The sequence below is a fragment of the Triticum aestivum genome, chromosome 5D (assembly GCF_018294505.1).
Source record: "Triticum aestivum cultivar Chinese Spring chromosome 5D, IWGSC CS RefSeq v2.1, whole genome shotgun sequence".
NCBI lineage: Eukaryota > Viridiplantae > Streptophyta > Magnoliopsida > Poales > Poaceae > Triticum > Triticum aestivum.
The window spans coordinates 390,758,510-390,883,420 of record NC_057808.1 but is presented as its reverse complement, the minus strand read 5'-3'; the positions used below and the strand labels follow the sequence as shown (position 1 = coordinate 390,883,420).

Sequence of the window (124,911 nt, the reverse complement as noted above, 5' to 3'; positions counted from 1 at the left end):
ACTTTGGCTGTAGTGCATGAATTTACATTTTTTACTGGAAAGTCAAATGGGTCTGAAACTTTTTGCACATTACTTCTGTACAAATTGTTTAAATTGTGATAGTTTTTAAGAATTTTTTGGAGTTACAGAAGTTTACTAAACTTCTAGATTACTACAGACTGTCCTGTTTTTGACAGATTCTGTTTTCTATGTTGATCGCTTATTTTGATGAATCTATGGGTAGTATCGGGGGGTATGAACCATGGTGAAGTTGGAATACAGTAGATAAAGTGCCAATATGAAATTGAAATGAATTTGCAACAGTACCTAAAGGTATTGATTTGCTTTAGTATATTAACGGATCTCACAAAGTTTTTGTTAAGTTTTTGTGGATGAAGTGTTCGAAGAACGAGGAGTTACCGATGTGAGAAGAATAAAGAGAGGCAAGAGTTCAAGCTTGGGGATGCCCAAGGTACCCCAAGTAAATATTTCAAGGATATTCAAGCATCTAAGCTTGGGGATGCCCCGGTTGGCATCCCATCTTTCTTTTTCAACAATTATCGGTATACCTCGGATTTTGTTTTGTTCACATGATTTATGTCCTTTGTGTTCTTGTTTTTCCTTTAAGAACCATGCTAGTATGAGATAGCCCTTCATTGATTTATAGAATACTTCATGTGCTTCACTTAAATCTTTTAAGTATGATCTTATAGAATTGCTCTTTGTGCTTCACTTAAATCTTTTTGAGTATGGTTTTATAGAATGCTTCGTGTGTTTCACTTATATATTTTGAGCTTGGATATTGGTTAGTCTATATTAATTATAGAGTTCTCCATGAACTTCACTTATATCTTTTGGAGTATGACTAATACTATCATCTAAAGCGGGTTTGGAAGAGTGTCAACTTTAGGAATTAGTGACCCAACTATTCCGAATGAGAAGAATTTTGCTTATGTGGAGAGTAGAAAATTCTCTATGATTGTAGATCATGAAAAGAATGCTTTATGTGATGGTTATATTGATGAATTCATTCATGATTCTACTGAAAAATATTATGAGGGAGGAATATATGCTTGTAGGAGTTGCAATAATATCAAGTTTCCTTTCTATGTGCTTAAAGTTTTGAAGTTATACTTGTTTTACCTTCCTATGCTAGTTGATTCTTGTTCCTATAAATTATGTGCTCACAAAATCCCTAGGCATAGAAAGTGGGTTAGATTTAAATGTGCTAGTCATATTCTTCATGATGCTCTCTTTATGTTTCAATTCTTTTCTTTTATGTGAGCATCATTAAAATCATCATGCCTAGCTAAAAAGCACTAAAGAAAAGCGCTTGTTGGGAGACAACCCAATATTTACCCTTACTGTTTTTGTGTGTTTACATGATTAAGCTACTGTAGTAATCATGTTTTATAGCTTTTGTTTCAATAAATTGCCAAGTAAGACCTTTGGGAAGACTTGGGTGAAAGTTAATGTGATCTTGCTGTAAAAAACAGAAACTTTGCGCTCACGAGATTAGCTGCCATTTTTTACGGAAGAGTGCTTTTGAGTTGATTATTTTTGCAGAAGATTAATAGACAAATTCCTCACGTCCATAAATTTATTTCATAATTTTTGGAGTAGCAGAAGTATGGTTGCTGTTCAGATCATTACAGACTGTTCTGTTTCTGACAGATTCTGTTTTCATTGTATAGTTTGCTTGTTTTTTAGTTTCTATGGCTTATATTTCTCAATATAAATTGTAGAAATGATATGGTACAGTAGGAATTGTGTGAGAACAATTATAAACCTTGTCTTTGACAGTACCAAAGTGAATGGTTTACTCTTTATCATACTAACCTATCTCACGAAGTTTTGTTAAGTTTTGTGTGATTGAAGTTTTCAAGCTTTGAGTGAGATATCAATATGAGGAGAATAAGGAGTGGAAAGACCCTAATCTTGGGGATGCCCAAGGCACCCCAAGGTAATATTCAAGGAAGACTCAAGCGCCTAAGCTTGGGGATGCCCCGAAAGGCATCCCCTCTTTCGTCTTCAAAACTATCGGTATACCTTACTCGGAGCTATATTTTTATTCGTCACATGATATGTGTTTTGCTTGGAGTGTATTTTCAATTTTACTTACTGTTTGAATAAAATCATTGGATCTGAAATCTTGAATGAAAAAGAATCCTCCCATGGCTAGTTAATTATTTGACTACTCAGTGTTCTTCACTTTTATCTTTTTGGGGTAGTTTGTCATTTACTCACGTGCTTCAAGTATATCCTATGAGTAAATGGTTGAATGAATTGAATATCATAAATCTGAATTTATATACGTTTCATATGCTTATAACATGGGGAGTAATGACTTCACACATAATAAGTATAGGTAGTAAAATTATTGAAAGTTAGCAAACGCAGAATTGGTCACTTGAACAATTCATGAAAGAATATTGAAGGAAGAGAGATTTCACATATAAATATACTATCTTGGACATCTTTTATAATTGTGAGCACTCATTAAAATATGACATGCTAAAAGGTTGATGTTGGACATGGAAGACAACTTAATGGGTTATGTTTTTCTATATCTGAAACGTTATATTGTCTTGGATCAACCAACATGTTGAGCTTGCCTTTCCCTCTCATGCTAGCCAAATTCTTTGCACTAAGTAGAAATGCTACTTGTGCTTCCAAACACCCCTTAAACCAGTTTTGCCATGAGAGTCCACCATACCTACCTATGGATTGAGTAAGATCCTTCAAGTAAGTTGTCATCGGTGCATGCAATAAAAATTGCTCTCTAAATATGTATGATCTATTAGTGCAAAGAAAATAAGCTTTATACGAACTTGTGATAGGGAAGAAATAAAAGCGACGGACTGCATAATAAAGGTCTTTATCACAAGTGGCAATATAAAGTGACGTTCTTTTGCATTAAGATTCTGTGCATCCAACCATAAAAGCGCATCACCACCTCTGCTTCCCTCGGCGAAGGGCCTATCTTTTACTTTTATCTTCTACCCTTATACAAGAGTCATGGTGATCACCACCTTTCCTTTTTACACTTTTTCCTTTGGCAAGCACTTTGTGTTGGAGCGATCCGGATATATATATCCACTTGGATGTAAGTTTTTATAAATTATTATTGTTGACATTACCCTTGAGGTAAAAGGTTGGGAGGCGAAATTATAAGCCCCTATCTTTCTCTGTGTCCGATTAAAACTTTGAACCCATAAATATCACATGAGTGTTAGCAATTGTGAAAGATTAAATGATAGTTGAGTATGTGGAGTTTGCTGAATCAAAGCTCTTACATAGACCCTTCCCGAAAATAAGATGAATTGCAATTGTTTGATGACTAAGAGCACTGTTTGTTAGTTTTCAAGAAAGTTTATAATCTATACTTTAACATGTGAATAGCTTGTTACTTGATCATGAAAAGTTTTATGAGATGAGCTACTGTTATGACATATAATGATGCTAGAAAAGGTGATTGAAATTATCATTGATCAAACTTGTGCACCTGCTAGCATTCACACTTCATAAATTATTTCCTTTATCATTAACCTACTCGAGGACGAGCAGGGATTAAGCTTGAGGATGCTGATACGTCTCCAACGTATCTATAATTTATGAAGTATTCATGCTATTATATTATCCAACTTAGATGTTTTATATGCATTTATATGATATTTTATATGATTTTTGGGACTAACCTATTAACCTAGAGCCTAGTGCCAGTTTCTGTTTTTTCCTTATTTTTGAGTATCGCAGAAAGGAATACCAAACGGAGTCCAATTGACGATGATTTTTTATGGACCAAAAGAAGCCCTCGGAGTAAAAGAGTTGGGCCAGAAGAGTCCCGGGCTGTCCACGAGGGTGGGACGCGCCCCCACCCCCTGGGCGTGGGCCCCTATCTCGTGGACGACTCGGAGACCCCCCCCTTGACGTGAAACCGACGCCAAAAATTCCCATAAATACATAAACCTCCAGAAAATAACCTAAATCGGAAGTTCCGCCGCCGCAAGCCTCTGTAGCCACGAGAAATCAATCTAGGCCCTCTCTGGCACCCTGCTGAAGGGGGCCATCATCGCCATGAAGGCCAAGGACCAGAGGGAGAACCTCTCCCCATCTAGGGGGCGGCCATGGAGGAGGAAGCACAAGGGGGAGAACCTCTCTTCCTCTCTCTCGGTGGCGCCGGAGTGCCATCGGGAGGGGAATCATCATGGCGGTGATCGTCTTCATCAACATCACCATCATCATCACCATCCTCATATATTTTACGCGGTCCACTCTCCCGCACCCCGCTGTAATCCCTACATGAACATGGTGCTTTATGCCACATATTATGATCCAATTATGTGTTACCATCCTATGATGTTTTGAGTAGATATCCTTTGTCTTTGGGTTGATTGATGATCTAGATTGGTGTGAGTTGTATGTTTTATTTTGGTGCTATTGTGCCCTCCGTGTCGCGCAAGCGTGAGGGATTCCCGCTGTAGGGTGTTGCAATATGTTCATGATTCGCTTATAGTGGGTTGCTTGAGTGACAGAAGTATAAACCCGAGTAAGGGGGTTGTTGCGTATGGGATAAAGGGGACTTGATGCTTTAATGGTATGGTTGGGTTTTACCTTAATGATCTTTAGTAGTTGCGGATGCTTGCTAGAGTTCCAATCATAAGTGCATATGATCCAAGAAGAGAAAGTATGTTAGCTTATGCCTCTCCCTCATATGAAATTGCAATGACGACTACCGGTCTTGTTAACAACTGCCTAGGACAATTCCGCACACCGATCCATCATTATTCCACACTCGCTATTTATAATATTTAGTAATATATTCTAACTTTATGATAACAGCACCTACTTTTATGTTTTAGCTCTCCGATATCATGCAAAGTTATCCTCTTCATACCCACGACGTAGTTTTATTTCTCGTTTCTAGTTGGAAGTAAATGTTCGGTGTACGTAGAGTCGTATCAGTGGCAGATAGGACTTAAGAGAATATTGATCTTACCTTTAGCTCCTTGTGGGTTCGACACTCCATACTTATCACTTCCACCATTGGGAATTGCTACGATGATTCCCTGCACTTGGGGATTATCAAGCTTCACCATCTCCAGTTCTGGCTCGGCGCTCTCCAGCTCCACCTACGTGACCTGGGAAGTGAAGCTGTCCTCCTCCACATCGCCGCCAAGCGACTAATCAACTGCCGATGCTAAGCCCACCAAGCTTGGCGTCGATGGGAGGGGAGGAGTTGTGGGCTTGCCGGGACACGAGCGGCGGCGACCTACCGTGCATTACTCTTTCTCGCTGTCAGCGGCGCCCGCGGACGTGCCGGCTTCGTGGTTGTCGCGGAGTGGCGCTGACTCGGCGATGTCCTCCTCCTCGTCATCAGTCTCGCCGAACACCGCCTCGCCCGCGTCGTCGCTCTCCTTGTAGGCAGTCGCCACCTCCGCCACCCGCTGGCGGTAGTACTGCCTGCGGGCGAGGCGGATCTCGCGGGCGGAGCGGTAGGACTCGAGCAACGGCTCCTGCTCTGCCAAGTCCGTGTCCGGCGCGACAACCCTACCGCGGCAAGCTGCTCTCCGCCTGCATGTGCTCCTGCAAGAGGTGGTTGTTGTAGGCGGCGTCGGCCTGCGCCTCCCGGAACTGCTCCTCCCGCACCATGTCCATGTAATGGGCACGTGCCTTGCTGATGCTCATGGTGCAACGCACCGGCGAGGGTGGCACGGAGGAGGAGGGTGGCACCATTTTATCGTCGGCAGCGTCCTCCATTGGGACGTCGTCGTCCTCCAACTGTCTGCCGGCAGGCCAGCCAGCCGGCAGCAATGACAGCCATCTCCTTCTTCTGATCCAACGTGAGTCCATCCCAGAGAGCTTTGGCGAGGGAGTGATCCATGGTGAGAGTGGCGCGGAGATCGATCAGAGGTGGATGATTGCGGCTATGGCCGGGGCATTGGTTTATATAGCAATGGTGGGCGGTAGAGGGACGGACGGGTGGTGCCGGAGGAGACGCCTAGGTAACCGCGTGCCATCAATGTGGGCAGCAGATGGACGAATGGGCGGCCGTCGTGTCGTTTGAACGCGCGACAGTCGCCTGCACCGAGAAGCGGCGCTCTCGGCCGGCGCGCCGCTTCGATGCCGGTGCCAGTGAGCGGTCGCGTCCGCTCTGGCCGGGCATGAATGCCGGCGCTGGTGCTCTGGAGCGACGCTATTTGAAAACACGTGGGAGGGGTGGGGTTTTTGGTGGGACAGGGCGATCAGAAGAGGGGTTGGGATCGGCCCGGACTCCTGCAAAGCCCCCCACGTTTGTCTTCAGTTTGCGGAAGAAATCGCGTCCTGACCGCGCCGTGACTGATACAGGCCCGTATTGGATGGCTTCCCCTGTCCGGGCAGCATGATCGAAACAAATACGGGAGGCTTATGGGTCGGCATTGGAGATGCCCTTAATCTCTTGACCCGCTCATCACGGGCGGAAGTACGATCGTACAAACCTTTTTTTTTTCGGGGATCGTACAAACCTTAGCCAGGAAAGCTACTAGGCAACATCGACCAAGTCGTCTTCATCAAGACCAGCCCAAAATCAGTCTTTATCTCTCATTGGTCTTCGCCTTGAAGGTACAATGGCGGAGGGATTTAGAATCAGATGACGGAGCGTGTATTTTGAGATTCAAATGTATGAAAGACTTCTCCTTTAGGCCAACCACCCACCTCTTCAAGCCATGCCATACAGGGAGGGCGCCATCGAAAAGCCGGATCTCCACAGCAAACCCACTGGTAAAACAATTGATAGGCATATCAATATCGCTCTGCAATTCCAATATGAGAACCTCTATGGTTGCCTGGATTAGACTATAAATACGTGATAGAGTTATGTCAATTGTGCAGCCTTAGTCGCCAGAGATGCCAAATGTGGACGGCCGATGCCATGCGCCCGCGGGCCCTATGTCTGTTACGCCATTGATCAGTTGTAGGTCATTTCTTTCTTTTTCACCTCTCTTGATCCTCTTGTCATACTCGATTTGAGGACGGGGCGTCGACTCGTTGGCTGGGCAGTTGGGATTGTTGCCAACCCACCCGAGTTCGAGTCCTGGCTCGGACGCGCGGTGCTCACGGAGTTTCTCCTATAAAAAAATGCCAACAAGGGTTAGCCCTTGGATTGATCTCATTTTTTTATGTCATACTCGATTAGATCATTGCCTGCCTCATCTATCCATCCCTTAGGGCCACCGGCCATGGTGATGAGAGAACCCTACATAATTAGTATGAAATATCTGAAGTTAAATACTTCCGCTACAATGTATCACTTGTAAAAACATTTATGTAGACCTTAGAACAGATAAACCAAGATCATTGTCAAGTGTCAAACATTGCATGATTTTGTTTCAAATCCCAAATATTTGATTAAATAATTATTTGTGAAATGAAAATAGAAAAATAACAACTGTACTACTTATTGGATCATCAGTGTTATATGTATCTTCACATGCCTATACAAAAGGAAACCAAATTCTATATACGAAAGGAGATCAGTTTTGTGTAGTGTACTATGAAGCAACCAAGAATCTAAAACAATTTGGCTTCAATTTGTTTGGAATAAGGGATACTCCTAAACCATCATTTCATACCAATATAGCACTGGCTTGTACAATCCGAAGTATTATACTGTTATTCAGCTATTTATGGACGGACTAATCACATGGAAGCAAAAGTTATATAATAAATAATCATGGAACAAAAACTATAAACTAAACTTATTTCTAGTTATTAAGAAAATCCAGAGTGAAGACTGTTATATCTACTAAATAATATATAATTATAAATTCACAATCTATCTCAACTTTAATGACGTAAAAGAGAGTAATAGTTGTTATAGTATGCCATTGAGAGAATGTAGCGGTCTATGCATGTGATAAGTCTAGCTCTATATTGTAAATGAATAATGTAATTTGAAATAATGAATGAGTCTACTTAACCCCATCGAATAGCGAGGTTCGTCTACGTAACACACTTAACTTCAAAAATATGGTATTTTACTCCTGAAATATTCCATGCCGTCCATGGTACTCTTTGGCGGTGGTTTTAACCTCCTGGCGGGTCCACCTAATTAATGAGCCATGTGGATGAAACAACCTCCAAAACTATCCCCATGTGTGATTAGGACGGTATTTTCAAATACAAGTTTTTATAATTAAGGGGGTTAAGCATGCGAACCCCAGTACTTGCGGATGTCAATATATATAGTGTTTATATATATATAAACACTATTCTGATCACGGGATCAGAATATTATTCTGATCACAACATGAACTTCCTGAGTTACACGCCTGAACTTCCCTCTGTACGAACCCGACGTTCGGGCTATCTTCGCAACCGTGTCTCCCCGCGCGAATTATTCTGGTTAGTCGTATTCTATATGATGTAAGTGTAATCTAGAAACAGTTTTTAGCAACTAAATGCCCGTTTTAAATAGGAATCTCGCTCGTTGGCGGATTTTGCTCTCGGGTCGTGATGAAATTGTGTTTTTTGCAATTTTACTGCCTGAGTTGTTCGACTTGAACTCCCCCCTGTGCTAGGTTGAACTTCCGCCAACATTGCCCAAATGGGGCTTGCGATATACTGTTGGAAAACTATGGACACTAGTATCATCACCCAAGTTAAATTTTTGGCAAAATGTAAGCGGTTTAAGAGCAGTTTTGAAAACCGTTTTATCTTCACACGAAAAATGTGAATTGTATTTTTGATCGCATTTCTAAGCAGTTTATCGGAATGAGGTAAATAATATGGCGTTGGAAAGCTGCTGGAAAACCGCTCCTTCGACATGTTGAAAGCTTTCTCTAATTCCCTATGGTTAAAGAGTAATTTGGAAAATCATAAAATTTCGTAATCCGAATAGCCGAGTTCGTAATTTCGATGTCATTTCTAAACTGCTAATCTAATTGAGGCAAATGATATGGCGTTGGAAAGCTTATGAAAAGCCGCTACTTTTTCATGTTGAAAGTTTTTTCTAATTTTGAACGGTTTAAAAGTAATTTAGAAAACGGTACAAGTTATACCGAGTTTGTATTTTCAAGTTAATTTTTTAACCATACATCCGAATGCAGCAAATGATATGCCGTTGGAAAGCTTGAGGAACGGGAAACTTTTTGGTATATATTGTTTCTCTCAATATCCTTACTGTTTTAAGTCAATTTTGAAAATGTATAAAAACGTATTTTCGCCGTAATTTTTACAAACTTTATCGGAATGGGGCAAATAATATATTGTTGAAATGCTACGGAAAATGCAAAACTTTTTCATGTTGATGGTTTTCTCTGATTCCTAGCCCTTTTTAAGTAATTTCGAAAACGACGGGATAATTCGTTCTGCCTTTATCGCAAAACAGATTTCTTCAAAAATGCACCGCGTGAAGAACTTGAACTTCTCAGCGTGTGTACTTGAACTTCACTCTGTTTTTCACGGGCTTTTTTTGCTCGCAGCTCTCCATCCACTGCTCGTAGGTCTCCATCCACTCACCGGAATTGAGCAAGTGATATACCGATGGAAAGCTGCTGTAAACACGCAACTTTCCCGTGTTGATCTTTTTTCATACTCGCGACGGTTTTAAAAGTTTTTTTTTTCTGAAATTCATTCAGCGTAGTAGTTGAACTTCTTGCTGTTTTCACGTTGAACTTCTGTGACGTATTTTCGTTTGTAATTTTCTCATCCATTCGTGAGTGTTATACAAATGATATTCCTTTTGTAGAAACCTCTCTCACAATATTTTTTTTAACTTTCTCCGACCGAGGACTTGAACTAACACAAATGATATTCCTGCCGTTTTGAAGTAAATTAGAAAATGACGAGATCATGAATTCTGCCTTCATCGTGAGTGGAAAAGCACTGCGTGAAGTAGTTAAACTTCTCGAGCATGTCTTTTTGAACTTCACTCTGTTTTTGACGTGTTGTTTTTTGCACTGCGTGAAGTAGTTGAACTTCTGGGCATGTCTGTTTGAACTTCACTCTCTTTCACTTTATTGTATTTTTCTTATATGAAATACACACCATGTAGTACGTGAACTTCCGGTTATTATCACTTTGAATTTCTCACTGGTTTTAGAGAATTATTTTAAAACACAAAAAAACAACATATTTTTTTATGTATTTTTGGACATCTAAATACACGGTGAACCTCTCTCACAAGATTTTTTTAACTTTTCCTCGTCGAGCACTTGAACTTCTAGCAACCATTTTTTCGTTTATGAGTTATTTTTAAAAGTGCAAAAAATGGCATTGTGTTTTTATTTTTTGAACAGGTAAAACAGGTAAATCCCAGGTTTTAATAAACTCCGAACTTCTCTGTTATTTCAATTTGAACTTCACCTTTTTATATTTTGAGTAAAGAATTGTATTCGGTTTTTATACGGAAAAAATCGAACATGGAAATACAAGGTGAACCTCTCTCGCAAGAATTTTTAAACTTCCCCGGACAGAGCACTTGAACTTCTTTCAACAAACCTTTTAAGCTTTTTTTCTATACTTTTTATTCTCACCTGAAATGCATTCCTTACAGTTGTTGAACTTCTCGTTGCTTTCACCTTGAACTTATGTCACGTATTTTTGTTCAACCACTCTCACAAGAATTTTTGAACTTTCTCGGGCTGAGCACTTGAACTTCTTGGTTTTAATCTTTAGTATTTAGAAAAATCTGAGTTTTTTCCAAACATTAAACAGCTTCATTTTTTGCACGTCAACATCACGTGCACACCACCAAAAGTCCATTTTGTTACAGATTCATAATCTTGGTATGTTATAGTTGAGAGAGAACATCGAGGGTTTTGTCCAATTTTTGTGGATGAGTATAATTTCAACTAAATTGCTTGAAAAAAATAAAACTGGACAAGAGTAGGTGCACCTCTCTGCCTGCATTTATTCGATTTTTTAATTTCTTACTGATGTGATGTTCATGGTGATCCTAACAAAAAAGTTTTATCATATTTTTATTCTATTTCACTATATCATGTGTTTGATTTTGAATTGTTGACAATTTTCAAGACAGTGTACTTGAACTTCCCAGCAAAATTCTTTAATCGAACTTCAACGGAAAAATTCTTTTAATTCATGCTATAATGCATTCTTTAATTCTTCGTGTTTTCCTGAGACAGTGTACTTGAACTTCCTTGACAAGATTCCGTTAACTTCAACATGGGGTCGAATAGAACCATACGAACGAGAACCTTTGACTTAGTCAGAAATATTTTTCTTTTATTTTGCAAGCCCTCAAAATTATAGGATGGTTTTTATGTTTGTCTTTTAATCAATTTTTTCATGTACCAGCATTCAGAAATGTACCAATTAATTTTCCGAGTGATATAAAGGCCAAATAGCAAAAACAGTATTACACGAGTAAGAAAAACCCCTGAAAAAAACACGTATTTTTGCACTACTGCACAATGGACATTGTATTGGACATGTCCAGCAACCTATATTCACACACGCATTTTTCTGAATGTACACATTCACACACAAAACTGTACTGATTCACAACTTATTTTTGGAAATCACATTTTTTGGTCTTTTTTCTCTCATGGAAATTGACATATGTGAACTCATACCCAATCAGTACATGAACTTCTCCTAGAAATCTAAACATATGTGAACAGTTGTAAGAGAAGCCAAAAATTCACCTGAAAACAGAGAAAATGCAGAAGCAACAATTCAGGAGGAATCAAGGCATAGGTCCAGTCACCACATAGAACGAGGATAGACTTGCTTGCTCTCTCTCCAGTTGCCCCTTTTCTTTTCTCCTTTGTGGCTTTGTCTGCCCAAATCAACTCGTGAGCAGCAATGGATTAGCAGCAGAGCATGGGGCAGGAGTGTGGAGCGAAGGTAGAATGCATGGAAGAGATGGAACGGAGCGGCAGTGTGTGGTAGGCTGCCGGCGACGACGCCACGTACAGACGTGAGTACTGGCGGAGCGCTGCAGTTTTGTGTGTGGTCGGCTGCACACAATGAAGGCCGCTGACGGCTCGCTAGGAAGGTCGCTGCTGTCAGGCAATGAAGGTCGGGGGATCTGCGTGTGGTAGCAGCTGACCCTGATGACAGCCGCGACCCAGGGCTATGCATGGTTGACCGCAACGTGCCGAAGATGGACAATGGGGGCGCACAACTGCAGCCGGGAGGTGCTTGTGACCGCCGCGGCTGCGCCGAAGCTGTTACGGGAGGCGCACGACCATGCCCGGAGGTGCGCGTGGTTGCCCGCAGCAACGCCAATGAAACCCGAAGAGCTTGGCAGCGGGGCATGGTGGGTCGAGGCGGCTAGGAGCGCAACCGCAGACTGGGAAGAGATGACAGGAAAGTTCATGAGAGGCGCCGAGGAAGGTCACGCGCGAGGGATGTCGAGGCAGGGCGTGCAAAGGCGACAAAGGGAGTCCTTCATGGAGGACCGTGGTCGCCTGTAGAAGAGGAAGCTGCTGCCAGGGTGCAGAGGCGACAAACGGAGTTCGCAGGATCCCTTGGCAGGCGGCGGCGATGGGATCCGCCTGCCAAGGGATCCGCGGCGCCAAGCTTGGTGTGCTGGTGAGCGGCGACGACTGGTGGGCGTGCGCCGCCGCCCTGTGGAAGCTGGCGGATGGAGGCCGGCGGCAAGCTGGATTGGAGGGAGCCGGGGGACGAATCATGGGGAGGAGGGGGAGGGTGCTGGTACTGGCGGCGGCGCATGAGGTTCTTGGTGGGCGGCGGCGAGCAGGATTCCAGTCGGCGGCGTGGGGGTGGTCCCCGGCGACGGGTGGCTCCGGGATCTTCGATGGGTAGGTGAGTCGGGGTCTGGGATCGAGGGAGAGTGGGAGGTGAGGGACGGACGGTAGGTGGGTTGGGGTCGGTGGGATCGAGTTCCTGTTCGTGGGCTTTTTGTTTTTAGGATGGAACACCTCGGTCGCTCCTTACATAGGCACTGTGATCCAAATAGCCCGTGCGTTGCATCGGGAGATAGAAATAGCACCTTCATAGCCTAATAAGCATGGCTCAAGACCCGCACATGTGCGAACCAACCTATGATCCCACGAGAGTTCAAGTCTTAGACTTGACATTGGTGCTTGCATTTTCCTGGATTTATTTCAGGCCTTCCAGAGATGTGCGTGTAGTGGGAGTAGATGTTCCTGTCGACTACGAAGGCGTTTGTGGTGACTTCATCAATCTCAAGATGATGTGTCAGTTTAATCTCTCGAAGGTGCTCATAGGGGTAGCGTGTGCGTGCGTGCGTTCGTAGAAGTGAGTGTATGTGAGCAACTTCGATTGTATTACACCTTCCCACCCGTATGACACATGTATGTGGTATGATTCCTCTTGTATGCCGGAGTGCCATGATTCTTTGTTGCCCAACAGCTAGGATATTGTGCCCATGGGATTGCAACCGGGAGAAAACAATCTTTTCATGTACCAAGCTCAATAAGTTCATTTAAAACAATGTTAAATATTCAATAATACATGAAAATGCATTGAATAAGCATTAATTCAAATATTTAATTTTGTGATAAAACATGACATCAATTGCATGTAGATTAAATATGTAGATAAGACCTTGGGCGCTGCAATGGACATAAAATAAATAAATATCTTTTTACAAACCTATAGAACAATTTATGATTAGTTTTGGTAGCCTTCTTACAAACCTCAACAACGCCGACGGCGGCCACAACATCTTAAAGAAAATCTTGAGGTATCTACGTGCAGGACTAAAAAGAAACCCTTCTTGATTGCAAGGCCGACTCAACATTTTTTTTACTACGGATGCATGCGAACTCGGTCACAAAGAAATATATAATATGATCATGATAGAAACTTCCCTGCCAAAATAATTATGATAGAAACTGACTACATTATCGTAGCCACTAAAACCTGAGTATACATTTTAAATTTACAATGACATGAAAACCACATGACGCACAAATTATAGGTGCGACAACCTAAAGCTAATTATCATAGTGTTGTATAATTTGCTATAAGTTGTGGCTGGGCCCTAAAAAGACCATTGTGAAGATCCTTCAAGTGAAGATAACAAAGGACAAGGAACCACATTAGTTCTATTCCTATTATGGTATGCTGAAATACCTATTCATGGAGAATGCAAGAACAATGAGCATTCTTTCTGAAACTCTATGTTTATTCCTTTTAATGGCTGAGCCATTTTAACCGTTCGCACAGGTTAACGCAGCATAAACTGCTCAAACTTCAAGGTCAAACAAACTACTGCTGCCTGAACGTATATTTATAGATGCAACAGGAAGATTCAAACTACACAAAAGAATGTTTAATAGACCTCTAAAAGGGGCTAGGACCTAGGAGACAATACTAACAAACAAGAAAAATACCGATCTGGCACGCAATAATTCACGGACGGAAGAACTCGAATAATATACTGAGCGAGAAAAATTGTGTAATCTTAATAGATAAATTTTGCTAGTACAATAATCTGCATGGAAATGAAAAACAAAAATACGTTGTTCACGGATGTAAGTAGAGAGCAGCTGCAAGGAAATTTCAGGAAATTACCTCCTACTCCCTCCGTTCCATATTAGTCGTCGCTGATTTAGAGGGAGTAGATATCATAACCCTTTTGAAAACCAACATTGATATTGAGTTGCACTTCTGAAGGACCTGTATTAAGAAAAATGAGCTCAACAGGTTATTCCCGAGTTAAATGACACAAAATTATCATAAACCACTAACAATATCAGCAAGAAATACTTGAGATGGAAGTTCTGCAGTAGGTGTCAATTTATGAGTCGTGGGTTCCTGTGGATCCCCATAGCTTCTTTCTTTGAACTATAGAGAGAAGACATGTCAATGTCCTGCTGGACCCAATTTGATCAGCAATAATGCAACTCCTCCACCCCAAGACAGGACCACGTGGCATAGCCAAAGACGGTTTTACATGCCAGTTAATAAAACCACGTTTAGCATATATGGACATAACTGACATATGCATAGACGCAAGAATGCAGTAACTAAGAATGGACTAAGATACTGACTAAGAGTCTTTTACCGAAGACAAAGTGATATGCACCATTTATGGACACTAAGCTAACAATTCAAAATCAGATGGACTAAGATAGTGACTACTGAGCGTTTTACAGGAGAACAAGTGATATGCAACTTTCATAGACATTAAGCTGACAATTCACAATCTTTTTCAGGGCTACAAGAGAAAAACAAAAGGATATGTGACGGTTGAAGAAATTCAAAGGTTCTTAATGCACGTAGAATTTCATCTCCATAGGCCACAACCAATCTCTATCAGATCCTCCGCGACTAAAAAAAAACCAGTGTCCAAACTCCAAAGAGACCTTCTGCCTCAAAACCTCTCTTCAATATAAAGTAGCATCGACAGTTTAGACCAAACTTTGGGGCAAGCAGCTAGCCTCTTTATCAGGAAAAACTGAAACATCTTCTCCTTTGTATTGACTCCGAACAGAATTCAGAGACGGTGGCCCTGGTGCTCTCATCGCTAAAATGTTTCTAGACCCGGCGTTGCTGGGACCTTGCTGGATCTGAAGGACGGAGGAGCCGCTTCCTGCACCGGCAGAGAAGGAACTTGCATCCGTGGGTGGTCGTCACGCTCGTTGGTCGTCGAAGCAGGGTCGAAGTAGTGGGTTGCCGGAGACAGGAAGGAGCAACCGTGGGTTGTCATTCATCGGAGCCAGGGGTCGCAAGTGGCGGTGTGGATCCGATCTAGGTCTGGGAGGGGCAGCTGTGGGTCGCCAGATATTGGGAGCGGCACGGGCACCCAGCAGCCGGCGGATGAGATTGAACGCTTCGGTGCGGCAATGTCGAGCGGAACGGCGAGATTGGACGCACTAAACTTGGGACTCAAGACCTTTTTATAAGTTCAGAACGTGCGATGGAGTCCGTGTCAGAGACGCCTGCGGCGGTGGTTATGAGACCAGGTCGGCCCCGGCGGCTGGTGCGCTTGAGAACAGGGGAGCAATCGAGCGGGGAGGAGACTGCCGTTTACTTTTCACCAGGCCTAGCTCGGTTTCGTTGGGCCATGTGGTGCACTGAGGCCCATCTAGCAGAAAGGACGTACGTGTAGAAGAAAGGCTTGGAACTCCAGCGAACGTAAGAAACACGGAAAGAACGGATGGTACCACCTCGAATGTAGAAAATAATATAGATGAAAAAACAGAAAACGTAAATTCATGATAAGAAGCGTATTATGACGGTGAACCCACGGAGTCAATCCCTCCTAACCTCCTAATAACGACATATATATGAGAAAAAGCGTATATATATTGTGCGCACCTCCTTCACAATAATGGGATCATCCCTCCTAACCTCCTAATAACGACATAATTAAGCAACATATCCGCATCACCCCTCACTGCTGTGTAACCAAACAACTCTACTAAGTCATCATCCCCATGAATTTTAGCCAACTGTAATGAGAAAATTTTAGCCAACCCTAAACGGATCTCCCTTGTTTGTTTAAACTCCTATTGTTGGGACACGTGGTACGATACTCTAGTGCCAAATAAAAAATTCAACCGCGCAACCAAGATCATACTGCTGGGGATAGATCACGGGATCGGGTTTACCGCTAGAAGAAGCAGTCACCGCAGCGGAAGTAGAGTTGGTGATGCGTATAACCAATCAGCGGAGTTGTCTCCTCCTTGTGTAGACGATCTCCCGCGAATAGTTTCCCGCGGATCCCTCGAACACTGCCTCATGAATGCCTCGAACGGTTCGTCCAAGCACCGTAGACGTACGAGGAATAGTTTCAGGCAGCGGACTGCCAGGTTTGGTCACACGGCATGGGGGCGTGGGGAGTGGCATCGACGGCTGTGTGGGGTGGAAAAAGATCAACCCTAAAAGGTGCACCCACTCCCCTTTATATAGACCTCCAAGGTGGGTTCAACACTTGTGGCCCACTAGGAGTCTACACCCAATTTCCTCTCGGATTCAATCATGTAGTTATGAATCATACAAATCAAAGCATAAGCAATGGCAAGGAAAAATTAAGTATGTCATAAGCAACATATTAACATAGACAACTAATTAACCTAGCCTCAACATATACATAATTTCCTAACCCTGAAAACAAAGACACATAGTTTTCTTAAATGGAAAGATTCATCAGCATGTGGACCAAATATTTAGTACAATAGTTTGATTACACTCTAATCATTGTCACAAGTCGATGACTCCACATTGCCTAAGTGTGTCGTTAATCCCATTGTCTGCTCATCACAGACACAAGTACGGCCCGACAAACCTTAGCCAGGAAAGCTATTAGGCAGCGTCGACCAAGTCACCTTCACTGAGATAACTACAAAATCAGTCTTTATCTCTCGAGCAATATGCCCATTGGTCTTCGCCTTAAACGTACAACAAAGTTTTGACTTGGAACTGGATGACGGGGCGTGTACCTTGAATTTCAAACGTATGAAAGACCTCTCCATTACCGCAACCACATACTTCCTCAAGCCATAAGACTCGGTAACGATGCCATCGAACAACCGAATCTCTTTATAGAACCTGCTGGTAAAACATCTGAGAGACATGTTGAAACTACCATGCAGTTCTGATATAAGAACCTCTACTGTTGCCTCGACCGCGTTGTGAAGACATGCTAAAGTCATGTCGACCGCACCACCACAGTCGCCACGGATGTTAATTGTGAACGGCCGATTCCATGTGCTCGTGAAGCAAAATTCTATTGCGCCGTCGATCAGTTGTAGGTCATCTCTTTCATGTCTGCCTCTTTTGATCCTCATGTCATACTCAATTATTGTATAGTTCGCCAACCCTATCCCTCGCCTAGGGCCACTAGCCATGCAAATGAGAGAACCCTACATAATTGGTATTGTAATTAGTAGCTCTTCCTATTAAAGTAAGAAATATCGAAAGCTAAATATTTCCATTATGATGCTTCATTTGTAAAAAAAAACATTTACTTAAACCTTACAACTGATAACCAAGATCTTTGTCACATATTAAACAAAATGGATACATAGTGTATAATGGCGTGACTCACATAAAATGGCCCAACATTTGGTTTTGTTTCAAATTCAAATTATTTATCTACCTAAGCCTATACGAAAATAGAAATAATGAAGCGAGTGTTCTAGGTTGGGATCATTAATGTTATGTATTTGTATATGCCCATAAAGAGAGGGAAATCAATTTCAGTGAAGCAAATAGGAATCCAAAACAATTCAACTCGATTTGGTCTGGGATACATCATACTCCATTCGTTTCATAATTTAAATTTGTCTTCATAGTAAATCGCGTTCATAATAATATAGCACTAACTTGTACAATCCAATGCATTATACTATTATTCTTCTACTCATGCACAAACTGATCACATGGGGAAGTATTTTTCAGTTGGTAAGACAAAATATTACATTGGCCCAATACCAAAATAGATAATTGTGGAACAACAACAACAAATACTTATTCCTTGTTATTGAAATTTCAAGAGTGAAAACTGAGCTTTATGTTTACCATTCCCTCCGTTTTTAAATATAAGTTTTTTTAGATATTTCAATACGGAGTACACATGCATGTATATAGACGTATTTTAGAGTGTAGATTCACTCATTTTGCTCCATATGTAGTCCATATTAGAATCTCTAAAAAGGTTTATATTTAGGAACGGAGGGAGTACATAATTCAAGAGCACAAATAATACAAAATTCATAATCTATCCCAATTAATGAAGTAAAAGAGAATACTTTTTGCAGTATTCCATCAATTAAATGTACTGTTCGATGCATGTGTTAAGTTTACCTATATTTTAAAATGAATAATGCAATTTTAAAATAAGGAATCTACTTAACCCCATGAATAGCAAGCTCCATCTACTTAATTATGTACAAAAACATCTAGTATCTGGCTCCCAAAATATTCCATACCATCTAAATGATAGACTCTTTGGGGGCGGTTTTGCCCTTGTGGCATGGTCCATCTAACGACCCATGTCGCTGAAACAACCTCCAATGCTATCCAAACTAGATGATACCCCGTCTGTTAATACGTGAACTGGTTGCAAAATATATTGCAATGAGATTTGGTTGTATAAAATGATATGAGAACTAAAACTGTAAATGCACCATATTTGTATTTGATTATTGTATAGTAGAAAACCATTTAGATGGGTATGTCACATTACTAATATGCACGGTAGCATGTTGAAGTGGGCCTTTTCTCATGCATGATTGTATGTTGTGGCAGGCCCTTTTCATGCATGGTTGCATGTTGAGTTGACATGTTTTGCATGTTAAAAGAAATAGATTAGTGGAGATCACCTATTCAGTTATATAGGATATAGGATGGGCGGAAAATGCCAATGGAGGCCGAGCTCCAGGGAGCTCGGTATTTTTCAAAAGTCATATTTCAATTTTTTTTTAAATCCATGAAAACATATACATTTTCTGCACGAACGTGTGAAAAATCATTTGATTTTTTTAGGCTGTACAAAAAATAATTCCGGACCAACAACAAAAAATATTGGCTCATCTTAGAAATACATTTTTGGCTTTTTTCTGTACGCCATGTGTGAAAGTATATGGTTATGAATTTTCGCACATACGTAATACACATGTGTGTGATTGTTCACAAAAAAACATTCAAAAAATTTCGCGCTTTAGAAATTTGGTTTTCAAAACGAGCTCCCTGGGGCTCGGCCTCCAAAAGGCTGCACCCATAGGATGTGTGCTTTTAATGGGCGGATTCAGGACTATAATTAAGGGGGTTAAACATGCAAACCTCAGTACTAGGGGATGTTAGGATGGACTTATTCCTTGAAATAATTCCACCTGAGTATGTGTATGCACCTGCGCCACAATGATGGGATCATTCCTGCTAATATTGACGACATAATTAAGCAACATATCCACTTCGTCCCGCGCTGCTATGTATCCATATAACTCTACTAAGCCATTATCCCCAGGAATTTTAGCCAACTCCAATGCGAAAATTTGCAGCATGTTACAACAATCTTTCATGCCCTTTGTGGGATCTGAAAACATCATTGCCTCCAACCGAGCTTCATAAAAAATGAAGTTATATTGTAAGTTTATATCTAAAATTAGCGCGGTAAGTAGCTACATGGCATTAGAAAGGTAAAAACATGTCGTTTGAGGATTACATGGCCCTATCTGAATTTTTCCTTTTTATCTACTAAGTAGAAACTATCTATGTTCATTTCACAATGAATTTTGCTCCGTCGAAAAGTTTTTCTTTAGGAACGTGTCTAAACAATTTTGTGTGTGCATCGTGTCTGCACAAATTGTATGTTCTTTTTTATGTTTGTATGTCCTCATTTATCCCTGAACATACATCACTTGTCATCTATTTAAATGAGATTGGTGCTCTATGATAAGTTAACTGGATGTTCTTCATTCAGTGGTGCAGCAACTCAATACCATATAGTATCACCGCATGCAGAAGAGTTTGGAGGAGAGCAACCTTCATTCTTCTACGTTCTAATGGGTATGAGATAAAACTGAAGTCTCACCTACAAGCATATGGGGAAATAGGATTAAACCAGTTAGGAGTTTCCACTGAATGGGATAAGACTAAGGGTCATACTATAAACTCACCTTTGTATGACAAAAAGGCAGGTATATATGGCCAGAAGTCAAGGAAAAAGCAACCTCATGAGGTGCTAGGGAAAAACAAGATGTCCAAATATGGAATCATAGCACCCCAATACACTGCAGCTATTGCACTGCAACAAGGGATGTATGTTGAGAAAAGCTGGTATTAAGAGCATCTACAGCCAGACACCCCGAACCCGCCTCAAATATCTGGGCAGACGGCCCGGTCATTGACCGGTAACAAAAAAACCGACCCAGATGGACGCCTCAAACGGGCCTCAAACGTCCAGGTTGACTGGCACCCCTCATATCCAGCCCAAATGTAGGGCGAATATGGGGGCGCCGAGCGCATCCGCCACGTCAGACCCGACCCACACTGCCCCACCCGACCCCACATATATTCCTCCCCATTCGCTCCTCGGACCAAACCCTAGCCACTTCACTTCACTCCCCTCCGCCACCCAAGCTCCCATCCGGCGATCTCCGGCCTTCTCCAGCATGGCGGGCAGAATATCCAAGTCCTACACCTTCAGATCCGTCGACCCCGAGCTCATCCCACGTAGCCCTGAGGAGGAGATGACCGTTCGGCTTGCGCTCCGCAGCTCCCGGGAGGAGGCCACCCAACGGCAGCGCTCGGACTCCTTCCGTCGAGAATCCATCAGCTGCGCTCGGACTCCTTTCGTCGAGAATCCATTGCGCCCACCCAAATGCCGCATGGATCCGGCACGTGGTGTGGCATCGCTGCCTCACCAGAGGCGGTGCAGTCCATCTGTCGTCTGAGCGCGGTGGCCGACGCGCAACCCCCCCGTTGGCTCACCGAGGTGGAGGATGCACCATGGGCGTCGTCCGTCGCAAACATGGCACGCCCCCCCCCTCCCCGAGCAAGGACAGCGACAGCCCTCGCGGCGACCGACGTTGGTGAAGTGGAGTCGCATTCTCCGGCACCCTGTATGGCGCACCAGTCCGGGCGCCGCAACCGCGTTGTGGTGGATGTTGTCGGCTCGTCCCAGGACGGATCCATCATCAATCTTACGTCCACCGCAACCGTTAGGGTTCCGGACTCCGACAAGGAAGAGTAGGGCATGGGAGACGGCGGCGCCTTGAGTCCCATAAGCTGGCTCGTGTCCCATGTCCTACTCTACCTCGCCAACAACCGGACCAACACTCTGGGGACCGCAGCCGGCCGCCGGACAAGGGCACAATGGAGTCGGACAGGCTCCGCTTAAGATTAGGTTTACCTTGCATGTAATAGTATGAATTTGAGGTTTCTAAGTTGAGATATCCGTCTGTGGAATGGATTATTCGAGGCGTGACCGGTCATTGTCCCCGGACGGGCCGGACGCGTCTGTGGGCGTTTGAGGGGTCAGATTTGCCAAGTCCGTTTGTTTGTAGATGCTCTGAGCCTACAAAGCTAAGCAGGAGAGATGCTTGAAGACCACCAGGGTGAGGAGGGACAATTATAATAACTTAAAGAGCTACATCCACAGCGAACCAGGTATACTCTTTCCTTTGCTAGCCTTCTAGACTGTAGAACTTCACTTGTCACAGCTATAAGGCTTCAGGTGTGGACTAGTTCAATCTGATTCCGGTTAGGTAAAATTGTGCACAGTTACAAATCCAAAAGTTTCTATAAAATACGTATGTAAGAACAACATTGACTAGAAACAATAATCTTTCCCTAATAATAAAGCATGGAGTGTCTCTGGTCGTCCGTCGCGTCCTTTTGCAGAAAATTCCCACAGTCCATCTTTAAGTGAGAACAAACCATTTTTTGCATTTTACACAAACCTCCCTACTTTTTATACTAATCAACCCGCGGTCCATATTTAAGTCAGCCGAATCATTTTTTTGTTTTAACAGAAAACCCGAAGACTTTTCGGTTAATCAATCCGTGGTTTATCTAAAACAAAATTATACATATCTTTTAAACCGTAACTTTGATTCTAACATGTTATATATGAAATTTGATTAGAAAAATGTGTAGAATCTAAATATGATGCTATTTTTAGCTGCTAAATACTACTAAAATATTATTTTTAGTGCAAACTTAATATACGTACCAGCGGCGATCCGAATTGCAAATAAACACCCATTTAAACCAGACTGAGAGAAAATAAAATATCGATAACCACACATGTACACCTCTGAAAAACCTCGCCGGGAAAACAACATATTTCTCATCTTATTCTGAGCGAGTGTGCGTGCGCATGAGAGAGAGAGCAAGAGAGACGCCTTAGGACTAACCACATTTAAACGTGTTTTCTTTGTGTGAGCACTAGGCCTACCGCCGGCAACACAAATGTGATGCCATGTGAAAATAAAGGACGTGGACCTATTAGGGTCTTGAGTCATGATTATGGGATTAAGACCGTGTGTTATTTTCTCTCCCATTACAACGCACGGGCATTTTTGCTAGTCTATAAAAAGGCATCTCCAACGCTGACCCGTAAACCTCTCGCATGCGTCTGGACAGCGGAAGCCATCCAACGTGGGCCTGTATTGGTCTACAGCATGGTCCGGACGCGATTTGTTCCGCAAACCAGAGACAAACGCGGGGCTTTGCGGGAGTCCGGACCGCTCCCAGGCCCTCTTCTGACCGTCTTGGCCCACCTAAACCACCCACCCGCCCTTCCCGCGGTTTCCATCCAACGCGACACGCAGCTTACCGCGTCGCATTCATGTCGGCCCAGAGCATGCATCGGCCGACATTGATGCCGCGATTTGACCAGACGGGAAGGCGGCACAGACGGACGCGACCTCTCGGGCGTTGCCGCCGCTTCAATGCGGACGCCGCATCCCTAGAAATCAACTCCGGCCGTTGTGCCGCATTGAAGCGGGCTAACCGGCCCTCCGCCTGGCCTCGCTCTAGCGTCGTCCAGAACCGCACCACCCCGAGCACCGCACAATCTTCTTCCTCCTCTCCGAGCCCTTTCTCCTCTTCGAGCCCAGCGGTGATGCCGAAGTCCTGGTTCTCCGCGCCGACAGGCGGCAATGGTGGAAGTTCGTCGTCAGACAGATCATGGCGTCGCCGCCCCTGCTCACCTAGACCAGCCGCATCCACAGCGGCGGGCTCTTCCTGCAAGGAGGAAATTGTCATCTCATCCAGTGATGAGGACCAGCCACAGCAGCGGCCCCGTCTCCTCACGAAGGCGGCTCTGGGGGACGAAGAATTCGTCTGTCAGATGGGTCCAGCGGCACCGTCACCGGCGCGTGTGAATGAGGAGCCACCATCCCCGCCGCGGGTGCGCTTTAAGCGGGAGGCGACATCCCCACTCCGGCAAGTGAAGGACAAGCCGACGTCCCACCGTGCAACCACGGCCTCCACAACGGCGGCCGTGTGAAGCAGGAGCCGACATCTCCAGCGCCTCCGCCGCGGGGAGGACGAGCCGGCGTCCCCCCTGCCGCATGGCCGCTACATGCGGGTCGACGGGCCCTCGTCACCACCACGATGCCACTGCCAGCAGACGAAGGAGGTGCTACCCACGACCACCAAGGCGCGTGGCCGCATCCTCCACTACCTCGGAGGCGGTGGTTTCGGCGGTGCCTCCGGCTCTCGAGCCGTGGTATCCGAGGCTGAGCGGCGCGGCGCGGAAGCAGGCGAGGTACGACTGATAAAATGCCGGTCGTCGCTCCGTGTTCACCATGACGGACGTGGCGCCGGAATGGGTCCACAACGACCCGGACCTCGCCGCGGTGTGGGCGCTCGACCGCTCCGTCACCATCACGGAGACGGCCGCCAGGCGCCGCCGCCGCCTTGACGGCGAGCTCCCCAAGATTGGCAAGGAGTGGTCGCTTAGTGACTGCTCCGCCAACGCCGACAGGGGCATGGCCGCTGCCAGCGCCTTTAGCAGTGGCCAGGGCGGCCCTTCGCACCACGCAGTAGGAGGCGGAGTGGCTCCTCGGCGACCGTCAGGCAGCCACCGGACAGGACTGCCGTGAACCTCCGACATCCTTGCGCCGCTGGAGGGACGACGATGACGAAAACGGCGGCACAGACGCTGACGGCGGTGCAGCAGGACAGGGCGGCCACGCTTACGTGGTGGTCATCCGATATAGGGTTTAGTGTTATTTTAATAGTTTTTAGTAAAACGGTCAAAATATCATCCGTTTATGTAAATTATATTAGAACTTGAATATATTTCGTCCGGTTTGCATGAATTTCATCCGGTTTATTAATTTTTTTAATGTATATGACTATGGTTGGATGGCGTTCTCCCGTATCTGTGCCCGTGGACTAGTTCCCATCCATAAACGGATGCGGGAGAAAATTTACAGTTTACAGTTGAAGATACCCTAAGCACGATCAAATATTGACGTGGAAAAAGGTGTAACAATGGCCAAGAGAAAAAAGTCGCATACATGTACGAGCGATGAATAAATAATAGGAAAAGAGATGAGTGGTATTGATCACTTACTCTCGCTACGGTCTGCGACACGATAATCCCTTTTCCAGCCGGAACGACGGATGCCCCTGTAGATAGAGCCATCACGGTGACTGCTCTGTGGAATACCATTAACTTCCACGGTGTAATCGATGTCGCTGACTTCTTCTTCGTCCTCCATGATCAAGATTTCAGTCGTACGACCCTTGCTTGCGCTCCTTGGATCTTCCACACTGCCACCGAGTTTCCCATCTGTGGCCTCGGAGGAAACACGACGGACAGGCGGGACGAGTCGTCGCGCAAGCGCTGGTGGCCACCAGCGAGATGCCATGGAAGAGAGGAGGCGTCGCGAGGGAGATGAGAGGCGGCGCATTGGGGTGGCGACGTTAGGGTGTCAGAGGGGGCGTAGAACGGAACGGGGGATCTGCATCTGAGGGGGCAGCGGCGGCGGCGGCGAGGAGTAGTGCTGTACCCTACGGGGGGCTCTCGCATCTCACGGCGTATTGACCGAATGCTGCGGTGGGATTAGTTGGCTTGGCTTATTATTAACAGATTTCTTTTGCGATACAGGCTTATTGTACGTAGCAGATTAGAGTATAAATTTCAAAAAAAAAGATTAGAGTATGATGGTCATGATCGTTTTCTTTTAAATGTGTGCTCGTATATATTTTAGGTCCACTTAAATGATAGTATACCAAAATTTACACAAATATAAACATAAAAGTTAAATTTCATGAAGCAATACATTTTCCTTTTTCTAACTTTTTGCGGAAAGACAACGACCATATATTATATAGTATTAAAATACGGGTCGTGCTACGTGTCGGCCGATCCGCCGCCTCGCGACCCGTCTGATTGTACGAGGAGAGTCTTCTTTTTTTTCTCTAATTTCCTGCAACAATGCCCTTGTTGCAAAATCTCTTCTTCTCTAACTTTCTGCAACAGGAGTCATGTTACAAAAAATCTTCTCTAATTCTCTGCAACAAGACCTCTATTGCAAAATCTTCTCTTCTCTAATTTCATGCAGCAAGACCCCTGTTGCAAAACATTTTCTTCTCTATTTTTCTGCAACAAGACCCTTGATGTAGAACTTCTTCTCTATTTTTCTGCAACAAGACCCTTGTGACAAAACCTCCATTGCAATAGAACCCAAGATCTTCAGCCTCTTCTATGTATTCCTGCAACAAGACTGTTGTTGCGAAAACATGCAAGAACACCGACCTTGCAACAGAGAGAGCACCCCGTGGTCTCTACAGCACCCGTGTTTTTACGACGGAGGAAGGACGCTAGTGCCCGCCTCCGATGTGGTGGGGTTGTAGCAAACATGCTTGTTTGACAAGAGGTGGGGATGAAATTCATGGAAAGAGGCAGGGCGTGGAGAGAGAGAGAGATACGAGATGGGAGGGTCAGCGCGCGTGAGAATGCGTGGTTTTTTGAAACAGGTGCCTAGTTGCAAGAATCGGAGTATAGAGCGCTCTGCATGGTCAGATGAGATCCAGAAAGAGGTTGCGGGTGAAGGTTTGATTCAACTCATGGAAAGGAGAGATAAATATATGCGGCCATTTCGGTGGAGATAGGGATGAAGGAGAGAAGCGATGCGCTGTCCCATCAAGACGCGTGTCAAGTGTAGCACATGGTGGATGTGAGAGAAAAGATCCGCCAGTTGATCACTAGCTTTTCCTAGAAAAAGCCCTTGCAAAAACTTTCTTAGAATAACAAGAAATTAGAGGCAAGTCCTTTAAGAAAATGAACCGTCTTCTTTCTGCTCCATCTGAGCTCGCCGTGACTCCATGAGCAAAGCTAGCTCGGACCTCTGTCTCATGCAACCTTGCTGAAACTCAGAAGTTTTTTTTTCTTGTAGGGGGAAAAAACTTTCATTACTCAAGGAGGCCTCTCGGCCTTAACCAAGTTTACAAGAAAGTCCGGTCCTCCTACGAACCAGACTGTGTACGTGGGGTGCTACGGCCATACGCGGCCAACTCATGACTCGCGGTATTCTACCAACGGTTACACTGCATGAATACAAGCTCTCTAGCATGACGGCGTGCTAAGCTGCTAATCACTTCAACAAGAGAGCGGTGTTGTGACCTGTCTGTCGTTGGTGCTTTAAGCATCGCCACCGCCTCACTGAAACCCAGAAGTTTATACAAGAAGTTCCTGAAAAGTCGTCAACATAGACCGACATCCTGGAGAAGCCGACACCAAGGGTGCCCAGAAGATAATCCAACTCCGCCCAAGCATATAGGAGAAAAAAAACTCATAAAGAAAAGATGCAATATGAAGGATCCAAGAGCTAGCACAAAACCCATGACATCTATGCATTGATCCATGTGGGGCGGGCGTATATGAAATTATTCGTCCATGTATACCCTTGACAAAAATAAATACTTATGTTTAGACAGGTAGCTTAGCTAGCCAGTGTGGGGGATCTCGGCGACGGTGTCAATGAAGATGCGGACGCGCTCGGACCTGTAGTCCTTGGTGACCGGCGAGCCAACGGGGAGGACGACGATGTCGGCGTCGGGCTTGTCCTTGAGGATGATCTCCTTGGCCTTCTCCACGCTCAGCCCTACCACCTCCGGCCACGACGTCTTCTCGTCGGTGGCCACCTTCTCCGAGCAGCTCATAGCCGCAGTGGCCATGATCACTATGATCAGACCCACCATGATCGCACTAACCCCAGCAGGACCCTTTTGAAACCCCATGGAGTAATACTTTCTTGTGTGATGTGTTTGCCCAATCAACGTGCTATGTGTGATAGCTAGCTATGTGATCGATCCCCGAACAACAATACTCCTATTTATAGGATAAATATACACTGGTATATGCGATGCTAGTACTAAACTGATCGAGCTGGATCAGTTGACGATCCATGATGTGAAATTAAGTATCTGTCCCGCGCATCGAGTCGTTGACCAGCTGGCCCAAATTAATGCTGGCTAGCACGCATATGATGGGAGAATATCCAGTGATATCAAGACTCACGTGCTCCCATGCTACCATTTCAAAAAAGTCAATTTTAGATGTTCAAAAAATTCTGAAAATTGTGAATGTTCACAGGAAATGTATCTACAACCGCTGAAAATTTCAGGTTAAAAATCGAAATGTACCTTGAGAAACAAAAAAGAGAAATCCAGGTGTGAACAGTGTCAATTATGCTTTTGACTTTTTTGACACTTTTCATTCTAGATTTGTCTTTTTTGTTTCTTAATGTGTATTTTGAATTTTGATCAGACCTTTTTAGGGGTTGTAGTCACATACATTGTGAACATTCATAAAAGATTCAAAATATTTTGAAACGTTTAAATTTGCGTCTCAAAGTTGGTATCATGAGAGCATTTAAGGTGTGATATCACCTGTGGCTTTTCCAGCATATGAGTATATGACCATTGAACAGAACGGCATACGTATTCCCTCTGTTCATAAATATAAAATGTTTTCACTTTCATGAAATCGAATGTATATAAATATGTTTTAATGTGTTTGTTCATTCGTTTCAGTCTATATGTAGACTATTTGAAATGTCCAAAGCATCTTATATTGGAGAGAGCATATTGATGGGTGATGGCGATGACACAGAAAGTATTATCCAAAAGTCCAGCATTGCGCATGCACTATTCTTAACTGAACGTGCCCTCATATTCGTTTTTGCTTTGTCAGTGCATAAAGTAACAACAGTACGTGGTTCATATCTCGTCCTTGCCTCCTTAGAAGTAAATTCAGAAGAATACTTGGCGCGTTGAATGTACATGCGTGGTCAAAACAAACAGCTACGTACTCAAGATTTGACCTTGGAGTAGCTCATATCTCGTCCAATTCAGGCGGATCCCGTCGAAGATTTGATGCTGTCAAGATATTGCGCGCGTCCGCAAACTGGACCGAAATGTAAGCTTTTCTCCTCACTCGTTCTCCACAAACGCATCCTCATGGCAGATTTTCTCGCCCTTAAGAGATGGCTGCACGACGGAAGGAAACTTGGGCATGTTTGGTTCCTTGCATAGCTTCACACTGCATCGTATGCACCATCCTGGCTGAGTCTAGCCTGGCTAAGCTGATGCAAAAAAAGAGTTGAGATATATGTTTAGTTGTCTGCATACTGTGAGGCAGGCCAATGTGAGAAGTTGTTTGCTAGGCTGTATGAGAAATCGGCATGTACTTCCCAAAAGCACGACGGCTTTTTTTTTGAGGGGTAGAACTAGTCTTTATTCATCAAAATCCACAACATGTGGGATATGGTTTAGATCATGGGATTGGCCAAACCAGAAATGGCGTCCCGGATCTAGAGACAAAGAAAATTTAGCTAAACTATGAGCTTCTACATTCACTTCCCTACGTTCAAAAGTAAAAAAGACATTGAAAAAGTTCTGCTTGAAGGCGGATCTCGCTAATGATAGCACCATATCTTCCCCGAACATCCTTGTTGATATCTGAGATAACTTGTCTTGAGTCCGATGCCACAATGAAGCTCTGTAGATGCAAGTCCTCGGCTAACGCCAGTGCCTCATGGCATGCGATCGCTTCGAGGGTGGCTGGATCTTCAAGACCTTGGATCACCAATGATGAACTTGCTAAGAAGTTCCCTTGTCTATCCCTGCAGACTGCCGCTGCTGATCCTCTTCTACCCGAGCGAACTGCCGCGTCCACATGGATCTTTGCAAAACCCGGTGGGGGTATTTTTGGTGGTCGTCTAGGCCCTCTTGCGGAAGGTGCAGGCGCTGCTGGGCGACTTTCCTTGCACATGTCAAGCTCAGATATGAATCTTTTGATAAACAAATGAGTCGCTTGTGGTGAATGAAAAATGCCCTCATGTATTGCTTTGCACCTAGAAGACCATATTGCCCATAACGTTACAGCGATGAGCACGAACTAATGGTGCTGCATGGTTTCCATGAGTGTGAAAAGCCATTGCTTTGCGTTCGGTTCCGTTATGCTTATCAGGTGCTGCGCTAACTCCTCGTCCACCAGTGCCCATGTGCATCTCGCGACAGTGCAGTTGATAAGCGAATGCCTCCATGAGTCCTCCGCTCCGCATAGTCCACAGCACATAGCCTCCGTCATTTTTCTGTGGGAGCGCACATCTTCCGTTGGAAGTGAATGCTTCGACAGACGCCATAGAAACATTCTTATCTTGGAAGGGACAGGCGTCTTCCATAAGGTTTTCCAGGAGCCTTAAAAGCACGACGGCTACTCGGGTGCGTTTGGTTTCCTTGCCCCGACGGGCCATAGCCTAGCTAGCCCAGCTAGCGCAGGTATTTCAGGCCAAGCAGACACCAACCCGTCATCCACCAGAGCCTGCACCACCAGCACCCTATGATGCCGCCGTGACCACGGACGGTCGTGCCGAGCCGGCACAGGCGTGCCTTCCCATGTGTGACTTGGGATGCCAATGCATCCTATATGCACAAAATAATTTAGTGATTGTAAAAGATGCAAGAAATTGTGATTTTTCTTTGAAACCATATATGATCAAGTATTGTACTCGTATAAAAAGTTTCAAAAAAAATAACTCCCGTTGACTTTAGGGCAAAAAGCAAAAATTTAAGGACAAAATAGCAAATAGACCAGTATATAGCATTTTGATTTGTGTTTTGCCACCCAAAATATCATGAAAGTCATTCCTTGGCGAACCTTTTAATATGAATACTATACTTGACCATATTTGATTCCAGAAAAGTTCAAGTTTGACTTTTTTTTTGCAATTATTAAATTATTTTGTGCATACGGGTGCGTTGGCCCCCGGGTACACCATGGTAATTCGCGCGCAACAACCCTTTATGCATGTTATGCCGTGTAGTCTCGAAACTGCCACTCACCTCCGTGAGGACTATTTCTTCAATTGACAGACACTATTTCTTCAGTTCTATGCTACAGTTTGTTTTCGTGCCGGGTCAGCCCAAGCACGGCCTGCAACACTGTATTAGGTCGTGCCTTCCAGTTTTCTCCCTTTTCAGCTCAAGCCCACTCCGTTTGGTCATGTCGGGCAAGTGCAGCCCGTTTTACTTCGTTATGTGTTATGCTTTGGACCGTGCCGGCTAGGTTTCCTACGAGCTTAATGTCAAGGTGTTTTTCGCAAAATACCTCACAATAATATGACAACCACACAAAATTTGTATGACAATGAGATATCACCCCAGGTTACCAGATGGACAGGAGCACGAATTTTACCTACTTCGGGATCCCACGTACCGAGTAACAACCCTATTCTTAAGTGTACATCTGGTGTTTCAGCGGGTTGTGGGTCTTGGAGACAGACGATCTAGACAGGGTGTATAGATTGGATCTGCTTGGCTGGACTAATCAAACGAATAATGACCTTCTGGAGATCTTGGATCCGATTGAAGATTATGGAGATCTTGGATCCGATTGAAGATTATTTGCTCCTGCCGGCTCGAAGCCTATTCATTGGGGTTTTGGTTAGTGGCTTCGGCAGTCACCGCCCTCGTCTCCTCCTTCGTCCCCATTTAAGAGCCTCAGACACCTTGAATCTCTCCTTGTTGGAAAACCTTGAGTGGCACATATGCAAAAGTTGATGGCCTGACGTAGATCCTTCGCGCTTTACCAATATCGTGCTTCTGCGGCACAAATACAAAGATGCACGACAAGGAGAAGTGGGCAAATCCCACAAATCCTATTGGATGCTTACCGCGTCCAATAATCGACCAACGCACAGGCTATCAACAACAATGAGTTATTGGGCCAGCCCATTTTTCTCATCAGGTCCGATATACAGAATCCTGGTTTTGGGAACCTTCTAGAAGGTTCCAAGTTGTGTTTTTAGCAGTTTTTCAAACCTTCTAGATGATTCCTGAACAGATTTTCTTTTATCTGTTGTTTTACTAGTTTTGGCTTTTATTTCATTTTCTTGTTTTTCATGTTTCTATTTCTTCTTTATTATTTCAAATAATCAGAAATTTTTAAAAAAATCATTTTCAAAATTTGTTCAGATATTAAAAAATGTTCATGTTTTAAAAAATGTTTTGGGGAGTATAAAAAATGTTTTCATTTTCAAATATTGTTTGGTATTTGAAACAATGTTCCCTTCAAAATTTGTTCACATTTTCAAAAAATGTTTTGGAATTTTAAAAACTGCTTGCAAAACGTTCTTATATTATTCCCTCTGTCCCATAATATAAGAGCGTTTTTTACACAAGTGTATTGTCAAAAACGTTTTTATATTATGGGACGGAGGAAGTACAAGCGAGACAGAGAAAACCAGGGAGAAAACAGGGAAAACAGAGGAGAAAAAACTGACAAATGCCCAAGACAAAACCAAAAGCTAGCAGTCCACCGAGAAGCCACTCTTGTGCATGTGCAGCTAGGAAATTCCTCCATACTTTCAACCTAAACCCTAGTGCACTACAGCTGCACTACAGCAGCATCTGTGCATTTGGACCGAATGCATAGTACAAAGAACAATAGTTTGATTACAGTCCAAGCTTTTTCACAAGTCCAGGACTCTAGGGTGCGTAAATACCATTGTTAATCGATCACAGACACAAAAGTATCGGCCGGGCAAACACTTAGCCAGGAAAGCAACCGGGCAACGTCGACCAAGTCACCTTCACCGAGATCAACGCAAAATCAGTTTTTATCTCTCGAGTATTAGACCCATGTGTTTTTGCCTTGAAGGTACAACGACGTTTGGACTCGGAACCAGATGACGGTGCGCGTACCTTGAATTTTAAACGTATGAAAGACCACTCCACTACGGCAACCACAGATCTCTTCAAGCCGCAAGACTTGACAACAGTGCCATCAAAGAGCCGGATCTCCGTATCAAACCCACTGGTAAAACATCTGAGAGACATATGAAAACCGCTCTGCACTTCAGATATGAGAACCTCTACGGTCGCCTCGACCGCGCAAGAAAGACGAGCTAAAGTTATGTGAACTGCGCCGCTACAATCATTAGAGATGTTATATGTGAACGGACGATTCCATGTCCCGTGGGGGCCTAAGGATATTGCTCTGTCGACCAGTTGTAGGTCATCTCTTTCTTGTGTGCCTCTCTTAATCCTCATGTCATACTCAATTAGAGCATAGTCTGCCACATCTATTCCTCGCTTAGGGCCACCACCCATTCTGATGAGAGAACCCTACAAAATTAGTATTATATTTAGTAGCTTTTTGTATGAAATGAATAGAAGTGCATAATTTTTTGAAAGGGATAATTACCCCCGTTATTCATTTGATATTGTTTCAAATCCCAGATGTTTAGTTACATAAGCCTGTGTGAAATGAAAACAGAAAAGTGTTCTAGTGATGGGATCATCAATGCAATGTACCTACATATGCCTATAAACAAAAGAACACCAATTTCCATAAACAAAAGGAAATCAATTCAGTGTGGTGTACTACGAAACAACCGAGAATCGAAAACAATTTGGTTCGATTTTGTTTGGAATAAGTGATACTCCATTAGTTTCATAATTTCAATCTGTTCTCATAGTAAATCACCCTTTCATACTGTTATAGTACTGCCTTATACGATCAAAAGTACTATACTGTTACTATGCTATTTATGGACAGACTAATCGCATGGAAGCATATTTTCCACAGGTAAGACAAAAGTATTACATGTGAGCTATAACATAATAAATTAGCATGGAACAACAACTGTAACTAATCTTACATCTAGTTATTAAGAAAACCAAGCGTGAAAACTGGGTTTTATGTCTACTAAATAATTCAGGAGCACAAATAATACAAACTTAAAGAGTCACAATCTATCCCAACTTTAATGATGTAAAATAGAGTAGTAATTGTAGTATGCCACCAAGAGAATGCAGTGTTCTATACATGTGATAAGTTTATCCCTAGAATGTGAAATGAATAATGTAATTTAAATAAGGAATAAGTCTACATAACCCCCTCAAATAGCAACATTCCGACCTGAACACACTTAACTAGAAAATTCTGATATTTCACTCCTGAAATATTCCAGAACGTCTAAATGATTCTCTTGGGTAGTTCTGCATTCGAGGTAGTGTGTACCTAACTAGCAACGTGGATGGAACCTCCAAAACCGCTCCAATGTGTGAGTTAGATGGAGGTGGATACTTTTAATGGGCAAACACAAGTTTTCATAACTAAGCAGGTTAAGTAGGCAAACCTCGACACTAGGGGGTGTTAGGAACTTAGGATAGACTTATCCCTTGAAATAATTGCACGTAAGTATGGATGTGCACCTGCTCCACAATAATGGGATCATCCCTGCTAATATTGATGACATAATTAAGCAACTTATCCACATCATCCCGAGCTGCTATGTATCCATACAACTCTACTAATCCATCATTCCCAGGAATTTTAGCCAACTCTAATGAGAAAATTTGCAGCATGGTAGAAGAAGACATGCGTTTGGTGGGATCTGAAAACATCATTGCCTCCAACCGAGCTTCACAAAAAGTAAAGTTGTGTTGTAAGTTTGTAACTGAAATTAATGTGGTAAACAGATAGATGTATGACATTAGAAAAGTAAAAAAAATGTCGTTTGAGGATTATATGGCCCTACTGGAATTTTTCGTTTTCATCTACTGAGTAGAAACTATATATGTTCTTTGAATTTTGCTCCATCGAAAAGTTACTCTTTAGGAACACCAAAAGGAAGCATTGCCCTGAAAAGCTTATTGGTTGCTTCCGTGGAACACCTGTCATCTATTTATGAACACAAAAAGGATTCAAGGGGATATCGACACAAATTTTATGTCCTCTTTTGTTCTAAAGCATACAACACCTGTCATCTATTTAACTGACTGGTGTGCTAGGTGGAGTTGACTGCATGATTTCAATTATTGGTGCTACAAGTCAGTACACTATCTAGTATCACTGCAGAAGAGTTAGGGAGGAGAGCAAACTCGGTCGTTCTAATTAGGGAAAGGTGTGGTAGCTCTCGGGAGTCCAGACACCCCCTTATCAGGCCATTGAGTCACGCTGAGATGCGTGCTATGGTCTGTCAAGCACCAAACGATTTGCAGCATAATTCAGATGTGACAGCCTATTTCACTCGTTTAGTAGCAGTGCAGTCAGGTTCGTACAAGGGAATACGTCTAAGCTGTAGGTACGTACTTTTGACTAGACTAGCCTACTTCTGATGAGACAAGAAAGAGATGACAACTCGGTCTGTTCAACACGGTCAAAACAGTGCAGGAGAAAGGCCCCAACGGCCTAAAGAATTTACGTTTCATAGATACGCTAATTTATGATCCTGATGGGACGTGCTGGGACTGCAAACGAAAACATGTTTTCTATAATAAGCCAAAACATTTTCGCTGGCGGTAAGGACCCAAAAAATGGATTCATTTAATCCAGACTGCTGCTTGTTTGAAGGCAAATTTAACAATTTTGACCTGGAAACGAAATAAATTCACAGAATGAACTGGGTGCGAAACTATTTCACACCCCTAACCCTTTTGTGTATCGCCCGCCACGCCGGCGCCACACCCTACGGTGCAGCGCCTAGCTCCGGGGCGTTGCACCTCTGTCCACCGTGGCAGCCCACGGGCCCGCACCCAGCAGTGCAACGCCTCCGAGCTAGGCGCTGCACAGCGCCTAGCCGCTAGGCGTTGCACGTGTAATGTGCAGCGCCTAGCGGCTAGGCGCTGCACTGTGACTTATATGCAAACGCGCCAGCCCTCTCCTCCCCCACCCTTCCCATTGGCAGTTACAGAAAAAGAAGGGCGGCGGCCATCTGCACTCCCCCTCTCAATCCCCTCTCCCAAATCCTTCCGATCCGACGATTTGGTCCGTGCATTTGTTCATCAATCCATCGTAGAAGGTACTCTCCTCCGATCCCCTTCTTTCTATCCATAGGAAATATTATATTTTGAAGATTTGGGGAACCCTTGTTTGAATCTTGCATGTATTAGATTTGGGCAACTTTTGTTTGAATCTTGAATATATTAGATTTGGGGAACCCTTGTTAGATTAGAATGTGGTTTGGATAGATAGGTTGACATGTTATTTATATAGTTTGGATACATAGATTGACATGTTATTTCTATGGAGAAGTAGATTGACATGTTATTTGTATGGAGAAGTAGATTGACATGTTATAGTTTGGATACATAGATTGACATGTTATAGTTTGGATACATAGATTGACATTTTATTTGTATGGAGAAGTAGATTGACATGTTATAGTTTGGATACATAGATTGACATGTTATTTGTATGAAGTAGGCCCAAGTAGGGGGAAGCACCATATGCTTTGGATCTTGCATGTAGTAGGCCTACTTTAGTTTTTTTGAATTGAAAAGATAATCGTGTTGACAAGAATGCTTTGTTGAAATTATTAGGATGGTTTGGCTTCTCGATGATCATTGGGACAAACAACACCGGTCGTACGCTATGTCGGTGGAGCAGCGGGTAATAATGAAAGTTGTCGGTGTTATGAATTTCGTATATTTTTTCAAACACAAATGCCTCATATGTAATGATTTGTTTGTTTGTTTGTTTGTAGGAGCTTGCACCTCTGAAGCTTCGGTCTCACGGGATCAGCCTTGGAGGGATGAGCTATGATGAGCGGTACACACCTTATGTTAGGGACGCAGGACTTCTCCCTTTCATTGAGTTGGTCCGCCGGTCGACGCCACCCAACAATGCTGCAGCACTCACCGCGCTTATTGATCATTGGAGGCCAGAGACACACACTTTCCATCTTCGGACCGGGGAGATGACCGTGACGCTGCAGGATATCGCTATGATCACCGGTCTTCCTATCGATGGCAATCCTTTATGTATGAACACCGATTCTGAAGGGTGGCGCGCGCAGATGCATGCCCTTATCGGTATGGTTCCTCCGGAGCCTCGGGAGCCAGAAAGGGAAGATAAGAAGAAGGAAAGAGTCGCAGCGGGCGCTACTTTCACGTGGATATCATCGAACTTCGCTCATTGCCCCGATGATGCTAATGAGGACATGGTGAAGACTTATGCTCGTGTCTACATGTGGTACGTGATATCGAGGACACTGTTTGCTGATGGCACATGCAAGAATGCTCCATGGATGTGGCTGAAGGCGTTGACCGTCTTCGATAGCAAATGGAGTTGGGGTTCGGCGACACTAGCTTACTTGTATCGACAGGTATGAAGTTGTTTCCTTTTCACTTCATTGATAAATTATCAATGCGCTCTTGCGGCAAATTTGACCATGTTCTTTTTTATGTGCAGTTGGACGATGCCAGTTGTAGGCACACTGGAGGTATTGGTGGTTGTCTGCTCGCACTTTCCATATGGAGCTGGGAGCGTTTGCCGGTTGGACGACCTAAGACCGTGAAGTACGAGGATTGGGACGATAAAGACGACCCACTACGGCTCCCCACTTGGGCTTACAAGTGGGATGTGTTAAATGAGACAACGGATGATCCCTCTGTAATGTACAAGTTGTACAAGAGCGAGCTGGACGCGATCACGCCTAAGCAGGTGAACCGACCTTGCATAAGTGATTATCATGCTTGTATCTTCACTCGATATCAATTTTGCATTCAATCCCATTTTGCAGGTGGAATGGGAGCCGTATGGAAAAGGAGAGAGTTTTGGTAACCCTATAGAGTTCAGGCTTAATCCGATGTGCATTAGGGATAGGGATCTCTGGCATATGCGGTGCCCACTGATATGCAACTGGCGGTTGAGCTTCACCTACCACATCGGGTGTTCCGCCAGTTTGGTTTGTTCCAGCCACACCCGCCGGAGTGGGAGGACACGGACAAGTTGCTACACGCGTAAGATATAATTAACCTTGAGCACTTAGCAGCTTCTCGACGGTTTCGATGATGCTAATATTCTGTTTCTAACTTGCAGGTTGGATAGGAAAAAGCAGCGGAAGATCAAGGATTGGGCCAGCCATCACAGGAAGTATGTCGTGCAGTTCGCTCTTAGTGTGGAGCAAGCAAGGGCTGGAAAATGAGCCCAGCTTCGTGAGCACTGCCCGATTGCGTTCAACAACTATCTCGCATGGTTTCTTGCAAGTACCCGCGTGGAGGTATGCCAGCCGGCGTATGCTGAGGAGATTCTGGAAGAACCCACCGTTTTTGATGAGGTAGCCCAGCACCAGTACAACGCATTAGTCAGGAAAGGCAACTCGGTGATCCCTTCAGCTCCAATGATGAACTTCGTGGTTAGCCCTTTTTGCTTTTCCATTCGCACTTTTCACATCTTCGCTTGCCTAACACTTTGATACCGTTTCTGTTCATAGCGTGCCCAGATCAAGAAAGCAGCTGACGAGACCGAGACTATTCTGGAAACAACCCCGGCTGGCAAAAGCGATGGGGAAGGTGCACTTCGAGAATTCATTAAGGTTCACATCTCCTTCAAACTAGCACTTAACATTTGTTGGTACGTTCCATGTCTCATTCACTTGTACATGTTGCAGCGCCAGGGCCAAAAGTTAAGGCGGCTATCAAACCTTTTCGGTTGTCGTGACCCCGAGTATGTATCACCAGAACGGTCTAGGTCGGCGACACCATCAGATCCCGCTTCGGGCAGAGCCATGGTGAACCTTTCAAGGATGAGGATGTGGGTGGGGTCACCCAAGAGGTATGGCATGACGATATATATCCATTTGTTGATGCATTGCTAACTATATCCTCACACACGGTCTTTCCATATCTTTTGTTGATGCATAGGTTGCTGATGATATGACCTTGGGGACGTACCGGGCTCGGTCTGCATACGAGTTGAAGCCTAGGAGGGGAATCAACAAGTACACACCTGAAGACTTCACCCAAAGAGGCAAAAGGACGGTCGGCACCTCGCGGATGGCGGCTTTGGATGACTATTTGGATGACGATGTCGAACCGGAGGCGGAGCCGGAGCCGGAGCGGGTTCCTCTTCCTAGGAAGGTGAAGAAAGCGTGGAAAGCACTAGTCATCTTAGTTTTTTTATCATGTTGAACTTCGAGTGCGATTTGTTATGTCGTTGAACTTGGAGTGGTCGTACCTTTTATGTCATTGAACTTGGAGTGGTGGTAGCTCTATGGTAAACTGGAACTTATTGTGATGGTCCTTTCTATGAAATGATTTCTTTTGTGAACCCTTTGTTTGTTATACTAATTGTTATACTTGGAGAAATGATGTCGTACCTGAATGTTTGTTATACTAGTTGTTGAACTGTGGCTGAAAAAGACCCAGTAGAGGGGGGGAGGAGGCACAGTAGGTAGGCCTCAAGTTTCAGGCAAAAAAATTGCTAAGTGTTTGTGCAGCGCCCAGCACGGAGGCGCCACACTCTACAGTGCAACGCCTGCGAGCTAGGCGTTGCACTGTAGAGTGTGGCGCCTCCGTGCTAGGCGCTGCATATGTCTGTAACTAGCCATACTTCTGTTGCTTTCTGGATAGCTACAGACATATGCAGCGCCTAGCTTGGAGGCGCCGCACTCTACAGTGCAACGCCTAGCACGCAGGCGCTGCACTATAGAGTGTGGCGCCTCCGTGCTAGGCGCTGCATATGTCTGTAACTAGCCATACTTCTGTTCCTTTTCTGGATAGCTGCAGACATGTGCAGCGCCTAGCTTGGAGGCGCCACACTCTACAGTGCAACGCCTAGCGCGCAGGCGCTGCACTATGGAGTGTGGCGCCTCCGTGCTAGGCGCTGCATATGTCTGTAACTAGCCATACTTCTGTTGCTTTTCTGGATAGCTACAGACATGTGCAGCGCCTAGCTTGGAGGCGCCGCACTCTACAGTGCAACGCCTAGCACGCAGGCGCTGCACTATAGAGTGTGGCGCCTCCAAGCTAGGCGCTGCACATGTCTGTAACTAGCCATACTTCTGTTCCTTGCTGGATAGGTACACACATGTGCAGCGCCTAGCTCGGAGGCGCCGCACTCTATAGTGCAACGCCTAGCTCGCAGGCGCTGCACTATATAGTGTGGTGCCTCCGAGCTAGGCGCTGCACTGGTCTGTAGCTATGCAGCCAGAACAGAAGGTACTTTACAGTTTGAGGCACTTGGACTTGGACTTAGTGAATTTTTTAGCTATCCAGAGAGCCACAGCAGCTAGGCGCCACATGGTAGATTGCAGCGTCCAAGTACTTCACGACACATAGTAGTTCATAACACATACTACTTCACGACACATGGTAGTTCGTACAACCAAATCAAGGAGGAGACATAGTAGTTCACCACACATAGTAGTTCTTACAACCAAATCGAGGAGGAGACATAGTAGTTCACGGCATATAGTAGTTCACAACCAAATCGAAGAGGAGACATAGTAGTTCACAAGCAAATCGAAGAGGAGACATAGCTCTATTGCGTAGGGGAAGGCCCCTTTCCCTTCTTCTTCTTCCTCTCTTCTTCCTCTTCCTCCTCCCTTTTTCTTATGAGGTGAGCCTCCTTAACCACCCTCTCCATGAATATCTGCTTGTCCCTCTCTTCTTTTTCAGCTGCAATTGCCCAAAGCTTCATGGTTCTTTCTTCAAAATCCTGTTGACGCTTCTTCTGTGCCTCCTCAACTTGCCTCATCAACGCTTGCTCCCTAGCGCGCATCGCATTTTCCGCACTCTGTTTTCCCTTCCTCTCCTTCTCAAGCTCCTCTTCCTTCTTCTTCTTTAGCTTGGCTGCATCCTCCTCTCTAAGCTTCTTCGCCGCCTTCTCCCACCATCCGGCCATCTCATCTTCGCCATCCTCCTTCATCGTTGGTTTGTTGGGTTGGGAAGCCGCCATACCTACAATGAGTGGAACATAATGGTTAGTAAGGACAATAAGAACAAATGGAAGCAAATATGAAAAAGAAGAACATATGGAAAAACAAGAACATATGATACATTATAGTTAGTGAGGAACATACGGAAACGGTCCATCTAGGTATCCAAACATTCCTCTATAACGAACTTGCGCTTGTCCATCACCACGGCCAAGTCCACCACCAAGGCCAAGACCATCACCAAGGCCGAGACCATCACCACGGCCATTACCACCACGTCGAGCTCTTCCACCACCACGGCCGAGACCACCACCACCTCTACCACCACCACGGCCTCTTGTAAGTCCAAGTTGCCGACCTCTTGGTTGGCTAGGCACTTGTTGGCTACCACTTGGTTGCCTTGGCACTTGTTGGCTACCACTAGGTTGGCTAACACTTGGTTGGCTAGGCACTTGTTGGCTACCACTTGGTTGCCTTGGCACTTGTTGGCTACCACTAGGTTGGCTACCACTTGGTTGGCTTCGCACTTGTTGGCTACCACTTGGTTGGCTACCACTAGGTTGGCGACCACTAGGTTGGCTACCACTTGGTTGGCTCCCTTGTGTAGCTCCATGTTGGCTTGTGCTTGCATCATTTTTCTTGGACCTTTTCCTTGGTTTCGTACATTTTCTTTTGTTGTGGCCATGACCTTTGCACTCCCCACAACGGGAGCTCTCACGAGGCTCTTGGAATTGGTCGTTGCCCGCTTCGTGGCGCCCACCATGGCCCCATCCGTCCATGTCGCCTCTAAGACGCTTTGTCTTACGTCTACCCCGTTTAACAACCTTCAACTCCGGATCCGGCCATAGTTGAACTCCATGATACTCCGGCCATTGTGATTGGTCAAAGTATGGGTGAAAGCGGGGAGCCCATGTTTTCTTGACCGTCATGATTGAGAACTCGGACTCCCTCACGGTGCGTGGGTGATTGATGTCCACATTCCTAACGCGGCCGGCGGCATACAAATGTGAGCATGGGAGATGAAGCAACAATGGCCTCCCGCAAGTGCAATCACATTGTGTTAACGACACCTTGAAAGCCCGACCTCCATGTTGCCGGCCATCGTTTGTGGTTCCTCCTGGCTCTTTCACTTCGTACTTCCACTCCTCATTGTCATATAATATAGCTTCTTCTGAGTCCGCCTTCCGTGATTGAAATAGCAACCATTCATCAACTTTGGGTGGGGACTTGTACTTGTACTTCCGTGGGTTCTCACCCGCTATCTGTGCATCGGTTTCCATCGAGTACTTTACAAAGTACGCATTCATCTTGTCAAATGTGTATTGAACTATTGCCGTCATGGGTAATCCACGTGCACCTTTGAGCACCCTATTGAAGCATTCGGCCATATTGCTTGTCATTTGACCGTATCTCCGGCCATCTTCATCAAAAGCACGTGCCCACTTGTTCCGGTATTGAATGTGCCTATTGAGAAACTCTTGACCCCCGGGATCAAGTTTTTTGTGTGCGAGCAATTTGTTGTACAAAGTGGAGAAGCGCTTATCGGAGAAAGCGAGACAACAATCTTGAAGATCATCGACCAACTCCTTAAGGCCACATGCCCTATAGAAGTTCGAACAAAAGTGCCTCATGCACCATCGATGGTGCAACGGAGCATGCCCGGGAATGTCAGTCTCCACGGCGTTAAGAATTCCTTGATTCCGATCCGATATGACACAAATTTCCCTTTGAGCGGGTAACACCTTCGTCCTCAAAAGATGCAGAAACCACTCCCAGTTGTCATTGTTTTCCACCTCAACCAAAGTAAATGCCAATGGCAACACCCGGTTATTGGCATCACTTGCTATCGCAACCAACAAGGTGCCCTTGTATTGTCCGGTCAAGAACGTGCCATCAATTGCGATGACTGGCCTACAATGTTCGAAAGCCCTCACACATTGCTCGAACGCCCAAAAAGCACGGCCAAATACTCTGACTTTCCTTCCTTCATGAACCGTTGTTTGGTGCCCATGAGGCTCGACCACATGAACCATGCCCGGGTTTGTCGCGGCCATGGCTAACAACAACCTAGGGATTCGGTTGTATGCTTCCTCCCATGTACCATACAACATCTTAAATGCGGCTTGCTTCGCCTTCCATGCCTTGCCGTATTTCACCTTGTAATGAAAGATGGCTTTCACAAGGTCAATGACATGTTGGACGCTCATTGTTGGAAGTGTGGATATTGGGTTCGAGAGCCTGTAAGCGATGAACTCGGACGTGAGTTGTTTGTGGTCTTGGGCCACAATCTTGCCATCCACCCTTTTGCCTTGGCACATGTGAGTTGGCACACAACTCACTACATGCCAAGTAGGACCTCCTTTCCATGGTCTTGCACGCACAATTCACGGACAACTGCCACGGCGTCTTGCCACTCCTTGTTGGACCTCCTTTTCATCTTCACATGCACATGCAACCGTGTAGCGCACATTGACGTCCGAGTGCACCACCTTGTGTGGACGATAATGCGTAACCGAGTAGTTGTCGAGCCACATCTTCAAATCCAACAAGCTGTCGAACTTAGAACCTTTAGCAATCCGGTTCTTGTCGTCTACCAAATCACGGTGAGAGCTTGGCCTAACCCCAAGAGCTACACATTGGCCACCATCTACCACGGCTTCATCCGCGAGACTAACATCCTTGAACAATGTAGTCCGATGATCCCGACCAAATACCTTCTCGAAAGCTTCGGCCTCCTTCACCGTGAACCCCTCCGCATCAACTTGTTCATCGGGACCATCGTCATCCGAGTCCGATGCATATGCACGGGAAAAAGGGATGGAATGGTCCATTGTCTCTTGCAAATGATATTTGTCGAGATCACCCACATTGTTGTCATGGAGATCAACTTCATTGTCATCGTCCGCATACTCATCGTTATCCTCTTGCAAAGATTCATCTTGGTTGTTTCTACACGGGCTCAATGTTGGCCTCACTTCTTGGGTCAAAAGAGGTTCAACAATTTCATCTTGCTTCAAGGGTGGGGGGCTACTAGCAACCAAAGGGGAGGGGTTCCGGTTCAAGTCCAAATGCAAACTTGACTCAACCTTCTTCGTTGCAAATAACTCAAGAGCCTTGTCTAGTGATTCGGCCACCGTCTCCTTGTATGCAACCCAACGTTGCTCCGAGTTTACACGCATTGTCTTCCAACGGATGTGCATTCCAAAACCAACATTATGCCTTCCCTCCAACTCAATGATATCACTAGGGTCCATCCAATTCAAATCTTTCCTAACTTGTTGCAAGAGCTCCGCATAGCTAGGACTACTATCAAACACAATGTCAAGCTCATCCGGGTCCGGTTCTTTATTGCCTTTCAAAAAGGCGTCTTTGTCCCCATGATGAACAAACACACATGTTCTTCCCATCCCTATAAGCAATGAACACAAGGTAACATTGCTTCCATGAGTACTAATCCATGGATTAACACCGAATACAAACCCTAATATATATATATGAAACAACAACCCTAACCCTAACCATAACCCTAACCCTAACCATAACCATAACCCTAACCATAACCCTAGCCCTAAACCTAACCCTAGCACCAACATAAGAACACCCATAACAATAACCCTAGCATACTAACAAAGCCTAATGGGCAAACAAACATCTCACATCTCCATGCAAATCTCTAGATCCAAACAAAACTAGGGTTTCCCCAAACTACCAACAAATTAGCAATGGGAGAACTTTACTTCGATCAAAACAAGGGGATCGGAGATTATTACCTTGAGGGAGGGTTTGACTTCGAAATCCACGGACAAATTCTTCAAATTTGCAAGATTTGGAAGAAGATTTGAGAGGGGGGGAGAGTGGGAGAGGGGGCAAAGCTCGGGGAGAGAGTGAGAGAGTGTGTGGTGGGGGGGTGGGGGAGGGGGGCCCAGCCAAGTGGCTGGATAAGTCACAGTGCAACGCCTAGCGGCTAGGCGCTGCACATTTCACGTGCAACGCCTAGCGGCTAGGCGCTGCACATTACAGGTGCAGCGCCTAGCTCGGAGGCGTTGCACTGCTGGGTGCGGGCCCATGGGCTGCCACGGTGGACAGAGGTGCAACGCCCCGGAGCTAGGCGCTGCACCGTAGGGTGTGGCGCCGGCGTGGCGGGCGCTACACAAAAGGGTTAGGGGTGTGAAATAGTTTCGCACCCAGTTCATTCTGTGAATTTATTTCGTTTCAAGGTCAAAATTGTCAAATTTGCCTTGTTTGAATCACGGGCTGCGACCAGGAAGTGACAGGTGCAGAGGAATCTGCAGTCAACAGTGTCCTATGGGCCTCAGCTGTAGCTGTTACTGTTCAACCAGGACTGCTTAACCAAACACCATTCTAGCGCGTTGCACACATCTCAAGAATCTTCTTATGACTAGACGGTGGTGATAGAAGGGTGTCCAGGCATCCGGGTCCTAAAAAGCCAGTCTCTTCTAATTAAGGTTCCGACAATAACCCAAGAGAAGACTGTATCCGCAGATAACCAGGTATACTCACAGAGCTACGCTTGTAAAAATGCTATTCTTTTCCTGTCAGATAACAGAGTAAATTGCTATTTGTGCAAGCAGCGCCAAGTTGAAGAAGGGCCTGCACAAGTGAATTCAGGTTTTCTGGATGGAAGTGCTAATTAATCTCATCGAAATTTTAGGACTTGCATTAGTTAACTGTAAGCTAGGGTGCAAGGCGATGAAGGTTTGGGGGAAGCTCGCACACAGCTGAGCTATAGCGTTGGCTCCTTAAACATAATAATCTCTATGATCACAATCAAAATGTACAGCCGTAGGACGTGGGAAAAGGTACCAATGTTGAGGGGGAAAAAGGTTCATATCTGTAACAACAACTATAGTAAAGAATAGGAAGAGAGACAGGCTTGACGAGATCCCTTACTCTCGCTACGATCTGCAACAGGATAATCTCTCTTCCAGCCACACCAATAGAGGGCCCTGTACATAGAGCCATCACGGATTCACGGTGTCTCGCAGTCGCTGGCTTCTTCTTCGTCCTCCTTGATCACGATTTCAGTCGTGCGACCCTTGGTTGCGCTCCTTGGGTCTTCCTCGCAGCCATGGGGGTTCACGTCTTGGCCCCATGTCGCCTCCGAGGAAACACTACGGAGAGATGGATCGAGTCGTCGCGCGAGCGCTGGTGGCCACCAGCGAGATGCCATGGAGAGGAGGAGAGGTCGCGAGGGAGAGGAGAGGCGCTGCATTGGGATGGCACGTTAGGGCGTCGGAGGGCCTGTAGAACAGAGCGCGCCGGGGATTTGCGTCTGAGCGCGCGACGGACGGCGGCGGCGGCGGGGAATATTACTGGATTACTTTTTATGTTTTCGGCCGTTCGCCAAGGGGAACACCCATTGGCCCAGCGGCCCAGATTACTGTTTTATCTTTTTTTTTAAATGTCATGAACAAAAATACATATTTTCTTATAAAAACTGAGGAAAACATAAAATGTACAATTTCCATGAATATGAAAAAAAAGAAAATTTTCATGCTACATTATAAAAATGCCATGCTAGTTTATAAATTTACAAAAAATGTATGATTAGAAAATGTGATGTCTGATCTATAAACAATTTTATGAATTATGACATGGATATGTTGTCAATATGAAAAAAAATGTTTTGGAGAACATATTATTATTATTTTTGCCAAGGACCAGAAAAAGGTCCGTGCCATAAATTGTTTGCTTTATTTTGTACATCATGCATAAAATCTTAAAAAAATGCAAATGTTAGTTTTTTTGGCATGCCAATAAAACAATGACATCCTCCTGATAATAAAAATGTCCTGCCAACAATAATAAAAATGTCATGCTCTCAATATAAAACTGCCAACATGTTAATAATAAGGCCGACATCCTCCTAATAATAAAATGTCATGCTCTTATCATAAAACAGTCATCCTATTGACAAAAAAGTCATGGTACTAATAATAAAAATCCCATGCTCTTAATAAAAAAACACTCATCCTCTTAATAATAAAAGTGGCATGTTACTAATTAGTAAAATTTCATGCTCTTAATAAAAGAAATGTCATGGGGGAATTACAGAAAAGATAAAGAAATTGCTATGCTACATATAATAATAATAATAATAATAATAATAATAATAATAATAATAATAATAATAATAATAATAATAATAAATGCCATGGGGGCATCACAAAAAAGACCAAGAGATGGCCATGCTACATATAATAATAAAATGTCGTGGGGGCATTAGAAGAAGACCTTTAAATGGTAACAAGTAGTACAAATTGTAAAACCACCAATCTATCATTTAATTTAACATAGTATTATAACTTGCTAGTATGGGTCGATATTGCACTTACATTGACATCTCAGCTGTTCTTCGGATCCACTTTCTATGCATGATTACGGATATGAAGCACATATAAGGGATGCACTTTTGTTCACCAATTATATCCATTCTTTTAATGTTGCTTCATAGGTAGTCGCAAATAGTTTAATATCGTGTCTCTTCTTCTTCATTGCATTTGAGTATACATCTCACAAGACATGACGAGCAGATTTTTTTGGTTTAAGGGGGAAATGGTAGGATAAATAGCAACAAACAAAAGTAAACTATTTGTGAACGAGAATGTAATAACCAAACGCTCTTCTCATCGACAACGGCGCCAGAAAAGTTTGACGTCGTGCAAGTGTGCAGGGCCATGTAGCAATTTTGCAGGAAGTAAGGTTTGTCGATCCACATGGAGCGAAAAGGAAGACACCACTATCCCTGTAGCTGTGTTGTCACTTACGCAACTACGCTCACACCCCAATCAGAATTTGGAAATAGTTCACTAAAGTTGGTTGTTGATAGGAGAAATGACTAAAAGAGGGAATTAAACTAAGATATTAGAATGAACGAAAAATAAATACTAAAATAAATGGAGAAAATAAACTACTAAGAAATATGTGATGTCTTACATGAGAACGTTGACGTCTAGGTACGGTCTCATTCAGCCCCGACGCAGACGGAGTTAAGCTTTTTGACTATCTACACATGTGGTTAAGTCAGTCCTTGCATTACAGGATACATGCAATTACATATTGCGGGCGGTTACTCACATAACATTATCTCTCAAGCAGCGTTATGTCGAGACAACTCAATCATCCTACTTCTCGTCCCACACCTGCGACAACTAACGGAAAAACATTAAAGTCACGAGGACCGGACCGAAGGCAATATGTTTTATGGACAATCGTTACTCCGGGAATAGTTGTGTTCCCCTCAACATATCAACGACTGTCATCCGGAGGTCTATCAGATCACACAACTACCTATCAACTTCATGTGTGGCCTGGGGGAATTGGATGTCTCCAGTTACGCCGATGGATCCGACATCTCCAATCACTAAATTACTGCAAAAGGCAAATAAAACATGAAGAAGACACACGTAAATAAAAAAAATTCATATCAAATAACCGCTTACTAGCTAACCAACACATAGTCAACAATTACTCAAATAACATCACACATATAGATGGTTCAAGAATTGTTACAACTCATCACGGAGACTGTGATGGGGGAAGGAGAAGGGGTGTTGGTGGTGGTGATGGAGACGGCGCGACGGCGAATGATGATGGCACGATGGCGGCGACCCATGGTCGTGCCCTCCGGTGGCGACGGTTCCCTTTCGATCTTCTTCCAAGGTTGCATCGATGGAGATGGAGGCTTGGCACAACCCCCAAGTACTTTATGTGGGCGGCAACTGGACGTGGTGAGATGGATTTTGGATGGTTTGTGGTTGAAGAGACGGTTGTCTGACGGGTACGGCGGATGGAGATATATAACCGGCCTCCTCGGGTCTCCTCTATAGATGTAGTATCTGTCCTTTGATTCAAGGGCTCTAGGTGAGCCTAATACTTTCCCAAAACATCCCTTGCAGGCCAAGGAAGCCGCCGGAACAAACGGGGATGAAATCCGCGAAGAATCCCGCCTAAAAGGGGAACTTTCAGAGATTTTTGGGCATGGTAGGAGCAGTGGTACGACCATCTACGGTCGTACCAGAGGCCATCCAACACTTTGGACTCCTTCGGTAAAGCAGTTACCATTTCTTCATATGAACTTGGAATTCGACATTCTTGAGGTTGTTGGAACCGTATGAACGACGTTGATGCACCTGGGATAGTAGATCTTGGTTTCGAGCAATTTGGAAAAATGATGTTTTCACTCTCCAAAATATGTAAGTTTTATGCCTGGGTGTCCTCCACTTCTAAGCTTCTCGCCATGTTAAGTCCATGGGTGTAACATCCCAAATGTTTAATTTGGAATGTTATACATAGGTCATCATATGCATATCATATTTTATTTGCATTTCGGTTTTGATCCTGGAAATTCTAAGCAACTCAAGGACCCACGGAGAGAGTTGGGGATTTCGTTTATTTTCATATTTGAATTTTTCTCAAATTTCAAAAGAGGATAACTTTGTTTTTAATTATTTTTCTCTCCAAAATATTTCCAATATAAAATAAAATAAAAGAGAGGAGATAATATGACTTCTCCAAAATAAAAGAAATATTGGAGGAAAAATGTAAAAATCAAATAGATATTTTATTTGGATTTTATTTGAATTAGAAAAATATGCATTTTTCAAAATTGCATTTTTCGGCCAAGAAAATGTTTACTTTGTTCTAAATATTTTAGTTAGACGGTGAAAATTACTTTTGGCTTTTTTAGATTTTTTTTATATTCATTTAGGATTTTTCCTTTTCGGTGGATTTTATTTAAAAAATGTTCCCGGACCGAACTGGGCCGAAGGCCCAGCCGGCCCGCAGCGCCGCCGTCTTCCCGAATCATGGTCGAGGCGGACTCGCCGGAGTCCGGCCGCGCTATGCCGTCCGCGTCGCCCCTCCCGCAAGCCAGCCTCGCCCCCCTCCTCCATAAATACCACCGCCCCCGCCGCCTCCTCCCCATCCCGCACCGCACCATCACCACCGCCTCCCAGCGTCGTCGCCGCCGGTGCCCACGTCGCCCGCAGCCGCGGCTCCGCCGCCCGCGCCGCTCGACGCCGCCTGCCCGCGCCGCGCCGCCGCCACGCTACCGCGCCGCCGCAGCCGCGGAGCCCCGCCGCAGCCGCCTCGTCGTCCGCCACCGTTGACCCCGCCGACTGCCGGGTTTTTTCCGGTGAACCGGTATAGAACCGTCTGTTTTTTTATTAACCCTAGATTGATTTTTTTAATCGGTTCGGTTTTCTTCGGTTTAGGTTAATTAACGGACGTTCATTCGTTACTTCGTTTTAACGAACAAATTTTTTCGTTAGTCTCTGTTAGCGGACGTTTGTCCGATAGATTTTTCTTTTTCTGTTTATTTTCGGCCAGGGACCTATCTGCGATTATTTTTATCGCAGATTAGCCCCTCATCTTCGCACCCTCGCAACTTTTTAACCGTTCGTCCAAATCCAGTGAAACCAACGCCAAAATCTTCGTATCGAACACCTATTTCTGGTTAATCAACTTGAACATGGTTTTGACGATTTAAAATTTGGTGTCAAGCAGATTTGAATTCGAGGTTCTTCTGATCGTAGTTTCAGTTTCGTAGTTCCGATTCGATCGATTCTTTTTGCAAATCGAAGCTCTTCAGTTGAAATTTTAGATTGGATCTTCTTATTTGAGTTTTACCCTTGCATCTATGCTTGAGTGCTTATGTATGCTATTGTTTGTTTGCGATAGAATTCCCGGAGTGCAAAGCGTGCTACTACGAGTCTCTAGGGTTTGCAGATCGTCAGCAAGGCAAGTAACACATTGATCATACCCCTTTATTAACCAGTTTTTATGCATTAATTACAATCCTCAAACACTGCATGATTAGGATGTGATTAACATGTGGAAATTGGGAAGTAGATGATGAGGTAGAACCTATTGCCCTTTTTATTATCAAACCCTTGGGAGTTATTTCTACGTTATGCTTATATTGCTACGCTATGCTCGTAGACGTGGTTTGATTTGAGTGATCCATGAAAGATGTGAGATTGTTAATTAATGGTTAACTTAAGGTGGCTACTTAAATACACATCTGGGTGGATTGGTTGCGGTCACCTGGGGATATACCAGTGTTGTCCTTGGGTTCGCCACCCAGGCTCAAAGGGATCATAAGATTATTCATGCTAGAAACTTCAGTGTGCAGCCACAAGCTATTATGGGCTCTAGCATAGTTGAGTATGTTGCATTACCTCTTTCAGTGTAGACTAGCAGATGTAGGGGAAAGTAGGAGTAACTGTCTACCCAGAGTAAAGAGTTAATGTTTCTGAAAGACTGTGTCTCGGTCATCCATTTCTCAAACACCATGTAGTGCGAGAAATCCAACGGAGGAGATCGAGTCTTGTGGGGAAAAGTGCGCAAACCTCTGCAGAGTGTACAAACTAATCATGGTTAGTCGTGTCCCCGGTTATGGACATCTTGAGTATCTGGTTGGATTATCATGTTGATCTCATCAATCTAAATTAATTTGTTGGGTTGTTAATTACTGCTTAATTGGGATTGAGATGGGGTTACCATTCTCAATGTTTCAACTACCATGATAGTTAAACAAAATATATTTCTTTATTGTAGGGAAAAATTGACTTTTCGCAAAAACATTATAACCATAGAGCCTCCACCAGCCATATATGCATGTAGTGATAGCATATATCTTGTTCATTGCTCTACTGTGTTATTTTGCCAGCATATTCCATGTGCTGACCCGTTTCGGGCTGCAACGTATTATGTTGCAGACTTTTCAGACGAAGAGTAAGGTGCGCTAGGTCGTTGTCGTGCACTCAGCTATGCCATTGGAGTTGATGGACTCGCTTTATCTTCCAAGTCTTCCGCTATGATCTTATTTAGATGGCCTTAAGCCATATTATTGTAATAAGTTCTCTTTTGAGACATTCGATGTAATAAGTGTGTGATTGCACTCTGTTATAAATCCTTCAAGTACTGTGTGTGTCAGCATTACCGATCCAGGGATGATACTTATACACAAAGATTTGACCGTCTGAGGTCGGATCGCTACAAGATGGTATCAGAGCACACACTGATTGTAGGACACGACCACTAAGATAAACCATAGGTCACTCTTCTCTACTCATTTCTGACTCCTCTCCATTTTCCACACTATAGGATGGCGGACTCAAGGAACAAGTTTGCTCAACCGGATGAAGACACACCTTTTGGGAGACACTTGAAAGAAGTCACTAGGTACCTCAATATCAGAATACCAAGCTTCACCGGTACCTACACCGCCACTTTACCAGAAGAGGAGCGTTGGATGATTCGAGTTCAAGTTCCAGGAAGGACATTCACGCCAGTTACTGAGCCCATAGAGTTTTCCTTTGATGCACCAACCTGGAGTCTAGATAAGAGCATGGCAGCCCACATCGCCATGGGACGCATCGGCGAAGTTTATCACAAGGATCTTAAGGACACCATCTACCAGATATGTGGGTGCCGAGATGAGCAATGGGAGATGATCAGCACCAGGAGGGATTGGTCCATTGCAGTTTTCATCCAGGAGTTAAACCAGCACATTCGTCGACAGGAGAACCAAATGTGCGCAAGCATGATAGATCTAAAGAAGGTGATGACCAGGAACATGGAGCTTGAAGAGGAACTCAAGTCTACACGAGATGGATATGAGGAGGAAATCGCAATACTAGTGGAGAAGAATGACGACCTGACAAGGAAGCTTGGAGTATTCATGGGAGATTGACCCCGCGCCAGGAGGAGATGACGACCATCCCGAGGACTACATCATCATCGACGACACCGACTCCGACCCCGACAGTAGTGATGATGATTACGAAGACGAAGCTGGAGCGGATATCATGGAGTCTTCCACCGATCAAATTTTTTAGTCGACCACCACATCAGTAGTAGTATTCCCCCATGTATATAGTAATAGTCCGAGCACTGTAACGATAGTTAGATCGATTGTATGCCCTTGTTTGAATTGATTGGTGTGATATGAATGTGTTTGTCTCATGTGCATATAGTTAGTGTTTTCTCACTAGACCTCATTCTATTCTAATCTCTCCCCTCTAAACCCATCAGATGCCTCCGAGACGTGACCCCAGATTTGTCTTCCCACCGGAGCTCACTCAGTTGATCCAACAGCAGAATGCCTTGATGCAGTTACTAGTCTAGAACCAAGGCAACAACGACAACAACAACAACAACAATAACAACAACAACAACAACAACAACAACAACAACAACAACAACCCACCGCCACCACCTCCAGTTGACAACTTAGCCCGTTTTTCTGAGGTTGCAACCGCCGGTGTTTTCCAGTAGCACTGAGCCGATAGTTGCTGATGACTGGCTACGTAGGATTGGAAGGGAGTTGACCACCGCAGGTTGCACAAATGCTGAGAAGGTGCGTTTTGCCGCACATCAATTGGATGGACCTGCATCCTCATGGTGGGAGAATTACACAGCCACTTTTCCCATAGCCAATGTCACTTGGGAGCAGTTTCGGCAAGCATTTCGCACAACACATGTCTCAACTGGAGCTATGAGCATGAAGAAGCATGAGTTTCGCAACTTACGCCAGGGAAACCGTACTGTGGGGCGGTACATGGATGAGTTCAGCAAGTTAGCCCGCTATGCCCCAGATGATATGGCCACAGATGCCGCGAAGCAAGAGAAGTTTATGGAAGGGCTGAATGATGAGATGAGTATGCAGTTGATGGTAGCGACATTTGCTAACTACCAGGAGTTGGTAGACAAGGCTCTTATGATTGAAGGGAAGCAGCAGCAGATTGAGAGCCGCAAAAGGAAGTATGGACAAGGGAAGTACAATTCAGGACCTCAGCAGAAGCCTCGTTTTACCCCGAACTCGGGAGGATATACCCATAACCATGGAGGCCATACGCACAATGGAGGAAGTTCGCATAACCATAGTGGCCCCAAGAATGGAAATGGGAATGGAGCAGGCAGCAACCAGAACCGCTCTAACCCAGCCACACCGACTAAGAAGGACCAAAGTCACATTACTTGCTTCAAGTGCGGGAAGACTGGACACTATGCCAATGAGTGTCCTGAAGCAAAGAATGGAAATGGCAATGGAAGCTCTGGGAAGAAGCCCAACCCTTTTAACAGGGGACAAGTGAACCACGTGAACGTGGAGGAGGTTGAAGAGCAGCCCGATGCAGTTATCGGTAAGTTTTTGGTTAACTCATTTACTGCAATCGTTCTTTTTTATACTGGTGCATCGCATTCATACATTTCAAGGGGATTTGTGGATAAGTATAAGTTGCCCACTAAAGTTCTTAGGACACCTATGTTAGTAAGCTCACCAGGAGCGGAGTATATGGCAAGCCAAGGATGTTTTCAGATGCCATTGACCATAGGTAGGCACGTCTTCCCCTCAGACTTAATAATTCTGGAGTCGCAAGGATTGGATGTGATACTAGGCATGGATTGGCTATCGATGTATGGAGGAAACATCGATTGCGCCAGTAAGTCAGTTCTGCTCACCACCCCGAAGGGAAAAACGATTAAGCATGTATCCAGACATGCGCGAAGGAGGACCCAAGTAAATTCTCTCACGGGAGTTGTTCAGGAGGAAGTGCCTATAGTGAAGGATTATCCGGATGTATTTCCAGAGGAACTACCAGGAATGCCGCCGGATCGAGACATTGAGTTTTTGATAGAGTTGTTGCTAGGCACCGGACCGATATCGAAGGGGCCATACCGGATGCCTGCAAATGATCTGGAGGAAATTAAGAAGCAGATTAAAGTTATTGGAGAAAGGTTACATTCGGCGAAGTTCATCACCGTGGGGAGTCCCAGTGCTCTTGGTTGAGAAGAAGGATGGATCGTTGAGAATGGTTGTTGATTATCGTGCATTGAATGAGGTAACGATCAAGAACAAATACCCACTACCGATGATCAATGATTTGTTTGACCAGCTGAAAGGAGCTAAAGTATTTTCCAAGATCGATCTGCGATCAGGATACCACCGGCTGAAGGTCCAAGAACAGGATATACCTAAGATAGCCTTCACCACAAGGTACGGGCGATATGAGTATACGGTTATGTCATTTGGATTGACTAATGCCCCTGCCTATTTCATGAGTATGATGAATAAGGTGTTCATGGAGTTCTTAGATAAATTTGTCGTGGTGTTCATTGATGATATTTTGGTATACTCGAAGAATGAAGAGGAACACAAGGAGCATTTGCGATTAGTTCTCGAGAAGCTCAGGGAGCATCAGCTTTACGCCAAGTTCAGCAAATGCGAGTTTTGGTTGAAGGAAGTTGGATTCCTTGGACATGTTATATCAGGAGAAGGTATAGCAGTGGATACCACCAAGGTTCAGTCTGTCCCTGATTGGCTAGCACCCACCTCAGTTGGAGAGATCCGCAATTTTCTTGGACTCGCAGGATATTACCGGAGATTCATTGAGAATTTTTCCAAGATTGCGAAGCCTATGACAGAGTTGTTGAAGAAAGACACTAAGTTCAAATGGACAGAAGAATGTGAGGCAAGTTTTCAGGAGCTGAAGAAACGTTTGGTTACAGCCCCAGTGCTGATTCTGCCGGATATACGCAAGGATTTCCAAGTGTATTGCGATGCTTCTCGCTTAGGACTTGGAGGTGTACTTATGCAAGATGGAAGAGTGGTTTCATATGCCTCACGTCAACTTCGACCGCATGAGTTGAATTATGCCACGCATGATTTGGAGTTAGCAGCCGTAGTGCATGCGCTCAAGACCTGGAGACATTTTCTTATTGGAAACCGTTGTGATGTGTACACGGATCATAAGAGTTTGAAGTACATTTTCACTCGGAAGGAGCTGAATCTCAGGCAAAGGAGATGGTTGGAGCTTATAAAGGATTATGACATGAAGTTGCATTATCATCCAGGCAAGGCCAATGTCGTAGCAGACGCTTTGAGCCGGAAGAGTTATGCCAATACCCTCGTAAGCGGAGGATTGCCAAAGGAGTTAGCCGAAGATCTCAGGGAGCTACGTTTGGAAATAGTCCCTAGAGGTTTTGTTGCAGCGATGGAGGTTCAGTCAATATTATTGGGAAAGATTCGAGAAGCTCAGAAAGATGATAAGGAGATTGCTGAGATAAAGGAGAAAATGAGCAAAGGAAAAGCCAAGGGTTTTCGTGAGGATGAGCACGACACTTTGTGGTTTGAGGACCGTGTATATGTGCCCAATAATGCAGAGATCAGGAAGTTAATACTTCAGGAAGCTCATGACTCACCATACTCGATACACCCCGGAAACACCAAGATGTATTTGGATTTGAAGGAGCGTTTCTGGTGAACTGGTATGAAGAAGGATATTGCCGAGTATGTGGCCATATGTGATGTATGTCAGAGAGTGAAGGCAGAACATCAGAAGCCAGCAGGATTACTGCAGCCTATGCCGATACCCGAATGGAAGTGGGATAAGCTTGGCATGGATTTCATCACCGGATTACCCAGGACCCGATCGGGATATGATTCTATCTGGGTAGTAGTGGATCGTTTGACCAAAGTGGCTCACTTTATCCCAGTGAAGACCACCTATACAAGTGCAAAGTTGGCCAAGATATATATGACCAGGATCGTATGTCTGCATGGAGTTCCGAGGACCATCGTATCAGATAGAGGAACACAGTTTACTTCAAAGTTTTGGCATCAGCTGCACCAGACCTTGGGAACTAGACTGGAGTTTAGTACAACTTTTCATCCGCAAACAGATGGACAGACCGAGAGAGTCAATCAGATTCTGGAGGGCATGTTAAGAGCTTGTGCGCTAGATTATGGATCTAGTTGGGATGATAATTTGCCCTACGCGGAGTTCTCATACAACAACAACTACCAGGCCAGTTTGAAGATGGCACCTTTCGAAGCTTTGTATGGAAGGAGGTGCAGGACACCGTTGATGTGGGATGAAGTTGGAGACCGTCAGTTGTTTGGACCAGATTTGATCAAAGAGTCAGAAGAGAAGGTTAAGTTGATTCGAGATAGACTGAAGGTAGCTCAGGCCAGGAAGAAGAGTTATGCAGACTCAAAATGCAAGGAGGTAGTCTATGAAATCGGAGACAGAGCATATCTTCGTGTGTCACCTCTGCGAGGAGTTAAACGCTTTGGAGTCAAGGGAAAGTTAGCCCCGAGATTTGTAGGACCATACCGAATTTTGGAACGTATGGGAGAAGTGGCCTACAAGTTGGAGTTACCCAAAGGACTATCAGGAGTTCATGATGTGTTTCACGTTTCTCAGTTGAAGAAGTGTCATGCAGAGATGGCCGATATTCCTCTAAGAGATACAGTGCCCCTGGAAGAAATTCCGTTGGATAGTGATCTGACCTACGAGGAGAAACATGTCAAGATTCTCGAGTTTGTCAGCCGAATCACACGCAGCAAGGTTACCAAGTTTTGCAAAGTTCAGTGGAGCCACCAAACCGAGGATGAAGCCACATGGGAACGAGAAGAACATCTACGGAAAGACCACCCACACCTATTTTCTAGCCAACCCGAATCTCGAGGGCGAGATTCATCTTAAGGGGGGTAGGTTTGTAACATCCCAAATTTTCAATTTGGAATGTTATACATAGGTCATCATATGCATATCATATTTTATTTGCATTTCGCTTTTGATCCTGGAAATTCTAAGCAACTCAAGGACCCACGGAGAGAGTTGGGGATTTCGTTTATTTTCATATTTGAATTTTTCTCAAATTTGAAAAGAGGATCACTTTGGTTTTAATTATTTTTCTCTCCAAAATATTTCCAATATAAAAAATAAAATAAAAGAGAGGAGATAATATGACTTCTCCAAAATAAAAGAAATATTGGAGGAAAAATGTTAAAATCAAATAAATATTTTATTTGGATTTTATTTGTTATTTTATTTGAATTAGAAAAATATGCATTTTTCAAAATTGCATTTTTAGGCCAAGAAAATGTTCACTTTGTTCTAAATATTTTATTTAGACGGTGAAAATTGTTTTTGGCATTTTTAGAATTTTTTATATTGTTTTAGGATTTTTCCTTTTCGGCCAAAAAAAATGTTCCCGGACCGAACTGGGCCGAAGGCCCAGCCGGCCCGCAGCGCCGCCGCCTTCCCGAATCGTGGCCGAGGCGGACTCGTCGGAGTCCGGCCGCGTCACGCCGTCCGCGTAGCCCCTCCCTCAAGCCGGCCTCACCCCCTCCTCCTTAAATACCGCCGCCCCTCCCGCCTCCTCCCCCGTCTCGCACCGCACCACCGCCACCGCCACCCAGCACCGCCGCAGCCCGCGTCGCCCGCCGCCACAGCTCTGCCGCCCGCGCCGCGGAGCCCCGCCGGAGCCGCCTCGCCATCCGCCGCCGTTGACCCCGCCGACTGCCGTTTTTTTTCGATGAACCGGTATAGAACCGTCCGGTTTTTTATTAACCCTAAATTTGTTTTTTTAGATCGGTTCGGTTTTCTTCGGTTTAGGTTAATTAACGAACGTTCGTTTGTTAGTTCGTTTTAACGAACAAATTCGTTCGTTAGTCTCTGTTAGCGGAACGTTCGTCTGATAGATTTTTCTTTTTCTATTTACTTTCGGCCAGGGACCTATCTGCGATTATTTTTATCCCAGTTTAGCCCCTGATCTTAAAACCCTCGCAACTTTTTAACCGTTCTTCCAAATCCAGTGAAACCAATGCCAAAATCTTCTTCTTGAACCGCTCTTTCTGGTTAATCAACTTGAACATGGTTTTGACAATTTAAAATTTGGTTTCAAGCAGATTTGAATTTGAGGTTCTTCTGATCATAGTTTCAGTTTCGTAGTTCCGATTCGATCGATTCTTTTTGCAAATCGAAGCTCTTCAGTTGAACTTTCAGATTGGATCTTCTTATTTGAGTTTTACCCTTGCATCTATGCTTGAGTGCTTATGTATGCTATTGTTTGTTTGCGATAGAATTCCCGGAGTGCGAAGCGTGCTACTACGAGTCTCTAGGGTTTGCAGATCGTCAGCAAGGCAAGTAAGACATTGATCAGACCCCTTTATTACCCAGTTTTTATGCATTAGTTACAATCCTCAAACACTGCATGATTAGGATGTGATTAACATGTGGGAATTGGGAAGTAGATGATGAGGTAGAACCTATTGCCCTTTTTATTATCAAACCCTTGGGAGTTACTTCTACGTTATGCTTATATTGCTATGCTATGCTCGTAGACGTGGTTTGGTTTGAGTGATCCATGACAGATGTGAGATTGTTAATTAGTGGTTAACTTAAGGTGGCTACTTAAATACACATCTGGGTGGATTGGTTGCGGGCACCTGGGGATATACCAGTGTTGTCATTTGGTTCGCCACCCAGGCTCAAAGGGATCATAAGATTATTCATGCTAGAAACTTCTGGGTGCAGCCACAAGCTATTATGGGCTCTAGCATAGTTGAGTATGTTGCATGACCTCTTTCAGTGGTAGACTAGCAGATGTAGTGGAAAGTAGGAGTAACTGTCTACCCAGAGTAAAGAGTTAATGTTTCTGAAAGACTGTGTCTCGGTCATCCGTTTCTCAAACACCATGTAGTGCGAGAAATCCAATAGAGGAGATCGAGTCTTGTGGGGAAAAAAAGTGCGCAAACCTCTGCAGAGTGTACAAACTAATCATGGTTAGCCGTGTCCCCGGTTATGGGCAGCTTGAATATCTGGTTCTTGGATTATCATGTTGATCTCATCACTCTAAATTAATTTGTTGGGTTGTTAATTATTCCTTAGTTGGGATTGAGATGGGGTTACCATTCTCAATGTTTCAACTACCACGATAGTTAAACAAAATATATTCCTTTGTTGTAGGGAAAAATTGGCTTTTCGCAAAAACATTATAACCATAGAGCCTCCACCAGCCATATATGCATGTAGTGATAGCATTTATCTTGTTCATTGCTCTACTGTGTTATTTTGCCAGCATATTCCATGTGCTGACCCGTTTCGGGCTGCAATGTATTATGTTGCAGACTTTTCAGACTAAGAGTAAGGTGCGCTAGGTCGTTGTCGTGCACTCAGTTATGCCGTTGGAGTTGATGGACTCGCTTTATCTTCCAAGTCTTCCGCTATTATCTTATTTAGATGGCCTTAAGCCATATTATTGTAATAAGTTCTCTTTTGAGACATTCGATGTAATAAGTGTGTGATTGCACTCTATTATAAATCCTTCAAGTACTGTGTGTGTCAGCATTACCGATCCAGGGATGACACTTATACACAGAGATTTGACCGTCTGAGGTCGGATCGCTACAAGATGGTATCAGAGCACACGCTGATTATAGGACACGACCACTAAGATAAACCATAGGTCACTCTTCTCTACTCACTTCTGACTCCTCTTCATTTTCCACACTATAGGATGGCGGACTCAAGGAACAAGTTTGCTCAACCGGATGAAGACACACCTTTTGGGAGACACTTGAAAGAAGTCACTAGGTACCTCAATATCAGAATACCAAGCTTCACCGGGACCTACACCGCCACTTTACCAGAAGAGGAGCATTGGATGATTCGAGTTCAAGTTCCAGGAAGGACATTCACGCTAGTTACTGAGCCCATAGAGTTTTCCTTTGATGCACCAACCTGGAGTCTAGGTAAGAGCATGGCAGCCCACATCGCCATGGGACGCATCGGCGAAGTTTATCACAAGGATCTTAAGGACACCATCTACCAGATATGTGGGCGCCGAGATGAGCAATGGGAGATGATCAGCACCAGGAGGGACAGGTCCATTGCAGTTTTCATCCAGGAGTTAAACCAGCACATTCGTCGACAGGAGAACCAAATGTGCGCAAGCATGATAGATCTAAAGAAGGTGATGACCAGGAACATGGAGCTTGAAGAGGAACTCAAGTCTACACGAGACGGATATGAGGAGGAAATCGCAATACTAAAGGATTTGGTCTGTGGTCTTCGAGAGCGGAGGGAGAATGGTAGTGAGGGCCGGCTAGTCTACCAAGTCTTTAGGAGACAACATCCGGCGTAGCCCAAGGCCCTAGTTATGAGAATCGAGCTCCGAAATGGAGATCTATGGGTTGTCACGGTAAGAGAATAAGACAGGGAAGGTTTCACACAAAAGGACTCGGACCCGACCACCAGTCCAGTCAGATCCTGATGGTAGCGCCAGAACCAACCGGAAATTTGACAAAACCAAGAAACTCATCCAGCACCTGGATTAAAGATTTCCAAAATTGAGAGCTACCACGGACGGTGGAAATCAGAGGGGGGCAATTTGGAAAGTATTTCCTCTGCAAAATCTGGCACCAAATGCAATCAGGAGGTTCGGTGAGAATGTGCCACCACCACTTCATAATTAGATATTTTTTCATGGTTGCAATATTTGCAATGCCTAGCTGTCCCCAAGGCTTTTAGTCCTGCACATGATTTTCCACTTGACCATCCGACATTTCTTCCTGTCATCAATGTTTTATAGTAGAAAGCGCTACGATCTCGATCAAATCTAGCATGGTTACTGTCGTACAAAGATAAAACCCATGATGAACATGGGCAGACTGAACAAACCAGACTTGATGAGAGCCACTTTACCAGTGGAGGACTGGTAGCGGCCTCGCCAGGGAGCAACCCTAGCGCCCACTTTAACTTTGGTAGGTTTGAAATCCACCGTGAGGAGTTTCAGAGGAGAGATAGGCACTCCAACATAGGTGGTAGGGAAAGACCCAAGCTTTTAGTTAAGTATGTTATTAGGAATTCGAGGTTGTTCTGCAGGCAGACAACCCAAAATAAAGGGTTCACTCTTGTTAAGGTTAATTTTTAGCCCCGACAAGTTAGCAAGTTGTAAGTCATTCTTTTTTACAAGGATAATATAATATTGTCCGCGTACTGAAAATGGGTTACCCCAAGAGGAAGAAGGTGAGGAAACATCAGAGATGTGACCTGTACTGGCCACCGCTGAGGACAACATCCTATCAAGAGCATCCGAGATGAAATTATAAATGAGGAGGAAAATGGGGTCTCCTTGACCCAAGCCACAACCATTCTTGAAATAGGGATCAACAATCACATTAACGGCAATAGAAGTGTGGCCACCACTAACAATCTGGATAATACAATGGATGTAGCGAGGAACAAAACCCTAAGCAAATAGAATGTCTTGCAAGAAGGTGTTGGGAATCGTAGCATAATTTAAAATTTTCCTACGCTCACCAAGATGCATCTATGGAGTCTACTAGCAACGAGGGGAAAGGAGTGCATCTACATACCCTTGTAGATCGCGAGCGGAAGCGTTCCAATGAACGTGGATGACGGAGTCGTACTCGCCGTGATCCAAATCACCGATGACCGAGTGCCGAACGGACGGCACCTCCGCGTTCAACACACGTACGGTGCAGCGACGTCTCCTCCTTCTTGATCCAGCAAGGGGGAAGGAGAGGTTGATGGAGATCCAGCAGCACGACGGCGTGGTGGTGGATGTAGCGGGTCTCCGGCAGGGCTTCGCCGAGCTTCTGCGAGAGAGAGAGAGGTGTTGCAGGGGAGGAGGGAGGCGCCCAAGGCTGTAGGTTGCTGCCCTCCCCCTTTATATAGGCCCCCTGGGGGGGCGCCGGCCCTAGAGATGGGATCTCAAGGGGGGCGGCGGCCAAAGGGGGGAAGGGGTTGCCTTGCCCCCCAAGGCAAGGGGGAAGTCCCCCACCCTAGGGTTCCCAACCCTAGGCGCATGGGGGGAGGCCCATGGGGGGCGCCCAGCCCACTAGGGGCTGGTTCCCTTCCACTTTCAGCCCATGGGCCCCTCCGGGATAGGTGGCCCCACCCGGTGGACCCCCGGGACCCTTCCGGTGGTCCCGGTACAATACCGGTAACCCCCGAAACTTTCCCGGTGGCCGAAACTGGACTTCCTATATATAATTCTTCACCTCCGGACCATTCCGGAACCTCTCGTGACGTCCGGGATCTCATCCGAGACTACGAACAACTTTCGGGTTTCCGCATACATATATCTCTACAACCCTAGCGTCACCGAACCTTAAGTGTGTAGACCCTAAGGGTTCGGGAGACATGCAGACATGACCGAGACGCCTCTCCGGTCAATAACCAACAGCGGGATCTGGATACCCATGTTGGCTCCCACATGTTCCACGATGATCTCATCGGATGAACCACGATGTCGAGGATTCAATCAATCCCGTATACAATTCCCTTTGTCAAACGGTATGTTACTTGCCCGAGATTCGATCGTCGGTATCCCAATACCTTGTTCAATCTCGTTACCGGCAAGTCTCTTTACTCGTACCGCAATGCATGATCCCGTGACTAACGCCTTAGTCACATTGAGCTCATTATGATGATGCATTACCGAGTGGGCCCAGAGATACCGCTCCGTCACACGGAGTGACAAATCCCAGTCTCGATCGGTGCCAACCCAACAGATACTTTCGGAGATACCCATAGTGCACCTTTATGGTCACCCAGTTACGTTGTGACGTTTGGCACACCCAAAGCACTCCTACGGTATCCGGGAGTTGCACGATATCATGGTCTAAGGAAAAGATACTTGACATTGGAAAAGCTCTAGCAAACGAAACTACACGATCTTTTATGCTATGCTTAGGATTGGGTCTTGTCCATCACATCATTCTCCTAATGATGTGATCCCGTTATCAATGACATCCAATGTCCATAGTCAGGAAACCATGACTATCTGTTGATCAACGAGCTAGTCAACTAGAGGCTTACTAGGGACACTTTGTGGTCTATGTATTCACACATGTATTACGATTTCCGGACAATACAGTTATAGCATGAACAATAGACAATTACCATGAACAAAGAAATATAATAATAACCATTTATTATTGCCTCTAGGGCATATTTCCAACAGTCTCCCACTTGCACTAGAGTCAATAATCTAGTTACATTGTGATGAATCGAACACCCATTGCGTCCTGGTGTTTATCATGTTTTGCCCTAGGGAGAGGTTTAGTCAACGGATCTGCTACATTCAGGTCCGTGTGTACTTTACAAATATCTATGTCTCCATTTTGAACACTTTCACGAATGGAGTTGAAGCGACGCTTGATATGCCTGGTCTTCCTGTGAAACCTGGGCTCCTTCGCAAGGGCAATAGCTCCAGTGTTGTCAGAGAAGAGAGTCATCGGGCCCGACGCATTGGGAATCACCCCTAGGTCGGTAATGAACTCCTTCATCCAGACTGCTTCCTGTGCTGCCTCCGAGGCTGCCATGTACTCCGCTTCACATGTAGATCCCGCCACGACGCTTTGCTTGCAACTGCACCAGCTTACTGCTCCTCCATTCAAAATATACACGTATCCGGTCTGTGACTTCGAGTCATCCAGATCTGTGTCGAAGCTAGCGTCGACGTAACCCTTTACGACGAGCTCTTCGTCACCTCCATAAACGAGAAACATATCCTTAGTCCTCTTCAGGTACTTCAGGATATTCTTGACCGCTGTCCAGTGTTCCATGCCGGGATTACTTTGGTATCTTCCTACCAAACTTATGGCAAGGTTTACATCAGGTCTGGTACACAGCATGGCATACATAATAGACCCTATGGCCGAGGCATAGGGGATGACACTCATCTTTTCTATATCTTCTGCCGTGGTCGGGCATTGAGCCGTGCTCAATTGCACACCTTGTAATACAGGTAAGAACACCTTCTTGGACTGATCCATATTGAACTTCTTCAATATCTTGTCAAGGTATGTACTCTGTGAAAGACCAATGAGGCGTCTTGATCTATCTCTATAGATCTTGATGCCTAATATATAAGCAGCTTCTCCAAGGTCCTTCATTGAAAAACACTTATTCAAATAGTCCTTTATACTTTCCAAGAATTCTATATCATTTCTCATCAATAGTATGTCATCCACATATAATATGAGAAATGCTACAGAGCTCCCACTCACTTTCTTGTAAACACAGGCTTCTCCATAAGTCTGTGTAAACCCAAACGCTTTGATCATCTCATCAAAGCGAATGTTCCAACTCCGAGATGCTTGCACCAGCCCATAGATTGAGCGCTGGAGCTTGCATACTTTGTTAGCATTCTTAGGATCGACAAAACCTTCCGGCTGCATCATATACAACTCTTCCTTAAGGAAGCCATTAAGGAATGCCGTTTTGACGTCCATCTGCCATATCTCATAATCATAGTATGCGGCAATTGCTAACATGATTCGGACGGACTTCAACTTCGCTACGGGTGAGAAAGTCTCATCGTAGTCAACCCCTTGAACTTGTCGATAACCCTTAGCGACAAGTCGAGCTTTGTAGATGGTCACATTACCATCTGCGTCCGTCTTCTTCTTAAAGATCCATTTGTTTTCTATGGCTCGCCGATCATCGGGCAAGTCAGTCAAAGTCCATACTTCGTTCTCATACATGGATCCTATCTCTGATTTCATGGCTTCTAGCCATTTGTCGGAATCCGGGCCCGCCATCGCTTCTTCATAGTTCGAAGGTTCACCGTTGTTTAACAACATGATTTCCAGGACAGGGTTGCCGTACCACTCTGGTGCGGAACGTGTCCTCGTGGACCTACGAAGTTCAGTAACTTGATCCGAAGCTTCATGATCATCATCATTAACTTCCTCCCCAGTCGGTGTAGGCACCACAGGAACATTTTCCCGCGCTGCGCTACTTTCCGGTTCGGAGGGGGTGACTATCACCTCATCAAGTTCCACTTTCCTCCCACTCAATTCTTTCGAGAGAAACTCCTTCTCCAGAAAGGACCCGTTCTTGGCAATGAAGATCTTGCCTTCGGATCTGAGGTAGAAGGTATACCCAATGGTTTCCTTAGGGTATCCTATGAAGACGCATTTTTCCGATTTGGGTTCGAGCTTTTCAGGTTGAAGTTTCTTGACATAAGCATCGCATCCCCAAACTTTTAGAAACGACAGCTTAGGTTTCTTCCCAAACCATAATTCATACGGTGTCGTCTCAACGGATTTCGACGGAGCCCTATTTAAAGTGAATGCGGCAGTCTCTAAAGCATAACCCCAAAATGAGAGCAGTAAATCGGTAAGAGATATCATAGATCGCACCATATCCAATAGAGTGCGATTACGACGTTCGGACACACCATTTCTCTGAGGTGTTCCAGGCGGCGTGAGTTGTGAAACTATTCCACATTTCCTTAAGTGTGCACCAAACTCGTGACTTAAATATTCTCCACCACGATCTGATAGTAAGAATTTTATTTTTCTGTCACGTTGATTCTCAACCTCACTCTAAAATTCCTTGAACTTTTCAAAGGTTTCAGACTTGTGTTTCATTAGGTAGACATACCCATATCTACTTAAGTCATCAGTGAGAGTGAGAACATAACGATATCCTCCGCGAGCCTCAACACTCATTGGACCGCACACATCGGTATGTATGATTTCCAATAAGTTGGTTGCTCGCTCCATTGTTCCGGAGAACGGAGTCTTGGTCATCTTACCCATGAGGCATGGTTCGCACGTGTCAAATGATTCGTAATCAAGAGACTCCAAAAGTCCATCTGCATGGAGCTTCTTCATACGCTTGACACCAATGTGACCAAGGCGGCAGTGCCACAGGTATGTGGGACTATCGTTATCAACTTTACATCTTTTGGTATTCACACTATGAACATGTGTAACATCACGTTCGAGATTCATCAAAAATAAACCATTGACCAGCGGGGCATGACCATAAAACATATTTCTCAAATAAACAGAACAACCATTATTCTCGGATTTAAATGAGTAGCCATCTCGAATTAAACGAGATCCAGATACAATGTTCATGCTCAAAGCTGGCACTAAATAACAATTATTGAGGTTTAAAACTAATCCCGTAGGGAGATGCAGAGGTAGCGTGCCGACGGCGATCACATCGACCTTGGAACCATTCCCGACGCGCATCGTCACCTCGTCCTTCGCTAGTCTCCGTTTATTCCGTAGTTCCTGTTTTGAGTTACAAATATGAGCAACCGCACCGGTATCAAATACCCAGGAGCTACTACGAGTACTGGTAAGGTACACATCAATTACATGTATATCACATATACCTTTGGTGTTGCCGGCCTTCTTCTTGTGCGCTAAGTATTTGGGGCAGTTCCGCTTCCAGTGACCACTTCCCTTGCAATAAAAGCACTCAGTCTCGGGCTTGGGTCCATTCTTTGACTTCTTCCCAGTAACTGGTTTACCGGGCGCGGCAACTCCCTTGCCGTCCTTCTTGAAGTTCTTCTTACCCTTGCCCTTCTTGAACTTAGTGGTTTTATTCACCATCAACACTTGATGTTCTTTTTTGATCTCCCCTTCCGCTGATTTCAGCATTGAATATACCTCAGGAATGGTCTTTTCCATCCCCTTCATATTGTAGTTCATCACAAAGCTCTTGTAGCTTGGTGGAAGCGTCTGGAGGATTCTGTCAATGACCGCGTCATCCGGGAGATTAACTCCCAGCTGGGATAAGCGGTTGTGTAACCCAGACATTCTGAGTATGTGCTCACTAACAGAACTGTTCTCCTCCATTTTACAGCTGAAGAACTTGTCGGAGACATCATATCTCTCGACCCGGACATGAGCTTGAAAAACCAGTTTCAGCTCCTCGAACATCTCATATGCTCCATGTTTCTCAAAACGCTTTTAGAGACCCGGTTCTAAGCTGTAAAGCATGCCGCACTGAACGAGGGAGTAATCATCAGCACGTGATTTCCAAGCGTTCATAACGTCTTGGTTCTGTGGGATTGGTGCATCACCTAGCGGTGCTTCTAAGACATAATCTTTCTTGGCTACTATGAGGATGAGCCTCAGGTTCCGGACCCAGTCCGTATAGTTGCTGCCATCATCTTTCAGCTTGGTTTTCTCTAGGAACACGTTGAAATTGAGGACAACGTGGGCCATTTGATCTACAAGACATAGTGTAAAGATTTTAGACTAAGTTCATGATAATTAAGTTCATCTAATCAAATTATTTAATGAACTCCCACTCAGATAGACATCCCTCTAGTCATCTAAGTGAAACATGATCCGAGTCAACTAGGTCGTGTCCGATCATCACGTGAGACGGACTAGTCAAGATCGGTGAACATCTCCATGTTGATCGTATTTTCTATACGACTCATGCTCGACCTTTCGGTCCTCCATGTTCTGAGGCCATGTCTGTACATGCTAGGCTCGTCAAGTCAACCTAAGTGTATTGCGTGTGTTCCGAGGCCATGTCTGTACATGCTAGGCTCGTCAACACCCGTTGTATTCGAACGTTAGAATCTATCACACCCGATCATCACGTGGTGCTTCGAAACAACGAACCTTCGCAACGGTGCACAGTTAGGGTGAACACTTTCTTGAAATTATTATAAGGGATCATCTTACTTACTACCGTCGTTCTAAGCAAATAAGATGCAAAAACATGATAAACATCACATGCAATCAAATAGTGACATGATATGGACAATATCATTATGCTCCTTTGATCTCCATCTTCGGGGCACCATGATCATCTTCGTCACCGGCATGACACCATGATCTCCATCATCATGATCTCCATCATTGTGTCTTCATGAAGTCGTCACGCCAACGATTACTTCTACTTCTATGGCTAACTCGTTTAGCAACAAAGTAAAGTAATTTACATGGCGTTATTCAATGACACGCAGGTCATGCAAAATAATAAAGACAACTCCTATGGCTCCTGCCGGTTGTCATACTCATCGACATGCAAGTCGTGATTCCTATTACAAGAATATGATCAATCTCATACATCACATATATCATTCATCACATCCTCTGGCCATATCACATCACATAGCACTTGCTGCAAAAGCAAGTTAGACGTCCTCTAATTGTTGTTGCAAGTTTTTACGTGGTTTGTTGGTTTCTAGCAAGAACGTTTTCTTACCTACGTATGACCACAACGCGATTTGCCAATTTCTATTTACCCTTCATAAGGACCCTTTTCATCGAATCCGTTCCGACTAAAGTAGGAGAGACAGACACCCGCTAGCCACCTTATGCATCTAGTGCATGTCAGTCGGTGGAACCTATCTCACGTAAGCGTACGTGTAAGGTCGGTCCGGGCCGCTTCATCCTACAATGCCGCCGAAACAAGAAAAGACTAGTAGCGGCAAGAAGAATTGGCAAACTCAACGCCCACAACTGCTTTGTGTTCTACTCGTGCATAGTAACTACACATAGGCCTGGCTCTGATACCACTGTTGGGAATCGTAGCATAATTTAAAATTTTCCTACGCTCACCAAGATGCATCTATGGAGTCTACTAGCAACGAGGGGAAAGGAGTGCATCTACATACCCTTGTAGATCGCGAGCGGAAGCGTTCCAATGAACGTGGATGACGGAGTCGTACTCGCCGTGATCCAAATCACCGATGACCGAGTGCCGAACGGACGGCACCTCCGCGTTCAACACACGTACGGTGCAGCGACGTTTCCTCCTTCTTGATCCAGCAAGGGGGAAGGAGAGGTTGATGGAGATCCAGCAGCACGACGGCGTGGTGGTGGATGTAGCGGGTCTCCGGCAGGGCTTCGCCGAGCTTCTGTGTGAGAGAGAGAGAGGTGTTGCAGGGGAGGGGGGAGGCGCCCAAGGCTGTAGGTTGCTGCCCTCCCCCCCCCTTTACATAGGCTCCCTGGGGGGGCGCCGGCCCTAGAGATGGGATCTCAAGGGGGGCGGCGGCCAAAGGGGGGAAGGGGTTGCCTTGCCCCCCAAGGCAAGGGGGAAGTCCCCCACCCTAGGGTTCCCAACCCTAGGCGCATGGGGGGAGGCCCATGGGGGGGTGCCCAGCCCACCAGGGGCTGGTTCCCTTCCACTTTCAGCCCATGGGCCCCTCCGGGATAGGTGGCCCCACCCGGTGGACCCCCGAGACCCTTCCGGTGGTCCCGGTACAATACCGGTAACCCCCGAAACTTTCCCGGTGGCCGAAACTGGACTTCGTATATATAATTCTTCACCTCTGGACCATTCCGGAACCTCTCGTGACGTCCGGGATCTCATCCGGGACTCCGAACAACTTTCGGGTTTCCGCATACATATACCTCTACAACCCTAGCGTCACCGAACCTTAAGTGTGTAGACCCTACGGGTTCGGGAGACATGCAGACATGACCGAGACGCCTCTCCGGTCAATAACCAACAGCGGGATCTGGATACCCATGTTGGCTCCCACATGTTCCACGATGATCTCATCGGATGAACCACGATGTCGAGGATTCAATCAATCCCGTATACAATTCCCTTTGTCAAACGGTATGTTACTTGCCCGAGATTCGATCGTCGGTATCCCAATACCTTGTTCAATCTCGTTACCGGCAAGTCTCTTTACTCGTACCGCAATGCATGATCCCGTGACTAACGCCTTAGTCACATTGAGCTCATTATGATGATGCATTACCGAGTGGGCCCAGAGATACCTCTCCGTCAGACGGAGTGACAAATCCCAATCTCGATCCGTGCCAACCCAATAGATACTTTCGGAGATACCCGTAGTGCACCTTTATGGTCACCCAGTTACGTTGTGACGTTTGGCACACCCAAAGCACTCCTACGGTATCCGGGAGTTGCACGATCTCATGGTCTAAGGAAAAGATACTTGACATTGGAAAAGCTCTAGCAAACGAAACTACACGATCTTTTATGCTATGCTTAGGATTGGGTCTTGTCCATCACATCATTCTCCTAATGATGTGATCCCGTTATCAATGACATCCAATGTCCATAGTCAGGAAACCATGACTATCTGTTGATCAACGAGCTAGTCAACTAGAGGCTTACTAGGGACACTTTGTGGTCTATGTATTCACACATGTATTAGGATTTCCGGACAATACAATTATAGCATGAACAATAGACAATTACCATGAACAAAGAAATATAATAATAACCATTTATTATTGCCTCTAGGGCATATTTCCAACAGAAGGATGAACGAACGCAATCGTAGACCTTCTCGAAGTCCAACTTAAGAACCACGACTTCACGCTTAGAGCGATTGATATCATGAAGTAATTTGTGCAAAGTGGGAATACCATCAAGAAGGAAGCGCCCTTTAATAAAAGACGTTTGGAAGGAGTTGATCACCTTATGAGCTATAGGAGACAATCTAGTGGCGAAGGCTTTGGAAGTGAATTTGAAAATGTTGTTGATAAGAGCTATAGGCCTAAATTGCCGACTCGTCCGCTCCTTTAACTTTCGGGATCAAGGTAAGGATAGCATAATTTATCGAGAAATGTTACCTGCCCCCAAGAAAAAACCTTGCATAATCTTGTAAACCAGATGTTTAAGAGTCCCCAAAGCTTCTTTAAAAAAATGTGCCAGAGAAACCATCAGCTCCAGGAGCATAGACAAAATTAGATAAACTGATGGCCTCATCCATTTTGTCAATGGAATGAGGGAGCATCATAGCCTCATTATGCGAGTTCGACATGCAATGTCTTACCATCCAGGCAGAAGAGGAAAACCGAAAGCCCTAGGAGATTGGGTGTTTAGCGGATTTCGGTAGAACTCGTAGATGTGCGAGGAGATAAGAAATGGATCATAGGAGGGGGAGCCCTGAATAATTAGCGGTTTCCTGAAAGTAAGCCATGTTAGCACCCCCTTTGAGGATCCAGTTAAGGCTCCAATGTCATTTCTAGTACAGCTCCTCAACCTGATGTAGCGCCACCAGGGCAGCATCAAGCTCATATCAACAGCGCCACCCGGATTCGTCAAGACCGACCGAGTTAGCAGAGACATCTAAGAGCTTAATTTTGTCAACAATTAAATTAGATTTGAAGGATTCACATCTCTTAGATTGCCCCCCCCCCCAGCCTTTGAGAAACTTACAAAGACATTCAGAACATACCAATCATCAATAGGGCCAAACGAGCGCGAGTAGAGATCAAGAAGCAAGGTACATTTTTCCGCAACCATGGGCACAAAACCATCCACCAAGAGCCAATTTGACTCTAAACAAAATCGAGAATGGGTAGGGCAGTGGAATCCCCGGAGTCCACAGTTAGGGGAGTGTGGTGAGAACCAATGTGTGATTCAATAGTTAGCAGAGCTCTAGGAAACTTTGTTTCTTAATTAACAGACATAAGACACAAGGACACGATCAAGTACACAACAAATAGAATTCAACTGGCAGTTAGACCAAGTATATCGTGCCCCAACACGGTGGAGCTCCCAAAGAGCATGGTTGTTAATTAGATCATTAAATGCAGAGGAGCAAGACCAGTGGAAGTTGGCGTTATTCTTATGAAGAGGGGTCTTAGAAGGTTGAAATCACCACCAATTAAAACAGGGACAATAGAAGCCGAAACTCTGGAGGACAGGGAGGACAGGAAAGACAAGGAAAAACGTATATGGTGTTCAGTACATTGGAACGTAGTACTTACGACTGTGTACTTCAAGCTAGCTGATTAGCGACCCATTGCCATGGTGAATTCACGTAGGTCGGCCGGTCAATTACTTCCTTCACCAGCCAAGGATTGGTCCGGCGAAGATAATGCATCAGGTACTCCCTCCGTTTCAAAATACTTTTAAAAATATTAGGGCTTAGTTTTTCTAGTTTTATAGAAAATATATCAATACCTACAACATCAGTTGTAGATAGTATGACAACAGATTTATGATGAATCTAATGAAACTTATTATTTTTTGAAATAAAGGGATTTTATTATATATAGGGCCTAATACATACCTCGAGGTTGCAGAAATTATATTTTTAGAAACTCTTTTCACTCACGAATTGACGGTATACTTTTGTGTAACATGCATGTCATATTTATCATTTTAATCTATGATCAAAGGTAACCTTAATACTTGTATTAGGTCATGTATATGTGGAGGGAGTTCTAAATGAAAATACATATATTTCAAACATTAACTTACTTATAAAATTTTAAAAGCAATAACTCAAAAAATGTTAGCATAGTATAGAATCTTATTAACACACTTGTAAAAATGTTGTTAACTTAAAAAAAACGTTCATGACAATTCAAAGATATCCCCGCATTTCAAAAAAAAAATGCAATTTAAAAACAAAATGTGTATAATGCAGAACAATGTAAAATGTATGTCATGTTTGATGGAAATATTCCAACGTTTCAAAAAAAAGTTCTTGAAATTCGGAAAATTTAGATATTAATATGAATAAATGTTTGCTTAGGTTAAGAAAATGTTTATTTACATTAAAAATGCTTCGTGCTATTTTACAAAAATATTCGTGTGAAATTTTCTAAAAAGTTTATACATTGCACATAAAATGTTCACATAATTTTTTAAAAAAAACTTTCCTTTAAAAAAAGTACAATGTGTATTTGTAAAAAATGTCCATGTATTTGAAAAGTGTTCGAAACATGTTTTTTTTAATGTACACCACTTTTTTGAAAAATGGTCAACTTGTTTAAAAAATGCATCACATGTGCTCTAAAAATGTACATTGTGTACTGAGAAAAAAAAGTAGAAATGTGTTGAAAAAATGAAAACTGAAAAATAAGCAAAAGTAAAAGCAAAGAAAACCAAAGTATAGCGAAGAAAGAAAGGAAAACTCTGAAAACTAATGAGAAAACAAAGAAACCAGAGTAAGATGAAGAAAATCCTTTATAAAAACAGGAAAATCAAAGAAAAAAATGAAACAAATAAGACAAATAAGAAGAAAAACCAAAGGGAGTGAACTCTACAACGTCTCCTACGAGTCGGAACGAAGTGCAGCTATGCGCGCCGTGAGCACCTGCGCTAAAATGCGTCAGCCTGTTACTGTCGCCCTTAGGCGATTCCTATTAGGAATCAGCATGGGCGACATAAAGCACCGTCGCCCGTCACCTCCGTGAACCCGCTGAAGCCAACGTCAGATTGTTGACCCCTTGTAGGGACGATAGTCCGCAAAGCAAAAATTGCACTAATCTTTATTATTTTAGTATTCATGTTTATTTAATTTTTCTATTCGCAGACGGTTATGGACATGTGAACGCCATCCGTTTGCATCCCTGCCCCCTGGCCTGGCTTCCTGCGGGGATCATCACTAAACCAACTGTTGTCGAGCCGATCCATCTATGCCAAAATAATGACGGCAAGGCTAGTCATATTAATTAAAATGGAAAGATGTCAGAACCAGAAATGGGCAACTTGCAATCCACCAAGCCACTCCTGTGCATGTGCAACTAGGAAATTCCTCCATACTTTCAACCTAAACCCTGGTGCTAATATAATGGATAGAAGAATCTAATGCAAAGGCCAATTGCTACAATAGTTTGATTACACCTCCAAGCTTTGTTACAACTCCACGACTACACACAAGTATCGGCCGGGCAAATCTTTAGGCAGGAAAGCTGCCGGGCAATGTCGACCAAGTCACCTTCACCGAGATCAGTGCAAAATCAGTCTTTATCTCTCGAGCATTATGCCCGTGGGTCTTTGCCTTAAAGGTACAACGATATTGGGACTTAGAACGACAAGACGGTGCAACTACCGTGAATCTCAAATGTAAGACCGCTTCATTACGGCAACCATTGACTACTTCAATCCACTTGAGTCGGTAATGGCGCCATTGAAGAGCCTTATCTCAGAATCAAACCCACTGGTAAAACATCTAAGAGTCATATTGAAACCGCCCTGCACTTCCGAGATGAGAACCTCTACAATCGCCTCGACTGCCCAAGAAAGACGTGCTAAAGTTATGTTAACTACACCGCCAGAGTCGTTAGAGATGTCATATGTGAACGGCCTATCCCATGTACCGTGGGGACCTAAGATTGTTGCACCATCGATCAGTTGTAGGTCATGTCTTTCTTGTCTGCCTCGCTTAATCCTCATGTCATACTCGATTATTGCCTCGTCCATTACATCTATTCCTCGCTTAGGGCCACCACCCATGCTGATGAGGGAACCCTACAGAATTAGTAGTAGTATTTTAGTAGCTCATCATATGAAATGAGTAGAAATGCATAATTTTCTGAAAGGGGCAATCGCCCTCCATTATTCCTCAGATATTATTTCAAATCCCAAATGTTATACCTCCGTCCCAAATTACATCTGTATCTAGACAAATCTAAGACACGTAATTTGAGACAGAGGGGAAAATGAGTGTTCTAGTGATGGGATAATTAAAGTTATGTACCTTCATATGCCTATAAACAAAAGAAAATTAATTTCCACAAACAAAAGGAAATCCATTCGGTGTAGTGTACCATGAACCAACCGATCAAACACATTTCATTCGATTTTATTTGGAATAAGTGATACTGCAGTAATTTCATAATTTGAATATGTTCTCATAGTAAATCATTATTTCATACTGATATAGTACCGGCTTATAAAATCCAAAGTACTATACTGTTACTCTACTATTTACAGACTGACTAATTGCATTGAAGCATTTTTTTTCACATGTAGGACAAAATATTACATGTGAGCTATAACATAATAAATTAGGTGGAACAACAACTGCTATTAAGAAAACCAAGTGTGAAAACTGGGTTTTATGTCTACTAAATAATTCAGGAGCACAAATAATACAAACTTGAAAAGTCACAATCTAGGCCAACTTTAATGATGTAAAATGTTTAGTATGCCTTCGAGAGAGTGTAGTGTTCTATATATGCATGTGATAAGTTTAGCCCTACAATGTGGAATGAATAATGTGATGTAAATAAGGAATAATTCTACTTAGCCCCATCAAATAGCAAGATTCCTCTACTTAACACACTTAACTACAAAATTCTGGCATTTCACTCCTGAAATATTCCATAACGTATATGTGATTCTCTTGGGTAGTTCTGCACTCGTGGCAGTGTGCGCCCAACGAGCAACATGCATGGATGGAACCACCTTCAAAACAGCCCCAATGTGTGAGTTAGATGGAGGTGGATACTTTTAATGGGCAAACGATAAGTTTTCGTCACTAAGAAGGTTAAATAGGCAAACCTCCACACTAGGGGGGGGGGGGGGGGTAGGATAGACTTATCCCTTGAAATAACTGCATGTAAGTATAGATGTGCACCTGCTTCACAATAATGGGATCATCCCTGCTAATATTGATGACATAATTAAGCATCTTATCCACATCATCCCATGCCGCTATGTATCCATACAACTCTACTAAGCCATCATTCCCAGGAAGTTTAGCCAACTCTAATGAGAAAATTTGCAGCATGCTACAAGGACGAGTCATGCGTTTCGCGGGATCTGAAAACATCATTGCTTCCAACCGAGCTTCATAAAAAGTAAAGTTGCATTGTAAGTTTGTGACTGGAATTAATGTGGTAAACAGATATATATATAGCATTAGAAAAGAAAAAAAATGTTATTTGAGGACTATATTGCCCTATTGGATTCTTTTCTTTTCATCTATTAAGTAGAAATTATATATGTTCTTTTTACAAGGAATTTTGCTCCCACAAAAAGTATAGGAACACCAACAGGAAACATTGCCCTGAAAAGCTTATTAGATGCTTCCATGGAAAGCATTATGCACGTGGCTAGTCAGGATTATAGAGGATATCGACACAAATTGCATGTCGTCTTTTGTTCTAGAACATACAACACTAGTCGTCTATTCAAATGATATTGGTATGCGAGGAGGAGTTGGCTGGATGATTTTCAGCCATTGGTGCTACAACTCAGTACCCTATATAGTATCACTGCAGAAGAGTTGGGGAGGAGAGCAAACTCAATCGTTCTAATTAAGGTTCCGACAATTACCCAAAAGAAGACTATACATGTACAACATAACGAGGGTACAATTGTAAAATGCTATCCATTTCCTGTCAGACGACAACACAAATTGCTATCTGTGCAAGCAGTGCCAGGTTGAAGAAGGGCCTGCACAAGTGCATTCAGGATGTGTGGGTGGAAGTGCTAACTAATCTCATCAAAAATTTAGTACTTGCATTGCAGTTAACTGAAAGCTACGGTGCAAGACAATGAGGGTTCGGAGGAAGTTCGCACACAGATATAGCATTGGCTCTGTTAGAGTTGTGTCGAATATTGTGTACAAGGTAGGTTACAGTTGGACTTGTAGTTGTATTGTGTTTACATAGGATATGTAGTCGTGTCCAAGTAGGACACTTGTATCCTAGGCCTCTCATATATAGCGGGGGTAGACACACGATGTAACCTATGCCAACATAATAGCACCGGAACACAGGGGAAGCCGGCGGATGTGCCGGTGTCCAGGGCAACCGGGTGCATTGTAGCGGTGTCACGGGGAGGAGCGCCCGTAGTCAGGCCCCGGGATATAGCCATGATGGTGAACCTCGTTAACAAATCTCGGTGTCGTGCCTCGTGTGATTGCTTGGTCCTCGGATGATCAACGGTATGCCTCGAATTTATTCTAACAAGTGGTATCATGAGCAAGGTTCGATTTGAAGTGCGGACGTTGATTTAGAGGAAGGATTAAGTTGAGATGTAGCCGATGCGGCGTGGTTCTTAGCGAAATCGGAAAAGGCCGAATACGTACAAGAGACCAGTTGGATTTAAGCTGCAGTCGAAGGATCGCGAGCAACGAAGCTCGGAAGAGGTCAAAGTCGACGGGAGGCATGTAAATCTACGGGAACTTAGAAAGCGTATCGGATCGAACAAAAAGCAATCGAAGCTGGCGGTGGCGTGTGTTCCAGAGAACTCGGCGAGATTGGATCACGTCCAGGTGTAGCGTGCGGCAAGAGGAGTCCCGAGCGTGGGCGTGTGGAGCCAGGTGTGGCCGGTGCAGCAGCAGGTTACAGGCAGCGGCCCAGGGGACCCTTAGGCAGGAGGTGGCCCATACAGCAGTGTCTTCGAGGCACACGTTGGGCTGCTGTGCTACACGAGCAGGGTTGACACAATTGGGGGCTGAAGTCCAGGAGCACAGCGCGAGATTTATTTTGGTGAAAAAAAGGACGCCGTTCCGCTGCAGTCAAGGGTGCTGCTTTGGTGTTTGTCTTGTCACCGGAGCATTGACTTGATGGCTACCAAATTGGATTGATTAAGTACGTGTGCAAAGCAAGAAAAGAATAGTTCGGATAGCTAAGGTGGTTTGCTACAGGCAGATAAGAAGGCTCCGGGTGCTATTTCTTTGGAGTTCTTTGCTTTGTATGTGGATCGTGTATGGTACGGATGCAGCGACGCGTTGTTTGGCATGATGGCCCAACAGAAATCAAGACAGATGATGTGCGCACAAGGCTCGTGGAGTCTGAAGCATGTCGTGTAGTCGGATAAGTTCGGCTGGGTCGGACTGGACAGTCTGACGGGATCGGATCGACGTGAGTCGGTTGGAACAGAAGACGGTGGTGGGATCGGCGACATCGACATATGAGCGTGATGCTGATGGTGACCGACTTCTGGGCGTGGAAACACGTGTGCAGGCCCCGAGGGCTTCTGTGGCTTCGACAAGACTATGCCGCGGGGGTTGATTCAAGGTAATATACACGGAGCTTGAAGTCGATGAGGCGCATGGGTGGACTGATCGTCTACCATGGAGTCATGTTGAAGGTGGAGCTGGAGTCTGGAGGACTTCACTCGGTGCTGATTGAGGGGCTACGACGTAAGTCGACGGAGTCGAAGCCTATTCAGCAGGCGGGAAAAAGCGAGTGACATGCAGTTCGGACTGGAGCCCAATGGTCTGATGTAAGCGTGAAACTCGTCATCGGTCAGTGCTGATCGATGGTACTCTGCAGTGGGGGTTGAGTGGTGTGGGTTTGTGACCCTTGAGACTCGACCGGGACAGTGGAGGCTTGACGCGTTAATAGCGGCGAGGCGTGCGGTATGCACGGGACATGAAGACAGGCCAGGGCTCTGGTGGTCATACATGTGGTGAGACAACTGCGAATTTGACTCGGGATGAGTACAAGCAATGGTGAAATTCTTTCACGTTTCAGACAGGCGGTCAAGAAAGGAGCGGTGATGTTGACTTCAGGTAACTCTTATGTGTAACACCCAATATGTGAGTTGTTCACTTTCACGCAGGTCAGTGATCAGTGTGTGATGGCTTTGGACGTATACTCTGGAAGTTGGGAGCACAAACTAGAGTAACAAGTGACTTAATTTTGCTCGAGTGTTGACTGTGGTCAAGAAAAGAAGGGACTACAAGTTGCAGGTGGAGTCATATGGAGTAGCAGCGGTACTCATGGGATAAGCTCAAGTCCAATGTACATGGAAGTTTGACGCATTGGCAAATTCAGGGTGGTGAAGAATATTCGCCAAGGTGGAGTTTGTCAGAGTTGTGTCGAATATTGTATACAAGGTAGGTTACAGTTGGACTTGTAGTTGTATTGTGTTTACATAGGATATGTAGTCGTGTCCAAGTAGGACACTTGTATCTAGGCCTCTCATATATAGCGGGGGTAGACACACGATGTAACCTATGCCAACATAATAGCACCGGAACGCAGGGGAAGCCGGCGGCATGTGCCGGTGTCCAGGGCGACCGGGTGCGGTATTGTAGCGGTGTCACGGGAAGGAGCGCCTGTAGTCAGGCCCCGGGGATGTAGCCATGATGGTGAACCTCGTTAACAAATCTCGGTGTCGTGCCTCGTATGATTGCTTGGTCATCAGATGATCAACGGTATGCCTCGGATTTATTCTAACATGCTCCTTCAACATAATAATCTCTAATTCTCTATGATCACAGTCAAATATGTACGGCCGCTGGACGTGGACAAAGGTACCAATGTCTAAGGGGAAAAAAGTTCATACCTGTAACAACAACCAGTAAAGAATAAGAGAAGACAAAAGAGACAAGTATTGATCACTTACTCTCGCTACGATCGCCGAGAGAATAATCCCTTTTCCAGCCCCAACGCATAGCCACGGTGTCCGCTCTTTTCAAGTACGTTCCCGAGGTTGTACTCGTAGTCGCTGGCTTCTTCTTCGTCATCCTTGATCACGATTTCAGTCGTGCGAGCCTTGGTTGCGCTCGATGGATCTTCATCGCTCTCATGGAGGTTCACGTCTTGGCCCCATGTCGCCTCCGAGGAAACACGACGGAGAGGCGGATCGAGTCGTCGCGCGAGCGCTGGTGGCCACCAGCGAGATGCCATGGAGGAGAGGAGAGGTCGCGAGGGAGAGAGGACAGAGGAGGCGCTGCATTATACGGGCGGCGACGTTAGGGCGTCGGAGGGGACGTAGAACAGAGCACGGGATTTGCGTCTGAGCGCCGGACGGGCGGCGGCGGTGGGGAATAGTGCTGCCTTGGGCCAGCCATTGGGAGTAGTTTTTTTTTTCCTTCTGTTTCGTACTAGTTAGAAAATAAAATATTCTATGGGCCTGTAATTACTGTTTTCGCTCTGTCTTTGACTAAGTAATGAGGCACTCACCCCTCAAAAAAAAATTCAGACACTCTAATCTTCTTAATGGGAACACTTAAAAGAACTTAGTAAGAAGAACGGTAAACCTAAGTGTGAAAAGTAGCATTGGTGATTGAACAATCCAAAATATCAGATACTCGTATTTGAGAAAATACCCATGGGACAAGTTGGCATCTGCATCCGAACTAAAAAGGAAATGGAGGCGTATCCACACGCGAGGCGTTCTGCTTCGGAAGTGCATCGTCTCCGCTGAGGATGCCGGTTGCCCGCTCTGCTCTGCAACTCTGGAAACCGCCGATCACATGCTCTTCGTCTGCCCGTTCGCGGGTGATTTTTGGCAAAGAGTCAATGTCGCCGTCGGCGGCATCATGGTCTGCAGGCTTGCCGCCCTTGCAACCGCGGCAGCCACGGTCGTCAAGTCTGAAGTTGAGTTCTCCATGTTGTGTTGCTGCCAGCTCTGGAAGCACCGCAACGCGATCGTCTTTTAGAGACAACAGCCGTCACTTGCTCGTGTGCGATCTGGGATTTTAGCCCACTTTGATCAATATATTCAGGTGGGGGAACTCCCCCCACCCCCCCTCCCCAGTTGAAACTTCAAAAAAAAAAATGGATGTGAAAGATATCCAGATATATTTTGCAAGTTTAAATACTAATGTGGATTCCGAAGCAACTGTGGTTATACAAGGGATATAACCGTAAAATTCATCTGATAAGAAATCCTTGTATGGAGCAGATAACACATACCAGGGGCATATAGTTTGTGGAGAGTAAATGCAAATTAAGGAGCTAGCACACATATGCCCATGACATCCATGCATGGATATGGGGAGTACACGAAATTATTCGTCCATGACCCGTGACATTAATAAGCACTTATGTGTAGCCGTGTAGGTATTTAGCCTAGCTAGCCTGCGTAGGGGGTCTCATCGACGGTGTCGACGAAGACGCGGACGCGCCGGGGATTGTAGTCCATGGTGACCATCGAGCCGGCGGGGAGGACGACGATGTCGGCATCGGGCTTGTCCTTGAGGATGATCTTCTTGGCCTCCTCCGCGCTCAGCCCCACCACCTCCGGCCACGACGTCTTCCCGCCCGTGGCCACCTTCTCCGAGGAGCTCATCGCCGCAGTGGCCAGCCCCAGTATGAGGAGCACACCCACCATGATCGCAGCAAGACCCTTTTGGCCTCCCATGGAGTACTATTTTCTTGTGTGATATGGTGCTCAAATCCCAAGTCAATGTGCTGTGCTAGCTACTAGCTGTGTGATCGATGCCCAAACATCACTGCTCCTATTTATAGGACATACGCTATGCGATGCTATTGAAGTATTAGGTGGATCAACCGATGATTCGACGATGTGAAAGTCAAAATAATTTTCAGTCAACATTCAAGATGTGCCGTGCATCCGAGTCGTTGACTAGCTGACCAAAGTTAACGGTAGCTAGTGCACGCATCACCATTGACCAGATCGCTATGTACTGTACTCCCTCCGTCTCAAAATTCTTGTCTTAAATTTGTCTAAATATGAATGTATCAAATCACATTTTAGTATTAGATACATCTGTATCTAGACAAATCTAAGACAAGAATTTTAAGACGGAGGAAGTAGTATATGGTATACTGGCGATGACACAGCTGAGAGCGTAGCCTCAGATTCTTATTGCTTTGTCAGTGGATAATTAACTACGGTACGCGCTATCTTATTAAGCTAATCTAGCTGCAGTTCAGAAGATTTGACTTTGGAGGCTTGAGAGTCAGAATATTACGTGGCCTGTTGTATCCGACAAATGGTCAAAACAAGCAGCTAGCTCAGCCCAGCTAGCTCATTCAATTCAACGGATCCCATCCAAGATCCGGTGTTACCAAGATCTGACGTCAAATCTATCAATCCTATGCTGGAATGTACGTGGGCTAAACTGCCCAGATCGCCGCGCTACCGTCCATGAAACCATTGCTTCTTCCTCCTGTCAACTAGTATGCATCCAAGAGTCAAAGCTTCAATCTGTTGACCCCTTCTTAGCGGCGTATCTTGATGGACAGCGCCTAAAGAGCTTTGCCCAAAGGCCTGCTGATGGTACAAAAGGTGGCATTTTGCTGCTATGGGATGACTCTGTGGTCACGGTGACAAATGTGCAAATTGGTGTCTACTTCCTCTCGGCGACAGTGGCCATCAACAACTATGGCGACGACAAAACTTTTAAGCTAACCACAGTGTATGGACCAACCCGTAGCATTAACAAGGATGCTTTCTATCTTGAGCTGACTTCAGAAAAGCCTCCGCCTGGAACCAAATGGCTAGTAAATGGTGATTTCAATCAAATCTATCGTGCCAGGGACAAAAACCGAGCCAACGTCGTCCGTAGCCGTCTCGTGCGGTTCCGCAACGCCCTCAACACATGTGAGCTCAAGGAGATACACATGCAAAACAGAAAATTTACTTGGAGCAATGAACAAAGTAACCCGACGATGAGCAAGCTAGACAGCTTCTTTTGCAATGAAGACTGGGACATAGAGTTTGCCACGCACATTCTGCATGCACTCTCCTCATCACTTTCTGACCATTGCCCACTTCTACTTGCTAATGATGTCGGACCAAAGAAGCCTAAATCCTTCCGTTTTGAAAATTACTGGACAAAGATGCCAGGGTTCCAATGTGTCGTCTCCGAGGCATGGACTGAAATTTCTTGTCACGTCGAACCATATCAGCGGCTATTTCACAAGCTAAAGAGAACAGGCCAAAAACGGCGCTCCTGGAGCAAGACCCTTTTCTCGAACTCCAAGGTTCAACTCCACATGGCTCTTGAGGTTATCCTTCGCCTTGACCTCGCGCAAGAACAAAGAGAGCTAAGTCTAGAGGAAAGGGACCTTCGGAAAAGATTAAAAAGAAGGATCATTAGTTTGGCGGTGCTCGAAAAATCCAGGAAAAGACAAAACTCGAGGATCACAAACCTCAAAGAAGGAGACGCCAACACCCGTTATTTCCACCTACGTGTCAATCATCGAAGGAGGAAAAACTTCATTCATCGCCTCAAACACAATCAGGGTTGGGTCACCTCACACGAAGACAAAGAGAAGATTGTTCATAGCCACTTCAAGAACATAGCCAAAAAAGGCCCTGCTCGTAACATTGACGTCAATTGGGGATTGCTGCCAACTCCTAATTGCAATCTACAGGGCCTGGACGAGGCATTCACTGAAGAGGAGGTCAAAGCTGCGGTGTTCCAATTGCCGGGAGACAAGGCACCCGGACCGGATGGCTTCACAACCACTTTCTTCAAAGCGTGCTGGAATACAATCAAGCCAGACATCATGCTGGCAGTCAATCGTTTCTCCAATCTTCAGACTGCTCACCTTCACTGGTTGAACTCGGCTGATGTTGCTCTCATTCCGAAGGATGGTGCCGAGGATATTTCCGACTTCCGCCCTATAAGCCTAATTCATGCCATTGCAAAGATCATTGCTAAGATGATGTCCAACAGGCTGGCACCTCATATGAATGATCTGGTCTCTCAAGCTCAAAGTGCTTTCATCAAGAAGAGATGTATCCATGATAATTTCATGTACGTGCGCAACCTTGCCAGACGCTTGCATCGCAACAAGTCCCCGGCTCTTTTGTTCAAGCTCGACATCAAGAAAGCGTTTGATTCGGTGCGGTGGGACTATCTCCTGGACTTGCTGAACCATCTTGGTTTCCCACCCCGGTTCCGTGGCTGGGTGTCGGCCCTCTTGTCTACAGCCTCGTCGCGCGTTCTGCTAAATGGTGTGCCGGGCGACCCCTTCAGACTTGGACGTGGGCTCAGACAAGGGGACCCCCTATCCCCCCTTCTCTTTGTGTTGGCCATTGATCCATTACATCACATCCTGGAGAAGGCCACTTCGCAAGGTCACCTTCATCCTATTGGCGGACATATGCCGATCCGGGCTTCTCTTTACGCAGATGATGCTGCTGTTTTCATTGCCCCACTCAAGGAGGACGTCAATTTCTTTGCTGCTACCCTTGAGAGCTTTGGAGATATTTCGGGCTTGATGACAAATTGCTCCAAAAGCTTGGTCGCCCCAATTAGATGCGACAATGTGGACCTTCCAGATATTCTCCAATCTTTTCCGGCTCAACGATCCACCTTCCCGGTGAAGTATCTTGGACTACCATTGACTGTGAAGCGCCTAAAGAGAATTCACTTTTAGCCTCTAGAGGACAAGATCGCGGCCCAGCTCACTCCTTGGATGGGAAAGCATGTTGCAGCCCCTGGAAGGATGGTTCTTGTTAAGTCGGTCATCACGGCCATCGCCATTTACTATATGACGGCTCTAAATCTTCCAGTTGAAGTTGTGAAAAAGATCGATGCCCTCCGGCGTGCTTATCTCTGGGCTGGTTGTGACAAGGTCACGGGTGGGAAATGTAAGGTCAACTGGGATCAAGTCTGCAAGTCAAAGCTGCATGGGGGCCTTGGGATCCTAAATCTTCAGAAGTTTGCGGCTGCTCTTCGTCTCTGTTGGTTGTGGTTTGACTGGCAGGACCCGATCAGGCCTTGGTCGGGCTTGGGCCTCCCTTGCGACAAGAAGGATCAAAACATCTTTGCGTCGGCCTCCAAGGTTCAGGTGGGGGACGGTCTTCGTGCCTCCTTCTGGGAGTCAGCTTGGCTAGATGGCATCAGACCCAAAGATATTGCTCCCAAAATTTACGACATCTCCAAAAAGAAGAACTCTTCCGTTCATAAGGCTTTGCTCAATGGCTTCTGGATCTCCCAGGTGAATGTTGCCTCGGGCATCACCACTGAGCACATTGTCCAGTTTGTTGCGCTTTGGGACAGACTCACCCACATTCAGTTAAACCCAGACATGCCAGACTCCATCACTTGGAAACTAACTACTAATGGCCACTATTCCGCAGCCTCGGCATACAGGGCTCAGTTTCTTGGCTTGGTGGACACGGATATGAATCAAAATGTGTGGAAGAACTGGGCGCCCCCAAAGTGCAAGTTTTTCGCTTGGCTTGTTATCAGCAATAGAATTTGGACGGCTGACAGACTCCTCCGTCGTGGGTGGCCGAATTGCAATCTCTGCCCACTATGCCAACAAGTTCCGGAATCGGCGGCCCACCTCCTTTTCCAATGTCGGTATACCATCCGAGTCTGGGACATGATCAAAGGTTGGCTGGCGCTTCATGATGTTCGACCCGATGAGTGGATTGCTCTGGACTCGGTTAAGGACTGGTGGACTCGAAATGCCACAAATCAAACTCCGTCGAGAAGGCTGCTTATCCCGCTGATGATGCTCATCTCTTGGGAAATATGGAAGGAACGAAATGCTCGAGTTTTCCGCAACAATGCAGTCCCGGTGGGAGTGTTGGTCGCTAAGATCAAAGAGGAGTGTTCGCTTTGGAGCTTTGCAGGAGCAAAATATTTGAGTAACATTATGCCGCGAGAGTGATGTGTTTTATTCTGGCTTTTCGGCCTTAATCTGTATAAACCTTCTCTCTTAATCAATGAAAATGGCAAATCTTTTGCCTCGTTTCAAAAAAAAAAAGATCTGACGTCAAGCTGAACCAGAATGCAAGCTTTTCTCCTGGCTCATCCTCCACAACCACATTCTCACAGCAAATTTGCTCGCCCACAAGGGATGGCCGTCGCACGCCCCTTGGCTTCGTGTCCGTTATGCCAACATAGCCCCGAAACTGCCACTCACCTCTTCAAGGATGCCCCCTTCACTGCTGCTGCTTGAGTCCTCATTGAGCTTTCTTCTAGGGATCAGCCGGCCCCGCTGCGCTCACGCATCACACGCGTGCCAACTCCTGTGCATATACGATGGTTCTTGCTGGCAGCCTCCCCAACACTAGGATGGGAGTCTCGGCATATGAGGCGCCACATGTCAGGATGCGGTGGTCGGTAGGTAGCGGCTAGTACTGCTGCAGATCCAAACAACACCAATCAGCCAGATTACATCATCACTGACGCTTTTTGGTCCGTCTGTGCCTCAGGGTCAGTGATGAGTTGAATATAACAGTCGGATCAGAAGGCTGGTCATTGATAACCATGATAATAGTTCAATTTTTCTTTTCATGCCTTTTTTTCGAGAAGGGGAATATATTAATATCGCGAAGATACCAATTACACCCGGCCTCTGTACTAACAAGGTGTCCAAAGACATCAAGGATATACACAGCCAAAAAAGAAAAGAAAAAAAACCCTGCCACGGTGAACAATCACTAGCAACAGTAGCACTCTAACCACCACCAAAAACAACATCCGGATAATAAAAGAGCTTCTCCAAAAGCAACGCCTCCAAGGAGGAAACAATGCACAAGCGTTGTCATTGCCCGACCAAAAATCTTGGGTTTTCACCCTGGAGAAAGTCCGAGTTCACCCAAAAACAATACCTTCAATAAAGCCATTGCCAGGTACAACCAATAAAGGTCAGACCTTGGGTTTTCACCCTGGCAACCGAGACTTAGTACTCAAGGAGCACCACCAAAATTGCAGTCCACCAATGTTGCCGCCTCCGCTTGCCGAGGCCGCTGTTGCAAGTCGCCACAAACACCTAGCACACAATTTTCATCGCATCCAATACACCTTTTCGCCAACGCTCGAAGACCTCCAATCATAGGCGCCATGACTTTCTCCACCTCTATCAATGCCTTGGAAATCTTTATTTAGACATGTCCCATGACTCCGATGAGAAAGAGAAGCTTCGCAGCGCGTCCTCTTGAAGCCGTGCTATGAGTGCGCGACCATTCCTCTAGATATCCAGGGGCAACATACGCCAATCCATATAGATCTTTGACGGAAAAGACCGGAACTCGTTAGCGGTCAGATTGAAGAGGTCCACGTGGACAGAAAGACAACTTGGCAGACGAAAAGCGCTAGGGCCAAACCACGAGAGCACTAAGCACATCCACACCCTGGCCAGTGTACCACCGCAGAAGCCGGAGCCGCCGGTGATCAGCCGCGTCACGCCAGTCACACTAGCACACCACACCTCACTGCATCCAGCCTGCGACAGTGCAGCCAAGCGGACGCGCCTTGCTCGACCCATCACCACTGCACACACCGGCCACGGAGAGTCTAGATCGGGTCCGCCCTCCACCACCAGCGCGCGCCCGCCGGAGGCCAGGCGTCCCATCTTGGGACGTCACCGCACAGCAGGCCCGGCAAAGAGGGTCGCCCGAGCAACCTGCGCCCACTGCTGCCATCGAGACGGATAGGCCCAGATCTGGCACGTCCGCGTGCATCCTCCGTCGCGCGTTCACAGGAGGAAGGGCTGGGGCGTCGCTTCCTCGCGCTGCACCTCCGACGGCCACTTTCGGTCTCGGTTGAAACCGACACGAGATCCGGGCGGGACGGCCGAGGCCATGCCTCCACGAGTCGCTTCCCAAGGAAGAACGCCCCGCCGCCGCCATCCCCGGAACCGGCCGGGCTTCGCAAGCGGGCCCCTCAGGCGAGAGGAGGAAGTAAGGTAGAGGGAGGCTGACGGCGGATCTAGGCTCCTCCCTTCTTTTCATGCCTGGGCTTTACATACGTTTGTTTCTCGCCCAAGCAAATGATTTGACGAAAACACACACACAAAAAATGCACTCATCCATATTGCACACTTTGAGCATATAATTGGGGTTCAAAGCTGTCGTGTACATTGAACATATTACATAGACAACATATGGAATATACTTTTAAACCCTATAAAGATAAGTTTGTTGTGAAGTGCTTGTACTATATTGTCATCCCGACTAGTCCACCCATCTTGCCTCCTTCGTGGACGCATGCGCCACGAGGGCTACGGCAGCCGCGCCCGAAGCATCACGTGGCGCGCACGCCGCACCTCCTTTTTGGATTCGTGGCTGGTCATGGAGACGCAAATGGCCTTCGTTCTGGCGCCCGACGCCGCGGGGATGAGGTGCCACCTAAAAGGTTCCGACGGCATGGCGGGGTTGCGCCAATCGGCCATGGCGACCGCTACCAACGACGCGCAACGAGATCCGCGGGCCCTGGATCCAACCGCCAGTTCGGCAACAGATTCCCGCCAGCTCGCTAAAGACTGTTGGAGGGCTCACTCCTCCCGGGAGCATTGGAGAGCGGCGCGGGGCCATCTGCTCCTCCGGGTTGCAAGGGATGAGCTCCCAGTCCTCGGATCCGGACATGTCGGTGTCGGATCCAGCCGCCGTCATGGAGCAGAATGTCGGAGCTGGCCGGAGAGGAGCTTGGTAGTGTGGAAGGGGACGGGAGTGGAGTGGAACGCGGCTAGGGTTTGGGTTAGAGTGCGGATATGGTCAAATGTATGTGGGGTTGAGTGGGCCAGAGTGGGCCAGATCCGATGTGGCAGGTGCATTTGGGCGTCTGCATATCCACTCATGATTTGGGCTAGATATGGGGAGTGCCGGTCAGTCCACGCGTTTGGGCTGGAAATGGGGCTCCCGGTTGGGTGGCATTTTTTCGTCCAGGCACTCACCGGGCAGCCCGTCCGGACGTTTGGGGCGGGTATAGGGGATTTGGTTGTAGATGCTCTAACGACTTACCAGATTTCTATACGCGTTAGCTATACAAAATTCTAAAGGTAACAAGTTTCATTAATCGGCCTAGTCGCCATGCAACATCATTAGAATAGTTTCAGTTAACTAGCCACACATTTAATTATGCATAGGCTAGTGCAACAACATTGCAATAGTTCAACTAAACTATAAAGACTCAATAGATTTCTATAAACATTAGCTATATAAAATTCTAAATGTAACTAGTTTCATGATCGGTCTAGTGGACACGCAACACCATGAGAATAGTTTCACTTCACTCAACAAACTTAATATTTGTATAATTTTTAAAATGGTGCTCATCACCTTGACCGCCACTGCGACTGAAGAACGAGGCAGCACATGCCAGGTCTACGACTGCGCACGGGAGCGTGGGAGACTCGGCCTCCCATGAAACATCAATAGCAATGGCCAGACGGATTTGATGGCGTGTGATCGTCTTAGCGACACACGACTAGAGAGCACCGCTGGCCATGACGTACGAGTAGTCGCGTCGGGTGGCCACTAACGAGTTCGGACGATGCGACCTTTCTGGCTATGGTGGCATTAGGGGCACCGTCATCATGGATCAACAGCGGGAAGGAAGGGTGGGTATGAGGGAGGCGAGTGCCGGTGCGTGACCGAAGAGAGTGAAAACTAAAGGGAGAGGGGCTAAATGGCGGCGGTGAGTGTTTGGAATGGAGAAGGGCAGTGTACTTGGATAATAAATAGGTCGCGTAGACAACAACACTAACAGGTGAGAAAGTTGAAGTGTCGTCTTTAATGATCAACACATACGGGTCAAACATAGTACTCAGTCAGCGAGAACTTTACCATCATTTTGGTCACAGGAAAGAACCATCACTGACCGGCCAATTTTAGAACATCTGTGATAACCATCTTACCGAGCCCAAAAGTTGATATCATCGGCGCCAGAAGTCGAGGTGGTTAGTGTTGATGCACATCTCACTGACACGTCTCAAGTGCCTGGTCAGTGATGAGGGGTCAGTAGTATGTCGATTTTGTTGGGGAACATAGTATTTCAAAAAATTTGCCTACGATCACGCAAGATCTATCTAGGAGAAGCATAGCAACGAGCGGGGAGAGTGTGTCCGCGTACCCTCGTAGACCGAAAGTGGAAGCGTTAAGTAACGCAGTTGATGTAGTCGAACGTCTTCGCGATCCAACCGATCAAGTACCGAACGCACGACACCTCCGTGATCTGCACACGTTCAACTCGGTGACGTCCCTCAACTTCTAGATCCAGCTGAGGCCGAGGGAGAGTTTCGTCAGCACGACGGCGTGATGACGGTGATGATGAAGTTACCGACGCAGGGCTTCGCCTAAGCACTACGACAAAATGACCGAGGTGGAAATCTGCGGAGAGGGCACCGCACACGGCTAAGAAATCAACTTGTGTGTCTTTGGGATGCCCCCTGCCCACGTATATAAAGGAGGGGGAAGAGGAGGCCGGCCTAGGAGGGGCGCGCCTATAGGGGGAGTCCAACTAGGATTCCCAATCCTAGTTGGAGTCCCCTTCCTTTTCCAAGAGGGGGGAGAGGGAAGGAGTAGGAGAGGGAGAAGGAAAGAGGGGGGCGCCGCCCCCTCCCTACTCCAATTCGGACCAGCCCATGAGGTGGCGCGCGGCCTCCCCTTGTGGCCCTTCTCTCCTTTCCACTAAGGCCCATGAAGGCCCAATACTTCTCCCGGCGAATTCCCGTAACTCTCCGGTACTCCAAAAAATACCCGAACCACTCAGAACCTTTCCGATGTCCGAATATAGCCTTCCAATATATCGATCTTTACGTCTCGACCATTTCAAGACTCCTCGTCATGTCCGTGATCTCATCCGGGACTCCGAACAAACTTCGGTCATCAAATCACATAACTCATAATACAAATCGTCATCGAACATGACGTGTGCGGACCCTACGGGTTTGAGAACTATGTAGACATGACCAAGACACATCTCCGGTCAATAACCAATAGCGGAACCTGGATGCTCATATTGGCTCCTTCATATTCTACGAAGATCTTTATCGGTCAAACCGCATAACAACATACGTTGTTCCCTTTGTCATCGGTATGTTACTTGCCCGAGATTCGATCGTCGATATCAACATACCTAGTTCAATCTCGTTATCAGCAAGTCTCTTTACTCGTTCCGTAATGCATCATCCCGTAACTAACTCATTAGTCACATTGCTTGCAAGGCTTATAGTGATGATCATTACCGAGAGGGCCCAGAGATACCTCTTCGATACACGGAGTGGCAAATCCTAATCTCGATCTATGCCAACCCAACAAACACCTTCGGAGACACGTGTAGAGCATCTTTATAATCATCCAGTTATGTTATGACATTTGATAGCACACAAGGTGTTCCTCCGGTATTCGGGAGTTGCATAATCTCATAGTCAGAGGAACATGTATAAGTTATGAAGAAAGCAATAGCAATAAAACTTAACGATCATAATGCTAAGCTAACGGATAGGTCTTGTCCATCACATCATTCTCTAATGGTGTGATCCCGTTCATCAAATGACAACACATGTCTATGGCTAGGAAACATAACCATCTTTGATAAACAAGCTAGTCAAGTAGAGGCATACTAGGGACACTCTGTTTTGTCTATGTATTCATACATGTACTAAGTTTCTGATTAATAAAATTGTAGCATGAATAATAAATATTTATCATGATATAAGGAAATATAAATAACAAATTTATTATTGCCTTTAGGGCATATTTCCTTCAGTCTCCCACTTGCACTAGAGTCAATAAACTAGTTCACATCGCCATGTGATTTAACACCAATAGTTCACATCTTTATGGGATGAACACCCATAGTTCACATCGCCGTGTAACCAAAACTCAAAGGGTTTACTGGAGTCAATAATCTAGTTCACATCGGTATGTGATTAACACCCAAAGAGTACTTAGGTGTGATCATGTTTTGTTTGTGAGAGAGGTTTAGTCAACGGGTCTGCCATATTCAGATCCGTATGTATTTTGCAAATTTCTATGTCTACAATGCTCTGCATGGAGCTACTCTAGCTAATTGCTCCCACTTTCAATATGTATCTAGATCAAGACTCTGAGTCATCCAGATCGGTGTCAAAGCTTGCATCGACGTAACTCTTTACGACGAACTCTTTGTCACCTCCATAACCGAGAAACATTTCCTTATTTCACTAAGGATAATTTTGACCGCTGTTCAGTGATCCACTCCTGGATCACTATTGTACCCTCTTGCCAAACTCATGGTGAGGTACACAATAGGTCTGGTACACAGCATAGCATACTTTATAGAACCTATGACTGAGGCATAGGGAATGACTTTTCAGTCTCTTTCTATTTTCTGCCGTGGTCGGGTTTTGAGTTCTACTCAACTTCACACCTTGCAACACAGGCAAGAACTCTTTCTTTGACTGTTCCATTTTGAACTACTTCAAAATCTTGTCAAGGTATATACTCATTGAAAAAATCTTATCAAGCGTCTTGATCTATCTCTATAGATCTTGATGCTCAATATGTAAGCAGCTTCACCGAGGTCTTTCTTTGAAAAACTCCTTTCAAACACTCCTTTATGCTTTCCAGAAAATTCTACATTGTTTCCGATCAACAATATGTCATTCACATATACTTATCAGAAAGGTTGTAGTGCTCCCACTCACTTTTTTGTAAATACAGGCTTTATCGCAAGTCTGTATAAAACTATATGCTTTGATCAACTCATCAAAGAGTATATTCCAACTCCGAGATGCTTGCACCAGTCCATAGATGGACCGCTGGAGCTTGCACACTTTGTTAGCACCTTTAGGATTGACAAAACCTTCTTGTTGCATCATATACAACTCTTCTTTAAGAAATCCATTAAGGAATGTAGTTTTGATATCCATTTGCCAGATTTCATAAAATGTGGCAATTGCTAACATGATTCGGACAGACTTAAGCATCACTACGAGTGAGAAAGTCTCATCGTAGTCAACACCTTGAACTTGTCAAAAAACTGTTTTTCGACAATTCGAACTTTGTAGATAGTAACACTACTATCAGTGTCTGTCTTCCTCTTGAAGATCCATTTATTCTCAATGGCTTGCCGATCATCGGGCAAGTCCACCAAAGTCCACACTTTGTTCTCATACATGGATTCTATCTCAGATTTCATGGCCTCAAGCCATTTCACGAAATCTGGGCTCATCATCGCTTCCTCATAGTTCGTAGGTTTGTCATGGTCAAGTAACATGACCTCTAGAACAGGATTATCGTACCACTCTAGTGCGGATCTTACTCTGGTTGACCTACGAGGTTCGGTAGTAACTTGATCAGAAGTTTTCATGATCATCATCATTAGCTTCCTCACTAATTGGTGTAGGAATCACTGGAACTGATTTCTATGATGAACTACTTTCCAATAAGGGAGCAGGTACAATTACCTCATCAAGTTCTACTTTCCTCCCACTCACTTCTTTCGAGAGAAACTCCTTCTCTAGAAAGGATCCATTCTTAGCAACAAAGATCTTGCCTTCGGATCTGTGATAGAAGGTGTACCCAACAATTTCTTTTGGGTATCCTATGAAGACACACTTCTCCGATTTGGGTTTGAGCTTATCAGGTTGAAATTTTTTCACATAAGCATCACAACCCTAAACTTTAAGAAACGACAGCTTAAGTTTCTTGCTAAATCACAGTTTATATGGTGTCGTCTCAATGGATTTTTAGACGGTGCCCTATTTTAACGTGAATGCAGCTGTCTCTAATGCATAACCCCAAAACGATGGTGGTAATTCGGTAAGAGACATCATAGATTGCACCATATCTAATAAAGTATAGTTATGACGTTCGGACACACCATTACGCTGTGGTGTTCCAGGTGGCGTGAGTTGCGAAACTATTCCATATTGTTTCAAATGAAGACCAAACTCGTAACTCAAATATTCGTCTCCGTGATCAGATCGTAGAAACTTTATTTTCTTGTTAGGATGATTTTCCACTTCACTCTGAAATTCTTTGAACTTTTCAAATGTTTCAGACTTATGTTTCATCAAGTGGATATACCCATATCTGCTCAAATCATCTATGAAGGTCAGAAAATAACGTTACCCGCCGCGAGCCTCAACACTCATTGGACCGCACACATCAGTATGTATTATTGCCAACTAGTCTGTTGCTCGCTCCATTTTTCAGGAGAACAGAGTCTTAGTCATCTTGCCCATGAGGCATGGTTCGCAATCATCAAGTGATTCATAATCAAGTGATTCCAAAAGCCCATCAACATGGAGTTTCTTCATGCGCTTTACACCAATATGACCTAAGTGGCAGTGCCACAAATAAGTCGCACTATCATTATTAACTTTGCATCTTTTGGCATCAATATTATGTGTATCACTGTGATCGAGATTCAGTAAACCATTTACATTGGATGTAAGACCATAGAAGGTTTTATTCATGTAAACAGAACAAAAATTATTTTCTGATTTAAATGAATAAGCGTATCACAATAAACATGATCCAATCATATTTATGCTCAACGCAAACACCAAATAACATTTATTTAGTTCCAATACTAATCCCGAAGGAAAAGGGAGTGTGCAATGGTGATCTTATCAACCTTGAAATCACTTCCAACACACATCATCACCTCGCCCTTAACTAGTCTCTATTTATTTTGCAACTCCCGTTTCGAGTTACTACTCTTAGCAACTAAACCAGTATCAAATACTGAGGGGATGCTATAAACACTAGTAAAGTACACATCAATAACATGTATATCAAATATATTTTTGTTCACTTTGCCATCCTTCTTATCCGCCAAGTATCTAGGGCAGTTCCACTTCCAGTGACCATTTTCTTTGAAGTAGAAGCACTCAGTTCCAGGCTTGGGTCTAGCTTTGGGCTTCTTCATGGGAGTGGCAACTTGCTTGCCATTCTTCTTGAAGTTCCCTTTTTTCCTTTGCCCTTTTACTTGAAACTAGTGGTCTTGTCAACCATCAACACTTGATGCTTTTTTCTTGATTTCTACCTTCGCCGATTTCAACATCGCGAAGAGCTTGGGAATTACTTTCATCATCCCTTGCATATTATAGTTCATCACTAAGTTCTAGTAACTTGTTGATAGTGACTAGAGAACTTTTCCAATTACTATCTTATCTGGAAGATTAACTCCCACTTGATTCAAGCAATTGTAGTACCCAGACAATTTGAGCACATGATCACTTGTTGAGCTATTCTCCTCCATCTTGTAGGCAAAGTACTGTCAGAGGTCTCATACCTCTCGACACGGGCATGAGTACGAAATATCAATTTCAACTCTTAGAACATCTTATATGCTCTGTGGTGTTCAAAACGTTTTTGAAGTCCCGGTTCTAAGCCGTAAAGCGTGGTGCACTAAACTATTAAGTAGTCATCATAGCGACCTTTGTCAAACGTTCATAACATGTGCATCTGCTCCTGCAATAGGTCTGTCACCTAGCGGTGCATCAAGGACATAATTCTTCTGTGCAGCAATGAGGATAATCCTCAGATCACGGACCAAGTCCGCATCATTGCTACTATCATCTTTCAACTTCTTTTTCTCTAGGAACACATTAAAAATAAATGGGAAGCTACATTGCAAGCTATTGATCTAGAACATAGATATGCAAATACTATCAGGACTAAGTTCATGATAATTAAAGTTCAATTAATCATATTACTTAAGAACTCCCACTTAGATAGACATCCCTCTAGTCATCTAAATGATCACGTGATCCATATCAACTAAACCATGTCCGATCATCACGTGAGATGGAGTAGTTTTTAATGGTGAACATCACTATATTCATCATATCTACTATATGATTCACACTCGACCTTTCGGTCTCAGTGTTCCGAGGCCATATCTGCATATGCTAGGCTCGTCAAGTTTAACCCGAGTATTCTGCGTGTGCAAAACTGGCTTGCACCCGTTGTATGTGAACGTAGAGCTTATCACACCCGATCATCACGTGGTGTCTCGGCATGACGAACTGTCACAACGGTGCATACTCAGGGAGAACACTTGTACCTTGAAATTTAGTGAGAGATCATCTTATAATGCTACCGCCGTACTAAGCAAAATAAGATGCATAAAGGATAAACATCACATGCAATCAAATAAGTGATATGATATAGACATCATCATCTTGTGCCTTTGATCTCCATCTCCAAAGCACCGACATGATCACCATCGTCACCGGCTTGACACCTTGATCTCGATCGAAGCATCGTTGTCGTCTAGCCAACTATTGCTTCTACGACTATCGCTACCGCTTAGTGATAAAGTAAAGCAATTACATGGCGATTGCATTTCATACAATAAAGCGACAACCATATGGCTCCTGCCAGTTGCCGATAACTGTTACAAAACATGATCATCTCATACAACAATTTATATATCATCACGTCTTGACCATATCACATCACAGCAAGCCCTGCAAAAACAAGTTAGACGTCCTCTACTTTGTTGTTGCAAGTTTTACGTGGCTGCTATGGGCTTCTAGCAAGAACCGTTCTTACCTACGCATCAAAACCACAATGATTTTTCATCAAGTGTGTTGTTTTACCTTCAACAAGGACCGGGCGTAGTCACACTCGATTCAACTAAACTTGGAGAAACAGACACCCACTAGCCACCTGTGTGCGAGGCACGGTGGTAGAACCAGTCTCATGAACGTGGTCATGTAATGTCGGTCTGGGCCGCTTCATCCAACAATAGCGCCGAATTAAAGTATGACATGCTGGTAAGTAGTATGACTATTATCGCCCACAATTCTTTGTGTTCTACTCGTGCATATAACATTTACACATAGACCTGACTCGGATGCCACTGTTGGGGAACGTAGTATTTCAAAAAAAAATTGCCTACGATCACGCAAGATCTATCTGGGAGAAGCATAGCAACGAGCGGGGAGAGTGTGTCCGCGTACCCTCCTAGACCGAAAGCGGAAGCGTTAAGTAACGCGGTTGATGTAGTCGAATGTCATCGTGATCCAACCGATCAAGTACCGAACGCACGGCACCTCCGCGATCTGCACACGTTCAACTCGGTGACGTCCCTCGAACTTCTAGATCCAGCTGAGGCCGACGGAGAGTTTCGTCAGCACGACGGCGTGATGACGGTGATGATGAAGTTACCGACGCAGGGCTTCGCCTAAGCACTACGACAAATATGACCGAGGTGAAAATCTGTGGAGGGGGGCACCGCACACATCTAAGAAATCAACTTGTGTGTCTTTGAGGTGCCCCCTGCCCACGTATATAAAGGAGGGGGGAAGAGGAGGCCGGCCTAGGAGGGGCGTGCCTATAGGGGGAGTCCAACTAGGATTCCCAATCCTAGTTGGAGTCCCCTTCCTTTTCCAAGAGGGGAGAGAGGGAAGGAGTAGGAGAGGGAGAAGGAAAGAGGGGGGCGCCGCCCCCTCCCTAGTCCAATTCGGACCAGCCCATGGGGGGGTGCGCGGCCTCCCCTTGTGGCCCTTCTCTCTTTCCACTAAGGCCCATGAAGGCCCAATACTTCCCCCGGCGAATTCCCGTAACTCTCCGGTACTCCGAAAAATACCCGAACCACTCAGAACCTTTCCGATGTCCGAATATAGCCTTCCAATATATCGATCTTTACGTCTCGACCATTTCGAGACTCCTCGTCCTGTCCGTGATCTCATCTGGGACTCCGAACAAACTTCGGTCATCAATTCACATAACTCATAATACAAATCGCCGTCGAACGTTAAACGTGCGGACCCTACGGGTTCGAGAAATATGTAGACATGACCGAGACACATCTCCGGTCAATAACCAATAGCGGAACCTGGATGCTCATATTGGCTCCTACATATTCTACGAAGATCTTTATCGGTCAAACCGCATAACAACATACGTTGTTCCCTTTGTCATCGGTATGTTACTTGCCCGAGATTCGATCGTTGGTATCAACATACCTAGTTCAATCTCATTACCGGCAAGTCTCTTTACTCGTTCCGTAATGCATCATCCCGTAACTAACTCATTAGTCACATTGCTTGCAAGACTTATAGTGATGATCATTACCGAGAAGGCCCAGAGATACCTCTCCGATACATGGAGTGACAAATCCTAATCTCGATCTATGCCAACCCAACAAACACCTTCAGTGACACCTGTAGAGCATCTTTATAATCACCCAGTTACGTTGTGACGTTTGATAGCACACAAGGTGTTCCTCCAGTATTCGGGAGTTGCATAATCTCATAGTCAGAGGAACATGTATAAGTTATGAAGAAAGCAATAGCAATAAAACTTAACGATCATAATGCTAAGCTAACGGATGGGTCTTGTCCATCACATCATTCTCTAATGGCGTGATCCCGTTCATCAAATGACAACTTATGTCTATGGCTAGGAAACATAACCATCTTTGATAAACAAGCTAGTCAAGTAGACGCATACTAGGGACACTCTATTTTGTCTATGTATTCATACATGTACTAAGTTTCCGATTAATACAATTCTAGCATGAATAATAAACATTTATCATGATATAAGGAAATACAAATAACAACTTTATTATTGCCTCTAGGGCATATTTCCTTCAGATTTGTAGTAGTATAGGCTGGTAAGGCTAGCGAGTGGTTGGCAAGTGTCATTTCGTGAAGGGGTGGTGTCCATATAAGGTGGTGGCAATTTCTTTGTAATTTCAATACTATCAAGGGGGAATTCCATGAGGGGTAGGCGAGAAGCTGCGGGGCGTGGCTGAGAAGCTAGTCCAGAGGTGGTTTTCAGTTCCAATAGAATTTGGAAGGGGTTTCTACCAAGCCAAGCAACAACATTTAGGTGTTTCTTTACTCTCCTTCTTTTAGGGGGCTAGAAGCAGCAAAAGTTGACGCAAAAGCCCAACCAAACATGGGCTTAACGACTTTCGACTAGGTTCTTTGGAGGTGGCACACAATGTGTTTCCAAGAGTCGAACTCCCGACCTCTGGCTACATAACACCATTGGTAGCCGCTCGATCTAGCTATGGTGGCACGCTAAAACGCAATGCTAAATTTTTAAGTACGAGCTAAAGTTACAGATCCCATTTTCCCAAAATTTCATAGAAAAGTGTGAACAAAAATTCCGAAAAAATGCAAATAATGTTTGAAATGTGAACAAATTTGAAAATTTGAACAAAACCTTAAAAGGGTACAAATTTGATAATTCGAACAAAACTTTAAAAGGGAACAAAATTTGAAATATGTGAAATATTTTTATATATGCTGAACATTTTTTAAAATACATTCAACATTTTTGTAATATACGCTGAACAAATTTTAAATACACACCGAACATCTTTGTGATATATGCTGAACATTTTCAAATACATGTTGAACATTTTTGTGATATACACTGAACAATTTGAAAATATAAAATGAACATTTTTTAAGATACGTGGAACATTTTCTTAATATATGATGAACATTTTCTTAAATATATGATGAACATTATTTTAATACATGATGAATGTTTCGTATAATACACAAAAAAGAGAACTAAAAGCAAAAAAACAGAAAAACAAAAATATGGGAAGAAAGAACCATAAGAAAAATAGATAAAAATAAAAAAATCAAGAAAATGTGAATAAAAACAAAAGGTAAAGAAGAATAAAAAAAGGAAAAAGTAATGAAAAATAAAAAAGAATAGAAAACAGAAAATAATTAATAAATAAAAACCAAAAAACCTGGTTCAGGAACCTTCTAGAAGGTTCCCAAAACCGGCCAGGAACCTTCCAGAAAGTTCCCAAACCAGGATTCCTTCGCGAACAAAATAGAATCGAAGTCGTGGGCCGGCCCATGTGGAGGCGACAGATGGCTCGCTTTAGCGAAAGCGCATCTGTTTGCCGCTAACGGGCGTCAAATAGGGATCGACATGTGGCCTTTTGTGGTTTCACTGGGCATGTTCCCTAATATCATGCCATCTGATGTACTCCTTCCGGTTTAAATATAAGACCACTATCCAAAATATAATTTGCATCTATACCAGATCACTGCTTCTTGCTGAGAAGAATTGAATATATTTTTAACTTGTACCATGGTACTTATTAAGTCAAAATGTTGCATACAACCATAGAGAAAGAGGCACCACATGTAAGATGTTTAATTGGCCCAGAATATGAAAGGTTTTCCACACAATTATTCATGCTGTTTATTAGTTGGTTTTGTTTTCTTGATATATGGAAAACGAGATAGTGGGCTTCTCTAGAAAAACGGAGGGAGTACTATAAATTTGTATCTTTCTTAATCTTAGCATATTAGCATTTCACTGATTTTCTTGAAACAATTAAGTGGAATGTCCACTCACACACAGAAATATCTAAATTCAGACGCCTCTTTTTTTGGTGGGTTCCATGTGGATTACTTTTTTCTCAGCTTCCTTTTTCCATTTCAAAAGTCCAAAATTTTGAATGTTCAAATTTATGAAATTTCAAGAAATAAATAAAGTTGAAAGTTGAACTCTAAAAAATGTACTTTCGCAAAGGTTCAAAAAGGTTCCAACGTTTTGAACTTTAATTATTATTTTGAACTTCTAAGAAAGAAAATATTAATAGTCAAGATCTGCATTTTCTAAAAGCTCTAGATATGTTTTAATTTTTTTAAGGAAAAATGTGTCAAAATTGGAAGCCTTCCATAAACAGGAAAAAGCCTGCCCTATTACGACGCCACAGATTCAGTGCGTAAAATTCGTTAAAGGCCTCCCATTGATCAAGGCTTGATCAATTTGGTAGTTGCCTCTAGGTGATCGACAAACCTGGTTGTAATTTTATCGTTTGCTACTACCCGCTCCCCCCCCCTTTGAGCAATTAAATCACACCTAGCTTGGTCAGCTAGTTCCTTTGTGCTCGCAAACTACCGCAGAATTTGTCTGAACAAAATGAAAATCTATGAGAAAATATGGGACCACCATAAAGGAGACCATTGCATTGTCGTTGTAAAACATGAATCTGAATGTAATTTTTGATAACTCTGGTGCCCTTAACTTGATTGATTAGGAATAGGTTAGAAGTTTTTCTGAAAAATATAGACCCTCTTAGATGGCAAACTTTAGCTGGTGGGGTATGACAACTGCGGACGGTTTTCATGACAAGTTTAGTTATAGAAGCATGGCAATTTCTTCAAACAAGCATGACAATTTCACGGCAACGAAGACAATTTTTTTTCCAAAAGCTGCCATCATCTCGATCAGACTACTGCGAGGGCATTCGCTGGGGTTTTCTTCCCATTATTATTATATTAAGAGAAAACCATTTTTGGGTGATCCTACTCCCAAACATGCGACCGACGGGGATCATGACGTCCCAAGGTTAGGGCATGTCCGAAGCTAACCCTCAACGCCCCTCCCCCGGCGCATCCGTGTGGACCGCACACTCCGGATGTGTTTTACCTTCCAACGGGATCTCGTATCCGTCCGCGGACCGTTCCAAACGTCCTTTCAAACAGGGAAAAAACCAAGGGGCTTTGCAGGCGTCCGGACCGTTGCAATGCAAGCGTACGACAACCTGACCCCACCCAGAACCCTCTCTCATTCTTTCTGTCCAACAAATGTGCCACATTCATGCTGACACAGATCCGCAGCGGCCGACATTAATGTCGTGCGATGTGATCGGATGGGAGGGTTGTGCTGACCGACCTGACCACACGGGTGATGCCGTTTTAGTGCAGACACATCATCCCGAGAAATAAACTCCGCCCGCTGCGTTGCATTGAAGCGGGCTGACCGTTCGTTCACCTGTCCATGGCTATTTAAGCCCGGCATAGGCGCCGTCCACATCCACATCACACTCTCCACTCCCCATCTCCACGCACATTTGCCGCTCCGTCCTCTCCACTCATCGCTGATGGGCAAGTCTTGGGTCGCAACGCTAGCAGGTGGCTCCGGATCTAGCTCTGGATTGTGGCACCACCGCCCTTACTTGTCGTGGTCGTGTTCCTCCATGGAGGCCGGCGAGAAGGAGGACAAGCCACAACAGCAACCCGTCCTCTTGGAGGACACAGTGTACACGGTGACGGATGCCGTGTGCGAGCGAGGAGCAGACGGAGCGGATTCTCCTGCGCTCGCTCCTCCACAACCGTGGTCCAGCGCCGTCAAATTGAACATCATATCAACGAGAAGACGTTGTCGCCATCGGCACGCCGCGTCAAGGAGGAGCGGTTGTTGCCACCACGTAGCCACGTCAAGGAGTGGTTGTCGCCATCTCGTAGCCATGCCGGTGGCGGCCTGCACCACACACTCGTCATGAAGGCGCACAGGCGCATACTACACAACCTGGTGGAGGCAGCTTGTCCTCCCGGAGTACCTTAACAGGGCAGGTGTACACGGACAGGGAGCGGCGGAGACGAGCAAGCGTCGTCTCCGCCGCCTCGACAAGGGGAAGGCAAAGTACAGTGCAGAGTGGTCTCTCCGAGAGACTGGCGCTGCCTCCCGCAACTCCCATCACTCATCTCTCTCCCCTCCCATGTCTGGGGTGACCACGGCCGCACTGCATGCGGCTTAGGAGCAAGCGGAAAAGATCTTCCACGAGCGCCAGGCGGCGGCCAGGAAGCCCTGCCGCGACCCCACGCCGTACTGCCGCTCGAAGCCGGACGACGACAACTCCGACAATGGCGATGGTGGTGCCACCGGCCAACCCGACATGGCTTACGAGGTCGCCGTCAAGTATATCATAGTTTAGTTTTTTTTTTCATTGGTTTTAGTACACCCGACGAAATATCATCTGGTTTTACATAAAAAATCTAAATTTGAATGAAAATCATTCGGTTTGTTTAAATTTCCATCAAATTTTATTTATTTTTGTTAAATTTTGTTTGAATGTGACCGGACAGTTGCGCTAGTTTTGGATGGATGGTTCATGTATCATTGCGGACTAATCCAGTGTCCGGTTTAGGGGCTTAGCATCTTGAGATTTTACGAAGTCATCACAAGCATCTCGCAGTCGACGGGAATGTCTTCTCCCACGGAACAAACATCACCGGAAGTGTGAAATAAATCTAGAAAATACACGAGTACCCATGTCAACTCTGGTGGGTTGGGACACTGTTCTCCTAACCATCCAACCACAGATTGGTTCGCCTCCTCGACCTATATAGTTGTACTATCTTCTTCATGGTCACTATGTATAGGTCACCTATCATAATCAACAAAACGATTAAATTAGGTACATGGTTTGCTTGTTTGACCTGTGCATATATATGCGTGGTGATTTGGTGCATGTTCGTCCCACACGAAGACGAAGAACAGTATATGTGAATTGTTCGAGCGCCATGTGCATGCAAGGAAGTGGTTGATCGTTTCAAGCAAGCGAACGTAGCTACCTGGTTGTCTGTACCCGTTGCCTTTGACAAATTAACGTTGGCCAGTCATTTACTTCTTTCGCAATCCACGGATCGATCCCGCGAAGACAATGCACAGGTAGGTGATGAGGATGGATGGACACATGCAAGACCAGTTTCGCTTAGTAGTACATGGATGAGTAGTTGGTTTAACTTGTGGGATTGGTCTCTTTAATTCACTAACAAAACTGTTCACTAAACTCACCAATTTTAGAGCTCTCTAAATCAATTGAGATCTCAATTCTGAATTTGGTTTGCAAATTTGCATTTTGGGTGATCCCAATTCTGAACATGCGACCAAGAGGGGGGGATCCTGCCGTCATAACGATATGACCTTTTTCTCTAATGTTATAATGTGGCAGGGGTGGCGCTGCGGGCATTCACGTATATGCACATACCCCTAATCTAGCATGATATCCGTCCGCGGACTGATTCGGATCAGTCCACAAATATGAATGCGAGAGCCGATCATCCAACCGCATCCTCTAAAAATACATTCAAGTTCGACCAATTTAAAATTTAAATGCATAGCGCCCGATCAGAACCAAAAATGGCTGATGTTCATAGTTTTTACATGGCTGATCACAAAAATATCTAGTCCGGCAGGCCGTATAGAAAAGAAGGTTTTTTTTTTGCCCTCGCGGACGGGCTATCACACCCTCTCTTTCGCCGGATCCTCCACCACCGCCGTCTCTGGCAACTTTTCGACTTTTCGTACGGGTCCATGCGGCGACAGCGATGAAAAGGGGCGAGAATTGGAGTGGAGAACAACGGGGTGGTAGAGGAGAGGGTTGAGAGGAGGAGGGGGGTTAATAAGGAAACAGTGCAACCAACTTCAAATGTGCGCGCTCCGCCTCAGTTTTGGATGGGCCGGAGTGTCCTAGTCCTATATGGCTGGTGTCTGAACTGCCGCAAAGCCTCCTGGTTTGCTTTCGATTTGAAAACGAACACCCGGACTGGTCTGCGCACAATGTGGGAAACGTTAGATGGCTTGGGACGTTCGGACAGCTCGGTCCAGACGCTTGCGGGAAATTTGGGGGTCGGTGTCGGAGATGCTCTAATATGAGGTACTACCTCCGTTCTAACATAATTGAAGTTTTGCATTTGTCCCAAGTCAAATTTGTTTAAGTTTAAACAATTTTATCGAAAATATATATTAACATCTGAAACACCAAATTAGTTCATTAGATTATTTACAAAATATATTTTTGTACTATATGTGTTTGGTGTTGTAAATTTTACCATATTGTTTTGTAAAGTTGGTCAAACTTAGGAAAAAAGGTTTCCCCCCGCTTTATATTATAAAGCATACCACCAAGCATCCAACACAACAGTTTCAAGTACAATAAGTCATAGAATCATGCTGGGGGCACAGCAAGAAAAGCCCCAAATAAGACTACTAGGAAAAGCTAATCTGGCTCAGGAGGGGGCGGGGGAGGCGGCGGGGGAGGAGCAAAAGACGCCGCCGAGGCACGAAGACCCGCCATGATGTTGTCGATGACGCCTCGGTCGCTCCGCTTACTAAGCGGTCTCCATAGCTGCAAGAAGCCACACATTTTGTAGATCACATCAGTCACACGGGACGGAATCACTCGTTCGATGACTAATTTATTGCGGGTACACCAAAGGGACCAGGCAAGGGTACCTAGCGCGACCCAAATAGGGGCGCGCCTAGTCCCGGGGAGCCGAAAGACCTCCCCGAACAAATCCGGGAGGTTGTCATGGCACCATGTGCCCCCAACCAACTCCCGGAAGCAACTCCATAAGAACTGAGCTGCCGGGCACCGGAAGAAGATGTGGTTGCAATCTTCCGGTACCAGACAAATGGGGCATAGACCATCCCCAGGTCCATTACGCTTACGGACCTCGGTGCCTGAGGGGAGGCGTCCTCTCACCCATTGCCATAAAAAAAACGGATCTTCAGAGGGAGTTTGATCTCCCAGAGCACTGTGAGCTCCACTGGACCAGGAGTAGGCACAATCGCCTGGTACAGAGATCTAGTCGAAAATCTACCGCTTGGCTCGAGGTGCCAGGAGAGCGAATCCGGTTCCAGAGAAGGAGGATGAAGGGCAATGCATTCAAGTAATTCATCCCATTGCGAGAGTTCGACCGCCCCGAAGGTGCGGCGGAAGGCAATCGCGCCTAGGTTCTCTAGGGCCGCGGCCACAGAGATCTGTGGGCGAACACAGATAGAGAATAGAGCAACAAACCGCTCTGCAAAGGGGCGGGGTCCCGCCCATCTATCCAGCCAAAAAAGTGTGGCAGCCCCAGAGCCTATCTGGATGGAGGTCCCAATGCGCAGAACCGGTAACAAAGACATCACCGATTGCCAGAATTGGGAGCCTCCAGACCTAGAGGCAAACGCTAATGGTTGGTCAAACTTAAACAAGTTTGACTTAGGACAGACATCAAACATCAACTAGTTACTTTATAACGGAGGGAGTATTAATTATATAGGCCAACAAATTGGTTAACTGATGCAAGATTTTTTTTATATAATGAATATCAATGAGCTAAATCCTGGCTACGGAGACGTGACGCTGGGCCATGCTAGAAATGTATTGTACTGTCCACACTTTTGTACAACGCGATCTATATATAGTTCTACTATCTTCATCATGGTCACTATCTATACGTCGCCCGTCAATCCATCATAATCAACAAAGCGATTAAATTAGGTTGATGGTTTGCTTGTTTGACCTATGCATATGCGTGGTGAAGTAGATGACCTTGCTTGTCCATCCCACTAAGAGGACGAACAGTATTCAGTAGTGACCTAAGCGCTCTTATATTTCTTTACAAACCGAGTAGATGAGAATAGTTGGAGCACCATGTGCATGTATGAAAGTGATTGATCATTTCAAGCAAGCAAACATTGCTGCCTCTCTGTGCCCGTTGGCTTCGACAAATTCATGTTGGCCGGTCAGTTTACTTCCTTTGCAATCCATGCATTGAGCCTGCGAAGACAATGCACAGGTAGGTGATAAGGATGGATGGACATATGCATGACTATTTTCGTTTGGGACTACATGGAAGAATAGTTATTTTAACTTGTGGGGTTGGCATATATACGATAAGCCAAACAGTGTTTTTTTACTAAAAGGTCAACAAAAGTCTTGGCTTTTCGTCCCATGGTAACATATGTTCTTTTTCTTGAATGAAAGAGAGTTGCCTCTTGGTTTTCCACTAATAAGAAGCATAAGTTTTTGTTTTTTATCTTTAGTATGTGTGCATTTTTAGTTGTGTGCATTCTAGTCATGTAAAGGCTAGATATATATGCTTATGGTGTTGATGCAAAATTATGAATCAATAAAAATACCCTTTATAGAAAAATAAAGAATAAATAGCTACAAACGGCATAATAGAAGAGCAGGTAAAAGCCGCAAACTTCAGACTACGTCAGCCTATATAACAACATTACATAGAGCAAACTCAAAGCTAGCATGATCGGCATTGCAACGCAGCAATACATCAGAAACACAATAACATTGTGGTTTTTCCCCCCGAAAAGCAACACAACAACATTGTATAAGAGCATCTCCACTCGGCCCCCAACATGCCCCCCAGGGCTCTTTTTAGCGCCGCCGCCGAAAAATTGGCTCAGTCGCGCCCCCGGGACCTTGTTTATCGCCGGTTTGGGCCAAAATAATAGTCGGTGATCCCGAGCCGAACCCAAGCCCCCGGGGGGCGCCGGCCGAAGCCAAAAGGCGCGTGGGTCCGCTCTGTCGGTGAGAGACAGGCCTTTTCCCGCCGACCCCCCATTTTCCCCTCCATTTCCCATTGCTTGCCCCCCCCCCCCCTTCGCCCCTCTTCTCCCGCCATTCTCCTCCCTCTCCCCACCATCCGGCCACCATCCCGCCATGCTGCCGAAGAAGTACTCGGCCCCTCACGCCGCTGCCGCAGTCGATGCCACCCAGCCAAAGCAGAGGAAGCCGAGGGCGCCGCCGGCAAAACCACCGGGCATGTCGAACGCCGACTGGAGGGCGGAGGTTCAGCGCCGGGTCAGGTATCCGCAAACGCCGTCTCTCGCTTCTTTTCGCCGTGTACGTCACCGACATCTGTTCTTCGGCGCAGATGGTTCAGATGTTCATCATTTACCGCCAGGACAGCAGCGACCAAGAGTTCAAGTTCCTATACATGTTCACCCGGATCGAGAAGTGCGAGAAGTGGACGGATGTCCCGCGCACCCTCGGCAAGGCCAAGAAGACGTACAAGTCGGACGCGCCGACGCCGGGGGCGGCGGATGGGCGCCCAGACAGCAACAAACGAGCCAAGACGGCGAAGGACGCCACCCCGGCTGCCGAGGCTGCAAGCGTCCATCGAGCAGTGCATCGCCGACGCCAAGAACCACGCCACCCAGAGGGAAGAGAAATCCGAGGCGCGGTGGTCGGCGTTGATGACGAACAACGCCGTCAAGCTCGACCTACTCCGGACCAAACTTCGTCGCGAAGAAGAGGAACATCGACCTGCCGTTCTTGATGGGGGCGGACATGTCAACGATGGACGAGCAGGTCAAGGCGTGGTACCTGGGCCGAGCGCAACCTCATCTTGAACCAGATGCCGTCGACGACCGCGCCAACTCCCACGCCGACCCCAACGCCGCCACCAAGCCCGAGTTATGATGTCGCAACGACGCCCAGCACAGAAGTCACGCCGACGCCGACCAGCCCGCCGATGCGTTGCCTACACGTCCTTCCTTTTGAACGCCGAACTTTCGAGTATGTTTGGTCGCCGAACTGTAATGGTGATCATTGAACTTTGTGGCAGCCGTTGATCGCCGAACTTATGGCATTTTTTTGGATAGCGGAAAATGGCAAGTTTGAATTTATGCGCGTCTTAGGGCCGAAACCTGGGGGCGTGGCTGGAAACAGGATCACCCCAGGGCCAAAAAAGCGCCGGCGCTTGGGCCAAACCACAATCGCTGGGTGCGCTGAGTGGCCGAACGAGTGAAGATGCTCTAAAGCAGTAGCTCCACATCATCTAGCCTAGATTCTTCGCAGGTACAGCCACGGATGAGACGAAGGATCCCTTGACGTCACCCGTGTGCAGCATTATAAACTTCATTTCCCACCCCTTGGGGAGTTTTACCCCTGGTTCAGTTTCCTTTACCTTTCCTGCCTTGTTTGTAAGATAGACCAAAAGATTAGCCAACAACCAAACTCTATCAATAAGAGCAAAATGATCCGATGTCATTTTACGCAAATACAGATGTCATTGTGTGTTGCCAAATAGTCCAACAAACAGCGGCAATGCCCACTGTCACCAACATCTCCTTTTCCTGACCAAACTGGGACAACCAAGTGCCCACAAATCTTGTATTATCAGCCACAACACTAAAGTTGAAAGCGCATTGAAAGGTACTCAAGATAAATTTGGGAACCGGGCACTTAAAAAACGGACGGTTTGTTTAATTTTGACCACAAGAAACATAACACTTATTTCCATAATTCCATTCCACCCTCGTTTAAGTAGGTTATCTTTGGTATGTATGCTGTTTTTCAGGAACAACCAGAGAAATACATTTATCTTAAGAATCCACACTGTTTGTATAAAGAGCTAACATTTAAACTCATTTGGTTGTACTGTTAACTCAAGACCACCTTTATGCGCAAAAAAAAAAAAACTCAAGACCACCTTAAACTGATCTTAGTTAACTTTGACGGTACGGTAAGTTGATGGGGCAAAATAAACAGTTTTATAGTTAAACGGCCTTTTAAACTTATCTACCCGTCTCCTTTTCGAGAGAAAAAAAACTCATCTACCCTTCTAGAAGCTGCTGACCGCCCAGAGGGATGAGAAATAATTTGATTGTCTAAGTTCAAGCTTTGTCCAGCAATCCGTCCAGATGTGTTTTACGTGACACAAGATTGATATATACCCATTTGGATTCCCAAAAACCATTTTGCACGGTTGTAGTTATGTAATAATCTAGGGGGAAAATCTATAAACAACTACAGGTTGAAGCTTAACTCCGATGTAGATAAGTTATTAAGTTTCATGCATCAATCAGTAAAACCAAAATCCAAACTCACGAATAGGGTCAGGCAATTCACATGTATAGTTAAATATAAACTATATGTTCTATTCTTTCTTTTTTTGCGGGTGAACTATATGTTCTATTCTGACTTATGAAAGAGTCTCACATAGAACAGTTAGCACTGTATATATAATGTAAAACAATAACTTGACGCCAAATACACATCATTAATTCATTATTGGTAAACAGAATAAGGTACCAGTGTACACAGTACATATACGCGTATATAACGAAATTGTAGACACATACATAACAAACGCACACATGATAATTCCCATGGTTATTTATTGGACTTGTCGAGCCGGTAACATATGCATACTTGCATCGATCCAGCAACGACAAGCCAGGCTAGTTATGAGCTAGAGCTAGCCAACAATGGGAGTCTCGGCGACGGTGGTGCCGTTGACGAAGATGCGGACGCGGTTGGCGATGAACTGCGTGTCGCTGCTGGAGCCGACGGGAAGGACGAGGATGTCAGCGCCAGGCTTGTCGCGGAGGATGATCGCCTTGGCCTCCTCGACGGGCAGCCCCACCACCTCCGGCCACGACGTCTTCTCCTCCGACGAACTCATCGTGATCGGTTGTTCAGGATCAGAAGACTACTGCTTGTGACTTGTGAGCTAGCTGTTAGATGTTGCTTGGTGGATTTGCATAGCGTATTGGCCGATGTATTTATAGAGAGAGATATGCATGAAGCTAGCTTCAGAACTTTCATGCGTGCTTGCTAGAATTGTACTATGCGTGTACACACGTGCCGCACGAGCCAGAAGTACGTACGGACCAGGGCAGGTCAAACAAGCAACCTAGATCGATATGCAGAACAAATAGTCAGGCCTTGAATTGTCTTAGTTTTGCTATAAGGAAAATTGGACTCTTCCAGCCGGGAGGACATATTCTGGGTGTCGCACGCATGCACATTGCAACAACATTTTGAAAAATAATAACGGCAAGCTAGTTTTTTTCAAGCTAGTTAGTTTAACAGAGGAAGAAGAAGAAAAACTACCTAGATGTCGGGCCTCGGGATATGGAGAACTTGCACTTTTTTGATGAGTTGCTGAAATCACATGGGTGAAGTTGTTTTCTCTTCATGCAGATCTCTAAGCCGTTGGCCCCCAGCGCATCCGGCGAATGCCTTTGGCGTTTGCGCCGGCGGTTTTTTTGCTCTGGGGGCGATCAAGTTTCCAGCCACGCCCAAGGTTCCGGCCTTCAGACGGCTAAAAAATCGAACTTGTCTTTCCCGCTGCCAAAAAAACGCCACAGGTTTGGCGATCATGCCACAAGTCGGCGATCAAAACATAACCAAAAGTTCGGCGATCAAAAGGAAGGAATCGTAGACATGGAACGCTTCAAACTGCAGGCTCCTTTGCCGTGGGACTTGCCGGGGTGGGCGTCGGCGTCGGCGTGGGTGTGGCTTCAGTGCTCGGGCTCGGCATCGGTGCAGCTTCAGTGCTCGGGCTCATCATTGGCGTGGCTTCAGTGCTCGGGCTCGGCGTCGGCGTAGAGGCGGCGGTTGCCGCCGGTCCGGGCATCTGGTTCAAGATGAGGCCGCGCTCCGCCAGGTACCACGCCTTCACCTGCTCGTCCATCGTCGACATGTCTGCCGCCGTCAAGAACGCTAGGTCGGTGTTCCTCTTCTTCGCGGCGACGTTGGTCCTGAGAAAGTCGAGCTTGACGTCCTGCTTCGTCATCAACGCCGGCCACCTCGCGTCAGATTTCTCCTCCCTCTTGGTGGTGTTGTTCTTGGCGTCGGTGATGCACTGCTCGATCGATGATTGCAGCCGTTCGGCAGCCGGTGACGTGTCCCTCGCCGCCTTGGCTCTTTTGTTGCCATCAAGGTGCCCTTCTGCCGCCGTCGGGGCAGGCGTATCTGGCTTGTAGGTCTCCTTGGCCTTGGCCATAGCGATTAGGCACTCCCTCCACTTCTCGCACGACTCGATCCTGGAGAATACGTGAAGGAATTTGAACTCTTGGTCGCTGTTGTCCTGGCGAAACATGTTGAACATCCGAACCATCTGCATAGCCGAAGAACAAGTGTCGGCGAAGAACACGGCGAAAGAAATGAGCCGGCGACTGGCCATACCTGCCCCTCTACGTTGGCGCCGCTTTCCGGGCGAGCCGCGACCTCCTCAAGGATCCCATGCCACTTGTTGTAGGCCGCCTGGATGGTCGTGATGGAAATATGCCCTAGAGGCAATAGTAAAATGGTTATTATTATATTCCCTAAATCATGATAAAGGTTTATTATTCATGCTAGACTTGTATTCACCGGAAACTTAAATACATGTGTGGATACATAAACAAATACCGTGTCCCTAGTGAGCCTCTACTAGACTAGCTCGTTGATCAAAGAAGATTAAGGTTTTCTAACCATAGACATGAGTTGTCATTCGATAACGGGATCACATCATTAGGAGAATGATGTGATGGACAAGACCCATCTGTTAGCTTAGCATATGATCATTCAGTTTATTGCTATTGCTTTCTGCCAAATACATATTCCTTCGACTATGAGATCATGCAACTCCCGAATACAGGAGGAATACCTTGTGTGCTATCAAACATCACAATGTAACTGGGTGATCATAAAGATGCTCTAGAGGTATCTCCGAAGGTGTTTGTTGAGTTGGCATAGATCGAGATTAGGATTTCTCATTCCGAGTATCGGAGAGGTATCTCTGGGCCCTCTCGGTAATACACATCATAAGCTTGCAAGCAAATGACTAAGGAGTTAGTTACGAGATGATGTATTACAGAACGAGTAAAGAGACTTGCCGGTAACGAGATTGAACTAGGTATGAAGATACCGACGATCGAATCTCGGGCAAGTAACATACCCACAGACAAAGGGAATTACATATGTTGTCATAAGGTTTGACCGATAAAGATCTCCATAGAATATGTAGGAACCAATATGGGCATCTAGGTTCCGCTATTGGTTATTGACCGGAGAGGCGTCTCGGTCATGTCTACATCATTCTCGAACCCGTAGGGTCCGCATGCTTAACGTTCGTTGACGAGATAGTATTATATGAGTTATGTGATTTGGTGACCAAATATTGTTCGGAGTCCCGGATGAGACCATGGACATCACGAGGAGCTCCGCAATGGTCCGGAGGTAAATATTGATATATAGGATGATGTTATTTGGTCAGCGGAAAGGTTTCGGAGTGTATCAGGTAGTCATCGGATCACCGGAAGGGGTTCCGGGAAGCCCCGGGAGGTTAATGGGCATTATGGGCCAAGAGGTGGAAACGCACCAGCCCACAAGGGGCTGGCGCGCCCCTTCCCTTGGCCGTCGGCCCTATGAATGGAAAGAGGTGAGGGCTAGCCCCTCTTTCCTTCCCTCCACCTAAGAGGAAGGAAAGGGGGGAGGGCACCGCCCTCTCCTGCCTTCCCCCCGCAAGCAAACAAGGAAGGGGGCGCTAGAGGGTAGGAGCCCAAGGGGGCCGGCCGGCCACCCTTGGGGCGCCTCCTGGCTGCCTCCCCTCCCCCACCTACATATATATGAGGGAGGGGCGCCACACAACCTCACGACAATCTCTTAGCCGTGTGCGGCGCCCCTCTCAACAGTTTAGTCCTCCGTCTAGTTTTTCCGCAGTGCATGGCGAAGCCCTGCAGGAACAAGTTCACCATCACCGTCACCACGCCGTCGTGCTGCCAAAACTCATCTACTTCGCCCTTCTTGCTGGATCAAGAAGACGAGGACGTCATCGAGCTGGACGTGTGCTGAACGCGAAGGTGTCGTACGTTCGGTACTTGATCGGTTGGATTGCGAAGGTGTTCGACTACATCAACCGTGTTGTGCTAAACGTGTGCTGGCGCCGTTGTCGGAGTTCGAGGGACGTCATCGGGCTGAACGTGTGCTGAACTCGGAGGTGCCGTGCGTTCGGTACTTGATCGGTCGGATCGTGAAGACGTACGACTACATCAACCGCGTTGTGCTAACACTTCCGCTTTCCAACACTCTCCCCTCTCGTTGCTATGCATCACCATGATCCTGCGTGTGCATAGGATTTTTTTTGAAATTACCGCGTTCCCCAACAAGTAGAAATAGCCACCACCGTAGAAGGGGAGACTGATTCAGAGACATCCGACCCACACAAGTTCGTCAAGCACAAGAACACCTCAACCTCAGGAGGCTGTTCTTCCCCTTGTACTGTTCATCATCAGCCCAAGAGGCAATCCACCACCACACACTGGAGTAGGGTATTACACCACAATGGTGGCCCGAACCAGTATAAACCTTGTGTCTTTGTGTTGCTAGTTCGTCGAGTTCGTCCGCGAGATCTTAGTGAGCTAGGGCGCGGATCGGTAGGAGGGAAAGAACTTCGCACGCACCCGAGAGTTCGAACCTTAAGGGTCTTGCCGGGACCCCAGATCCGACATTTGGCGCGCCAGGTAGGGGTGCGCCGTAGCTTCCCTTCCGTCGATCGGTGCTCCGTCGCTCCGTCGTCTCCATGGCGGATGCTCGCCGCGCTAGAGCTGAGCGCCGGGCTGCCCTCACCGCCCGTGTCTCTCAGACGGCTCCCGTCGGCGGGCCACCTCGTCGTTCCTCGTCGCCTGACGCCAACGCCGCCACCGGCCCGGCAGGGAACGAGCAGCAAGCGTCCTCGCTGCACCCGTCGGTGCGGCAGGACGGCCGCACCGCCACTCCATCGCTGACCCCGGCCGGTTCCTCATCCCACGCACGTCGTGCTCCCATGGACATGCAGGCCGCGCTCCTCATGGCGAATGAGCTCCCACGCTACCGCCCGGTCGACGACCTTTACGAGGACTGGCTCGACCGCGTCGCCAAGCTCGTCCGCGCCGCAGGGGCTCCTCGGCGCCGTCCCTCTCTCTGCCACGCCCTCCGCCAGCCACGGGCGACGTGGCTCATGGAGCGCCTCCACCACCTCTACCCCAAGACGGTGCCTTGGCACCAAGGCGCGCGACCCCACGGTGCGATCCACCACGCCCGATGCCCACGCGCGAAGAGAGAAGCTGCCAAGAAATTCCTCGGCCGCGAGAAGCTGCACCCGCGCTCCCCGCACCACCTCGCCAAGACCGTGCGCTACCTGCGGTGGCGGCACGCGGGCCTTGTCAAGACCAACCTCCACCTCCGAGACGGGCCCCGGCAACCACGGCCGGCTGCCGCGCCTTCACCCCCGAGCTGCGTAGCGTCGCCTGGCCGAGCAAGTTCAAGCCGGATCTGCCTCCTCGCTATGATGGCACCCTCGACCCCGCGGAGTTCTTGCAGCTCTACGAGCTGAGCATCGAGGCGGCCAACGGCAAAGAGAAAGTCATGGCGAACTGGTTCCCTATGGCCCTCAAAGACGGCGCCCGTTCATGGCTCCTGAACCTGCCTCATGGCTCGATCTCCTCCTGGGACGAGATGCGCGACCGCTTCGTCGCCAACTTCCAGGGCACTCGTGACCGCCCGCCGACCGCGGGTGACCTGCGCCGCATCAAGCAACAACCAGGAGAGACCCTCCAGAAGTACATCCAGCGCTTCAACAACGCTCGCCTCAAGATCCCCAAGGTCACGGACGAGGCCATCATCTCCGCGTTCTCTGACGGCGTCCGCGACATCAATATGAAGGAGGAGCTCGCTATCCACGAGGAGTTGTGCACAACTCAGGAGTTGTTCAACCTGGCGACCAAGTGCGCAAGAGCTGAGGAGGGGCGCCTCTCCCTCCTCGAGTTGCCAGCTGCGGGCGCAGAGGAGAAGAAGGCCAAGGCCAAGGACGTGAAGCGCAAGGAAGTAGCCGTGCTCGCAGCGGAGCCGGACACCAAGCGAGGCAAGGACCTGCCCGAGTCATCCAAGAGCAACCGGCCGTTCTGCGCCTTCCACAACCTGAACACCCACAACACCAGCGACTGTCAAGAACTCAGAGACATTCGCGAGGGATGCTTCGGTCGGCGCCCCGAGCGCAGCGACCAGGGCTACGGCCGAGGAGGAGGACGTGGAGGCGGACGCTGGGACGACCGTGGCCCGCGCCAGGAATGGCGCGACAGGCCTCGTGAGGACCGCTGGCAGGAACATCCTCGCGAGGGTGCCTGGAGGGATCAGCCTCGTGAGGATCGTCCCCAGGGCAACGCCGGTCTTCCCCCGCTGCCGCCACCACCAAGAAGGAATGGCGACCACCATCAAGACGAGGGGGCTGGGGGCTTCCAGGAGCCGCGCGCTATCGCTTGCATCTTGGGCGGAGCTCAGGCTCCAGCCTCGCAGCACATCTTCAAACAGTTTGCTCGTGAAGTGAATGTAGTCCTCCCCAAGCTCGAGGCCACGCGCCCTCTCAGGTGGTCCCAGTGCGCCATCACCTTCAACTTGACAGATCAGCTCAAGTGCGCAGCCACTGCTAGCGCCCTCCCGATGCTTTGCACACCAGTCATCAGCAACGTGCAAGTCACCAAGACCCTCATCGACGGTGGCGCAGGGCTCAACGTCCTGTCTGTCAACACATTCGACAAACTTCAAGTGCCCTATGAGCAGCTTCAGCCTACCAAACCTTTCTGAGGAGTGACCGACGGCTCCACCACACCGATAGGGCAGGTCCGCCTCCCTGTCACCTTCGGAGAACGCAAGAACTATCGCATCGACCTCATCGACTTCGACGTCGCGCACATCCGTCTGCCATCCTCAGGTATCCAGCCCTGGCCAAGTTCATGACCGTCACCCACCACGGCTACAACGTCCTCAAGATGCCGGGGAGCGGCGGAATCATCATGGTCCCATGCGAAGAAAGAGATGCGGTATGCTCCCTCAAGCGTGCCTTCCAAGCTGCAGCAATCGATGACCCCGACGGCAAAGGCAAGGGCCTTCCTGAGGCCCTCCCCAAGAAGAAGAAGCAGCCGCGCCATGCAGGATCTCAGGAGGATGGCGTCGTAACTGGAACCTCGTCAGGATCAGCGCCCGCTTTAGGGGCGCCTCCCTCCATCGCATAGGAAGGCGCGCCCGGCGCCCTCCTCGGGCAGGGCGCGGGGCTCTCTTCTGGAGGGCCTCAGACCTTGCCAACCTCACGAGGGAGGCGCTCGGGCACCACTTGGAGGCGTGCTTCGTGGCACGTTTCCCTTAGGAGAACACAGGGCAAGGAGCGCCCACCACTCGGGAGTTCATCACCAAGACCACTCAGGAACTGCAAGACGCAACGGCCATGCGCGGCGACCGCCGCTCACGAGGCGCAGCTCCCCATCAAGGCGAGGATGCCGGGCTGCGCGTCTGCATCGATGTTCCAGGGCTCAACAGGGCCGCATCTCAGGAGCTTTTCTGGCCTTCACGCGTAGGCCATTGCGAGGGTCCACAGCACAGCTACGTTCGCATGCCTTTCAGCCTACTGAGCGTGTTGTCAGCCTATCAGTGCAACCTGCGGCGTGTTCTGGCAGCTCAGGAGGCCAGGCACCACGCCGTCCTGGCGGAGATGGAGACAGTCCTCAGGGAACCACCTGAGCCCCCAGAGCCTCCCGAGGCTTAGGGCCCCGGTGGCTCGTGAGGAGCTACCCCTTCGCGGCACGCCTTCAGCTGCACCAAGTCTCCTTCGTCGACAGAACCAGGTGACATTTTCCAAATTCGTTCAGCTGGGAGCGCCCCTTGGGCTGCATTATTCCCAGGCCGCATGGGTCCATCCCTGTGGCATGTATCCCTTTCGCTTATGTCCTCAGTTTACCCTGTTGGGGGCGCCCCTCGGGCTGCATCATCCCCAAGCCGCTCGGCCCTGACCCAGCGGCATGTATCTTTCTGCATTTACCTAAGCTGGTTTGCCTTCCATGCTTAATCTGCCTATGATTATCACCTGCCCAATTATCACCCGCTCGGTCGTCGCCTCCCTCGGGGCCTCCTCACACAGGCACGGTGCTGGTGCATGGGAACGTCCCTGCCACGTCGACAAACCTGAGCGGTCGAGCTCTGGCTCGTGGCACGCCCCGCGCACGTCACCTCATCAGGCCCTCAGTGCCTTCATCTCCTCACAGAGTAACCAGTGGCAGACTGACAACCATAACAGCAAAACCATGTTCCTCCTTGTGCTGCCTCGCAGGAACATCACAAGGATAGCACCAGGCGGCACCGCGAGCTCCCACCTCTTCCAAGTAATCCGCTTGCACGTTAAAAGGGGGGCTCCTGAGCATCGCGACTCAGGAGCTCTTACTGGCTCGCTAGCCCTCACCTCCTGGCCTTGCCCACGGCATCGCGACCTGGCATACCAGCGGCGGCTGAGCTCGCTCGAGGGCCAGGACCTGAGGACATAGAGCACGAAGGAAAGCATTGGAAGGGGGAGGACCCATACGGGCCTAATCTAGCTACGTTGCGGATGATTGCGCACAGGCCTGGCGCAGTGCGAAGAATCGACCCCAAACCGACAAGATAAGTCTCGTTCTCGGATTGGCTAACTGTTGGAGCCTAAGGGCCATGCTCACCGCAGCCCTGTTGCGGCCACGTCAACTCCCTTTCTTGCCTTACCATGGTTGCTTGAGCACTAAAGAGGACCTCCTGAGCATCGCACCTCAGGGGCTCTTACTGGACCTCGGGCCGCACACCTCCTGGCCTTGACCACGGCACGCGACCTGGCATACCAGCGACGGCTGTAGCCTGCCTGGGGGCCAGGACCTGTCAGCGTAGAGCAACAAGCTATCGCGAGGATGGAAAGGGGAGACCGAGCCTTAATAGGACATGCGTTCGCAAGTTTTCATAACATGGAAGATATGCGCGAAAGACATTACAGACCCTTTACACACCCCCACGGGGTACTTCATGATTCTTCGCAGGGAACAAGAACGAGAACTAAGAGGAATCCTATCTACACCCTCCCGTGGCAGACGCCATCACCAACAGTGGGCCACGGGAGGCCGGCGCCAACCCCATCCAGATCAGCGGCGGCGACGACCGGACGCCGCAGCTCTGCTCCGAGCCCGGTGAGAGCTCGGAGGCACGTAGCTATCATCACTCGTCTCCGGAGTCTCGTAAAGCTCAGGAGAATCGCTGGACTCCCATGGGCTGCTGCTGCTGGAGTAGCTGCGATCAAAGCACGCGTCAGCCTGGCGCTCCCCTCCAGGGCAACACTCCAGGCGGCAGCCCTCTGCGTCGACGACCTTGAAGAAGAGCGTGGTGGCGCCGTCGTACACGAAGCGGATCACGAGGGCGCCTTCCGCACGGCAAACCCGCGCAACCTCGCCCCAGCCGCGGGTCATGAAGATCTTGCCGGTGGGGACCGCTTCAATCTCTGCTCCGGTCGCCGGAGCGTCGCAGTCGGCGTTCTGTAGCCAGAGCTCGAGAGGCCCCCTCGGTGGCATCACGTCGGAGAAGAACCGCGGAAAGTGGATCCAAGAGCTTGGGGGCATCCGCGCCCATAGCACAAGCTCGCGCGAGGAATCCGACGCGTGGATTCCAGGGGCAACGACGCATGTCGCCGTGGCACGGCGACCACGGGCGCGTCGAGGGTGGCGCCGCTCATCGCTCCGCCCTCCTGAGCCCTCGGCTCGGGCATACAAGGGTAGCGGGTACCCTGGAGGAGGCCGCTCGCACCAAGGCCTCATCACCACCTGCATTGCCACTTCGTCGCGGCGATGGACCGACCTCTTCTTCGGCGGAAGTGGCCCCGGATCATCGCAGGGGGCCTTTCCTTTCTCTTCAGCGGAGAACCTTCAGATGGGCGCCATTGCTGCCAGCAGTGGAGCAAGGAGGAAGAAGCAAGTGAACCAAGGAGATATGGGCGACGGGGGCTCCGCCCCCCTCCCCATTTATAGCGGAAGAAGGCCAACCGGCGCCTCCCACGATCACAGGTAATGATGGTTTTCCTTGCATGGCGCAGGGACTTGTCAAATCGAGCAGTTGCCGAGGCCACGTGGGGAGGCGGAGATGCCCACGTCCAATCAACCGCCACGCGTCAACCAAGGCCGTAGGCTTTTGGGGCCCGCGGTGCTCCGTACTTGACCTTTGGCTTCGCCGCGAAGCCAAGCCCGAGCGCACCTTGGGCCCGGGGGCTACTGTCGGCGTTCTGGGAACGGGGGTCCCCAGACTTGCCTACCCGCGGCCCACGGCGTGGCTATGCTAGCGGGCCTATACGCCCCATCTTCATCAACAAGGCATTCAAGACCCTCGCGAGGGGCCAAGCCTCGCGACGCGGACGATGCAAGACCTCCTCAGGAGCGGCCTCCCCAGGCTGCCTCACGAGGAGCGGAGATATCAAGGCGGGGCAAACCTCACGAGGCTCTCGTGACGTGACCCATGACGATCGACACCAGGCGAGCGCCAGCGCGCGCAGCGTCCTTGTTTCCTCTTTGATGCCAAGGGGGCAAGCGCTGGCACAGAGTACCGAGGCATCAGGCAAAGGTTTCCATATCGGTGCAACGAGACCAAGACCAGCAGGCCAACAGGACGGAGGTTACCGTGGAGCCGAAGACGGCGTCACCACCAGAGCCCTTTTGCAGGCGAAGACCACTTTAGTCAAGATAGCTTGTGTTGGGAATCGTAGCATAATTTTAAAATTTTCCTACGCTCACCAAGATGCATCTATGGAGTCTACTAGCAACGAGGGAAGGGAGTGCATCTACATACCGTTGTAGATCGCGAGCGGAAGCGTTCCAATGAACGTGGATGACGGAGTCGTACTCGCCGTGATCCAAATCACCGATGACCGAGTGCCGAACGTACGGCACCTCCGCGTTCAACACACGTACGGTGCAGCGACGTCTCCTCCTTTCTTGATCCAGCAAGGGGGGAGGAGAGGTTGATGGAGATCCAACAGCACGACGGCGTGGTGGTGGATGTAGCGGCTCTCCGGCAGGGCTTCGCCGAGCTTCTGCGCGAGAGAGAGAGGTGTTGCAGGGGAGGAGGGAGGCGCCAAAGGCTGTAGTGTGCTGCCCTCCCTCCCCCCCTTTATATAGGCCCCCAAGGGGGGTGCGCAGCCCTTGGAGATGGGATCTCCAAGGGGGGGGGGGCGGCGGCCAAGGGGGGAAGGGGTTGCCTTGCCCCCCAAGGCAAGGGGGAACTCCCCCCTAGGGTTCCCAACCCTAGGCGCATGGGGGGAGGCCCAAGGTGGCGCCCCAGCCCACTAGGGGCTGGTTCCCCTCCACTTTCAGCCCACGGGGCCCTCCGGGACAGGTGGCCCCACCCGGTGGACCCCCGGGACCCTTCCGGTGGTCCCGGTACAATACCGATAACCCCCGAAACTTTCCCGGTGGCCAAAACTGGACTTCCTATATATAATTCTTCACCTCCGGACCATTCCGGAACCTCTCGTGACGTCCGGGATCTCATCCGGGACTCCGAACAACTTTCGGGTTTCCGCATACATATATCTCTACAACCCTAGCGTCACCGGACCTTAAGTGTGTAGACCCTACGGGTTCGGGAGACATGCAGACATGACCGAGACGCCTCTCCGGTCAATAACCAACAGCGGGATCTGGATACCCATGTTGGCTCCCACATGTTCCACGATGATATCATCGGGTGAACCACGGTGTCGAGGATTCAATCAATCCGTATGCAATTCCCTTTGTCAATCGGTATGTTACTTGCCCGAGATTCGATCGTCGGTATCCCAATACCTTGTTCAATCTCGTTACCGGCAAGTCTCTTTACTCGTACCGCAATGCATGATCCCGTGACTAACGCCTTAGTCACATTGAGCTCATTATGATGATGCATTACCGAGTGGGCCCAGAGATACCTCTCCGTTTACACGGAGTGACAAATCCCAGTCTCGATCCGTGCCAACCCAACAGACACTTTCGGAGATACCCGTAATGCACCTTTATAGTCACCCAGTTACGTTGTGACGTTTGGCACACCCAAAGCACTCCTACGGTATCCGGGAGTTGCACGATCTCATGGTCTAAGGAAAAGATACTTGACATTGGAAAAGCTCTAGCAAACGAAACTACACGATCTTTTATGCTATGCTTAGGTTGGGTCTTGTCCATCACATCATTCTCCTAATGATGTGATCCCGTTATCAATGACATCCTATGTCCATAGTCAGGAAACCATGACTATCTGTTGATCAACGAGCTAGTCAACTAGAGGCTTACTAGGGACAGGTTGTGGTCTATGTATTCACACATGTATTACGATTTCCGGACAATACAATTATAGCATGAATAAAAGACTATTATCATGAACACAGAAATATAATAATAACCATTTATTATTGCCTCTAGGGCATATTTCCAACAGTCTCCCACTTGCACTAGAGTCAATAATCTAGTTACATTGTGATGAATCGAACACCCATTGCGTCCTGGTGTTGATCATGTTTTGCCCTAGGGAGAGGTTTAGTCAACGGATCTGCTACATTCAGGTCCGTGTGTACTTTACAAATATCTATGTCTCCATTTTGAACACTTTCACGAATGGAGTTGAAGCGACGCTTGATATGCCTGGTCTTCCTGTGAAACCTGGGCTCCTTCGCAAGGGCAATAGCTCCAGTGTTGTCACAGAAGAGAGTCATTGGGCCCGACGCATTGGGAATCACCCCTAGGTCGGTAATGAACTCCTTCATCCAGACTGCTTCCTGTGCTGCCTCCGAGGCTGCCATGTATTCCGCTTCACATGTAGATCCCGCCACGACGCTTTGCTTGCAACTGCACCAGCTTACTGCTCCTCTATTCAAAATATACACGTATCCGGTCTGTGACTTCGAGTCATCCGGATCTGTGTCGAAGCTAGCGTCGACGTAACCCTTTACGACGAGCTCTTCGTCACCTCCATAAACGAGAAACATATCCTTAGTCCTCTTCAGGTACTTCAGGATATTCTTGACCGCTGTCCAGTGTTCCTTGCCGGGATTACTTTGGTACCTTCCTACCAAACTTACGGCAAGGTTTACATCAGGTCTGGTACACAGCATGGCATACATAATAGACCCTATGGCCGAGGCATAGGGGATGACACTCATCTCTTCTATATCTTCTGCCGTGGTCGGGCATTGAGCCGTGCTCAATTGCACACCTTGCAATACAGGCAAGAACCCCTTCTTGGACTGATCCATACTGAACTTCTTCAATATCTTGTCAAGGTATGTACTCTGTGAAAGACCAATGAGGCGTCTTGATCTATCTCTATAGATCTTGATGCCTAATATGTAAGCAGCTTCTCCAAGGTCCTTCATTGAAAAACACTTATTCAAATAGGCCTTTATACTTTCCAAGAATTCTATATCATTTCCCATCAATAATATGTCATCCACATATAATATGAGAAATGCTACAGAGCTCCCACTCACTTTCTTGTAAACACAGGCTTCTCCATAAGTCTGTGTAAACCCAAACGCTTTGATCATCTCATCAAAGCGAATGTTCCAACTCCGAGATGCTTGCACCAGCCCATAGATTGAGCGCTGGAGCTTGCATACTTTGTTAGCATTCTTAGGATCGACAAAACCTTCCGGCTGCATCATATACAACTCTTCCTTAAGGAAGCCGTTAAGGAATGCCGTTTTGACGTCCATCTGCCATATCTCATAATCATAGTATGCGGCAATTGCTAACATGATTCGGACGGACTTCAGCTTCGCTACGGGTGAGAAAGTCTCATCGTAGTCAACCCCTTGAACTTGTCGATAACCCTTAGCGACAAGTCGAGCTTTGTAGATGGTCACATTACCATCTGCGTCCGTCTTCTTCTTAAAGATCCATTTGTTTTCTATGGCTCGCCGCTCATCGGGCAAGTCAGTCAAAGTCCATACTTTGTTTTCATACATGGATTCTATCTCGGATTTCATGGCTTCTAGCCATTTGTCGGAATCCGGGCCCGCCATCGCTTCTTCATAGTTCGAAGGTTCACCGTTGTCTAACAACATGATTTCCAGGACAGGGTTGCCGTACCACTCTGGTGCGGAACGTGTCCTTGTGGACCTACGAAGTTCAGTAACTTGATCTGAAGCTTCATGATCATCATCATTAACTTCCTCCCCAGTCGGTGTAGGCACCACAGGAACATTTTCCCGCGCTGCGCTACTTTCCGGTTCGGAAGGGGTGACTATCACCTCATCAAGTTCCACTTTCCTCCCACTCAATTCTTTCGAGAGAAACTCCTTCTCTAGAAAGGACCCGTTCTTGGCAACGAAGATCTTGCCTTCGGATCTGAGGTAGAAGGTATACCCAATAGTTTCCTTAGGGTATCCTATGAAGACGCATTTTTCCGATTTGGGTTCGAGCTTTTCAGGTTGAAGTTTCTTGACATAAGCATCGCATCCCCAAACTTTTAGAAACGACAGCTTAGGTTTCTTCCCAAACCATAATTCATACGGTGTCGTCTCAACGGATTTAGACGGTGCCCTATTTAAAGTGAATGCGGCAGTCTCTAAAGCATAACCCCAAAATGAGAGCGGTAAATCGGTAAGAGACATCATAGATCGCACCATATCCAATAGAGTGCGATTACGACGTTCGGACACACCATTTCTCTGAGGTGTTCCAGGCGGCGTGAGTTGTGAAACTATTCCACATTTCCTTAAGTGTGTACCAAATTCGTGACTTAAATATTCTCCACCACGATCTGATCGTAAGAATTTTATTTTCCTGTCACGTTGATTCTCGACTTCACTCTGAAATTCCTTGAACTTTTCAAAGGTTTCAGACTTGTGTTTCATTAGGTAGACATACCCATATCTACTTAAATCATCAGTGAGAGTGAGAACATAACGATATCCTCCGCGAGCCTCAACACTCATTGGACCGCACACATCGGTATGTATGATTTCCAATAAGTTGGTTGCTCGCTCCATTGTTCCGGAGAACGGAGTCTTGGTCATCTTACCCATGAGGCATGGTTCGCACGTGTCAAATGATTCGTAATCAAGAGACTCCAAAAGTCCATCTGCATGGAGCTTCTTCATGCGCTTGACACCAATGTGACCAAGGCGGCAGTGCCACAAGTATGTGGGACTATCGTTATCAACTTTACATCTTTTGGTATTCACACTATGAACATGTGTAGCATCACGTTCGAGATTCATCAAGAATAAACCATTGACCAGCGGGGCATGACCATAAAACATATCTCTCAAATAAATAGAACAACCATTATTCTCAGATTTAAATGAGTAGCCATCTCGAATTAAACGAGATCCAGATACAATGTTCATGCTCAAAGCTGGCACTAAATAACAATTATTGAGGTTTATAACTAATCCCGTGGGTAGATGCAGAGGTAGCGTGCCGACGGCGATCACATCGACCTTGGAACCATTCCCGACGCGCATCGTCACCTCGTCTTTTGCCAGTCTCCGTTTATTCCGTAGTTCCTGATTTGAGTTACAAATATGAGCAACCGCACCGGTATCAAATACCCAGGAGCTACTACGAGTACTGGTAAGGTACACATCAATTACTTGTATATCACATATACCTTGGGTGTTGCCGGCCTTCTTCTTGTCCGCTAAATATTTGGGGCAGTTCCGCTTCCAGTGACCACTTCCCTTGCAATAAAAGCACTCAGTCTCGGGCTTGGGTCCATTCTTTGACTTCTTCCCGGTAACTGGCTTACCGGGCGCGGCAACTCCCTTGCCGTCCTTCTTGAAGTTCTTCTTACCCTTGCCCTTCTTGAACTTAGTGGTTTTATTCACCATCAACACTTGATGTTCTTTTCTGATCTCCCCTTCCGCTGATTTTAGCATTGAATATACCTCGGGAATGGTCTTTTCCATCCCCTGCATATTGTAGTTCATCACAAAGCTCTTGTAGCTTGGTGGAAGCGACTGGAGGATTCTGTCAATGACCGCGTCATCCGGGAGATTAACTCCCAGCTGAGACAAGCGGTTGTGCAACCCAGACATTCTGAGTATGTGCTCACTAACAGAACTGTTCTCCTCCATTTTACAGCTGAAGAACTTGTCGGAGACATCATATCTCTCGACCCGGGCATGAGCTTGAAAAACCAGTTTCAGCTCCTCGAACATCTCATATGCTCCATGTTTCTCAAAACGCTTTTGGAGACCCGGTTCTAAGCTGTAAAGCATGCCGCACTGAACGAGGGAGTAATCATCAGCACGCTGCTGCCAAGCGTTCATAACGTCTTGGTTCTCAGGGATTGGTGCTTCACCTAGCGGTGCTTCTAAGACATAATCTTTCTTGGCTGCTATGAGGATGATCCTCAGGTTCCGGACCCAGTCCGTATAGTTGCTGCCATCATCTTTCAGCTTGGTTTTCTCTAGGAACGCGTTGAAATTGAGGACAACGTGGGCCATTTGATCTACAATACATAGTGTAAAGATTTTAGACTAAGTTCATGATAATTAAGTTCATATAATCAAATTATTTAATGAACTCCCACTCAGATAGACATCCCTCTA

General features: G+C 46.3%; 5 protein-coding genes across 5 annotated transcripts; 1 reads left to right on the top strand and 4 right to left on the bottom strand.

Annotated features, from left to right (window-relative positions):
* Positions 1-17,011: 17,011 nt before the first annotated feature.
* LOC123125077 (uncharacterized) lies at positions 17,012-25,422 on the bottom strand. Its single transcript, XM_044545612.1, has 3 exons — positions 24,959-25,422; positions 19,779-19,990; positions 17,012-17,789 (listed from the first exon to the last, which is right to left on the bottom strand). The coding sequence occupies exons 1-3, from the start codon at positions 25,296-25,298 to the stop codon at positions 17,214-17,216; spliced, it is 1,128 nt and encodes a 375-aa protein (XP_044401547.1). The 5' UTR covers positions 25,299-25,422; the 3' UTR covers positions 17,012-17,213.
* A 1,797-nt stretch (positions 25,423-27,219) lies between these two features.
* Positions 27,220-27,695, bottom strand: LOC123125076 (subtilisin-chymotrypsin inhibitor-2B-like). The gene has a single exon (XM_044545611.1). The coding sequence runs from the start codon at positions 27,628-27,630 to the stop codon at positions 27,337-27,339; it is 294 nt and encodes a 97-aa protein (XP_044401546.1). The 5' UTR covers positions 27,631-27,695; the 3' UTR covers positions 27,220-27,336.
* Positions 27,696-32,445: 4,750 nt separating this feature from the next.
* LOC123120709 (uncharacterized) lies at positions 32,446-45,549 on the bottom strand (the record flags this gene model as incomplete). The annotated part of the gene is made up of 3 exons (XM_044540698.1): positions 32,446-33,021; positions 34,114-34,322; positions 45,474-45,549. Coding segments are annotated over 3 exons (861 nt in total), but the record flags the coding sequence as incomplete, so codon positions are not given.
* LOC123125075 (protein MAIN-LIKE 2-like) lies at positions 36,702-37,465 on the top strand. The gene is made up of 2 exons (XM_044545610.1): positions 36,702-37,007; positions 37,094-37,465. Exons 1-2 carry the CDS (start codon positions 36,717-36,719, stop codon positions 37,463-37,465), a joined length of 663 nt encoding a protein of 220 aa, XP_044401545.1. The 5' UTR covers positions 36,702-36,716.
* A 34,835-nt stretch (positions 45,550-80,384) lies between the features above and the next one.
* Positions 80,385-80,999, bottom strand: LOC123125074 (subtilisin-chymotrypsin inhibitor-2B). Its single transcript, XM_044545609.1, has one exon. It carries the CDS (start codon positions 80,942-80,944, stop codon positions 80,657-80,659), a length of 288 nt encoding a protein of 95 aa, XP_044401544.1. The 5' UTR covers positions 80,945-80,999; the 3' UTR covers positions 80,385-80,656.
* Between the last annotated feature and the right edge of the window lie 43,912 nt (positions 81,000-124,911).

What these genes read in the sequence shown, in the direction of transcription:
- LOC123125077 (XM_044545612.1), bottom strand. Translation starts at nt 25,298, where the DNA reads ATGCGCCGCCTCTCATCTCCCTCGCGACGCCTCCTCTCTTCCATGGCA. An exon ending in TGTCGCAGACCGTAGCGAGA is followed by an intron (nt 19,991 to 24,958) that starts GTAAGTGATCAA and finishes TTTTTTATGAAG; the next exon opens with CTCGGTTGGAGGCAATGATG. An exon ending in ATCCCATCATTGTGGCGCAG is followed by an intron (nt 17,790 to 19,778) that starts GTGCATACACAT and finishes CCAATTATGTAG; the next exon opens with GGTTCTCTCATTTGCATGGC.
- LOC123125076 (XM_044545611.1), bottom strand. Translation starts at nt 27,630, where the DNA reads ATGGGGTTTCAAAAGGGTCCTGCTGGGGTTAGTGCGATCATGGTGGGT.
- LOC123125075 (XM_044545610.1), top strand. Translation starts at nt 36,717, where the DNA reads ATGGTTCCTCCGGAGCCTCGGGAGCCAGAAAGGGAAGATAAGAAGAAG. An exon ending in TAGCTTACTTGTATCGACAG is followed by an intron (nt 37,008 to 37,093) that starts GTATGAAGTTGT and finishes TTTTATGTGCAG; the next exon opens with TTGGACGATGCCAGTTGTAG.
- LOC123125074 (XM_044545609.1), bottom strand. Translation starts at nt 80,944, where the DNA reads ATGGGAGGCCAAAAGGGTCTTGCTGCGATCATGGTGGGTGTGCTCCTC.